Genomic DNA, 121,896 nt, shown 5'->3' on the forward strand with positions numbered 1-121,896 from the left:
CTAGCGTTCTATTGGGCGAACCTGTGCCTTCAAGAGCAGGCTGCACTCAAAGAAGAACGATAGCGGCGAACACAGTCGGCGATCGTCGAAAATCTGATGTGCCGGTCAAGTGCGTCGGCTTTTATACATGGGCCATCGAAGGTTCCAGAGTAATTGTTGATGCCAGCGTGTCTTCCAGAAAATTCTACACGATTCGCGTCTCACATGCAATCAGATTACACAAGCTTGGGTGACAACGTGTGGAAACATCGACAACATTAGAGAAACTTCCGATACATGCGGGCGCGTCCCGCGCTGAGCGATAATATTTGTTAGACGGTGAAAAGAGGTCACCCCGAAAAAGATAAACAAGTACATGTGTCAATATGACAAGTTTCTAATTTAATAGTTTGAAACCCTGCGCTCACCTGCAGTAACAAAGTGAGCGACCAGCGTCGGCTCGGGATACGCCAGCAGGTAGCGACAGATAGGTAGCGAACGCTGTTAGAGCCTGCATGCAGAAATTTTTTTTTCTTTTGCTAGTTTTCTTTCTATCTGCAAAAGCATGACTTTATAATAGAATGCAGAACGGATCACTGTAGAACTAAATGCGGAAAGGACTCGAATTTTCCGGCTTGCCATGTGTCCTCCTATTCTAAATTTACAGGCCTGCGGAGTTTGCGAAGTTTGCAAACAATTATGGCTCATATTGATGTTCCTATCGTGCTGCATCATTCTTGAACTACAGCTCACACAAAAGGCGAGGGACACATGCAGATTGAACAAACAAGGTGTTCAACAATAAGTCGATACCACCTCGCCAGTTTTGGTTCTATCGAGCTGCATCATCCGTGGACAGTGACGTGGTCTCGCAAAGAGCGGTCGGGCATAGCAGCTGTGCCGGATGGTGCATGCTAGTAGCTGCATGGAACGAACAGCGCAAAGAAAGGGACGAAGGACGCACAAACGCCAGCGATGTGTCTTCACGTTTCGTCCTGTGCGTTTCGCGTGATTCGTTCTCGAGCTGGAGTAGAAATTTTGTAGCCCTTGCTCACGAATGCGCATGCCCTGCTGACTTGCGGAGAGTCGTCTGAAATGTATAAGTGCACGGGATGCGATCAGGCAAACTTGCCTTCAGACGCACACGCCCAACCGGAAAAGATTTTCGTATCAATTGACATGACAAAAAAAAAAGCCGAGGTTACCTAAGCATTTATGAGTTGTGAATGCGAAAACATTAATAACCAATTGAACGCCGCTGAGCGGTCCTTCGGGTTTTGCGCTACGAGTGATGTACCATGGCGGCATGCGCTGCCCGAGCCAGCAAGCAGCAGCTTGCTGGCTCGCCGCATGCCACCGACCAGTCGGAAATGGTCGCTTTTTTCGAAATGCGACTATTCTGGGCTATATATAGTCGCTCGCTGCTCGTTTATTCAGTCGCAGGACCTTGGTCGCAAAACTGCTGAACTAATCAGCAGCACGCCGAAAGTGTTTAGCATGTGTTTTCATGTGGTGTCCTCCGGCGTCGCATCGCACCAAATACGAAGTCCACGCCACCGTGGCAGACTAGAGGAATGTAATTGGTTTTCTTGACTCGTGATGCTGGGGCGAACCAGTTCCAGCAAGGTGTCGAATGTATATATGCGGCAGCATTCGCAGGAAGCTAAACAGCAACGAAAGAAAGCACAAAACTTATGCACCGATTCCCACGCAACGCGAACTAGAAATTACAACTTACTCTCGATGATACTCCGCGTCACGCGCGCGGAGATCGGGCAGGAGGCGGCTTGCGTGGCCGGCCACTTATCGCGAACGGAGGCACGGGCGCACCCACTATGGCGTCGCTTTCTCTTCGGCGGCTTCCGTCCTGCTACAGCTGACACCAAGGCAGAGCACATCAGCGCCGTGACGACGTCTTCCTCTTCGCTCGAATAAAAATCCATGGCTGTAGCCGGAACGCGACACCAGCGAAGTGCGTGCGAACTGCGTACATCCCTAATAATAATAATAGAAACTTTATTGCAATGGAAAATATTTGAAGGAGGGGTGGTCGGAGCCTCTCAGTCCAGGGCCCCACTGGCCTCTGCCGCCTGCCTGACCTGGCTAATTAAGGACTTTTGTCCTGCCAGGTCGGAGCGGGCGAGCTGTGCCTCCCACTGCTCCATTGTCCTACTGGTGTTTGGCCTATGAGGGTGCTTAGTGCACTCCCAGGTTATATGTATTAGGCTAAATGTTCTCGCTGAGAACGATAATCTCCGGGATCATGACTTGCAACTCGCGCCCACCCGCGCTTGTCGGTGTGAGCATCGGTCGCCTTCAGCCGCTTTCTGGTCGCCAGTCGCAAATGGTCGCGCGACCTCCTCAAGTCACCGGTGTGAATGAGCCTTTAAGCCCAGTTGGGGTGAGAGAGATACGGACCGCGCGCGGGCTCCCGATGATGATGTGTGTTGTTTTGTGGCGCAAGGGCCAGGTTTGGCCAAAGAGCGCCATGACTGGTGGTAGTGTTAAGGATGTATTATGGAAGATGTGACTTGGCTGTAAAGTGGCCTAAAATAGTCGCAGTAAAGTGCGTAAAATCTATGTACTATAAAATTATGGCGATGACTAATGATGAATACTATGAACATTAAAATCCATCGTAGAAGAATGATGCACAATAAAAATATATAGGATGGTAAAATTACTTAAAGCACTGCTGCCTCGCCAGAGCCCTTGAAACACAAGGGCCTAGAGGCATGTGCTATACTAAAGAGCTATCGCGGCGGTATCCTCTGAAGAGAGGACCCGCTACGAACATGTGGGCTAAAAACATGCAAGACAACATCTTTCAGAAAACTTAGGACTGCGTTGGTGTCAAATAAAGGTTCTGGGCCGAGTAACATAACGGGATGAAGGGGGATGCGCTGCCGGTATGCTAAGGGAAAATGTTTCTTTCTTTCGTATTCGGCTTCCCGACACTCCAAGAGGACGTGGAGGACGGTCAGCCTGTCCCCGCATCTACCGCAAGTTGGAGGATCATTTCCAGTGAGTAAAAAGTTATGTGTGCCGAAAGTGTGTCCTATTCTTAGACGGCAGAATAGGACATCTGTCCGGCGGGATTTTGTTACGGGAGGCCAGAAACCTAATTGTGGCTTGATTACATGCAGTTTATTGTTTGTTTCCATGTCCCACGAGCGTTGCCAGTAGTTCCGCAGTTTTCTGCGCAAGTAGGGCCTCAGATCTGTGACAGGGACTGCTGCGGTAGGATTTACAGAATACGATGCAACTGATGTGGCCATCTGGTCCGCCAGAACATTGCCTTCAATGGCCCTATGACCGGGCACCCAGCATATGATGACATGCTGGTTACATATATACGTTTTACATAGGACGGAATAGAGTTCGTTGATGACTGGGTTTTGTGCTTAGAAAATGACATCAAGGCCTTCACAACACTGAGGGAGTCCGTATATATAACTGATTTCTGGAGTTGTGATTTATTTATATGCTTTACGGCCGACAGCAGTGCGTAGGCCTCAGCCGTAAAGATACTAGTTTCCGGAGATGCTCCCGAGAGCGACGCGTCGCGTCACCGTATCTGCTCCGTCGAGGCGCACTGGTGACGTGGCGTCGCGGCGATATGCCTTCTCCCCTCACGCAACTCCATTCGACCCACCCTGCTCCTTCGAGGCGCGCTCGTGTCGTGGTGTCACAGCCAATGGGAATTTAGGTACCGTTTCGCTGATATATACAGACGCCGGGTTTCTCGCTCAATGGATCATTTGATGCTTTCGCATATAAAGAAAGGAAAGAAATATCACCTCTACGCCGAATAATCTGCCCTCGTATTAAGACGTGCAGCGTATACTTACCCATATGACAGCCATATTGCTGGCCTAAAGTCCAGGCAGCGTGGCGAAATCGCGAGTATATGCAACTTTTTCGTGAATTTCGTACTCCGAATTAAGACTTTCGCGGTTTACACGCAGACGGGCAACGCGGTGCACCGAGCTGCATCGCCGCGCTATTCATCAAACAGCTGCACTGCTGGCTGCAACAGCTGGAACTGCGTACACCACGCGTCGTGCGCATGCGCGAGAGCAATGCTCGGTGGCGACCCCATCGCACGCTTTCCATTCCTGTATCGTCGGCAACTTTAGTGATGAGCAATGCGTCTAGGGCCAGTATAATGTAACGATTCCTTTCGCTCGATCATATACTTTCTTATCAGCCACTGCTCACGACAGCCGCGATCATGGCGATAACGTACGCGAAGTGATGCCCGGGCCACAGAAAAAGCGCAGAAAGGAAAAGGATTGGGACAGAATCACCTATTATCCCGGTATATATTCCGTGGCTATGACCATTATCGGTGGTGGTGCACTCTAATAATGATAGCGTTGTGCGACGGTGGATCAGAGAGAGAGAAAGGCAAAGGAAAGACAGCTCGTCGCAGAGATTAGAGAAGTCCATCATCGCATAGTTGACGAAGGACACGATATATTATATGAGTGGTTGCCTAGTCACTGTGGCACACATGGCAATGATCGAACAGGCGCAGCTGCTCGATCTGCCAATGACGGCGTTAACTGTGTTGCCATTCATCTTTCGAGAGCAGACGGTGGATCAGAATAACTCAGCTACTCGCAATTCCATCTTTTCTTACTCCCTGTTGCACTCGGGGATCATCGCAAGACATCGAAAAGTTGCCGTAGCGTAATTACCAATTTCTCAGCCAATTAAGTCTAAAGGACCGCTTAGTATAAAATTTTATTACAGACGGCACCAACTTTTCCATGAACTAAGCTCTGCTAACTAACTTTCTTCACTAATGAATTTCTGACGCAGTTGAATTCGAGCCAATGAGTACTCAACGCATGCCCATTCAATATAAGAATCGGAGATATTCGACATTAATATGTGCAACAAAACATCTCAGCATTCGTAGTTTTGCCCAGAAGTGAGCATGGAAACCTTTCATACACAATAACGTATAATACATGTACGAACAACCTCGTGCGTGCGTGCGTGCGTGCGTGCGTGCGTGCGTGCGTGCGTGCGTGCGTGCGTGCGTGCGTGCGTGCGTGCGTGCGTGCGTGCGTGCCTTCTACCTTCTCATTCTGAGGCGGAGGAAACAAGTTTTTATAAATGCCGAGATTATTCTAGCGCAATAAGTCATCACAACGCTTCCAACGTGCAGCGTCCCCTGAAAGTGAAACCAAGGTGCGGTGTCCCAACAACCGCTTGCTTTTAATGCGTTAGCATTCGGTACTCCGTGCACTTTCTGGGGGCCGTCTATGTTTGTACGTGTGTTTGTGTCTAGCCGTTTCCCTGCATATACCTATACCGAACAAACGAGCACATGTAGTGAAAGATGAAAGAGCGAACGCAGAGCGGGCCATGAAAGGCGCGAGCCGCGAACCAGCGGAGACCAAGGAGAACGGCCCCTTCAGTGACATGCGCACCGGAAACTGGTGCCACGAGAAACCGCCCAATCGCTCGATGCGTACAAGTTACGGGACCCAGCCGGACTATCGTACGATCGCCTGCTCACGGCAGCTATCGCGTGCGCTTGTTTGGTTTGCTTGGTTTGGTCTCGTTCGCGCTTTTCAATTGTCATGATTTCCAATTGTTTTGTAATATGATCGTATGCGCAACTTACCCGCCGTGGTTGCTCAGTGGTTATGGTGTTGGGCTGCTGAGCACGAGGTCGCGGGATCGAATCCCGGCCACGGCGGCCGCATTTCGATGGGGGCGAAATGCGAAAACACCCGTGTGCTTAGATTTAGGTGCACGTTAAAGAACCCCAGGTGGTCAAAATTTCCGGAGTCCTCCACTACGGCGTGCCTCATAATCAGAAAGTGGTTTTGGCACGTAAAACCCCAAATATTATTATGCGCAACGCAAAGTGTGTAGTACCTTGTGGAAGCCACGCGGCACCAGCGATTACACTGGAGCCTTCGACGAGTCATGTATAAAAGCCGATGCGCTTGACCCGCAGATCAGATTTTCGACGACCGCCGACTCTGCTACATGTCTCTCACTAATTTTTTGCCTCAATATATCGCGAAATGAAAACACGCATAGGTCTGCGCTCAAATTTCGAATTAAGGAGATGATGATGATGTGTAGTGTTTTATGGCGCTAGGGTCAGTTATGGCCAAAGAGCGCCATGACACATGGTGATTTTAACTATGTATTGCGGATAGCATGGAGAATGAATTTGCATGGTGGATGTGACATGGCTGTAAAATGGTCTAAAATACTGGCTGTAAATTGCGTGAAACATACAGGTACTAAAATAATGACACTGATTAGTTAGTGATGTGGGCTGTGGCAACAGGGTTTTGTTAAAAACATTATACTACAAAGCATAAGAGTGACACAAGAACTTCAAAAGAGCTCTTGCATACGAGGGCTGTTAATCATGTGGTAAAATTACCTGGCCAAATTATTTTCAAGCTTGGGAGCTGCAAATGACAACAAAAGGAAGGCCGCAAATATATATCAGTCATGGAAGTGTGGCGGTAGACCAAACACGTCGACTATCATTGGAAATGATGAAAACCTGAGAAAAACTGGCAGCTTGGAGGAGGACTCCATCTTTGAGTCCTAGCCTACGCATGGATGCTATATAGCATTTATGGCTTCAAACCCTCGTGCTAGCGTGCGGGACGTGGCCGCCCAAGTACTAGTTTCCATGTTATCAGTTTGGAGGATTCTAAACGACGGCCTTTCACCTGTACCACCTTAACCAGCACCAATGCTTGGAAGATAGGGACGTGTAGAATCATCTAGATTTCTCGAATTGGGTCCTCACAAAATCCGATAAGTCACCGGACTTTTTGAGCAACAGCACGTGCACAGATGAAGCCAATTTTCACAGAAACGCCCGGGTAAATTTGCATAATGCACACTATTGGAGTGACTAGAATGCGCACTGGATAAAGCGCAATCGGCACCAGTACCAGAGGTCGAAAATGTGGGGTGCGGAATTTACGCCGGTGCTATGATCAGTCCCATCGTCTTCGATCACACACTGACTGGACAGCTTTACGTGGACGAAATCCTTGAAAGAGTGGTAGATGAGTTTCTTAGCGAAGTCCTTTTGTCACGTCTTCCACTTCCGTAGTATTAGCAAGGAGCACCAGCACACAGCAGCAGCCAAGCACAAAACTTGCTGGATGCGACTTTTCATGCGCAATAGATTGGAAGGCTCGGGCCTGTACATTGGCCCCCTAGGTCACCTGAACTCTCGCCACTCGATTTATTTCTTTGGGGTTATGTGAAAGATCGTGCTTACATGATCGAGACGAACGTCAGATTAGCTCAAGACAACTTGGATAACGGATGTCTGCCGTAGAATTCGAGCGTCGGTCATCAAGAAAGCCACTGAAGATGGGATGAAGCGGACTCAGTACTGCGTAGCTGCAGAAGGAGACATATTCGAACACGTTTTCTAGGCAGCAGCTGGTCTTCAACGGCGCTTACGAATACATAAATAATAAGGACACACTGAAATCTGATGTTTCTTTTTTTTCGTGCAGGCGTCCTTATTGCCAATTCCGCTCATTTAGAAGTGGCCATTTACTTTTTTGAATGCATCAGTTTTGCCTTTTCTCAACACGTGGGTCACTCCCCGATCTGTTTATTTCGCTTTTATTTTATGGCATGAACCTGTTTTTGCAGCACGTATACACCCCCATCAAAACTAAAACCATCACTTTAATTTGGCTTTGGTTCGAAGTAACTTTCTGGCGCGATATGCAGCTGCGCGTGCACTCTGTCGATGCTGTGCGAGCGGCCGTGATTTTGAAACATGCTATGCTTATTACATTGCCTTTCGCATTTCGTGCGTGGTCAGAGCGGCGCTTCTACGGCGTTATCAAAGGGCTTTTGTCATCAATGTGATCGACCGGCCTTGAGGGACGGATAATCAGTGTGTAATAATAATAATAAGCCACGAAACCTGCTGTTGATGCTCCTTCCGTACCATTATCAATTATGAAGGTGATGCGTTCTCTCTTCGGGTTTGCGACAGGCAATGCAGTTGCTTTCAATCAATTTATTTGAGGGCGCTGCTTTTATCGTATTTATCATATTTCGTGAGGTTTGTTTGCCAGTAGGAAAAAATTGCACGCAATTAGTACGTCACTGAAAACACAGCAGTTAGACCTCATTTGGGGTGTCTGGGGTTGCATGCCTACAAATGCCTCATTGACACTTTGATAATTAGGAAAGAACTTCTCGAATTAGATAATTAATTTCAATTGTCGAATTAAATTTCAGGAACGAAAGAATTACTGACGGCTACTCCACTGTACTGGAAACAATATTGTAACCAATAGTTACGACAGCCGTTTCTATGAATTCTGGGCGAACCTGTGCCCGTCAACAAAAACCAATTGTACACTCAACAAAAACGTTCCTCGAGCTGCGCTTCTTCGAACGTCATTCTCCTCTTTGTCGCCTCCTGTCGCGTGCCAGTCGTACGATTCTCGCGCACGAGCCGCCGGTCTGTCAGCACCGGCCGAGCGTTGCCTTGCGTTGCTTTGCTTGACGCTTACGGTGTGGCGGCTCTTTGAAACGCAGTTGGGATGTGGCGGTCATCTTTTTGTTCTAGCAATGCTGGCGGCAATATGTGCTAGGTTTTCTTCGAGTAACACAACTGGTCTTTCTTTAAGAGGAAGCTTTAGCTCGGGCCCAACTCCGACGCGGCCTATTCAAATACATGTAAAACGCAAAAACGTTTTTATGCGATAAGCCCTGGATCGATTTTGATGAAATTTGTTGCATTTGAAAGAGAAAGTAAAATTCTAGTGACTGTTGGAAGCGGAATTTCGATTTAGGGCTTGAATTTTCTTAAAACGATTTTCAAAGATTTGACCGTCTGAAAGAAATAGAAGCACGAAGTTTACAAATTCATAGCTCTGCATCAAGAACTGATATCGCGGTTCTGTAAACGGCATCCATTAGATCATTCAAAGCGGACAAATTCAATAGGTCATTTTACATCTTACGTGAATTTGTTACCTTGGTTACAACGGTTTTGCAAAAGTTGTATTTCCCTATGAATAAATTTTTTTATATTCGAGTGTAACATACCCATTTTGTCCGCTTTAATAATAATATTTGGGGTTTTACGTGCCAAAACCACTTTCTGATTATGAGGCACGCCGTAGTGGAGGACTCCGGAAATTTTGACCACCTGGGGTTCTTTAACGTGCACCTAAATCTAAGCACACGGGTGTTTTCGCATTTCGCCCCCATCGAAATGCGGCCGCCGTGGCCGGGATTCGATCCCGCGACCTCGTGCTCAGCAGCCCAACACCATAGCCACTGAGCAACCACGGCGGGTGTTTTTGTCCGCTTTAGATGTACTTTTAGATGCCATTCACAGAATTGTAGTATCGTTTTTAGTGGTTGAGTTACAGAGTTGTAATCTTGATAGTTTCGTTTTCTGAAAATTTTCGATATTTGCCAATTTTTAATAACAAATTGACGACCTAACTCAAAATTTCGAAACCAACAGTCACTAGATTTTGAGTTTTTCTTTTAAATGCAACAAACCTCGTCAAATTCGGTGCGGTGGTTGCCGAGAAAAACGAATTCTCCTTTTACATGTACTTAGATAGGAGCCCCCGAGCTAAAGCTTCCTCTTAAGTCTTGGTGCATGATAGTTGCGTCACCCTGTATAATGCATTCAGTAACCGAAATGAGGCCAAGCCGGATTCACGCGAAATCAGAATCAGTAGCAGTCATGCGCAAGACCGCTTATAATTGGACTCACAGAAAAAGACAAAAAAAGACAGAGGCTGCAGTTTCGCCGAAAAAGCGAAGCAGTTTCAGTCATAGCGAAGTATACAACAATTACACGAACGATGATAGATTACACCACAGAGAGACGTCAGATTCTTGGTCGTGCGAGAGGACTCAGGCTGCGAAATTGAACTGTCTCCTATTATGATGTCTTGAAAATGCACACAAACACACACACACACACACACACACACACACACACACACACACACACACACACACACACACACACACACACACACACACACACACACACACACACACACACACACACACACACACACACACACACACACACACACACACACACACACACACACACGCGCGCGCGCGCGCGCACACACACACACACACAAACACACAAACAACACACACACACGCACGCACGCACGCACGCACACACACACACACACACACATGTATATGTATATATATATCATCCGCCTAGTTACGCCCACTGCAGGGCAAAGGCCTCTCCCATATATACTTCTCGACGTATGACGTATATATATATACGCAGGGCTAAGGCCTCTCCCATACTTCTCCAACTACCCCGGTCATGTACTAATTGTGGCCATGTTGTCCCTGCTAACTTCTTAATCTCATCCGCCTACCTAACTTTCTGCCGTTCCCTGCTACGCTTCCCATCCCTTGGAATGCAGTCCGTAACCCTTAATGACCATCGGTTATCTTCCCTCCTCATTACATGTCCTGCCGATGCCCATTTCTTTTTCTTGATTTCAACTATGATGTCATTCGGGCTCCTCCACATCCACTTTCGGCTATCCCGCTTGCGAAAAAAGGGTATTCATTATCCGCATATTACTCTGTTCTGCAAACTCTACTCATAACTCTCCCCTGCTATTCCTAGAGCCTATGCCATATTCCCCCACTGACTTGTCTCCAGCCTTCTTCTTGCCTACCCTGTCATTGAAGTCGCCCATGTTTTTTTTACATCACCCATCGCCGGTTCCATGTCTTCATAGAAGCTTTCGACTTCCTGGTCATCATGACTGGATGTAGAGGCATAGACTTGTACGACCTTCAATTTGTACCTCTTATTAAGTTTCACAACAAGACCTTCCACCCTCTTGTTAATGCTACAGAATTCCTGTATCTTACCAGCTATATCCTTATTAATCAGGAATCCGACTCCTAGTTCTCGTCTCTCCGCTACACCCCGGTAGCACAGGACGTGCCCATTTTTTAGCACCTCCTAATATATATATATATATATATATATATATATATATATATATATATATATATATATATATATATATATATATATATATATATATATATATATTTCATCTGTGCCTGGTGGCATCCCAATGAGTGTCTGATTTCTTGTTCAGATTGTGTTGATTTTTGCAGAGCCGTGCTATTTATGTACCCGGCAGCATATGCCTTAATGGCCGACATCGAATCGGATAGGATGAATTTCGTGCCCTCAATGGTCCTTCCCGTAGCGATCGCAGTTTCTTCTGCCTCCGTAATGGAGCCGGCCTGAATGGTTTCTGTCCTCAAGGTACGTCCATATATCCATCAACTGCTGCGATGATATAATTTCTCCCACCTGCGCGGATGGCGTCCACGTACGCTGCTGGTTTGTCTGTCAGCGCTTTTAGAGTGCCTCCGCCCGAGCATGTCGACGTACTTTGTTTTGGATGCCCATGTTTTTTGGCAGTGCTGGGATTTTTATTTTGACCCTGATTTCATGTGGGATTTTATGCCTTATTGCAGGTCCAGTTAGCTGTTTTAAGTTGAGTAGTTTCAGGACGTCGTGTCCTTGTCGAGTACAGGAGAGTCTGTAGCATTGCGATCCTCTTGGTGCTTCAATTATTTCATCTGCGGTGCTATGTACACCGAGTTCCGAGAGCTTGCCGTTGCTGACCGATGTGGGTAATCCTTGGGCGGCTCTGCAGACTGACTTATTAATTTGTCGATTTTCTTAATTGCATCCCTCCTGGGGTACAAGAAGGGGCATGCGTAGGCGATCCTACAAATGAAGGCCTGCACTACTCTGCAGGCTTCTTTTTCTTTTAGTCCATGTTTCCGTCTGCTTATTCTTCTCAGGAGCCCGATGACTTGTCGTGAAGTGGTTTTTAACCTTTTAATGGTCTCTCGAGTGAGCCATTTTTCTACTAAGAATAGTCAGAGTACCCTTATGGTAGGTACTCTTGCTATTGTTTTATTGCTGACAGTGATGTTAAAGGTGTCTCTGATGGCCGGTGAGACCTTAGTCTCTATGAAGAGCTCTCATTTGGCTTGAGAACATTGAAGTCCGTAAAGTGCTGTGAAAGTTTGCACTGTGTCAGCTGCTTCTTGCAGAGCTTTCTTGACGTCGTCTGCATATATTACATGGCGAATATGCTGGATCTTTTACAACTTTTATCGTAGTTTTCGCATTGTACAGTTAAACAGGAATGGTGACAGTACTGCACGATGAGGTGCACCTCGTGCTCCGAGTTGTATCACCAGACTTTGGATTTTAACAAATTTCAGGGTTGCGATTCTGTCTTTTAGAAAGGCCGAGATATAGTTGTATGTTCGTACTCCCACATTAATTTCAGCGAGATTAGATTCGCACTTTCCAGCGCCTATAGGTGGCGCGGAGAACGTTGCAATATGGCGGGGATAGAGGTGATGGAGGCGATACGAAAGCCTGCGCATCTGCAGAAGCAGGCGGCTTACGGGCCTCTGGTATCTCTAAGCGCGATCCTTAAAATTGCTAAGGAAACGCAGAGATGTGTTGTAGAGGGAGAGGCTACGTTTAACGCTGGCCATATAATATGGTGTGAAATACGAAAGACGACAAGCGCGGCTGTTCAGGTCGAGTAACTCTGCCTGCAGACAAGCGCCGTGAGAGGCCCGCCGCATACTATAAATGTTCAAGTCTGCAGTGTAACCGGCGCCGTAAAGGTCACTATGTATCCTTAACGCTTCGTAACCCATACGCGATGTACAAGAATTGACACCAAGCAGTTAATCGGTAGCGCTCAGATGTAAACAAAGCGCAGTATGCGCTTTATGCCGCTGCATAAGGTAAACGTTGGGTGCATTCACGATGAGATAAATGGCTCGGCGCACCGGCTTATATACGGAATGCTTGTTAATGATGCCAGATAATACGTAAACATTTCAGTAGTGCCGATTTACAATATATGAGTGACACTATGACGTGTGCCAGCGCGCCCCGTTTTACGTTTAACGATTAATGTTTTCGCGTGCTGTAGGGAAGCTCGCATGCGCATTCTTCATCAATGACCGCTTCAGGTACGCAGTCCTGGCCCTTGTTTCTTGCAACATTGTTATAGAAGAGATACTTTAAGACCAAACAAAACTACAAAATCAGAAACACGTGCGCTCGACCCCCGATCAGTACACACCTTTGAATACAGCAAAAGAAAAAAAAATCAGCGAACGCCTTGTGCATAGACCGCCTGTTTCGTTCTCACACAAAACGACTACGAACAGTTGCAGAATAGGTTCTCTAGTTTGCAATGCTCGCGACGCAGCGTCAGGCACCGTCGCAGAGTATTTGCCGAAACAGCGCGAGTGCAGGCAGAAAACTTAATAAACGGTGACACTTGTGTACTTAAATTTACTTTGGGAATCTGTAGAGGGCCTTCTTCGGCCAACGCTAGGTCTCAGTTACACCATGGTCTCAGTCTTGCTGCGTGGGACCGCAGCGGGATCTTTTTCGAAGGCACAGCGTTTCTCTTCAGCCGCTTTCGTAAGAGCCCGCCACAAAAATAAAATGAAATCATTGAGCAGCAGTCAAGTACACTCACCAAGGTGGCCCCAAAAGAAGTTTTTGTTGAAATTCTCGCTACATATGACTATTTCTTCGCTCACTTGCTTCCCGATGCGGAGCTTGATCACCCACAACTTCCTGTCTTTTTTTTTTCTTTTGGAAAGTGGTGCTTTTCCCAATACTTTTCCCAATATTGCACGATTTGTGCATTGTGGCACACTGCACATGCGGTTGCTCTTCGCTCGTCGACTGTCTTTTTTTTTCCCCCATATCAAAGAGTACCAAAACGCCAACACAGCTGCAGAAACCGCGTGGGCGAGAAATCCACCACCCGCTCCCGGGTTCTGAAAAAATCCGCGCGGCGGCGCTAGCGTATCTGCAAAGCGCGAATAGGACTGACTTGTGGGTTACCTTATCAAAAGCTTTTTGCACATCTTATCCCAATATTGTTTTGGTCGCACCGGTAATGCCTGGATCTACTATACCTCTTTTTTTTTCATCCACATAATGTCTTCTGTGAACATCCCTTGCCTGAACGGTCGAAGGAAGGAGATGATTCTTTTTGTGTTCATTAAGCCTGGTTAAGACGACGTGTTCTAGTGCCTTTCCCGAACATGAAGTCAGGAATATAGGCATTAGATTTTCAAGCTATGATTTCTTCTCCGGCTTTGGGATTGTTACGGTTGGCGTGTAACACCCCGGGCAAAAAAGGATGCTCAAAGACTATGCCTGACCGAAACGAAGCATTGATTCCTAATTTGCTATCGTTGTCTCGATTGGTTGCGGTCTGGCAGGCGCCCCACAGCGATGACAGGCTCCTTTGTGTGTACGACTCTAGGGAAGAACCCTTTTCACAAACTGTGCGACGCCTGCAGGGGAGCACCCTTTCCGCGAACTGTCCTACTCTGGTTCGCGGAAAGGGCCTCCCCTAAACAGGACCCGCGGGTTGCCGCCAGAGGAGGCAAGCTTGTGCAACGTCACCTGGGAGAAAGCATCAGCCGCCCATCCCCAACCAGACTCCGTGGGTTGCCGCCAGAGGAGACAAGTACAGTGCTCACGGAATGAAACGCGTCAATTTAGGGCTAACTAATGCCCATACTTTCGTTCCCACCGGCTGCAGTTCGCGTCACATCGACGTAACTTTCGTGTGTACACTTAGAGCGGAGTCAGAGTCACCTTTAGTGACCAGATTCATAGCGACATGACATGGAACTCTCGAGTTCTCTGCACATATGCTGGCTTCTACGAAATACTCGCTGTCGCGTTTCATTCCGTGAGCACTGTACGTGCAACGTCACCGGGGAGAAGGGATCATCCGCCTACGATCCCCGACACGCGGGTTGCCGCCAGCGGAGGCAAGCAAGTGCAACGTCGCCTAGGAAAGTGGAAGCAACCGCCAAGCACCGAAGGGACTCAGTGCATGTCACGTGACGCTGACGTGACCAAGATCCCGCCTACGATTTTAGTGGGCCTATTTAAGGGGCTCCACAATGTACTTTTTAATTCATTCATTCTCTTCTTCTTATCCTTCACCAACCATTGCATAAACAGTGCAAGTTTCGCACTAGAAATCGTCTCGTCCTTGCATGGTCGCCATGGTCTACCGGGCACCTGCCGCCCGCCGACAACGCCACGCTACCCAATAGTAACGCCGGTCGAGGTGTGAGAAACAGGCGTCGCAAGAGGATACAGACAACGTCGGCCTTCTTCCAAGTGCTGGGGAAGTTTCCAGTGTGCCATATCTCATTGGAGAGTCTGGTTAGACCCGAGTTTATTTTCACCACCAACAGTAGAGTGCGTTTTACACAGAATAGTTGTGGCGTGGAAAGTGGGAAGAAAGCTGCGCTGATGCAGCTTGACTAGCCCCACCTCCCATCCGTACAAGGCAGCAGAACGACAGTACAGCAAACTTCATACAGTCTTAACGTATGAGATAGAAAAATAAAACGTGTACAATGATTGTCAAGTTAACATAATTATATGCGCCCTTGGGTGACTACAAGTACATCAATCATTCACGCACAAAAAAACAAAACCAAAGACAAAGAAAAGCAAATTACTGCAGGGTAACATAACAATAAGACATACTGTAAACAGAAAGGAGTGCTTTGTTTTGATGTAATTTTTCTGGGCTTGTAGTGGATTATGTGAATATGTTGAATAGCTCTCTTCCTGAAAGAACACTTAAGTATCTTCTGTAGGCTTGAACATATTGAGTATGTGCGGAATTGTGCATTTTAACATTTGGAGTCAGTAATTCGTTCGTGTTCGCGGATGTACAAGTGTTCAGAATTTTAGGTGGGACGCAATGAAATGTTCGGCTGTAAATGCGCTAAACCTCCCAAGTTTAGGCTATTTCTGCGAATTTCAGACCTCAACGAAAACAACAATTGATGTTCATAGGCAACACTGAATTCTAAAACCTTGAACTTCATAAATAAGTGAGATGTATGATCTCTATAGCCTAAATCTGGAACAGCTCGCAATGCACATTTTCGAAGTGTATATAACTTTTTCTTTGATGTTTGAGTTCCAGATGCCCATACCAACTGGCAGTAGCGTAGGTGGGAACTAAAAAGTGCATTAAGAATATGAAGTTTCTTTGGAACCAGCAGAAACGACTGACACCTCCTTAGCACACCTAAGGATTTTCTTAGCTTAATACATAATTCTTCACTGTGGGAATCCCACAGCATATGTTGATGAAAGATAATGCCTAAAGTTCTGACAGTCTCTGAAAGTTCAATTTCTAAATTCAGTAGCAGTTTATGCGAGCACTTGCAAGCCGTTCCTTTTGCGCGGAAAAGAAAGGCCTTGGTTTTAGAGCTGTTGATGTGTAACGAATTACGACAAGACCATTCGGACAAATTGCCTAAAGTATCATTAGCTGCTTGAATCAACTCATCTACGTTTGTTTCTGTAAAGAATAAGCTCGTGTCATTTGCATAGATAATGTATGTTATTGGTCGATCTATGTTTACAATATCAAAAGAAGGCCTAATATACTTCCCTGCGGTACACCACGTTTGATTTTTGGGGGCGTAGATATTTCCCTATTTATTGACACACACTGGTACTGATCGATAAGATAGCTCCTTATTAAGTCAAGTGTAATGCCTCCGATGCCATAATAGGGTAATTTTTCTAACAAAGTTTGGTGATCCGTCCTATGAAACTCTTTTGTATGCATATGCATATCCTGTATGAATGTATGAACCTGTATGAACCTGTATTAATGCATATCCAAAAATTTATATAGTCTAGGGAAAATAATTTTTTCCAGAGCCTTTGAAAATACTGGCAATAATTACTCACTTCGTTTTTGCCACCACTTTTGTAAAGTACTACGACCTTTGCCTTTTTTCATACGCTTAGGGAACAGACCTGTGCTTAAAACAAGATTATATATATGGGTCAAACAAGGTACCAACAAATCAATGACAACATAACCGGTTCCAATTTTATGCCGTCAATGTCTTCGCTTTTACTTTTTTTTAAGTTTCATAAAAACATTAGTGAATAAAGGGAAAAAAAAGTAGTAGTAGTACTAGTTCTGCGTAGTAGACGTAGTAGTTCTGCGGAGACCCGCAGGGTCTCCGCAGAACTACTACGTCATAAAAACATTAGTTAGCTCAGATTGTTCTGTGGGGCAAATAAATGTAGAGGGTGCCATTGGTGTCGGTAAATAACGTAACGTATTCCCATCGTGAGTACTGTCCGATAAAGAACTAAAGTGGCCATTAAATTTATTGGACAACGCTTTTCCCTTAAATATATGTTTGTCAATTTTAATTTCGTCGATACGGGGCGCTTGTTTGCGTGAAAATATAATTTTGTTTAGGGTTTTCCACATTTGTTTGGTGTCTATGCGGCTGTCGAGGATAGTAAAGTAATAATTACGTTTGGCTTGCCTTCCTAAACGTTTGGCGGCTCTTCCTAAAACTATCACGTCTTAATCTTAACCCTTGTGTTCTCCAATGGATACGCAACTTTCTGACTAACCGTCAACAGTCCGTTTATGCTAACCAATGCTCGTCTAATTTATCACCCGTTATCTCCGGCGTGCCACAAGGCACAGTCCTGGGGCCCCTACTCTTCTTAATATACATTAACGACTTACCGATAGGTTCTTCTTCCAAAATTCGTTTATTTGCTGATGATTGTGTAATCTATCGTCCTATTACTAATGACGCTGATTCTCGCGGTCTCCAGTCCGACCTTAACGTAATTGAAACTTGGTGTAATGATTGGCTAATGTCCCTCAACGTCAAAAAAACGTCGCTACTTACTTTCCATCATCGCCAATCATTTATTTCAGCTAATTACATTATCGCCGGTTCGGAAATATGTGCTGTGACTTCTTATAAGTACTTAGGTATTAACTTGTCCAATAACCTCGGTTGGTTCTCGCACATTTGCAGCATTAGCAATGATGCTAATCGTGTATACTATGCTACCCCCTGCGCCGTAATCTACGTCTTGTTCCGCCCTCAGTAAAACTACTCGCATATTTAACAATCGTTCGACCCAAACTGGAATACGCATGCTTTGTGTGGGACCCACACCAATCTAACCTGGTAACAGCACTAGAATCCATACAGAATCGTGCACCAAAGTTCATTCATTCTGACTACTCTTACCCCACTAGCGTTACTAAACTTAAGTCATCTCTGAACCTTCCAACCCTCGAGCAGCGCCGCAAGACAGCAAGACTGTGCCTGTTTTAAAAATTTTATCACTCACTACTTCATCAGACCGTCATTACGCCTGCGCATCGCACTTCATCCCGTCATAGCCATTCAAAGGCTGTTTATCCCCCTCCAGCTCGCACCTCCGCTCATCTTTGCTCTTTCTTCGTTCAAACAGCGAAAGACTGGAATCAACTACCTGCTGAAGCGGTGCACCACTCCATTCATTCGTCGTTCAAGGCATTTATTGAAGATATGTTCTAAATATGCCCACACCTCACGTAAAACCCCAAATCGGGTATTTGAGGTACCAATAAATAAATAAATAAATATTTTGGCAAGATTGTTTTTGCAAGTCTTAAATATTTTTAGTGCATCTAAATCTCGATTTTTCAAGAGCACCTGGTACAGCCTGTTTTTTGTACGCATCATTTTTAAGTGACTTAGTGTTACCCAAGGTTTACGTGCACGTTTTGGCTTCGTTATTTCTTTTTAAGGGAAATATCGTTTATAGAGAGAGGAAAAAATTCTATGAAACGCTCATATGCGGTATCAGCCGAAGAGCACGCAAGAACGTCGTTCCAACCAGTCGTGGCGAATTCATCTCGGAACTGAGACAGTGCAACCGTGTTGATGTCCTGATATATTATTTTCGCAGTGATGTCTTTTGCCATATGATACGTGTCAGTGATTAAATAAATGGGCAAATGGTCGCTAATGGTTACATTAATGCATGGTACCAGAAAATATGTCAAGTGATAGGCTGGTAATAAAAAGGTCTATAAGTGTTGCGCTGTTTGCAGTAATACGTGTGAGGGCGGCTATTACATTATAAAAATTGAGAATCGAGGATTGCAGATAACTCATTTTGCTTAGTAGATTTTACTAACTTATCGATGTTTAAGTCACCTTCTAAAATTAAAGTGTATTGATTTGCGTTAACAAACGAAAAAACAGCGTCTAGACACATGAAAAACTCACTCAAATTACTATCAGGCGGTCTGTACACCACAGCAAACAGAAATTTGTCGCATTTTATAGACAAATTATTTCAATATCAGCTGTGGAGAATGAAAGGTCATCTAGAAAGTCGCAGATAATGCACAAGTTTACAAACATGCAAACACCGCCACCCCTTCTCGATTTCCTATTCAAGTAAACGGCCCTGTATCCGTCCAAATGTATAGTGTCATGATCATTGTACCATGTCTCAGCATTATAACCGAGAAAAAAAAAAACCCAAATTCGTTTAAAAACATACAAAAGTCATCATATTTTCGGCTTGCCGACTACCTATTCAAATGCATAAAAGTTAAAGGCTATTTACATCTTTCCACAATATCGGACATCAGAGTGGTCGGACTGATACAGGACACACTCATTCATGATTTGCACGGTTCAGCATATAAGTACATACAGTTTGATTTACACGCAATATTATGGAAACATGACACTGCAATAAATACCTGTATTTATAAATAGCAGCATACTGCCAAGCAGGGAACAGACAAACGAAGGATATGGCTTTACCAACAAGTTTGATCAACAGTGGCAGAAAATTAAACCGTGATTTTTTCTGACGCATGTCACGATACAAGTAGAAATACAAAGCATCCAGACGAAAGGAAACGGGCCAACTACAGAATAGTACTTCGAAAGTTAGAACACAGAAGATAAAGAAATAAAAAAGTAGGCAGCAACTTCTGCGAAGAGATCAAATGCATGGCGAGCAACGCATGCGCATATCGCCTTCACTCCCGTTAGACTATCGGAAAGTGAACAGCTATGTGTCCCCTTGACACATTTGACCGGCGTGATATGATGTGGTCTAGTACCACAACTAACAGCTCTCTCAAAGCGCAGAGCAGTGGTTTTATCTTGCAGCCTTCATAATTTGTTGCGCATTTGATCTACGTCCTCACTGCACGAATTTTTTTTTTTTTTTTGGAGCGTTGTCCATCCGCCGGGCGAGAATCTTGCCATTTTGTACCCAAACGTATTTCCAACTGGTCTCGCGCTTATGTGCAGTAGCCTGGCCTAGCAGGCGTTTCCGCTCTGGGCACAGATGTTCGTTATTAAAGAATGGCGCCTGCGAGTCCAAACCTAGGTCAGAACACTTGAGCCGAGCAGCACGCGCTTTCTCGAGAAAGCAAGCCCGTTTGTGTCTCCGCACGAACTGGACTACCAAGTTCTTTTTTGTTGGGTCGTTGGCAGTCGGGACTCTGTGCACAGACTAGATATCAGCCGCAACAAGCGCAGCACCTATTTTTTCTCTAATTTTAATTACTGTTTCAGCGAGGTTTTTGGTGTCGTTGTACGGGATGCCTTTGAGCTGTATACATTTGCGTTGCGGGGGTATTGCTCAAGGTGTAGCATTCTGCTCTCGTGATTTTTCACCTGTTGAACAAGATCAGCACACTGTGGCTCTAGTCCAGCATTTGACGCCTTAAGTTCCTTGTCAGCCTTTATTTCTTCAAAATCAATATTTATGGAAACCAAGGAGACCTTAAGTTCCCTCAGTTCTTTTCGAATGTCCCGCTCGATTGTGTCTATAAAGCCTTTGAATTCAGCCCGGATTTCACGCTTCAGTTCATCGAAAAGTGCTCCGATCTATTTCGCTATGCTTCAACAACAGAAATAGGCAGTAACACACTTGTGGTAGCAACAACAGCAGCAAAAAGACAAAAATTCAGAAAGCACGCAGGAATTGGGCACAAACCTGCGTGAAAAGGTGCGCAGCGTTTGAGTCCCGTGAGCTTCGCTGCCGTTGCCGCTGCCAAGTGAAGGGCGGAGACGTTGTCCGATCAATCTGTAGGCTCAGGTTGAGGGGTTGAACCAATGCGAGGCGATGATCCAGGTAGCGTCACAATCACACGAGGGCTGACGTAGAGTGGCATTGCTCGATGCAGATGAAGATTGCTTGACTGATATCAGAGCATTGGTACCGTCACATCAAGCCAGAACGAAAGATTCCAGCAGCCCTGCGTGAAAAGGTGTACAGCGTTTGAGTCCCGTGAACTTCGCTGCCCGTTGTCGCTGACAAGTACATCCAACTTCAGATGGACTTATCAAAGTTCCTCAGTATCTTGTTTGTGACGCCATCTTTTCCCACAGCCGAGGTGGTTTTTTTTTTTTGGGGGGGGGGGGGGTTTACGTGCCAAAACCACTTTCTGATTATGAGGCACGCCGTAGTGGAGGACTCCGGAAATTTTGACCACCTGGGGTTCTTTAACGTGCGCCTAAATCTAAGCACACGGGTGTTTTCGCATTTCGCCCCCATCGAAATGCGGCCGCCGTGGCCGGGATTCGATCCCGCGACCTCGTGCTCAGCAGCCCAACACCATAGCCACTGAGCAACCACGGCGGGTACAGCCGAGGTGGTCTTGAGGTCTGCGAGTGCTGCCCGGACTTCAGCTTCGGCGATGTCAGCATCTAGATTTCCGTTGGTGGCTCCCTCATATAGGGGATAGGCAGTTTCGTCCTTTTCCCCATTGAAATATCTTTCCGTTAATATTTTTATGATGTCGTTGACCATGGCTTTGAATTTGTGCGCTAGCTCTTGCATGCGTCATTGTGTGGCCCCTTAGTGTTGTCTGGCTCTAATTGGAAGGGGGGGGGCGGGGGGGGGGGGGCTTTAAGAGCGACCACGGGTTTTTGGAGCCGAGTTGTCCATTAATCCTGTCGCAGATTTGCATCCATTGGACTGAACTTAGTTCTCCCAAATACCTCTGTAATTATTTTTCTACTTCTGCCAACTGAAGTTTGAGGTTTCGGTTAAATTTATTTTTAAGCCATTCTGCTTGCAATTTTTGTTGTGTCTCGCACAAATTGATCAGCCTTGAGTCTGGCTTGGGCCCATTCTCTTCTATCAAGGCCTCTGCAGTGGCTTCTTCTGTATCTTTAATCAGTTCTTGAACCGGATCGTCAATGTTTTCGATTTTGTCCGCCGCTTTCCGGTTCCGTTGGTACCTAAAGAGGTCCCATTTAGTATGTTGGATCAGAGCTTTCTTTCTAGTCATAGCCTGTTGCTGGAACAGTAATATCGAGTAGGTAATGGGCACTGCCCAGATTGAGCCCTGTGTTTGTCCAGGTTGCTTTTTTGTCATGCCTGACAAAGCACAGGTCCGGGGTGGTGTTTCTTGTGAGACTATTACCCATCCTTGTCGGCTGTGCCGGGTCCGCCTGGAGTACTGGAACACTCCGGTGTACTGCAGCGTCATCTGTCACTGCAACCTGAAGTCATTGCTGTCTAGAACTGAGGTTTAACAGCGCGAATGAGACAAGGACTCGAAGAAACAAATACCACATATACTACTACCTGAGAAGGCGCATCGCGCCATCTGAAGCCCTTTTTGGTCTCGTAGAACCCTCTTAGGGACACGTAAAAAGGATGTGCAAATTAATCAAGTCTCAAAAATGGCGCCAAATACGACTATACAATGATTGGCTGAAAGTACTTGTTGAATAAAAAAAAGACCCGTGCAACAAGGGCGGAACGCTGCGCGACTGCAAGAGACTTGCTGGGCCATCTTCGGAGTTCCTGTGGCAACGTTGCAGACTCTTTTTACCAGAGCCGTGCGCTAGGATCACCAGTACCAACGTAGTCACCACGCTTGGGGAGGCTACAACTCCAGACAAACTTAGGAAGACCCTGGAAAAACACTCAAAATACAGTTTTGAGCCAAAGCTGACTGCTCCACAGCTCCTAGCCATGGGTAGAAGCATAGGAGACAGAGCTGAGGATCAAGACCGTGAACGAATCGTCGGTGAAGCTGTCGACTGCGTTCTAAAGCACGCATGCACCATGTGGAAAATCAGGTACGCCACCCATAAAGAAAATTGTAAAGAACCTGAACTATGATGCGCTTGAAGTACTACAGGCAGATAAAGAAGGCGGTTTTGTTGTTCTGCCTACAATCCTTATGAACGAAAAATCCAAGCAAGCTATAATGGAGAATTTCAAAGTTGTTTCTTTCGAACAGGAAAAGCAAGAGAAGGCCACCCTAAAGCTACTCAAAGACTTCCACCTCGTGTGTCTCGAAATAATTTGACAACAAAAATATATGCATGCCTACCGAACGGAACGAGCACACGAGTGTTTGTTTGTCTTCTGCAACCAAAGCGCTGAGCAGACGATTAGGGACACTACATGGTGTGAATGATCATCACTGAGTGTCCATTACTGAGTGATCATTACTACGTGATCTGTGAATGGAAACGTGCCAGCTTATATGGCGTTGCTGATGTATCGTAACTGTTTGTATTATCTTTTTTTGTAAATTATAATGATTTCAATTGCTTTCAGAGCGTTTTAGTTTAAAAATGCAGAAAGTGTTGCGCAAAATTATTAAATGTCGCGCGCTAGGCACACCGTTCGATCGCAGCGCCTCTTTGGTGGCGTCATCGCAGGAGCGTCTTCGGTTCTCCCTTTGTTTTGCTATACAGATGACATAGCGCCTCATTTCAGTACACCATACCGATGCTGGCCAGAATTGGAACAAACCCATAGACTCCGGAGAATCAATGCTGTTACTCCTCGTACTCGAACAGAAACGAATAATCAGCAACTCCGAATAGCGGATTCTCGATTCTAATCTGAATATTATTCGATATTTCGAATATTCGCACACTGCTAGTTTTTTCACGTGCAATATCAGTTACTCTCCTGTTCGTTTACTGACTTATCCCGTATTCATTGGTTCTTCCATCCAACGTTACTAAGCAGCTGATTAAAGTAAAAATGGCTGCGGGCAAGCAACGGAATGTAAATACTCGCAACGAAAAGGTTGCGAAAATGCTGAAGCGTCTGCTTGAAGCAGTACACGTTATTCCCTGCAGTTTGCAGACTCCGACTGACAAGAGCAGCGTGCAAATAAATGCTCGCCGCAGTGGGGACGTGGTGTTGACCGGGGCTGCTTACCCTTACTCTTAACAAAGTGTATGAACATGTATTTTCCCTCTCACTGTTTGCTAACAATTTGCTCTAAAATATTAGGGTCAAGAATCCCGTCAAGCTACCATTTCAGCAGCTTTTAATTCCTGTCCTTGCGTATTTTTCACGGTATCATTTTATTTATGTTTTTGTGTAACCACTATCATTGTTTATGAATATTGGATCATTGTATTTTAACATACCATTGTGTGAAAAAAAATGTCAATATACTGAAGCTGAAACTATTCTCTAGGCGCTTGTGGTGTTCACACACGAGAAGCCCAGACACCAGGCTCTTCTTGACACCACTTTATGGAGTTTCGTTCGAATTAGTGGGCTCGGTCAAGATATGAAACCATGCCTTCATGGGGGATCTTTTCGGATGAAATTTTCGGGCTTTTTGAGATACGAGTGCAGTACTTAACTTCCCTTCACCGTTGTACATCTCTGTTCTCTGTCATCATCATCCCTCATCAGACCTTTGCGCCCATTTCACTCCTCTGCCTTCCTTCAAAGGAACTCTATCTCTCTGGCAAAGTTCTCATTCCCGTACGGTCATAAACGTATGTGCTTCAGGTTACCGCCTTCGTCGATCTGCACGCAGAAACGTGGTTGGGTGAATCAGGCAAAGCATGGCACAGATTCGCCAGCTACAGCCAAGGAAAAATTGTGGGGCTGCACGAAAGTTCAGAACGGAGTGGACATGGCAGAAATGGGAGAGATGGGTGTTCGTGTCTTTAATGGAAACTGAAAGGGCTGGCCGACCCGCAGGCGTGGCGCGTTACACCAGATTAAAAATGAGTAAAAAATTTTCAGTGTGCCGATGTAGGAGCTAGAGTGTGTCGAAGCGCAACTTTTTTCACTCCGCTTTTCGTTCCCGTTTCAGCGAAAACGGCTCACTTCCTGCTCAACTCCGGAGCGAGCAAATAACCGGTTTGAACCAATTTATGTTCGCTTCCTTAGCGTAAAATAATTACAGCAAAAATCGTACTATTTATTATGTCTGAAAACTCGACATTGTTCATTAGCTGCGGAGGGGGATCGGAGACAGAAACGAGATTCAACATTTATTCCAAGTGTTGTTTATGTGAATGGAAGCTCTTTTCGGCGCTATTCAGTAAATTTGCCCTTGAGTTTCGGCATTATTTGTTTCCACCACCTGTTTCCAACACCACATGCGCGGCAAACAAGACGCAATGAAGACGGCCTGCTTAGTGCGCTTTCACTTGTCTACGGTAGAACCGTAGAGTGCAGTAGAAGCTGGGTGTGTTAAGATAAGGACAGACGATTTTTATTTTTCATCGAAATTTTTATATGAGGTGGGAAAATGCCCCTGCAGAAAGGAATCAACCTTCGTTCTGCGAAACTTAGCATGGATTTCTTAATAATATTCTTATTTCACTAAAGGTGGAAAATGGCGCTGCAGATTTTACAAATTCGAAGGCCCATCATTCTAAAATTAACGCATTGTACCCCACCCAAATTTTTTTTCGGTAAATCTGCACCACTAGCGCTTTTCTTCCACGGGAAGCTAAATTTATGCCACCTACGGCGTTTTCTTTTAAATTGCCAAACTTTGGTTTTTGAGAAACTGGCGCTGACTGGCCGTCTTTCTTGGGCCATTTTAGCTAAGGCGATGAAGCTGAAAAATATTCCTGACAAATCTTCAAAAGCTCTCTCGCAAACTAAAAAAAAAAGGTATGCAACTACACCACGTATTTATTTCGTTAAAAAATCCCAATAATGCCAAAATTACAAAAATAGTGAAAATTGGAACACTTTAGAGACGTTTTAAAAAAATAATCATCGCCGATGTTATGAAAATTTTATAGAATGTCCGCGCAGTACTGGTAAATCTAGTTCTGCAAAACATGTCGCATTACTTTACTTTAAGTGAGAAAATTGAGCCTACTTTAAGACTCTTGTATGGTCATCCCGACGATCATGTGTCTCGTCCTAATAATGAAATAAACATCATACTCATGTTTAGGTCTGAAGTCATTCTTTTTGTTGTAGCAAAGAAGCGTGACTCAGATTGTGTCTTTTTTGTCTCTTTTTAGCCATGAAATGAGTTGAGCTGGCGTTTTCAGGGCTCCTGCATCTGTATTCTTACTGCGGCGCGTTGAAGTAGCAAGCACGTGGGAGCGCGTGCAGCGAGTTCTTTCTTTTCTTTTTTCTTTTTTAGAGCTTAGTCGGGGGTACCTATTTATGGCATTGATCTCTAATTACATCTGCTATCTGAAATGTTCCCCGTGTACATGAACGATGCACCAGCCTAGTGGGAAAGCGTCATGACGCCACTGCAGTGGGTGAACTAGCTGGGTATGTCCAGATGAGGACAGTCTCAAACGGGTCGCGAAAATTTTTAATTTTCACCTAAATTTTTACATTGGGGATAAAAATCCTTCCACACCGCGGAACGGCGACTACTTTTCTCATACACATTTTTTTAAAGCGAAGCTTTCTTTGTCTCTTCGTTCGACTTTCCCACTGCCGCTGCTGCTGCCCCTTGTGCATGCGTCTTGCCCAGAGAAAAGCAGCGCGGGGAAACGTGTTCATACAAACATGACGTCTGAAGGAGCCAGAAGCTGCCCTGTACACCTTCGCATCCGGTAGTCTCCGACTATTGTTTCATGTCCTTTCTCAGATCTAACGAATCGCGACTGAAAAGTACCACTTCAAAACGCGCGCCTTTAAAATCGGGTTACGCGCGTAGGTAACGTTGAGCGACAGATTAAGCAGTTAATTGTTACTTAGCATATAAATATGCTATTTTAAATAAGAACAACATAAGATTTATGGTTATTTAGTTAATACAGTCTCCATGTTCGAAGTTTCACTGTTAGATCTGACAACCATGGTGACGCAATCGCAAGTTTAGACACGAGTTTAGCGTGAGCTCTAGTCAACATATTAGCGTGAATGATAACTTTTAAAAGTGGATTTTGTTTTTTTATGCGCTAGCTGGACTTCACAGTTATCGTCCAAGTAATTATGTTCAAAATTACGGGACTTTTCCCCCCTACGATGAACCGTTTTTGACAGCGTCGCCGCAAGCGGCCGATTAATGGCATGGGACGAAAAGGGCGTCTGCTTCTTTTCTCGGCGTAGTACTCATTTTCGTCACACAGTACATGAGGCAAGCTTTACCAATGGATATATTCGTCCGATTAACCCGTTACTTTCGTCGAGCATCTGAGCGCTTCAGGGCAAGAGTTCGTCATCGGTTGCACTACTCAAGAGTAGTTTTCAACTCTCTTGTCTACAATGAGTTTGCCGACATCTATTATGCGGGCGACACATGTATGGAGCCGCTGTTTTGGATCGTCGACCACTTCGCAAAAGCCATGGGGCCGGTACGAAAGAATGTTTTTCGCTGCGGTATGATTCGTTTAACGCCGTTCTGCGTTTCTGTTTATGTCCCGTGCAGATATTTGTCACCACGGTTACCATTGTGGCTTGCACTGTTATCGTGATCGCATACATGATCGGCATTCCCTACTGGTGGGAGAACAACAAGTGCGTCCTTCTCGTCGCCCTAGTCATTGGACATTGGCTCCTCATCAACATCGTCTTTCATTATTGGATGGCTCTCACGACTAATCCTGGCACACCTCCAGAGGTATGTTACTGCTGCATGCAGTCGGCTCTCGGGTACCCCAGTAGTTTAAACGTCTGTCATATTTTCAACCCAGACTTCGATCACTACCGTTCTGAGATTCAACAATAATTTTTTTTTTAAGTTTATGGGTTTGCTTCAAAACAACTGGTCTCTATAGGCCTGTACAAGTACCACTTGTTTTGAACTGCAGCATAAACGAGTTCAGTATGTGTAGTTTTTTGTAATGCCAAACTTTCAGACATTTTATGTAAATATTGGAAGCTTTCAGCATTATCGGTTACAGCTGAGTATAGTTTAGTATCACTGACGCATGGGTGGTACATGCTGAAATTTTAAAAAAGAAGGAACTCCACATAAGCAACGCTTGATTTCTTCCATGTGCTCGTATAAATGCTTTAGATGCTGCAGTTATGTGCATAGAACTGACCTCGCACATACTACAATTCAATGCAATTTACACTCTTTCATATTCCTGTGTAAAGCTGCCTTAATTAAGCAACTGCCATGATTTATGTTTCTATGTGAATAGTCGTTACATGTTGTGCACGTTGAGCTACCTATGAGGAGTCTACATTTTATTATGTTTTCCGGCATATCATTATTGCCCAATTGCATGTGTGTCAATTTATATACCCGCGTTTTTAAATGGTTTGCTGATCATCGTGCTTTTGCATAACTTTCTTCCATGAAAGGCATCCCTGGTGCCAGAGGTGGTCTCAATATGCAAGAAGTGCATAGCACCCAAGCCGCCCCGCACTCACCATTGCAGTGTGTGCAATCGCTGTATTCTGAAAATGGATCATCACTGCCGTATCCTTTTCTTTCCACTTCCAAGTTTTGGTGGGCGATGAAATTCCTGAATGGCACTTCAGCAAGCATTATGCACTTCATTTGTGCAAGTATCAGGGAATCTATAGCCCATTAAAGTACACTGAAGTGTTATGTGTACAATTGCCTTATTACAACTCAGCAAGTCTACAATGTTTTGTGACATTGGTTGTCTATTCCGCCACAAAGATGTTCCAAATAAGTTCTTTATCATTAACAGAATTTTCAGAAATAACCCTTGATATGTAGCACAATTCTGCTTCTACAACAAGTTTGACTGCACTTACCTCAACTGGTGCTAGTTTCAAAATTCGTTCCAAGTGGATGTGCCTTGTGAAATAACTGGCTTCGTGTATTGCAATATGTGCGCTAAAGTAAGTTGAAAAGTTAATTAGTTAAATGTTTTTAATTAGTCAATTATATGTATCGATTTCAAGTATGAGTAGCATACACTTTTCTTTAGTGTTCTTGCTCAATAAGTAGGTTTGTGCCAATTGCCACAGGCAGTTTTTAAAGATTCTGTTAACATTATAATAAAACCCCTGATATAATATTATTGCACAAAACACATTTTCCTCAATCATCATTGCAGCTTGGTTGAACAACTGCATTGGCCACTTCACGCATCGCTATTTCTTTATGTTTTGCTCGTATGTGCTCATTGGCATCATATACCTGATGATCTTTGGCTACAGAATCGCTTATGAAGAGTACTTTTGCACCTTGCCAATGCCAGCTGTCGGTCTTGCCAGCTCCAAGATTCAACTTGGCAACCTTGGCATGTCTATCAATGCGACACTACAGGATACACCTGGGGTATAGTAGCATTTCTTGGTATTCTTTCTTTCTTAAGCAATATCTGGCACCTTTTTGCATGCATAGTGGTCAGCGTTTTTGATACTATAAATATAACCCACTTATAGGTTTTTGCTTTAGAAAATGATTATTCACCTTTCCAAGCAGTTTCATTCAAAAATATGTGGAGCGCTCTCGATATGTTACGGCATATCTCCGGCATCCTTTAGGACTCACTGCAGTGGCTAAGCGGCCACGGTGTTCTGCTGCTGAGCACAGGGTTTCTTTCTCACTGCCACATTCCGATAGGGGCACCATGCAAAAATGCTCACATAACTATGCTTTGAGTGGACATTAAAGAAACCCCAGGTTGTCAAAATCCAGAGCCATCCACTGCGATGTCCCTCGTAATCCACCATGCAGTTTTGGGACGTTAAACACCACAACTTAGTCTTTTTAGCTTCTTTTAGCAATATGCAATTACTGTAGTTATGCAGAGATTGATTAAGCAACAAAATTTTCATTAGCAATGCAGGCAATAACTAGCACACTTTGCAATAAGCACGAATCTTTTTTCATCTGTTACATTTTTTTAGGTGAATGAAAATCACTTTACAGACAATTTTTATTTATTAATTTCTTTATTTTCTTTTGCTATACCAAAATCAAAAACATTGAATTTTATATACTCTTCTCTTCTTGATCTAGAAGTCGCTAAATAATGCTTGCCAATTATTTAGGAGCAACCGTCTAAAGCTTTTGATCATTTTTCTGAAATTGCAAACCCATTAAAAACTGTGTGGGCAGTGTAATATTCTGGCAACATCCGAGAGGTCATTCAAGAACACCTTGTTTCAGTTAGCCAGTATCTTTCAAGCCTAAGCAAAATTGCGATCCCCAACATTTTCATACACAACTGTCAGAAAAAAAAATTTTTGGAACATTATGCATTTTAGTTGTAGCCTCCGCTTGCACTCCCATGGGTGTGAAGGCTGGATACAAATTCTTTAACATTTAATTCCATTTTCCATTCCTTTATTATATTTATTAGTTTATTATAGCAGTAGCCTGGCACTGCCCAAGCCAATGACAAAGAAAAAGAAATTGCTTCAAAAATACAGCACCTAATCTATATTTGTGTTTATGTTCACTCTGTTTCCTTAGTGTCACTTTTGCTGCAAAGCTACAAACACCTTTATGACATTGCAGAATGCTACTCACCCCAACACAGCAAAGCAGGACTTCATGAGGAAATACTACATCACATTCACGGTCTTCATCTGCATAGGAATATTTTTCGCCCTGGGAGCTCTTACCATGTGGCACGCCCGGCTCATCACGCATGGTGAAACTAGCATTGAGGCCCACATCAATAAGACGGAACGGATACGCCTTGGAAAAGAGGGTGTTGTAAGCTTGCTACAGTTTCATTTGATTTTTTCTTTCATATCCAGTTGATTCCTTTTTGGACAACACAGAGTGAAATATTACAGAAACTGATCAGGATTAAGTGCATCAAGGCTGTTTGGTGCTTCCAGTTCAAGCTATGTATGAGCAGAAAACTAATACAATGTCTTGCCCACCACAATGACAGTGGGCATGGCATTGAGCAACTGAGAATGAGGTCACGGGTTTGAATCTTGCTACAGTTGCTGCTCCGTTCGAACTGAAGCAGAATGCAAGAACGCTTGTGATTCAAGCTATAAGTGCACCTGAGAGTACCCCAGGTGGCGAAAATTTGGAGCCCTCCGTAGCGGTCGTGTCTCTCATAGCGCCCAGTGTAGCAATGGAATGTCAAACCCCATAAATCAATTCTAATGCACTTGCTTCCTATAAACAGTGGAAATTTGCATGTAGTGTACCAGTAACTGTCACGCAAGTAACAATATCCAAAGCACTTAGCAGACGAAAACGCCTACTTTTCTAGTTTTTGCAACACATCATTCAGATCCAGAGTCCCTATTTCATCATAGCCAGAGGACATTGTTTAATAGCAATAACCATTTCTTTTTAATGTCATGGCAAGGCACATGGCATGGCATCCTTCAAGACAAGAAAACTTATCACAACTTGTGAGTTATTTCAGCAACGATGCTTACCAATAAACTATGGGATTCAAGACAAAATTCGTAATAGTGCTGGACGTACAACATTGAATGATAATTGAATTTGTCAAAGAGACAGACAACCGCTCGGAACATGAATCAAGATATCCCCGCTGATGGAAAGATTGCCTATCGCAAAGGCTGAAATGAGCCATGTTGTTCTCATTAATAAGATTTACATTTTTAATTCTTCTCTAAAAGTTGTGAAAGATGACCTTTGGTGCCCCATGCAGCAATAACATGAACATGTATAAGAGGCCTATCACGTGACCTTCTATTTTTGCACGCAGTTCCTGGTCTTTTTATTAGTGAAATCCAGTACACTTTATGTTATAAGTTTTTCCATTTACAATGTGCAGATAGGCCTTAATTTGTAGCGAGTAGAAAAGTGGCACTGCCTTTGCATTCATTTTCGATGAGTTGGCTTGTCTATTGATAGAACAACAACGAGGTCCAGCCAGCCGTAACGTAGGCATGTACTTGGGGGAAAATGCGGTACAAATATAAGAAAGGCCTGCACAACTGAAACTTATTGTACCAGCTTTTTATTTTCAAAAGTGGTTGAAGAGGTGTAAATTTAGGCAGTTAACCTCAGTTACACTCACTCCTGTGAAAGGAGAACGCTGGGCAGCTTTCACAATTTATGAGGTGGGCTATCGACATCACTGTCACTTCTCAGCATTGCTTGAGAAGGGACTCTTATTTTTTTAGAGGCTGCTCAGATGGAAAAATTGTACTTACAAAACATCCACGCGCTTTTGGAAGTAACTGCTGCAGGTGTAAACAATACCAAGGGTAAGCTTTACGTTGCGCCATAAAAAATGGGTTGTCAGTCCCTTTAACTAAAATTCTAATCCATAACATCTGGAAAGAAAAGTTGTTTAAATTTTTATAATGCTAAATAAACGTAGCAATGTGAATTTGCAGGTTCTACTTATTTAAGGGGGTCATCTGTCGGTACTACACTCATTCCAAGATTTAAAGTACATTGTCTTCTCTAACACATTTTGTTCAACGTAAACAGGTCACCAAATTTTTTATAAAGCTCTTTTTTTCTTGAGTACGAAACTTTTCACCATGCAGCTCAGTTTGCACATGTTGTAGGCAGGCTCGTTGTACAATGTGCACAGCAGAGAGCAGCTGAAGAAAACAAATGGTACAGTCCAAGAGGTTAGATGTGACCGGAGAATGAGAAAATGCAAGGTGCAGGGCGAGAAACATGGGCACACCTATGATGTATGCTACTCACTGCACTGCAAAAATGCATAAGGTGTTTTCTTTAGTTGTGCACCAAATATACTTTCAAGCCACACTGCTTTGTCATTCTAGGTCTGCCAGAAGCAACATCTACACAAGGTCACTTTTCTTGTTTTAGAAATCACTAAACAAACCTTTTAATATGCAACAAATGTATCTCTTGCTTATCGAAAACCAATTGTCTTGGCAGTTCTTACCTGCAGCACCTGGCGTAATGTGTTTGATGAACTGAATTCTTGCAATAAAAGTGAATTCAGATAAGAAATTATTATTAACTGTGGTGTAGGGTATTCGTTATGCATTGTTTTGATTGAACGAAAATTCTCAGCATGATCAATGATGGCGTACTGTTATATTTCACATAAGCCATGTGTTTGCTGCAGATCTACAGAAATCCATACGACTTTGGACCTCGAAAGAACTGGAGAATTTTTCTGGGACTTACCAATGGCCGGTAAATGCTTTGCCATTTCACTTATCCGTTTGTGCTTGAGCAGTTAATCAGTCTCAGCAGTTAATCAGCAGTCTAATTATGACTGAAGTCAATGGAATGGTGAATGCACTCGTATCAGTGACGCTGCTCTATGGAGCTTTGAAGGACTTCAAATTAAATTTAAAGCCGTTCATAGCTTTGCCATTCTACATCTAAGCGCAAGGCCTCAGTGGCCGAATTTCAATATGGTGGAACCCAAACACACTTCACATGCCCAGGGTTCAGTGCATGTTAAACGAAAAACATCTGGTCAGAATTGTACTGCTGTGTCCTTCAGTTATTTCCAAGAAATTTCACATGGTAATGTGGTTTGCTTTATACTTTACTCTTCGTATTCTCTTGCAATGTGCATCTTGCAACTGAAGTAAACAGGTCCGCCGTTGTGAGTTTACACTCATCATATTGTGTCGGTGTTCTATCACATGGCTGCTGTAGTTGCTTGCAATGTCCACGTGTATTAAATGAGACACATCTTCAGCGTAGAATACAGTTGTGGCTAAAAGAAATTAAAATTTGGTTACACTACTGAAGATATAGGAAGCAACAGATGTTCAGAGTAAATGCACTTCAAAAAAATATTTCGGTGTAACACGTGTACATAATCAGTAAGTACACCATGCTTCTTGAGATCAGTTTATTAAATTTTGTGCAATTTATGCGAAAGGCACTTCCAGCATAACTTTGCAACACTGAACTAAATGAGTAATGTAGTGCAGATTTACAGTGGTGTTGAAGGGTGGTTTTTTTTTTTTTTTTTCCCCCGCAAGGGTTTGTATGTATTCGAGTGTGAAGAGAAAAATAAAGTATGTTTTGGTGGCTGCATAAATGACGAGGCTGCCATAGATATTTTGAGCAGTAGTGTTTACTTTCAACACAAGCAGCAACAAGTGACCACAGCAAAAGTAAGGTGCAATGCTTTTTTTTTTCTGTCTCTAATTCCTCCACCTTATGTGCAGAGATATAAGCAGTAGCAATTTATGACTGCACTGGTGTCATCATATATTGCTACTGTTGTCTGCTCTTTCCAGAGCCAGTTATACAAAACACTTCGTTTTCATGCATAACATTTTTTGCATTGAGGTCAGTTTGGAAGAGTGGCAGCTCCAGTTAAAAAAAAAATCTGTGTTCTTAGAAATGGTAGCGCAGTCTGCAGAAAAGTACAACTCGGGTCACATGGTGCTATCTTCAGCTAATCATCATACGCATGTGCCAAATGATAATCAAGCACCAGAATTACATGGAATAAAACATTTTAGCTAGACACGTGTCCATCAAATATGAGTCATCGAGAAGGCCTCTCTCAAGTATACCACAAAGTTTAGTAATTCGGGCGTGTGGTACGATTTTACAAATGTTTTCTCAAGATTTAAAAAGAATAATTTGTGTGTGCGGAAAAAATTTTGCTCTTCAGTTTCCAATTACACCCTTGGAAGTCTTCAGATTATGAAAGGATACCAGAGGGGTGCCTGCTTGGAGCAAGTTTACTCAGTCAAGTTCCTGAAGCAGGTGAAATTGGCAACAGCAAAGTTGCTGAAAAAGTCACTGTTAATAAACAAGCATGTTGCTTGTCACTTTTTTATGCTGTTCCAAGCTTGCCACATCTAAAGGTAAATCATCAAATAAAGTGTATGTATCCCACCAGAAGTGTGCGCTCAGGGCAAACCTTAAAAACTCCGCAGGCTGGCAGGTATGCATGGGAGAAAAGCAAGCCCTTGGGAAGCTAAATTTTGAGGCCGGAACACAAATCTAAGCTCGACACCATACACAGCCATCTTGCCTATTGAGCTTTGACAGGTGCTTGTGACCTCACCATAAATGCTGCCACAGTGGCTATGGTACACAAAAGCAGGCGTGCAAAACACGGACACAAGAGCAACACAAATGTCAACTATCAAGTGAAAGGCCGCACAGAGGCAGAAAAGAAGGAAGACGAAAACTACCTGAGCATGTTGCGGTGTACTGCTTCTCAGCACAAGAACGATTCCTGGCCAGTGTCTGCATTCTGAGGGTGATGGAATGCAACAATGCTTGTGTATTGTGCTTCAGGTGCATGTTAAAGAACCCCAGCTGGTCAAAATGCTTCCAGAGACCTCCCCCCTCTCCCACATAGCCTGTGGGTCATTTTGTTTGAGACATTAAACCATGGGTGTGTCTCTATAGTGGAGTCCAAAGGCACCCTCGAGTTGAGTAGTCGTATGGCGTGTGCTTGAACCCGCGAGCAGAATTTCAGTACTAATTCAGAATACTAAGCACTTTTAGGGTATACAGGTAGCACTTTATTACGTTAATGTAACAAAAATATAAACAAGGAGTACACGTTTTTTGATGCAACAGGCTCTTTGAGATGAAAACAAGATAAATAAAACTAGATGTAAATAGCCTGTCGTGAAAGTGTAAAATTGCCATGATAACTTCGCCAATTTCATACAACACTGTTATAATCATTTTTTTCTTAATAGAGTAAAACCCCGTTGATACATTTCTGTTTGTTACGTTTTCCCGACTTTTATGCTCTGAAATGTCGGTCTTATTTGTGTATCTGCCCTGCAAAACTGTTATCAGATGTTAAGTTTTCCCGGATCATGCATTTTTCCGTGGTCCCCTAAGAAATATAACAACGGGGTTGTACTGTTTAACTTCAACTAACCACTAGAAAGATTGCAGTTATTTCACTGTACCTTCAACACAGATTATAACACTTAGTGAGATCTAGGCACACAATTGTCATCATGTTGTCACTAAACACTCTGCTACCCTGCCAAGTTTCTCCAAACTCTTTTGTCTTAGTCCTAGAATGGTACCACCAGTACCAGCACAATACAAAATAATTTCCATGAAAAGAAAATACATATTTATGCCACCTAAACATGGTTTTAAAAGCTTCACATTTCATGCTCATTGAATTTGTTATCAACAGCTTATGACTGATTACAATCCATATAAAAACAACTTTGGTCAACATAGTAAAAACAGCAATACCTCATTATAGAAATTTGTCGCAGCTGGAACCCTTAATCACTTATGGCAATTGTACTGAGAAAGAAATGGACAGTACAGAACAGTGGACGGAATGAACGCCTCTGTGGGCTGTCAGGTATGGACACACAAAGGAAACATTCACAAGGCTCTACTTGAGAGTCAACTAAACATGAAGTTTCATGCAATCAAATAAAACTTTCCTAGGCGACTTTATCTTGAAATGTTCATGATTTTGAGTGAGCAAGGGACTGCCGCAGCACTACATTCACTCATCGCTAATCAACGTCCAGTTACACTGGTTCAATGGTCCAGTGGCAATGTTTTCAGCTGAATCTTCAATGCATCCAAGTATGCCCCGCATGAGCTCAATGTACTAGCCTGAGCTACACACAGCTCCTGCTCACACAAAATACTAAGGCATCACTTTATTCCATAAATTCTATGCCATTCAACAAAGAACAGTAATGGCACATATCAGGTGCAACAAACCCAACTGTGGTATAGGACTTCCTTACATAAACAAAGGGCAACAAATCAGCAAATGGTTTGCTCCATACATTAAAGTTCTCGTGCATTCCAAGTAGCAGGGGTTCCCAAACACTGCATACCCCCTCCCCCCATGCTGTTTCTTGTCCACCAAAGCATTACTAATAATTCCACATTCACTGCATCTTTGACAGAGTGAAGTATCTGTTTTGTAAGGGTGCTTATTTGGGGCTGTTCATTCATACCTGTGGTGATGGGGTGGTGTTCAATGGTTCCTTGGTAACATCTGAAAGCCAACAGGTTTCCTGCAATACTCAAAAGTTTGAGAACCCCTGCACAACAAAACTTAGTCGAGTCTTTGTAGCCTAGCCATATGGTTCAAACAACTTGAGTTTGATGCTTGCAAAAAAAAAAAAAAAGCGTAAATGACTTGGTCACTGCAGGTACGACACCAAGTAGTGTCATTAAAGCAAGCACGGGGCAAAGCCACTTGACACACCTACTCTCTGTGTTCACTGGGCCAGGCTCTCCATCCCAGACACTTTTCTTCCACACTGCAGGACGTGGAGACACCTTCTGCTACCATCAGCACACCTGCCTGAGGGCAATGGCCTCACTTGGACAACCATTTACAGCGAGAGGTGGTGACCCATGCACAGCCTCTGACTTTCCTATCTGAAGCAGGCCAGGATGTGCACTTGCAGTGCTGCGCTGTGCTTCTTGGGGCTTGCAAGCCAGTGAGCAAGGCTGACAAATCATGATACGTCTCCATTCCATACATCAGTTCGCTGCTTGGCTGCAGTCTTTTTCTTGCCTGCATATGAGGTACAATCCAAAGGGTCAGAAAGTAATGAAAAAAGCAGCGACTTCTGTGCCAACACCTATGCCACTAGCTGTCAAAACGCCCTGCACATAAAGTGAAAGAGATGCAACTCTCGAATGCAAATCAAGGTGTGCCTTCTTTCATACGTGCAGTAACTTGTCAACTTTTCATTTTTCTTATCTGTTTGTGGAAAGCAATACTGTGAAACCACTGAAGCCAACAAAGAAACACTAATAGTACCTTCCTATATATATTTATGCAAACATACATGTAAAAAGTAGCATTTCTAAGTTGCCAAGCCAACTTTGACCGAGGCTGAAAGTTCCTCTGTTTTTATAACGAGTGCCATAGTTTTTCAGTAAGTGAACTCAAGGTGGTGCGTGACACTGCGAATACAATGACTGAAATGCATGAAAATAAAGTGGTGCTGCTAGTCTTTCTTTTGCAGCACTAAAATTCTTTGATTACTGTGTTTTCCTTTTCATGACTTGTGAAATACAATGACGAAAGGTGAAAACTGGTAAGCAAGCATTTAATAATTTCACCAAATGAATGAGCACACATACATCATGCAGGAAGCTTTAGCTCGGGCCCAACTCCGCCGCAACCTATTCAAATACATGTAAAACGCAAAAACGCTTTTCTGTGATTCTGTGATAACCTCCTTTCTGTGATAACCCCTAGACCGATTTTAATGAAATTTGTTGCATATGAGAGAGAAAATTAAATTCTAGTGACTGTTGGAGGCGGAATTTTGAATTAGGGCCTAAATTTTGTGAAAAGAATTTTTTTAAATTCGAAAGTTTGACAAAGATAGACGCACGAAGTTTATAAACTAATAGCTCTGCATCAAGTAAACATATCGCGGTTCTGTAAACGGCATCCATTACATCATTCAAAGCGAACAAATTCGATATTTCAATTTATAACTTACCTGAATTTGCTACGTTGCTTACAAGCGTTCCGCAAAAGCTGTATTTCCATATTACTAAATTTTTTAGATTCATGTGTAACCTATCAATTTTGTCCGCTTTAGATGTACTATCAGATGCAATTCACAGAATTCTGATGTCAAGTTTCTTTGCCGAGTTAAAGAGTTGTAAACTCGATAGTTTCGTTTTCTGGAAATTTTCAATTTTCGCCAATTTTCATTAAAAAATTGACATAAATAAAAACTTCGAAACCAACAGACACTAGATTTTAAGTTTTTCATTTAAATGCAACAAACCTCCTCAAATTTGGTGTGGTGGTTGCCAAGAAAAACGAATTCTCCTTTTACATGTATTTAGACAGGAGAACCCGAGCTAAAGCTTCCTCTTAACCAGTGGAGGCATTACCATGACATTTACAGCAAACCCCCCCCCCACCCCAACCACTAAGCAGCAAGGTCGCACACCACTACCAGGTAGGTGCATGACTGAAGGCTCCACAGTTACCAGCACCTACCCAGTCACAGAGATATTTCCTGGCTCTCAACAAAGTCTCCATCCTCCAGTGGGATTTACATATGGCCAAACTGCCCAAAGGAGGAACCCTTTGCGGTGTGGCGGTGGATTTATGCCTAATGTGCACACTCACATTTATTATCTTCTACAGTAAAAAAGAATTTCAGCAGATATTTCACTCACAATTGCACAACTAAAGTGCTTGGACTGCCATTTTTATATTTATGAGTTATCGGGGTGTCTACCAAGTTGACATTTCCAAATTCCCTGAGTTTTCCATGTTTTCCCTGAGTGCTTTTGCAAAATTCCCTGAGTGATGCAGAACTATGTTTTATGTCAAGTCGCGCTGAAACCATATCGCCCTATGCTGTCACTCTCTAGTAAGCATATGAAAAAAAATTTAAAGAAAACCGACTTAATCCAATTTGAATACTAAGGAGTAGTGTTTATGTTATTCAAGAAAAGAATATAAGGGAGGGGTTATTAAAGTGCACAGCAAATAAAATGTCTTCGAAAAAATTTTCAAATCGAGTTGGACATTCTCTAGTACAAAGAAAAGGAGATGCATACAGAAGCAAATATTTTCGAATATGAGCTATTTCTATCAACTGATAGCATGCTCAGTGTCATGCAACTGTCCTGACATACTCTCAGCTCGCGCAAGATGCCTCAGTGTTGTGTTTCACAGCTTTAAAGAGTTTATTTTGGTTTGGATGAGGGACACCTGCATCTTAGCATCAGCCAACAATTTGTTTTTTGAGTGCAGGCTCCTTTATTTATTTATTTACTCTTATACCCACAGCGCCATTTAGGCATTATAGTGGGGGGGTTACATACATCAATGTGAACAGCTTATGGTATCGAATAAACAGCATTATACTATACAATACAACGAAAGAGAAAAAGAGAAGAAGAAAAACCGCAAAAATGACATGACAAAAATGGTACATCAGGATATCAATGTACAGCACGCAGGAAACGGCATCATACAATTAAGTAATAAAGCACTATATAATGATAGCAAACTCTGCAATTACTGTATACTGTAAAATAAAGAAGAAAATTTCAAAGAGCGTTTGCAAAATGTTCATTATTAAGTATACTAACTACGGCAGCAGGCAGTCGATTCCATTCTAAAATGGTTTTGGGGAAAAAGGTGCTTTTGAAAAGTTTAGTTCTACAAGTGTATTCTCTAACCTTGAGCTCGTGATCTGTTCGTCTGGATATATAATGTGGCTGAAGAATATACTTATTACGGTCTATTCCAATTTGGCCATAAAATATATTGTGAATAAGTTTCAAGCGTAATGCCTGCCTTCTCTTTTCTAAGGTGTCCCATTTTAATGTTTGTTTTGCGCTAGTAATACTAAGGTTTCTGTCACAGTTGCCGATTACGTACCGTGCTGCTATATTCTGAGCTCTCTCAAGTTTATCTCGGTCGGTACACGTAGGAGGGTCCCATACGGTACATCCATATTCTAAAATGGGTCTAACAATAGCTTTTGTACAGAAGATCACGAGCCTGCTGGGGAAAGAGTTTTGTATTGCGCCGTAGAAATCCTAACACTTTGCATGCCTTTGCTGTAATGAAATCAACATGCCTGTGCCAACATATGGACGGTGTGAGGAATACACCCAAGTACTTGTACTCGTGAACAATCTGCAATGGGGAACCGGATAGATAATATACGGCTAATACGGATAATATAAAGAAGCGGTCGCATACTTAATTCCCCGTTCATTCCTCAGTGCGTCGATCCTTTCTGTTTAAGTCCTCCTTTCACCGCGCGTTCGCCTCACGGACCATTTGAAGAATACTCTTGGTCAATTTACAGTCAACGTCCAATTTTTCGGACCCCCTAGGGGCCGCGAAAACTTCCGAAAAATCAGGCAGTCCGAAAAAATAAATTCATGTCTTTTACTGCCCTTAAGGGCTAAAATTGACACATGTACGTCTGAAAAAGCTCCGAATGCCTGTCAGTGCACTTATTAGGCATATCGGTGCTCCTACTGTGACAGGTGAGGGCGGGTGCACACGTGTAAAATTAAGGAATACATACAGTGTCCCGCGACAATTGCTCCTTCCTACGTTTGTTACGCTTCACTGCGTTACATGACTGTATTGAGACGAAGCAGACTTTCGGGAAAGAGCATTATGCAATGCGCCGTGCTTTCCGAGCTTCGAAGACAAAAATATTGCTGTCAGCGGAGAAATGAAGAAACACGGCACCGAACGACAAGACTTGCAGCAGCTTAACAGCGAACGTCGAAGCAGCTAGGCCTAGCGTTGCCGCAGTGGTGGCTACGGCTGCCAGCGGATCTGCGTGCGAGAGCACCGGTTCAAGGCGGCGAGGTAATCAAAATAGCAGCGGTGGTGGTTTTCATAAATGCCGTCTCGGACCTGCGATCACGCAAAACGTTTAGAAAATCGGACGGCGAAGAGTTCTTCCGTCTGAAATTTTAGACGTTATGATACATTGACTCTTTGGGGTATGTGGTGGTTACAGTGTACTAGAACATTATTCTAGTACACTATAGTGGTGGTGCCGCGAAGCCGTCCGAGTTATCGGGAATCCGGAAGGTCGGTCGTTGACTGTACACTGGCAACTCCTCCAGCCGACGACGATTCGTTACGAGTCCTGTCTGTTTCTCGAGCCAGCATTACCGCGACTTTTGACGCTCTAAAAAAATTACAGCTAATTTTCCCTGATAGAAGCACAAATTCCCTGAGTTTTCCCTGAGTTCTTCCAGACTACTCAAAGTCCCTGAGAATTCCCGGTTTTCCCGGTTTTCCTGGTTGGTAGACACCCTGGTTATGATTATTATGACTGCAAGCAGTCAACCTATACTCTGTTTTGAAAAATGTCGCACTGGAATGGATGGAGGCTATGGTCAGCACAGCCAACTAGTATACCAGACGACAACTTTCTGTGGCAGCACAACGAAAGCTACGCACATGCACTCGCACGTGTGGAGCTTATGCTCTTGTGTTGCTACGACAAGTAGTGCTGACGTTTTGCTGGCGGTATACACGACCACTAAAACCAGACATGGACACCAGAAAGCCAAAACTAGGAACAGCAAGTAATGGAAGTCCTTTTCCTAAGCAAGCTCTTTATTTGTTATAAAATAAATCCTGAACAAAAGAATTTAAATAATAAGTGGTAGGATTTGTTTTCGCTACGCGGCTTTCAGTTGCTTTGCATTCGCAGACTACATTCAGATGTGCAGTAAAGAAGTGTGTGCTTTGGCTCCGTAGCTTTGGCTGCACTGCCACAGAAAATTGTCGCCGAGTGTAGGAGTGCAATCACACAAATGCACCTGCCCCTTCACTGAGCGCACTTAAAAAAACAGGCTCACACAAACAGGTAACGCTGCTTAACCAAGTCATGGATTACCAACTAGCCCATCAGTACCTGTTAAGCAAATTCCCTTCACTGTGTATCCCTGTGTAGATTGTCTGCTTCAGTGCAAGCATGCCTAGTAGTAGCTTGCACACCACTGTCCTCGTCTTTTGCACTGTGCAGACACGTCGATACTCCATCACCAACTCGCCCAAGCTTCCACCTTATCGAGTATACTGAAGCAATACCAAAGTGCCACTACAGAGAAAGTCTGTGGCCTTAGAACTACTTCTGGATGATGAAGGTGATCCTCTCATTGCTTCCTCAGCCATGAAAACTTCAGCAAACAAAGCTACATTGTACTGATGCTGTCAGCTCAGTTCTGCAAATATATGTTGCTGAGCAAGCCTGCGAGTTTCTTCCTCTATTAGAAGTTGGTCACACTCCACAAATATCAAACTTGTCAACCCCCTGTATTCAGTGAATAGCACAGAGCAAGAAGAGCCCCACTTCTCCCATTTCATTAATAAAGCACCCTCACTGCTACACCACTGCAACAGGCCTATTTGGGATGTTCCAGAATTTGTTACAGCATCATTTTCTGAATGAATTGCTGGTCATACGTTCTCTCAATTCTGTAGCAGCAGTATCACATGCCATGAAGTATACCATGCGAAGTGTAACAAGTTCACTTCTGTTTTTTAATAAAACAATGACACTGGTGAACCTATGTTACCACAGATGGCACTAACTTGCCTTTCAGCTATGTCAGGAGGCCTGCAAAGCCTGCATGTACATACCTTTGGCCTCTTTCAACATCTGCAGTTCTTTCCTTCGTTGTGCAGCATCCACATTCACCCGCATGCCAAGGGCACCGCTCACCAAACGGCGTGCCACAGAAGCAGACGTCTGCGGCCGAGGTTTGTAAGGCATCAAGAATTCTGTATTTAAAAAAAGGCAAGTATAATGTGTCATTTAGTGATAGGAAATTGCATGTGTGAAGTTCACTTGATAACTCTGCTTCCACAAGGGATACATGAGACTTGCTAAAGAGTGTTTCACACAAACAACTCGTTTCACTAAATAAACAAAGTAGCAAGCATTCATGTGACAGTTCTATGGTTGACAAACAAAATTTCAGTACATTACCAGCAGTAATTCCCCTTAAAGTACAAAATATATTAATGGATAAAGCCACAAGCAAAAGCCACACATCTTTTTCTTAACATCTTTAGTACAGGAGTCGCAGCAGTGATGACAGCAGTGCACTACAGCCCAGATTTTGTGGTCACTTTACAAATTTGGGCCCTTCTTCAAGAACTGCCACGTTATTAGTTTGTAGCGTACTACTACGTGCTACTATAGTCGGGTCACAAAAGACGACGACACGACCAGCATGCTGACGGTGCACGAGCAGTGGAATCGGCGGAATCAGGCTTCCACCTGATTAAGCGGGCTCATCTAGAAATGTAATTTGTGGTCACTAGGCACTAGCACCTGTCTGGTTTTTCTCCACCCGCAAGTTCATTTGTCAATAATTAGTTTCAGCTTGCCATTGCCACATGCAACAACACAGAAAATGGGAAGGTGGCATCAGTACCAGTATTTTAATTTTATGCAATTTCTTGGCATGCCAAAAGCTTGCCTCTTTATAAAGGTTACACATATGCTGTTTAAGCAGTGTGCCTACTGGAGGTAAGCGAATATCAATTTTTTCGAATACGAACCGAATATTAAGTATTAAATATCGAACAGCCAAACATGGACACATATACATATTTACAGCAGGAATATTTATTTCGGTATAATTAGGTGCCACACCTGTAGTGACTAATGCAAAAAAAAAGCTATCAGGGGAAGGGGATCAATCTTAAACACAAGATAACTGATTGGCATTGAAAAAGCTGCACAAACAGCTGCACAACTTTAAAGCCTAGTTGCTAAGAAGCTTTTCAAGAATGAATGGCTGCTGTAGTATGAATAGCTTTGCAAATACAGTAAATAAAATGTTGGGGAAAAAAAACAGTATTCTGAAAGAAGCTCTTGAAGGACTTGTGTGAAGTAGCTACATGTAGAAGGACCTGTTGCAAAGGTCAAAGACCCATTGCCTAGCATAAACAATGAAACTGCAATGTGACTGGACTGTCAAAACTGCAAAATCAGGAAATACAAAAAAAAATTGTAGGTTGCAATGTAACGGCATCCACCACGAAACTAAAAACAAAGCTTGAATTACCCATTTTCTTTTGGCATGCTTCAAAAACTTTTGTCGTCTCTTCCGATAATTTACGACACTATGTTTAGCAGATGGAGAACAGTAACCAGACCCTATAATTCGGTTGCTGCAATATACTTGGTCAAATTTGAATATTAGAAAATACCAAACACTGTCTTTCCCCATACAAATAGTTAGCGTGCAGTACTTTTTAAGTTCTATTCAATACTCGGACAGGGTGTCTACCAAGTTGACATTTCCAAATTCCCTGATTTTTCCAGGTTTTCCCTCAGCACCTTTGCGAAATTCCCTGAATGAGCCAGAACTTTGTTTTATGTCAAAACAGGCTGACACCATGTTGCCCGATGCTGTCACTCTCTACTAAGCATGTTGAAACAAAAGAAATGACAATCCAATTTGAATAGTAAGAAGTAATATCTATTTTATTTAAAAACAAAACAGAAGCAAGGTGTTAGTAGAATGCACAGCGAAAGAAATGGTAAAACCCATTCGAAATTGAGTCGAACATTTTCAAATACGAATGAAAAGGAGATGCATACATGAGTAAATATTTTTGAATATGAGATATTTCTATCAACTGATAGCAAGCTCATCGGTATGAGGCCTGAACTTTGTCACAACTAAGATTCTCTCTCGGCAGCTGGGCAGTCAATCTCAACTGTCCTAACATACTCTCAGCCCGTACACGACATCTGAGTGTTGGGTTTCACTGCTTTAAAGAGTTTATTCTGGTTTGGACGAGATACACTTGCATCTCGGCATCAGCTAACACTGTTTTTTGAGCTCAAGCTCCTTCAAAGAGGCGGCGGCACGCTTCCTTTCCCGTTAATTCCTTAGTGTGTCGGTCCTTTCGGTTCTCATCCTCCTTCTGCCACCCTTTCACCCCATGGATCATTTGAAGCATTCTCTTCGTCAGTTGTACAGTCAACGTCCTATTTTTCGGACTCGCTCGGGGCCGCAAAAACATCCGAAAAATCTGGCAGTCCAAAAAAAAAAATGAATGCATGTCTTTAATTGCCGTTGAGGTCTAAAACTGCCACAAGCACGTCCGAAAAAACTATTAAAGCCTGTCAGTACACTTATTAGGCATATCGGTGCTCGCACTTTGACATGAGACGGGGGTGCACGCGTGTATAATTAAGGAATACATGCTGTGTCTCGTGACAATTGCCCCTTCCAACCCTTGTTATGCTTCACTGCCTAGAAATAATGCACTGAGGCGAAACTAACTTTCGGCGACTGGCATTACGCAACGCGCTGTGCTCTGCGAGCTTCGAAGCCAACCGCGAGGATTACAAAGGCGGAGTCGGTGCCATTGCTGACAGCGGCGAATTCTTTCAATCAAAAACATGGCACCGCACGGCAAGAAGCTTAACAGCGAACGTAGAAGCAGTTAGGCTTAACGTTGCCGCGGTAGTGGCTACGGCTGCCAGCGGATCTGCGTGTGAGAGTGCCGGTTCGAGGCGGCGAGATAATCAAAATGGCGGCCGTGGTGGCTTTGATAAATGCCATTTCAGACCTGCAGTCAGGGCAATATACATTGACTATATGGAGTACGTGGTGGTGCCGCAAAGTCGTGCGAATTATCGGGCGTCTGGAAAATCGGTCGTTAACTACTCTGGCAATACATCGTGCCGATGACACGGCGTCAATGACGATTCTTTGCGATTCCTGTGTTACTGGAGCCAGCATTAACACGACTTTCGTTCCCTTTCACTAAAGTTGCAGGTAATTTTCCCTGATAGAAGCACAAATTCCCTGAGTTTTCCCTGAGTATTTCCAGACTATTCAAATTCCCTGAGAATTCCCGGTTTTCCCGGTCGGTAGACACCCTGTCGGAATATTCGCTCAACGCTAATGCCTACTTGTCTTGCTTGAGATAATAGTATTGCACTTCATGTCTCCTTAGCGAGCTTAAAAAAACACACAAAGCTTCTGCTGCTTCAGGTGGCCTTGTGCTTTAAAAAGGAATTCCTTTCAAACATTCCTCACTATTTGTAAGAGGGAACATTGTCTCATGCTGGGCCAGTGACATCAACATTAAGCAGCTGTCATAAGCTGAAAACAACAGGAGCACCTGCAGGCAAGCTGGGGTTAGCAAAGCAGGCTCTATGACACATACACAATGCACCATCCCACTAATAATCTCCACAATAGAAGTATATAATGGATAAAGGCACATTAACTTATGCACATGGCATAGCTGAACTCCAAAGGAACAGCAATGAAGGCCGCTTTTAGATATTAACATGTGTTAGAAAAGCAATGCTGTTGAGCTTCTCTTTGATGAGATGTTTACAAAACCCAAAGCACACCTCACAGTGCATGAGTCCTCTCCCTCCCAATTGGATAGAACAGTTTCAGATTTCACACCAGTCAGTGCAATCAAAGTGCACATGGTTGACAAGTTACTGTCAGGCAAATTGAGAGACAAAAAAAAATTAAAAGTCTGGGCAAAGAGAAGGGCACCTGCTTAGTAGGAGTGAAACTCACCACTACAATGTTTAATCTTCAGCTTGGACTGCTTGGAGGCTTCAGAGACATGCCTCATCTTCATAAGTGGATTCTGTAGGCCAAGAGCTTCTGTGGCTGAGAGAGAAAGACAACTATAAGAAGCCATTCATATTCCATGAAGTGCCTTTTAGTGTGTACCGTTGCAAAAAGGATAGGCAATAATGGGATAAAGCCAGTTAGTAAAATTCCAGTTTTTGGTAGCAAAGTTACTAGTAGAAATGCAGTGATGGAAAAAGCACAGTCAAATCTTTGAAGTAAGATAAATGTAGCATACTTATATTTGTACTTATATTCGTTTTCGCGGGTTTCCGTTTGTACTCCTGTAGATCACGAGCATGCATTTGCAACGGGGAAAGGTCGTCGGTACGCCTGTATGGTTTGCCTAGCCGAGTTCAAAGGCGCCTCCACACATGACATTACGGAACTATAAGGCCAGAACCATTTAGAAATTGTTCTATATTGAGTTACTCATCGTGATCAGGAAAACACATCTATCACGGATAAATCAAAGAAGTTTTTATGCACATAGGGCCCTCTGGGCTGTACTTGCTGGCAATAAGGTAGTCTCGCTGCCTACGGGATTATCTGACTGAGCTATGTCGAATGCTCGGTTGCCACAGTCCAAAGCTTGAATCCTTCTATAAGGGTCTCTCTCTCTCTCTCTCTCTCGACAATGGTGAGCTTGAAATTCACCTCCTCCAGTGCACAACATCTGCAGGCTTGGAGTGACACCTGACACCGGCAAAAGATGCCAAGAGTGAGTGGGGATATGCTAATCCAGGTACAACCAAATTAGGAAGGCCCATTAAGCTTCAACAGACACTCCCTCACCAGAACAGGAATTGGCCTCCCCTGGTGCAGTATTCGGCCACTCCCTCCCAAATGACGCACTCAATTACCCCATGGCCCTGAGTCCCCAGCAGCTGCGGAACGCCTGACCAAGGCGGCGGTCAGACCTGTAACACGGCAGAGGGTGCCAAGAATCTCTGGGTCCGGACAGGCCGCCAATGGAAACTGACTCTTGCAACGTGCAACACCCGAACCCTCTCGAGTCAGGCTAGCTTAGCAGAACTTTGAGGTACTATCAGACATTGTTTGGGATATCATCGGCCTTAGTGAGATTAGAACTGGTGAGGCTTATACATAGCTGAATAACGGACATGTCCTCTACTATAGAGGTCTCCCAGACAAGAAGCAATACGAGGTAGGATTCCTAATCCATAAGGACATAGCGGGCAACATTGACGAATTCTACAGCATTAATGAGAGGGTAGCTGTAGTTGTAATCAAACTTAATGAGAGGTATAGATTAAAGGTAGTACAAGCCTACGTTCCAACATGCCGTCACAATGATGATGAAGTAGATCAGTTTTATGAAGATGTTGAATTAGCGATGAGAAAAGTGAAAACTCAGTATATTGTAGTAATGGGCGACTTCAATGCAAAAGTGGGGAAAAAGAAGGCTGGTGAACAAGCAATTGGCAACTACGACATTCAGTCCAGGAACACTAGAGGAGAGATGTTGCTAGAATTCGCAGAAAGGAATAAGCTTCGAATAATGAACACCTTTATCAGGAAGCAACAAAAAATGGACCTGGAAAAGACCTAATGCTGAAACTAGAAATGAAATTGATTTCATACTTTCTGCTGATCCCAGCATAGTGCAGAATGTAGAAGTGATAGGTAGGGTAGAGTACAGTGATCATAGGTTAGTGAGGGCTAGGATTCACCTCAATTTGAAGAGAGAAAGAGTAAAATTGGTCAAGAAGACACAGGTCAACCTAGAGACAGTAAGGGCAAAAGCAGACAAATTCAGGCTGGTACTTGCAAACAAATATGCAACCTTAGAACAGAGAGATTAAGATGACATAGAGGTAATGAATGAAACCGTAACTAGGCTGGCTTCAGAGGCAGCAATTGAAGTGGGAGGCAAGGCACCCAGGCAACCAGTAGGCAAGCTCTCCCAAGTAACTAAGGACCTAATAAAGAAATGACAAAGAATGAAAGTGTCCAACTCGAGATAAAATAGAATTCGCGGAACTGTCAAAACTGATCAATAAGTCGAAAATAAGTGATATTCGAAACTATAACGTGGTGTGTAAAGACTGAAGAAGCTGTAAAAAAATGGATGCAGCCTGAAATCAGTGAGAAGGAAACTTGGCATAGGACAAACCAAGATGTATGCACTGAAAGATAAGCAGGGTAATATCAGCAATCTTCAAGATATAGTAAAAGCTGCGGAAGAATTCTATACTGACTGGTACAATAACCAGAGGAGTCAGGATACCTCTATTAGAAACAATAATGAACAGGATACAGAAAAACTCCTCCTATAACTAGCGATGAGGTTAGAAGGGCCTTGCAAGACATGAAACGGGAAAAAGCGGCAGGAGAGGATGGAATAACAGTCTATTTAATCAAAGATGGAGGCGACATAATGCTTGGAAAACAGGCGGCTCTTAATACGAACTGTCTATCGACTACAAGAGCAGTGGCGTAGCTAGGTCGCCTGGCACCCGGGGCCCATAGGTCTTCTGTCACCCCCCTCCCCGGGTGTAGCCGGCGGAAAGAGGGGTGTCTTCAGACGTGTATGACACCCCCCCCCCCCCCCTCACTGGCCCCTTGCACCCGGGGCCCACGGCCCCCCGGCCCCCCCTGTTGCTACGCCACTGTACAAGAGTCCCAGAAAACTGGAAGAATGCAAACATTATGCTAATCCACAAAAAGGGAGATGTTAAAGAAGTGAAAAATTATAGGCCTACTAGCTTACTCGCAGTATTATACAAAATATTTACCAAAATAATCTCCAATAGAATAAGGGCAACACTGGACTTTAGCCAACCAAGGGAACAGGCTAGCTTCAGGAAGGGATACTCTACAATGGATCACATCCGTGTCATTAATCAGGTAATTGAGGAATCCGCAGAGTGCAATAAGCCTCTCATATGGCTTTCATAGATTACGAAAATGCATTTGATTCAGTAGAGATACCAACAGTCATGGCGGCATTATGTAATCAAGGAGTAAAGAACGCTTATGTAAATACCTTGGAAAATATCTACAGAGGTGCTACAGCTACCTTAATTCTACACACGAAAAGCAGGAAGATACCTATAAAGGGGTCAGACAGGGAGAGACAATCTCTCCAATGCTATTCACTGCGTGCTTGGAAGAAGTATTCAAGCTATTAAACTGGCTCAGGAGTAAGGATCAACGGCTAATATCTCAGCAACCTTCGGTTTGCCAATGACATTGTTCTATTTAGCTACAATACAGATGAATTACAACAAATGATTGAGGACCTTAACAGAGAGAGTGTGAGAGTGGGCTTGAAGATTAATAAGCAGAAGACAAAGATAATGATGATAAATAGCCAGGCAAGGGAACAAGAGCTCAAGATTGCCGTCAGCCTCTAGAGTCTGTGAAGGAGTACATTTACCTAGGTCAATGAATCGCAGGGAACCCTGATCATGAGAAGGAAATTAATAGAAGAATAAAAACGGGTTGGATCGCATATGGCAGACATTGTCAGCTCCTGAGACTGGAAGATTACCATTATCATTGAAGAGGAAGGTGTACAATCAGTGCATTTTACCAGTGGGGCAGAGACTTGGAGACTGACAAAGAAGCTTGAGAACAAGTTAAGGACCGCACCAAGAGCGATAGAACAAAGATTGCTAAGCATAATGTTAAGAGACAAAAGAGAGCGGTTTGGATCAGAGAGCAAGCGGGTATATCCAATATTCTAATTGACATTAAGAGAAAAAAATGGAGCTGGGCAGGTCATGTAATGCACCGGTTAGATAACCGTTGGACCACTAGGGTTACAGAATGGGTACCAAGAGAAAGGAAACTCAGTCGAGGACGGCAGAAGACAAGGTGGAGCAATGAAATTAGGAATATCGAGGGCACTAGTTGAAATCAATTGACGCAGGACAAGGGTAATTGGAGATAGCAGGGAGAGGCCTTCATCCTGCAGTGGACATAAAACAGGCTAATGATGATGATGAAATGTAGTGAAAATTTTGATGCGCATAACAACAATTTCACTCCAAAAGAAGCAAAAAGGAATATAGACTCCTCGCAGGTATGTGCAATTGCCATTTCTGATGTTTCTGCAATGTTATGCTTAAGATATTACTACTATGACCTGTCTTTTCTTCATGGAAATCTCAACTGCTCATATACACACAAACTGCTATGAAATAAAATTTTAGACGCAAATATTATTCACCTGTGTTTGTCTTTTTGCATCCCCATGCCTTATCTAAAGCTACATCATCAATGTCCATCGCCTACCTACTGGATGCAGAATTGAAAGACACCTTCATAAAACTACATCTCATGTCCTAACTTAGCCTGTAAGAGAACTTACCAGCAAATGGTGTCGAAAATATTGCCAATGCATGAGTGTCATCCACCCACTTAATGTTGAATTGATCTCTGGAAGAAGATGGAAGGCAAAATTCAACTGTAATTAAATGTACATTTTAATTTTTTTTTTTAATGTTGCAACAAAACAATTAGTCCTTTTGTACAGGCATGCAACCCTAACCTTAGAATTAACGAATTCTGCTTTCTTCAAGCCCTAAAGTGAGCAATGTACCTATTTGTCCCTACTCAGAAGACATCTACACTCACCTGCAAGATGACAATGCTGTCACAAGGTCTTTTGTTTCAAATTCGGCAGGAAAATCGTACATCTCAAGGACATGGCCATACTCTGCAAATGCCCCACAGAATCATTCATTCATTGGTGTAAAACAGACATACACAAAAGAAAATGAGCACACACCTGCTTCTGAGAGGTCAGGAATACGAGGCTCAAACTTGGTGTAATCAAGTTCTGCTTGATGCACTTTAATGTCACCCAAGGCCTTAGTGATCTGTAAGGATAAACATGGAACTGGTAAAGACAATAGCTGATCACTGGTGCCGTTCCTAGCTCAGCATATTCGTGCAATTTCCAACAAGCAATGATGATGTTGGATCAGCAAATCAGCCTTCTTACTGCCTCTATATGCAGGAGCAATAAGGCGGGGCTAGTGCGTTGAAATGTACCTAGAACTATTTCCAAAAACAAGAAAAGGAGTTTCTGTTCTTTATGAACATTTCATAGATTGTTTCTTTTTTGAACCGGCAGTGTAATTTTTAAAAATGCACTGCTAATTTTGCTGATGCTGCATGTCCAACTGGTTCTTGAGGGGACATGCCATTTACATGACAGAAAGCCATTTATCACTTTATTAAACCTGACATAAAAACTTAAGCCAAAGAGCTCTGTTTGTAATTCTGAAATTATTATTCATTTTTATGCAGCCATCAGTGCTTTTCTTTCATGTGGTTCATTAGTAAAACACTGTATTTTTGTGCACTCTTTTTCCAATTAATAACCATTCACAATAGTTACTCTGAGACAGTCTATCATGCTCCTTATTTATTGCACAGTGCAATTAAATAGACTTTGCCCGAGGCATTCTAGTTTCCACGAAGTGTAAATATTCTGAATGCTTGTATTTCACACCCCATTCATGGGGAATGCTTTCTTCTTTTTCATTTATATTTATCTGACTTACCAAGCACAGATAACGGCACTACATGCACATCAGAGTGGGCGGAGGCTTTCAGTGGAATGTAAGTTTGCAAAAGATAACAGACAAGAATGCAAAGACAGTCCTATATTACAATATGCACACATAGGTTGCTGAGACACCGAAAAATGTCTCAACTCCTGTTTTTCTCCATATATGACACTCACAAAAATAAACCATGTAGCTGTGCATGCATGCACGCATACATATGCACACACACAAAAGTGGTTTCCCAAGCCACCATTACCGTCCCTATTCACTGCCTTCTAGTTCAAACTGTTCTCTCATCCTTCTATGCTTAAAAAGAAGGCTACCTAAACATATCTGCAACTGAAACATCAAAAATGGAATACTCCACAAAATGTGTCACATTAAACCCACACTTGAAATAATACAGGAAAATATTTTAACTGGTTTGGTGGGTTATGCTGTTGAGATAGCAAATAGATGAGTTGTGCTGACCAACAGTAGTTAACGAGAAAACAATGCAGAAATGAAACATGGCAATGTCACCTTGAATTTTACTCACCAGCTTGACACAATTACAAATTGTGGCAAATTCTGGACAAAAGTGTCACAATATTTGGGCACAAAATGAAAAAACAAAAATGTGGCACTAACTTTCTCCACTAATACGTCAGTCTTTCCCACTAAACAAATTAAGATCTTGCCAGTTTCTTCTTTTTTAGAGCTTTTCTTTATTGTACCTTTAACCTTCATCACGTAGAAAGGCTATCTGGCAATGAGCAGGTGGTTTTGCAAATTTCTGCTTAATGAAACCAGCCACTTAGAAGGGTCCCTAATACTTTTCTAGCAACATTGCAAGACATTTTGGGTATCAAGAGACACCATCTCACAAATTTCATCGAGCAAGTATTTTTCTATCAGCTGTGTTTTGGCTCTGTTGCTGAAACTTCATAGATGTAAACAGTCACTGTGAACAGAGTGGAACAGCATGCAAGAAACTAAAGAATAGGTGTGAAGGCAGAGCAGTGGAGAGAGTGAAGTGTGCAACTTGGAAAGTTGTGTCTATGACTAGTCAGTTTACGTATGAAAAAGAAAAAGCATAACATGACTTCTTACTGGGAAAAACATTGCCTGTGCCAGCAAAATCTTTCACCATGTGGAAATTATGGAAGCAAACCAAGCCCCAGCAGTAGCAAAGAGCAACTCTGCCACCACAGGCAACATTTTGCACAGTGGCGTACTATCATGGTGCACATTCTTGCTTTTCTCTATTTTGCATGCCTGAACAGTCAGTTTTTAGTGCACAAATGTTAAGATATCAGCTTCATCTCCCTGTCCTCCATTTTCTTGCATCCCATGTCATTCAGTGCAGTGTGGACTACTGCCATTTGTGAAACTTCAGGAACACAGCCAAACAGGCAGATCCCATTCCGCCTTGCAATACTACCATGCAGTCTACAAAAAAATGCCGAAGTTTATTGCACAGTGAATTCTAGAGTAATGTGATCACAAAGTTCATGCTGTACCATACAGCCCATGTGAGAGGTATATAGCCCACTTGACATGTGACTGAGGCTTATTTGAAATCCCAAGGTGAGGCTACCAATCTGTACTCACAGCTCATTACCTAGCAGCTGGCAATACCTTTTGCCCCTCAGATAAAGTGACAAATCGTATCCATCACAAAAGCACTGTTTGATCATACAAGAAAAACCGCAATTATATTAGGCCACATCATCACCGGACCTGACCTAAAAGGTGCCACGTACTTTATGGCAAGTGCTTTCTTTGCTTCAAAAGAGTGGCTTTGGAAACATGACATAAAATATACGTGCAACGAGATGAGAAAAAACAAATTAAGTTGAAAACAACAATTCTCTTAGGGCAGATCACCAGGGGATAAGACCTGAATGACACCATACACTGCCTAGGTGTTTTAGGTATATAAAAGTGGATTTGGATGAATTACCAAATTAATAACATAAAAACAAGACATCGTGCAATTACAATGAAAGAAAGAAACAAAAAAGATTTTCATGGATTAAAGACAGCACACTAGCAATTTTTAGCACACTGCAATTCTACCAGACTTATAGACGCTACAGAAAAAAAATAACCAATTACAATTACTTCATTCAAACATGTAATTGATTACAGTGATGTAAATATGCTTCCCCGTACCAAAGAACTTTGGAGCACCAGTAACTATGAGACCCACTACATAGCTTAGTGTTGACTGCACACTTATGATGGGTATACACTTTTTTTTTAGGCTACTTTTACACTGTAGGCATATTATTAACTGCAAGAAACCAGATCAACACCAAGTTACAAGTCACAGTCGTGCTTCAGTGACAATAAATGGCATATAGATGGCTCATAGTGACATCACCACCACCTCCATGCTGACGCAACTGCTCGTACAGCACGTATCTCCAGCAGTACAAGGGAGCTGTGAATTAATATGGTGTCCATGATATGTGCATGCCATATATGATGGATATCCCTGGACCAAACTTCAAAAACAATCAATGCACTATGCTAGAAGCAAACTAGTACTGGGTTTATGTATGTTATTTCCTTTAACAAGCTGTAAGCTTGTTATGGCCTTTTGAGAAAGACATCCCTTAGCTGGTAACAGAAATGACAGTAGGCAGAGAGTGCAAAAAAGTCAAAATGGCCACTTGAGCATGAAAAGCTAGACATGTCAAATCACTCACATTTTTCAAAACTTCTGGAGCAACGCATTCCCCTGTTTCATCAAAGAGAGCATCCCATGAATCCTCAGCATCCTTATGGTTCTCTTCGATGCTTGCTTCAGTGCTATCTCGAGTAGTGTCTACATGCTCACCATACGACTGTGCCACCTCCAAATGACTTGTTAGGGGCAGTTCTTCATGTGCTGCATTTTCAGTCTGTTCACTACTTCTGACAACACTGTCATTCACTACAATGCCAACCCCACCTTGGAATCCTTGTAGGCTTGTATTTTTTTGCCTACCTGCACAATCTGTCACAACGGACGAAAACTCCTGTAGTGAATTCATTTCTTCAGAGCCTTCATCTGCTGTTTCTTTAATGTATTCATTCTCAGTTTCCTGTGAAAGTGATAAACATACTTGGATCACAGCTTCACTGTTCTCGGAATTTGCACTTGTTGAGAGCACATCACAGTTACTGCCTTCCAGGCCAGTACACTCGACATCATCCATGCCACACACATTGCTTGAGAGAGCAGAAGCTTTGCTATAGTGTTCTGAACTTGCATCTTCATGGTGAGTTCCAGAGTCCTCTATGCACTGAGGGTTAGCTGCAACTGTTGTTGCTAATGATGCTTGGCTTTCCGGCAAATGCTGTGAAGGCACCCGTGCTTGTGCACACACATTAGTTGCCTCGATCAAGTGAGCAGAAGCCTTTCTGTTTTGTTCTGAACTTGTGTCTTCATGGTGAGCCCCAGTGTCCTCTCTGCGCAGAGGGTCCGCTGCATCTGTTGTTGCTAATGGCACTTCGCTTTCCGGCAAATGCTGTGAAGGCACCCTTGCTTCTTGTGCAGGGGTATCTCTTGTATCAGTTTTCAAGGCCTCAGCTTTGCGCCCCCGTGGCACATACAGCTGCATATCTGGACGCCTTTGCCGCTGCCTGCATTTGAGGAGTTCAGAAACAAATTAGCATGATCAAATCTTAAATACACGTCAGCTTCAAGGCTAATAAGTAAAGTACATTAGCTTTGAAAATCAATGTGTCAGGGTGTACATTTGCCTTATACCAAATGCGACAAAAATCACATCACTCGACCAAAATTTTTTAAATATTAGAACACAGAGTTCTCATTGGCATGGTTGCATGTCACCCTTACAGAACACGCACTATGCCTTCACAGCTGAATACCAAGCACCGCATTTATATGCCTTACCTGCAAAGCATCTGTTTATTGTTCCTTTTTTTTTAAAGCATGAATAAAATACATGAAGAGCATGCAAAAGGAATGAATGTAATGTCGCTAGTACATTCTCACCATTACAACCAGCTCTTTGTCATAACATGGCGATTCACTACAATACCTCTTCACACACATGCATAAATTTTCTATTTCCAATGAGCAGCTTGCTCAGTTAGAACTCTCATGCAAGGGGAACAAATGGTAGCCCATGAACAATGTGTGCGTTACCTTGCTGGCCTCGGTGCTTGCATCTCTCTGCTTGAAGGTAACGGTCTCCTGATGCTATGTGAAAGGAAATCAACCGGAAGCCCTTTCTCTCTGCAAAGCCTCACAGCTACTTTTCGCACTGCCTCATCTAAGCAGTAGCCGTTGTCGAACGCGCTGAAAGGAAAATACTTCCGTCAAGTTCACGTGACTATTGCACTATTAGCAAAGCAAGAAAACAAATGGCGTCATTTACAAAATAAGCCGCGACTTCAGGCACACAGCCGTCCTTCGGCAAACGCCTTCTCCCAGTGAGAAACTGCACAGGTCTTCAAACTTTTCTTCAACAACCTTGTGAGTCAGGAATCTTTCGCGTTTCGGCAGGACTGGAAAGATCAGCACACTGGAGAGAGAGAGAGACAGAGGAAGAAAGCAAAATGGAAACACTTCGATGTTTAGAGCAAATTATATCCCCGCATCTTTCCAACAAGGACGACTCATTTCAAGTCATGACACAGTGTCACCCACAGCTCAAATTTCCAGGTGTCAACACTACCTTTAAGGACACATGCTAAGCAGCGACAAGTCATTACCACATGACACAAAGGGCTATTCAAAAGAAATCCCGCTTCAGTTTAAAAATTGTTACGGATCAAAACAAGCTGAACACAAATGTGACCAAAATAATTTTAGCAGACAACAGACAGGACTACACTTTACCTGTTGTGAACATCACCTTGTACAAAATTCGTTATCTCCTTGCACACAGTTTGCACAAAGACTTCGTCTCTGTCGTCGCCACTCTACGCACAAGGGTACATTGGCGACAAGCGTCAGACATCGATGACACTTTGGGTACAATAACGTCTCCAACATACGCGCATCGCACTAACCTGATATTGGTCGCGCTCCATGTCTAAAAACGTATGGTGTCTAACGGAAGTACAAGATAGGACCGGAAGCTGTCATACTAGAGCAGCTAGAAGTTCTAGACACAGAGTTTAAATAAATTAAAATAATAAATTTATATTATAAAAGAACTCTATTCCTGATAAAAGAACACCACCTGAGGCTTATCCTAGACCTACCTGCATTGCAGGTATGTCAAGACGAAGGCCGTGTTTTGAAAGTTGCTTCGTGAACATCTATGGTGAACATCACATGCGATCTAGCGTACGTTCAGCACCATGTTCAGCACGGTGTTATGTTCTAGCCACACTCATAACGGTGTGTTCAGCTCGGTTCAGCTCTTCAGCACTCTTCAGCCAATCTTCAGCCTTCCATGGCCTTCCGTTGAAATCCACTGAAAGCCGAGCCGGTGGTCATGCGGTGGTTATATGATGGGGTCAGGTGTTCTGTGAGGGTCGCGTGTGTAGAAGCACCGTAGTAACATGCAGGCCGTACCCGCATGTACCCGGCTGCACGAGGTATGAGATGATCATAATTATGTATTTCTGGCTTTATGGCCGGACTATTTGGTCAATTCCGTGGTTTGAACTCCCCGATTCCCCTTTGGATGACTAGGTTCAATATTTTTTATGTAGCTGAGGTGCCTCTGCGTTACAGATAAGCCCTTCCTGCCTGTACTGTCATACGTTATGCACAGCGTTCGCACGCGGTGTACATATGTACACGTTACTTTCATAATATTCTAGTGAAGTGGCACATTCTTCCAAGTGGGATGCACGGCCCACCATGTTTCTACGTCCCAGCCATATGTTTTGTGTACTTGCGTGCTTGTTAATCGACCATGTACTCGATTATGCGAATCGGTGCGGCAATAGCAGCACTAGAGAGACTGACATAAGACATTCTAAGCGGGCCCCGGACGAGTCGTCAAGCTCTGTGTGGTGTCGTGGCCCTAACCATACCGTGAGAACATGCATTTTCAGGAACTTGTACTACCGAGGAGACACCGGAGATTTCGTTTTTCTTCACGGCCCGGAAACGACTATTCTTGGTGACCTAAACGGAAGAAACGATCCAGCGCTTACCGATTTGTCGTCTGTAAGCGGTCACGGGGCGTTTTACTTCAATTTCGTGGACATGCCAGTGTCGACGTTTTCACCGCTCCATGTTGTGGATGTTCGCAGTGACACATTTGTGGCCAGTCGCTTCAACCCAGACAACCTGATGCATGTGTTTCACGATGACCTCATTCCAATATTTTCAACTGTTCGAGAGATACGTAGTTGCAGTAATAGTGAAGAGATACTGCGCTGCCTAGACAACATTACACTGTTCCTGGTTGATGAAAGACGAAAGGGACCTTACTGGCAGCTGTACAAAGCCCTTGTTAGAAATCAAAAGATATTGTTTAAAAGCCAAATGTCTGAGTGGTATCGCTTTAAAAGGGCTATTGTTGGATTACGAAAGGACAGCACATGGTATCAGTATGGTTTCGTGGTCCCACAAGGCCCTCTAAACACTAACCTAAGGACAGCTGGGGCAGAAGTCAGTCACTTCGTTGATTTTTTCCTTCATGCACTTGATGTGCCACTGGCATCAAATACACACAGAAGTCATGCACTCATAATATCAAGAACCAAAACCAGGCTAATTACAAACCTAGATGAGCTAGTGCACATGGTGCAGCTGCACACTAAGCTTACACCTGTAGTCATTGATCTTGAAAGTATATCTATACAGGATGTAGTCATTTTGCTGAGGGACACACAACTTTTGATAAGCATGCATGGCTCAGCATTGATATTGTCAATGTTCTTGCAGCCAGGATCAGCAGTGTTGGAAATGTTTCCATATGGCATTAATCCTGACAACTACACTCCATACAAAACCCTTGCAAATTTTCCATCAATGAATATTGCCTATGCAGCATGGAGAAATACAAATAAGACCAATGCAGTATTTCACCCCGAGTTTGAACCACATTATGGTGGAATATACCATTTGCCACTGGAAGCCCAACAGCAGATCATCCAAAATGAAGAAGTTCCACCACACCTGTGCTGTGACAATCCAGACTGGCTTTTCCACATTTATCAGGACACAGCAGTTGACACATCAATTGTGCCACTGCTTGTCAACCTAACTGCTGAACATGTTCCAACGCACCATAACCTTAAAGAAAACATTTTTCCAGGACCGGTTATGGGACTGAAATGTGAAGTTCAAAAATATTCTGAAGGCAATGCACAGCTGTCAGTTAACTGGCATGAACCATGGAATATAGCATTAGTTAGTTTTGAGCATTGTTACTATGAAGCATGGTTAAAAAATGGTGCTGAGGTTGAAATGATTCATACAAATGTCACAGTTTTTGTCAGAAACATTACTACCAATCCCCTTTATGTATGGGTGAAAGCTGTGTGCGATGGAAAATCTGGTGGCTTTAATGCATTCCCTCCCGGCTGCAAGGACATCACCCATTAACAACTATCACAGTAATTGCATGGCAGCATGTGCATGCTATGTAATGAAGTGTTTTCGAATAGTTGGCTGAGCAACACCATGCTGATAATAAGGTATGTTTGATAGAAAGTAGAGGGTGTCCAAAGTGCTGTCTTCAAAGTTTTTTTAATAAATAAATAAATGTGGGCTCAGCAGTCCAAGCTTACATTGAAGTTGTTCTGCATTGCTGTGCTTCATGTTTAAAGGAGTAGCAATGTTTTCTTTTAGCCCCTTTACTGCCGATGACGAGTTAACTCGTCATGGTAAAAGTTGCACTACCTTGCAGTTTTCATGCATGTAATTAATAGACAATGTCTTTTGCTATTTTTTCAATGAGACCAGTAAAAGTGCTATGGGCATTCCTGGATTTTATATATTTTTTTTTTATACAGGAAAATTCAGCTTTTTTGTAGATAAGGGGTTAATGAATAGCTATCGGTTCATTTGCTAAGGTATGAAGTCTAAATCTTTCCAATGTTTTGGGTGTATGCTTTCTCGTGTTGTAGCCCTGCAGTTATAAAAAAAATGTGTGTCAGGTGAACACAACATGCCACATTAGCACCTATCACTATGGCCACTGGGTAGTTATGATGGTCAAATATTTTTCTCATTTGACAAAATGTGGCACAAATCTTGCTGAAGAAGGTTTAGAAAAGGAAGGTGGTCAGCAAGATCACAATAGGAAAAAAAAAACAGAAAATGAACCCTTCAATTGCCGAGAGTTTAGCCAACTGGCTTTCATCTTAAATAGAGCAGTATGCCTTTCAATGCTTGATCAGCAATTCAGGGAATTCCTGTGCAGGTACTTCGCTGACATTGTGTTAACTTGTAATCTTATCCATTTTCCTTGTATCCAAATGAATGTCTAGAGGGTGAAACATTTCTGCCATTGGCAAGAGGACAGGTGGGGTGCTGCAGTACAACACTCCAACATACTTTTATCTTTGCCACAGCAATTAATAAAAGAACCAAGTGTCAGTAGGCTTGCAGTTTAAAAATATATATCGGTAGGCATTATTTATCATGCTGGCGCAGAAAAGTGCCAGCATCTTTATGGTTGCAAAGAACCCTTTTTCAAATGAAATTTAGTTTCCTTTAGCATTTTATACTCCTCTCCTGCCAGTATGACAGCACTGGTCATCACTTTGATACTGACTGGGAGCCTGTTTTCGGCGAAACGACTGTAAAAGCCGTGTATAACACGTTCATAAAGCTTTTCAATGGCCACTACAGCAGCTCCTTTTCCATGAAATCATTTAAGACTGGAAAACGCACATGAAAGCCTTGGATTAATCAGGAACAAGCGTATGATCACGGAAAAGCATAAACTACATGATTCCTTTTTGAGAACACGCTACGTCAATACTTTGGCGACCTTTAAAATGCTACGGAACCGTTTAAATGCTTTACTAAAGAAAGCTAAAAAGGAATACTATGAGAACCTTTTCCAAACGGGATCGAATTGCCCACCTGATCGTATGTGGAAAATAATTCCGTACTGGGCACAGCACAAGTTCAGTGGCCAATAAAGTACACGAAATTGTCATTAACAACAAATCACTGTCAGGGACGGCTCTATTAGAACATTTTAGCAAATATTATGCGTCGGCAACAATCAGCCATGCTCCTCCCACAGACATCTCGTACAGACTGGAATGAAATGTTCGGAAAACGGCATTTTTTCAACCCACAGATTATTCCAAGGTATATAAAACATTCACTGCATTAAAGAACAGTAAAGCCACTGATATCGATAATATCCAGATAACACCCATAAAATGTGATTGACATAACCTGCCCGTGCTTGGCTCATATCTTCAACCTTGCGATTGGTTCAGGGACGTTTCCTGCTGAAATGAAACGAGCCAAAGTGTCTGTTATATTCAAAGAGGGGGAAAGAAACATCGAAAACTACAGACCAATATCTGTTTTGCCTATATTTTCCAAGGGCCTTGAAAAGATAATTTTATGTTGACTACATAGGGTTTTTTTTTTTTTTTTAAGCACGGAATTATGTTTGAATGCCAGCACGGTTTCACAAAGGGCAAGTCGACTGAGTCTGCACTTCTGGTACAAAAAGACATCATTCTCGAAAACATTGAAGCGGAAAACTTAACTCTTGGAATCTTCATTGATTACAGCAAAGCATTTGACTTACTCTATCATGGCACACATTTAACAAAACTAGAAGAATATGGCATACGAGGTGTCGTTCACTCACTTTTACAGTCGTATCTCTCCGATCGACAGCGGTGCGTAGTTATAGACGGTTCTACGTCATCCTCCCGCCCATTACTTAACGGCTTACCACAGAGAAGCATTTTGCGCCCCTTTTTATTTAATGTATATGTGAATGACTTACCTTCTATTGATATGTGTACAGATTTTGTTTTTATACGCAGACAACACTAGCCTCTTTCTTCTGATAACGAGTCACACTTGTTTTTACATGCCAATAATGTGCTGTCCAAAGTGTTCGAGTGGTCCTTATGTAACAGCCTACAAATTAATGTAAAAATATCTAAGGCCGTTGTTTTTGCTGCAAAGAACAAATCTGTGCCATGCGTCGATTTTAAAATAGCTTCCCATTCGCTTGATGTAGTAAAGGAACACAAAATTTCGGGTGTTATATTTTCTAGTCACATGATGTAGAACCCTCACATGGACCTTGTTGCATAAAAATTTTCTGCTGCTTTATCTGTGCTATTTAGATGCCATCATATGCTCCCACCTCGTGTAATGTTCCATCTTTATCATTCTCTTTTTCGGTTGCATATAAACTATTGCACGTTAGTATGGGCTATGACTACACAACGTAACATTAACAGGTTGTTGCTGCTCGGAAAGAAAGCTATTCGTTGTATTCACAATGCTCACCATTTACATCCTACAAAACCGTTATTTCAAGAAAGCAGAATAATGAACGTCAAAGCTCTCTATGCATACCGTCTCCTACACCAATTACAATTTTCAGATAAAGAAACCATACAATTCCTAAAAAATGTCAGCCCTCATAGAACGGCCCAGCACCCGTGTAACACGAGGATTGGACAAATGGATAAGGCACTATCGAACAAATTACTTTATGAAAACCCTGACCTACAACGTACCCGCGCAATTAAATCAACTGCAGAAGTGCGTAAATGGAGATATGGTTGTATTGTGCACATTATTGCACGATACCTTTGTCTGGCAAATTTCACCTGACTGTTTGAGATTTGTAATTTGCTTTGTGTCCATACCCGTTCAGAACGTACTCATCACATGCATATTCATTTCATTTCTTGTAAATTGCATGTGCACATTCTTTACTGTTGCTTAACTTCCTTTTCATCATTGCTTTCAATAATGTTCATTTTTAAAAGTGTAACAGTATATAGTCCCCTGGTGCTTATTGTTATTTACCCGAATTTCAATGCGCTCGTAATGAGTATACATGTAGTAGATGCATTCATGCCCAGGGAAGTGGATATATACCATGTGTTCAATTAATGGAGCTGCTTAAGAAAGCTTATTGTTTGTATTACGGATGTGTGCGATGCTGATGTTGCCTGGTGGTGGCCCCCTGGCCTCGTCAAGCTGTATATTTACAGCTTTCTTTCCAGGGTGGCCTTCAACACTGTACTTTGTGCATGCTGTAAATAAACTTGACTAATATTGCCTAATGTGCATGCTAGGACTTGACACATGCACATTCCATGATAGTGGGAACCATACTAACATGTTCCACATCTTGCAGTAGACTAGTTCCATACATGGGAAAACTTACCTAGCTGTTTATGGTTTGTGAAATTCACTGCATGGTGAACCAAGTAACATGAAGTTGCCTACCCCTACAAATCAAGAAACCATGTGAGGGGCATGTGCACCTTTTAGTGTAGCATAAAAGAACAGGGCAAATGTGTGCAATGCCTTCATCTTCGAAGGAAATGTGGGTATGCCGAAATAATACTATATCAGGCACAGGGTTGCCAAACCCACCTTTACAATCACTGGCAGTGTAAAGCAATGCTGCATATAGGAGTTGCCGAGAGGCAGAGAAAGTTTAGGCAATGTGGCAAATAATTTGGGTAAATGAAACTGTTCTTTCAATGACATTTAACCATTTCATGGGTACTAATCTCTATTTTAAAATAGCACTCTACCCATAACGTATTGTTTCGCATACAATGCCATGCAGCCTGGGTCTTGACAGGAAGCGTTGTGCCACCATTGCTGGCATAAAATTAGAGGAGAAAGCTGATGAAAAGATGATTGTGTAGAGGTTATAGTTCCTTAGGAGGTGCAACGGTGAAGGGTTCTTTAAGCAATGCTGTTCCTAATGGCATGAAAGCAAAGAAAGAACATCGCCATAAGCATGCGTGTCATAGGTTTACCAAGCAGTACTAGTGGTAAAAGCTATCAGCATTTTGCAAATTTTTTCGAATACGTAGAAGAACATAATTCAGCAGCAAAGGGCCACGCTGCTGTATAATAGAAGACTGCAGATTCAGCAAGGGTGACTCTGCACAAAGGTATGTTGGATTGTGTTCCCAGAACTGCACCGGGAAGGCGGAAGATGGAAATTCAAGACGGTGAGCAAGACGAGAACGAGGTAAAAGCGCGAGCCAAAGTTTTGACAAGTGGACTTGTCTTTTTCAAGGCGACATATGCTTTTCTCAGCACTATATATATATATAAGGTTCTACTAAAGGAGAGAGAGGGCAAGGCAGGTGGGTGAGGCAACAACCGAAGGCATGTTAGCGGCAAGGGTGTAAAATCGAGAATAAATGGGCGCTATGCACATGGCCGGTGATGAGTCTCTCTGAAAGAGATAATAAAAGAAGCGGCAGAAAATGGTGCTCGTGGAAAAAAAAAAAAATTCTGAAGGGGAATACCTATATATATATATAAAAAGGGAGAAAACAAAAGAGAAACGTAAGCTACCAGTGAAAATAACTAAGTGTTGTTGCTTGTAGCTTGAAATTTAGCATAGCGAATAGATTCTAAAGCTCCCTTTAAAACATTTATGCCTATTGGTTGCATTGTCTTGAACTCATGGATGAGATACGATTCTTTGTATTTTCTTTCTCGTTCAGAACAGACATTTGACTTTAGACGTAGAGTTTAAGTTCATCAAAGTTATGACCTGGTAGGTTGACATGCTCGGCAACGACTTTGGGAAGCTTTTTAGCTGTGTCCGCATGATGTCCATTTAGCCTGATGTTCATTGATTGTCCCGTTTCATCAATGTGTTGTTTATTACAGAAGGAACATACGAGCATATGTCGCATCCGAACTTGAACTAGTAAAGCTAGTTCTCACTTCGTGTGCTTAACTATTTGCAGTGGTATTAATTTTAATGTCATTTTGAAGGTTCCTGCAGGCTTTGCACCTGGGGCGACAACATGCTTTTTTATGGGGGAATGATGTTGGCTTACTTTTGCATGTACTAACATGTCCTTAAAGTTTATGTTGCCGCGATGGGTAACCCTTGGTACATCTGGGAACGCTTTTCTCAGACGCTCATTACTTGATAATATTGGGTGGTTAGCACCCAATATTATCACGTAACGAGCATCTTCAGAAAAGAGGGCAATGCAGAAGAGTAAACAGCAAATAACGTAAACAGATCAAAGCTAGCTAAAAAAATAGAAATTTTTCCTTTATTTACCTAAGCTGCATCTATCATTCTTTTTCTTGAGTTAATGTATATCCTCACAGCAAAAATGCTTAGCCACTAGCACGACTTACCAGGCACTAATAAGTGACAGATATTTGTAACAGAACAATATATGTGTACCTTGAAGTGCATGCACAGAATCCTAGGAGGATTCCCGAAGGACAACAAAAAGAGCACAAAGTTATTGCCTTAGCCCTGGTTCTGGCCCTTGGCTGTCATTAATTTTGAGAGAAAGCGGGGGTGAAATAAAGCCACGCACTGTCATGCCGGCATCTATGTCCACAGCTAGCCCACCTCTCTTTTTTGATGCCTTGCAACATAGCTCACCTCTTTAAATAGAAACGGTGTAGTAGTGTTTACGAATCACTAAGGAGAAAAACATTTTCACCTGTGTTTGTAACTTGCCCTTATACAATATCAATAATGCCACTCTCACCACGAGAAGACACTTGGTAAGCCAGAGAAATGGGTGGCACAGCTGCCTTGAAGTTCTCACACCAGCATGCCGTGACGTGGATTTTGACAGAGCCTGCCAGGGCCTAGTTAAGCCATTATTGCTAAATCTAAGGTCCTATAACGTAAAACTATTCCAATCTGTTATTATTCCAATCCCCCGATGTCAAATTTATGTCACCACCACTGCAAGCATAGGGCGGTAAGCCGCAGCGTTGTTTTAAAAGCCAAATCTAACGTGCTTCTCGTTTATACAATGCAACTTTGTGTTGCTTTCAAAGCAAATAGCATTGCCTACATTGAGCAGTTATCTAATTGGCTGAGAAGAGGCAGGGAGCACACTCATATGGAGAGTTTCGATGGGGCCGAGAGAAAGTAGATAGCCGGATGAGGAGGGTGGTACCGGCGTCTACGATTGGTATGCTTCTCCTAACTTAGCTTGCGGTGGCTGGACGAAAATCGCAGCGGCATGCAATGGAAAGTTAAAAATGCCATTAAAACGAATCCTCGGCAAAGTAGTTAGCAGAGCAATGTTGCATACATGCCGAAAGGTGTCAATAACCTTATACTGCCACGGAAAATCTTATACGCAAATAAATCCATGCTCCCCGGCAGCTCCGAGTAACCAATGCCACAGCAATCGGCGGCAGCCATCCTCTATTCCTTTTGGAACAGGGCAGTCTACGGCAACTCAGAAAAACTTTGTTTCGTTCGGCATATTAATGAGTCTTTAACGCACTACGTCACTTTGACGGGGCGAGTCTTCATTGTTTTGTGATGTCATGTGACAGACAGGTAGTGGACATAGCCCAAAAACATTTGACCAATAGCAATTGGTCAAAAAACATCTTTTTCGCCAATGGCAAAAAAAAGGATATCAAATCAGATTTTTTTTTTTTTTCTTCGTTTGGTCTAATTGTGAAGGGCTGATTGCAGAATCGGAATAGAAAAGTTTGGAATAACTTTACATTAGAGCACCCATGGACTACACTGCGTTTCAAAGGAGCCAAAGGCTGAACAACAATACTCGTGAACTTCTGCTGAGCCAACATGACACAAGTAAGCAAAAATACTTTTAAATCCGTGACGTCGCCAATGTATCGACGTTATGGTTTCGGTGCAAAATTTGAAAAATGAAACTCCGACCTTCGTTCGAAAATCGACCTATTATCACAAAATAAACGACAATATAGTTTTCAAAAAATGCTTCATCACTCTAAACTGACTTAGTGTTTCTCTTTAGAGTCTCTTTAATGGTGTGACAGTGGCATCAGCGCATCAGGCGGTGTGTTGTCACAATGGGCAGTGTACCTCTTTGCCACACGTTTGCTACACCATCGATTGCCGAAAAATCTACCGATGACTCGACAAAATGCACAGCGTTGGGCTGAAAGGAGCCCATCAAGTAAGACAAAAAAATTTAAAGGAAGTGCTGAGCCATAGCACAAACCTAAGCAGTTATATAGCAGTGGAGAAGAGTGGTTTATGACAGAATGGGGCTTATGGCTGCAGCAATGCTGCACTGCTTCAATAATATAAAAGCCAGTTGTAGAGTTGGTAAAAACACATACAGTGGACTGCGGATAAACGAAACTCAAGCGAAAATGCCAGATAAACAAAATGAGGCTACCAACGTTGGTTGGCCATTACATAGGAGCAATGTTAACAAACTTCGTTTAAACGGAATACTTCTTTTTGTAAACTCTGGCTAAATGGAACTGGAAACGAAAGTGTACCAACCTCATCAGCCGTCATACTTCATATGTAGTAGGAGTAGGTCGTCATATCAAATGGTCATGCAAAATAGTTATGAAAATCCAATGCATCAGCCAGCTGCGCTGTTGTGGCATTAGCAGCTGCTCCGCTGCGTTCACGTGGCCCAATTTTTTGCGATCCTTGGCGTATCGTAATGGTGATAGACAAAAAGCAAGAACACATGAACAAATGCCTTGCGCAAAATAAACTGTGCTATTCCAAGCAGAAGAGTACAATAACATTTTTTTTTTTTTCATCGCAGTGAAATTGAAGCACTCGACGCTCTTGAAAGCAAAAAATTTTTCGTGATTTTTGCTTCCTTTACATAAACTTCTAAATAACTGAAATATTCTTTCTGTGCCTTCCAATTCCATTTAACTGGAGTCTGCTGGATGTATACTACACAGAACAAAATGTGGAGGACGCTTAAGCTGCACCATCAAAAGTGGAATGCAATAGCATTCAAAGATCCCAGACTGCTGCTTATGCTTCCCGGCAACTGGAGCGTATGTAACCGTAATGTTCACTGGGAAACACTGGCTGCGAACGCTATGCACGAAGGCAGGCTTTCTGGTAGAAATGCGGACTCTTGCGTGGGCCGCGATGCAGCGGAGGCAAGCTTAAGCGGACGCTTATGTGGAGGACGCTTAAGCTGCACCGTCAAAAGTGGAATGCAATAGCATTCAAAGATCGCAGACTGCTTCTTGTGCTTCCCGGCAACTGGAGCGTATGCAACCGTAATGTTCACTGGGAAACATTGGCTGCGAATGCTATGCACGAAGGCAGGCTTTCTGGTAGAAACGCGGACTCTTGCGTGGGCCGCTATGCAACAGAGGCGAGCACTATCTGGGGGTGTAGCAAGGAATCGTACGCATCGCTCCGTGGCCTTCCGAGATACTCACGTGCGGGCGTGCGCCATGGCCGGTCTATGAATGGCAGAAACGCTAAAAAAGGGACTTATTTGAGTTTTCGCATAACAGAACTATGTTTTCTTGTATAGTCAAATTACAATCAGACGCTATTATGTCTGTAGGTTGTAAGTCGTACTTTACAATTTTCCTACATATTCTAGCTTGAGAAATTAAATTAGTTCAATAACTTCCTTGCGCCACATGGAGGGCCTAGGTATGGGTGGTTCGAAAATCTTTTTGCCGAAATGACGTCAGACACTAGATTTTCTGCGGCACAGGGCTCTTAATGCTGTCGCGTTAAAACTGCAAGAGGGTGAAGGCAAAGCTTCAGCCTACTCTAGTGTCCCAGAAGGTTCTTTCGCATGCATGAAAGTCCCTAGCTTGTGGGTACTTGTTTTCTGCACAGGAACACGAGGTCATTGTGGTGACTCCCACTATGCAGCTTGTTCACTGTGCCAATGAGTGTGTCAAGGTTTTCTACAGTGTAACCTTTTGTTCTCATTATTCTTTGGTAAATCCCATAAATCAAGAAAGAAAAAATGAGACATCCACCGAGACGTAGCTAAGCGCTACAAAAGAAACCCATATATATGGGTTCCTCGAAAGAAAAGCTTCGCAGTTGAGGAAAAATTCAGGACTCGAACCGGGACCACCGCCTTTCCGGAGCAGCCGCTCTACCATCCGAGCTAACCAGGCAGCTAGCAGATGGCAGGCTTGCCTCTTGCAACTCTTGCCTTTGCTTCCGAGTTGTGGATAAATTTGACTTCGCCTGCCATCTGCTAGTTGCCCGGCTAGCTCAGATGGTAGAGCAGCTGCCCCGGGAAGGCGGTGGTCCCGGTTTGAGTCCCGGACCAGGACGAATTTTTTCCTCAACTGTGAAGCTTTTCTATCGAGGAACCCATATGGGTTTCCTTTGTAGCCCTTAGCTACGTATGGGTGGATGTCTCATTTTTCCTTTAATAATTACTCCTCTCCACCTTGCGGGTTTCCGCAGAACTATTATGTTAAATCCCATAAACATAAATCAGTTCGAATTCGCTTAACTGTTGTTGAACTTCAGTATTGACCTGTAACTTTTTTTTCTGAACCAGACTGAAAGTCATAAAATTTAGTTTGGCTTACCACTATATTACATTGTTACCAAGCATAATATCAACACAGGGACGTTGTGCACCTTGGCAATGCAAACTCTTTATAAAAGAAACAACTGTGGCAGTGAGAGGGTAGCCGGATGTCTTTACCAGCGACCACCCTTTTTCTTCTTTTTCTTTTGTGCGGGCAAAGGTCTTTGTTGTCTGGGGCCTTGCTGCGATGGCTGCTGTCCTCCTGGTGACGACTGTGCTGCAGATGCAGCAGGGCTTGGCAGGGGCGTTGTTTTCTGGGTCATGTCCCTAGCAAACAAAAAAGCAAGGCCACGGCTGGAGTGAAAAGAAGATATGCAGTGACAGTACATCAACCAAAAGTAACAGGTGCAGATTCCACGTGAACACTGCTTGGAAGTGGTGCGTGCAATGACTGCTTTAACTAGCACATCTTTGTTCCGATTCACTTGAACAGACCACCAGAAATTCACCATGACACTTGCGATGTGCGGCTGTGCACTTTTATAAAAATAGAACATTGCACCACAAAAAAAGCTAGGGCCATATTCTTGACTGATTACTTGAAGAGGTATTTTAGCTTTCATGTGGCATGATGTCCATTGTGATGCTGACTGGCTGGCTTTATGCAAAGCACTGTCACTTGGTGATTGAGTACTCTATTTTAATAAGCACCCATTTAAAGAAAATTAAACCCACACATGCTACCGTACAGTATTTATGCAAGGACTGCACCCATAAATTTGTGTCGATATTTAACAAAATGTATTTAGGAAATAATGCTTGTACAAGCTGCATCCACTTCTCATAATCATGCAACTTTGCAGCCCCTGCGCTGCACTCTCTAGGTACAGTATGGTGCAATACATAGAAATGCATCATGTGGCTTATCTGGCTCATCTTTATAGTCTGTTTACTTCTGTAACAGTTGATAGGTAGCAGAAAGCTAATTGCTGAAAACATTGTCATCGTCGCAAAATTTGCGTCCTTGCATCCCATGGCTTTTCCTATTGTACTTTCCAACATATGCATACTCGGTCATGCAATGCACACCGCTCTTCGTAGGCAGCACTTGCACTCTGGGCATATGCGCACCAGACGTCCACACTTCACACACAGGTTCATGCATTAAGCTTTCTCTGCACCCACGCCACATGAAGCCCCATGCCAATGCAATTATCTCTAATGTTTAGTTCTTATTTCACGTATGCTGCCCAAGTGGTATGCTCACCCTTCGGATGTTGACCCAACTGCTCCTTGCGTGCCCTTACCTGAAAAAGAACATATTCAAATAACCAAACACTGTAACATGGCGAGTTGGTACACGAAGAATGCATAATTATAGTTTCTTTATGTTTCAACAAATTATGGCAACATTTTCACAATTTTGCAAACTTTTGAACTTTCAAACCCATTAATACCAGCAATTAATATGATGTGCAGCACTTATTTTATCACACACTTCCTGCAATCCAGGCTTTGCAATACACTTGTGGACTTGTTTATTTCCATATTCTTCATCACTTTGTAACACATGCCTACAGCTCAGCTAAATTGTACAGCATATAATCATTGTTTCACCTACATAAAAAGGACTGACTAATCTTTCCGGAATTCCCTACTATTCAACGATGAGATTCTCACATGGAGGCATGGCAAGACCAGTCAACCAGTGATAAATTTCCTTTCTCATCCTGAGCTTCCATGTAGAACAAAAGCTGCCCCTTTTAATCACAGGCTAAGATAGCTTTCGTTCTGAACAGTGGAAGCAGGATAAGAAGCTTCTGCTTATAAATAGCATCTCCTGCAAAGGGAATGTACCTTCAAGCCCCAACATCTGGCACAGAAGTGTGCTGCATACTAAGAAACATTGTTTCGTACATACAATTGGTAACAGTGCTGCTGACGAGTGTATATTCTGGTACAACATTGGCTGAAGCTAATCATTTCATTCATATTGTGAATGCCAAGTGTGGACTTTTATCACTTTCACATGTACTACATAGTCATCATCATTGCTCATCGTCAGCTTCATCTGTGTGGCCGTGCGTATTAGCAACAGCCGGCCTGTCTCTCAAGTGCTAAAGGTGCTTCAGTGTTTCACCACTTCAGTCCTTTTTTGTGAAATGGCAGAGCAATGCACAGAACATAAAAACAGAATGCCAAGAAGCAATACACATTTTTTAATAAGTACAGTAAAACTTTGCAATTCAGATTCCACGGGAACGAAAAAAATTTAAAGTTAACTGAATGTTGAATTATCGAGGGTATCAAAACATATACAAATGCTTACTGCATCAACACACTTTTACTTAATGTGTTAATCAGCAAATCCTATTTCTACTTTGCACCAAAGCAGCGCGGAAGCTTCAATTCTCATCATCTCACGACTGATCAGCACTCGCAGCGGCAACTGCCCTGCAACTTAATTCCTTCACAGCGTGGCTGCCGGCGCAAGACTCATCATCTTCATGCAAGACGCGTTTTTCACTACCGCATGCACACCCAATTATTTTTTCAGCAGTGAGCTGGTTGCCACCAGATCGCCCATCCATCGCAATGCAGCCACAAAGTTCCTGTAGACAGCTTCCATTGGCGATTATGGCAATTCAGACTCCGCCGCTTCGTTTCAGTTGGATGCTAGCGCCACTGATGCACTTTTGAGTGACACATTTGCAGCACATCTCGCTCGCAGCGCTCCAAGGATTGTCCGAACTAACCGGTGTGTGGTCAAACATGTGCAAATTACATGAGTTTGGTTATAATAATGCACACACCAGCCAGGACCAGAGGATGTGCCCGAATTATCCAATTTTCCAAATTCACAAACATAAAATTAACGAGGTTTTACTGTAGATATAATTTCATGGCTAACATCAACCAAATGTTCTTAAAAATAATAAAAACAGCCTTTTATGCTGCTGAAACCAAGTGTGTGTTGCTGGTAGTCTGTGGAATGAGCTGCCGGTATATTTCATGCTTAACAAATTCATAATGGTCAATCACATAACTGTTTATTGTTAATTTGCAGAGAGTGTGTGATTCCTAGCTTTTGAACACATTGCACAAGCTATTTCTAAAATTAAATTCTGTAGTTTAATGTTCGGCTCGAAGTTGCACAAAGGGCTACAAAAGATGCAGCAGTGAAGGTCTGCAGATAAATTTTGATTGCCTGGGGTTCTTTACCCAAAGCACTGACTTTGCATTCTGCTCCCATTAGAATGCAACCTTGATGGAGAGAAAGAAAAAAACTTACAAAAAGGCAACCTGTCACAAACAAATGAAATTGATGCTTACAAATGCATTTTATAACCTAGTAGTATTGATTAAGTGACCATGAGGTGCACAGAAAAAGCTTACAATTACCAATTACCTAATTAAAAACAGCATAATAAGTACCAGCAGAACCCCTAAATGAATGCTAACAACACACAGTTGGTTTCATGCAAATAAAATGCTAAGCCTTTTCTATTAAAAACAAAAAAAAGAGGCCTAGTAAATGCAAGCTGGACTACCTTGTATATGAATGCATGATATCTTTCATACAAAGTTTAAGGTTCTTTTGTTTCTTTTCTTGAAAAGATTGTATTTCTTTTTACAGAAGGATCTGAGATATAAAAACTTGGGTAACATGTCGCAATATAGGACAGTGAGAATAAAGGTGAAGTCCAAAAAGCACTCTCTTACCAATGGCACTGCTGGCTGCTCTCCTATCCTTGCGCTTCTTGAAGGTGGAACGCTCGCGCCGTGGAAGCCAACGCTCAGGGTCCGGGTCAACATTTGGATCATAATTCTTGGGCAGCTTGCCTGCAAGGCACAAGGCATTCCTTGAAACACCATAGGTTCATCAAGCATTCTGTGTCAGAAATTACAACTTGTAACACTACAAGTGCACCGTTCGTTATACTTGCCTAGGTCACAATTTTCTTGATATAAAGTTTGCTGCTGCACCAAAAAAAGTAAAAGATATGCCTAGTCACAAGATGCAATGCTTGTTCCATATAAAGTTGCTTTCATTATCATGCAAGACATAACTGGCTGAAATATCGTGGTACGGAAGCTGAACGCATGGATTCAGGAAGGGCATGTCAACCACTACTCAACTAATTATGACGGTTCACGACTTTCTCAGCGTACTGGATAACTCGGGACAAATCAATGTTCTTTTTCTGGATATGGCGAAAGCTTTTGACACGGTACCGCATTCAAAAATGCTTCATAAATTGCAGTTGATTGGTCTTCCACTGTATCTTGTAGAATGGGTCAGAGCATACTTAAGTGGTGGAACGCAGTCTGTTGATGTGAATGGCGCCCTTTCTGAATCGCTTGCTGTTACTTCTGGTGTTCCTCAAGGTAGTGTGTTAGGGCTTTTGCTGTTTTTAATATATATAAATTATTTAGTAAATGAAATTCCACGGTCAGACCATCAATTGCTCCAAGAATCTTTGCTTAAAATATGTCACTGGTGTGAAGAATGGAATATGGATTTAAACATTGATAAGAGCGTGCTTCTCCGAATTACGCGAAAAAGAAATGTTAGCTATTACCAATATTGCCTCCACAACAGTCACATTAGCGAGGTCTCACAATATAAATATCTAGGAATAACTATTAACAACCGATTAACCTGGGGCACTCATATCTCTGAGACCTGTTCAACTGCATTCTCGAAGCTCTGTTTCTTGAGACGAAAATTAAAACGTACTCCTAGCCATATTAAGCTCTTTGCTTATAAAACTTTCATGAGGTCCAAACTTGAATACTCCTTCGTAATTTGGGACCCCCACACTAAGAAAGACATCTATCAATTAGAGCTCGTTCAGAGAAAGGCAGTACGTTTCATTTTTCATAAATACAGAAGGTCAGGCTCCCCAACACAGCTTATGAAGGACAATAATATCCCGTTGCTTAGTACACGTAGAAAATTTTGGCAGGAAAGCTTAGCATTGCTCCCCCCCATTTCCTCAAGCACTCCACTACTCGAAGGACCCGCCATTATAGCGAACACTCATTACAGCCTATATTTGCTAAAACAAACTCATTTAAGCACAGTTTCTTCCCTCAAACAATAGCTGATTAGAACGCGCTTCCTGAATCAGTTTTTCGCTCTCCTGACGTGGAACAGGCCCTTCAAACTTTGTTTCTTCAGTAGAAAGGAAACAATTTTCTTATGAGAAATTTCAATGTTCATTGCTTTCGTTTCTGCTCTGTCATCTTGTAATTTTTTTTATTTAGTTGTATGTCACATGCAATGTAACTTTTTTTTATTCTCCTTTTTTTTTTGCATGTACGTGCTGTTATGATTTGTGTTTTCATGCCCCTCCTGCTTGGGCCAATCTGGCCTGCAGTATTGTGAAATAAAAAATAAAACACTGCAACTCGCATAAGCGAGTGAACTAGCAAAGTTCAAAGCAGGGTTTGATATTTCCTTACATGTTCGTACTTTGAATGTTCCTGTCAATGTTTTGTTCTTCCACTACTTGTACTTTTTGTTACAACCCCCTAGGGGATACTTAGTTTTTTTTTAATTGTACCATAATGGCCGACTTTGTTGATGTGGTATGCTTCAATAACATGGTTCAAATGCATAAATATGGCTGCTATAGTGTGAAATATTACTAACAATAACAATTATTAGTAAAATATTAATAACAATAATAAGAAAGTGATGACGATAGAATGTCTACTGCTATCTTTGTCATAAAGAAAAAAAACCACCGACGTCCTCTACACACAGGAAATTGCTAGGAAAGTGGCTAAATACCCATGACAAGGTGAGCATGATGAGATGAGATCCCTCAAGGAGTTAAAGTAATGCTGCCTCTCAGTCATTCACATTATAATGTACGATGATGTCACTTATTACGGCTGAACTTCAGCAAGCAGACTACCTTGCCAAAATTAGGGAAACTGATTTCCAAAATCACAACATTGACTAACAAAATGTGCATTATTATTAAGCTCCTCACATTAAAGAAGTATCTAAAGGTATTAAACTCCTCAGACAATATATACAGGCCAAATTAAATGGGTACATTCCTAAAACTATTCATTCAGTATTGTTTTGTGTATTATCTGGTCCTGAGATGAGAAAAGTAAAAGACACAAATGGCAACTATGCTAAGTGTTAAGAAGGGCAGTACACAATTTCTGAAGTGCTTACAGAGCCGGTTTATATCCATTACAAGGTGAACACATTATATTCTACATCAATCACAAGACAAGCTCTGCTTCTTCCAGAGCATGAATGTATGCTTAACAAAGCAAAGGCTGCATAATTTAATAATGTTTCTCATAATGATGTATTATGTTAAGCTTAGAGTATCCACTTAGTATAACTGTTATCTTACTTCAGTTTCGTCATTCTCTCATTAAAAAAACATTAAAAAAATTATTTTTTCTTGCCTTGGAAAATTTCAACTTTATATTACAAAAGAAAGTCAAAGTAAACCACACCTAAACAAAATTGTGCACCTAAAGACATCCTTCGATATCACGGAACACAAACCATGTTTCCCCAAAGATGATCGTGTGCAAAAGAGAAAAAAAAAAAAGATGAACCTGGACTTTACTGCAAATACAAACCTCAGAAGCAGTTCTTAACATTCACACACGTTTTAGCAAGCTCTGTTCATGTCCGACCACAACATCCACAATCAAGACAGAGACAAGAATCATCCTCGAAATACAGGCAACCCAAAATGCTTGGTCAATTCCACATTGAAAAATCACATTTACAGGATGCTTCCTCCAGTACAGACATGCCCCCAGCAACTAAATAAATGAACGACATACGAGTTTTCTGCTGTTCATGAGTAAATTAAACTTTGGAAACAATGTGCATGCTTGCTGGAAAATACAAAACTACCATAATCTAAAATTATGTTTCTGGAACAAAAATCAAGTCCATCGGGCTCCTTCCCTCTCCCTCATTGCATAGTGAGAACCCGGAATATGGATGTCTTTATGCCATGAGGTAGCATACGAGAGTTTATTGGCCAGTTGCCTGCTCCTTAGCTCACGTAAGAAGTGTGCGAATATTCGAAAATTATTAATAACAAATTGGATAGTATCCTATTCCATTTGGTTTTCAAATCAAATAGGCACTATTCGTAGATACGAGTACTTTTTGAGTACCTAAACGTCAACTGCGCCCAAATAAGCATAAATGTGGAGCGAAAGTACTGCAAATTTTCACCCTCACGGGCACAGTGAAGACGTAAAACAGGAGAGCTTGCGTAGTAGAGCAGGCAACATCACTTAGGTGGCCATACTTTACAGGCTATACAGCAATCATTCACACTCTCTGAAGAGCCGTACGTATGTGAAGGAACTACTTGTTTACTCCTAATGCTCCCTTTATGCTTTTATAAAGAACTCTTCATAACGTACTATGTAATGGCAGAAACTTGCTAACTTTCAGAATACTGGCATGTGAACATCGCATAATATTAATTGTTATAAGATGTACTCATTATTCTAAAACTACTCGAAAAGTATTCAACATTCCATTGATTCATTTCTTGCACTATACGATTCATAATCGAGTCGGTCTCAAAAATCGCTATTTGCACGCCCCTACCCATATACTATCTGACAACTGCGGGGAAGAAAAAAAGGCTGTTCAACATCCACCCACCTTGGCCGTGAGCGGCGCTGGCTAACACTTCTACGGCTAATCTTTTACACATATACAAATGCATACGCAAAAAAAGTGAATGTGAGGATGGCGCCACAGTCGCCTAATTGGTGAAGTACTGCACACATAATGTGGAGAATGTGGGTTCAAATGCCAACTGCAGTAAGTATCTTTTCATTCGACCACTCTTATTTCCCTTTACAGTTGAACCCACTTATTCAAGTGCCCGGAATATCCCATTGTTATAACCGACAATTGCTGCAACTAGGTTGCACGAAAAAAGCAGAAGCAACAAACATTCGAACATTTTATTTAGACAAAAAGAAGCACAGATGAACCCACTTCTATCATGGCAAGATAAACTGCCCACTACAATGTTCCTATGAAGCAATATTGGTTAAAACAATTAAATTTAATAATAATAATAATATTTGGGGTTTTACGTGCCAAAACCACTTTCTGATTATGAGGCACGCCGTAGTGGAGGACTCCGGAAATTTTGACCACCTGGGGTTCTTTAACGTGCACCTAAATATAAGCACACGGGTGTTTTCGCATTTCGCCCCCATCGAAATGCGGAACAATTAAATTTGGCTACTGGGTGTCTGCACCAAAAAGAAAAGGAATGTGAAATCCACGAAACAAAAAAAAAATCCGAGGACACTTAAGCACTTCTTTGAGTTGTCGATGCGAAAGCATTAATGTCCAATTGAATGCCACTGAGTAGTCATTTGAGTTACGAATTCCTCGCAGGCAAGCGAGCACGTTGAGACGCTTGGCGCGTTTTGATTTGGCCTCACCGAAGTTCAGTTAGAATGCAGGCAAGAGCTTGCGCGGACAAAAAACGCGCTGATACAGGTTTCCGAGAGCAAGAGTGAGGGCGACCTAGCGTCGCGGCAATGCTTTCTCCCCTTGCAACACCTGGTGCGCTGGTGTTTTGTTTCACCTGCTCTGCTCCATTGAGGCGCGCTCGTGCCGTGGTGTCACAGACAATGGGAACTTAGGCTGCCACAGATGCCGAATGCCGGCTTTTTCGCTCAATGAGCTACTTCACACTTTGACACACACAAAAAATTCACCAACAGACCTCCGCAGACAGACCTCCACTCATGCAGCGCTTTGTTTCCATACATACAACACATGCTATTCTGGCACCATGTCGTAACCATCGCCAGCGCACAGCCCGTCTTGCACGGCACTGCGCTTTTCTTGTCACGCTTTCGTTCCACCAATGTCGAGAGCAGCCCTTTGTCGCAGGGAAGTTGTGCCACCAGTGTCAGCGGCGACAACACGCAAGGGAGCGTCACATCGAGCCTTACTTGTAGCCGCACGCCATCGCCCCTTGCAGGATCAGTGATCGCCGTCACAAATGCCAGTACCACAGACTGAGCTCAGCAGCAGATGACAAGGACGAGTGTAGCCCCCCCTCAGAAGTGCAGATGAGGCTGCCTAAGCGGCTGCGGATGCTGTGGCCGCCAGTAACTCAGTGCATGCACAGGCCATCTCCCCTCTGCTCCTCCTCCGCCCAATGGTTCTGCTGCACCCACCTCCTGCGCTTTTCTCCTCTCTTCGCTATGCCCTTTCTTTCATCTACTGCTAGGCTCAGCGTTCGCTTTCACCCTTCGCAGCGCTCGTTCACTCGGTTAAGCTGCCGCCGCTGATGCTTCCCGCAGGGATGGGCTATCAAGAGCTGCGCTCTAAAACACCCGCCCCTTTGCCACACCCACCTTCGTGCCACAGAGTCCCGCCACACGGCACACCTTAGTCACCCTTCTCCGGTGTCCCTTCCACCCAATACTACCTAGAAAACGTACAGGCTACAGCCCTGCCTGAAGTATGCGACCCTATGCCACCGACTGGAGGCGATCCATGGAATGAGTCTCTCCCTGGCCATCACACTTGTCCATAGGTGTGCCGGCACGCAAGCAATGTTTTTGCATGCCATCGCAATCGTGGCTCTATTGTCATGGCTCATCAAACACTACACACAGTAGCTTTTATTGAATGCTGTAAGCGTTGAAACATGCCTGCAGTCGCTGCCCACCTTATTTGAGTCAAGTCACTAGTTGGATCAAGTTTCTGTGATACCTCGTGCTCTCCAAAATCATGTCACTGCTTATCTCCCAATATAATTTGAAAAGTGCCCGTATTTTAATAATTGTGCTACATTAACATCACCACGCCTAACAAGTGTTGTGTTCCGAACTGTCACGGAAACTACGACCTGGATGCAAAGTGAGCATGTTCAGCTGCCCTCAGGATATATAATCTGTGCAAAAAGTGGATACACTCTATAGAGCATATCTACTTTTTGCGCAGATGATTGCACAGATATACTACAAGAAGATTTCACTCTTTCTCAGCACTCCAGGGTGAGTAATGTCAATGCCTTTTTAATCATGGTTGGCCCGAGCGCTTTTTATAATTATGCTGTTTGCAGAAAATATAATTGGTATGTAAGAATGGCCTCTAGCGAAAGTATTATCGTGTATCAAGCAGAAATTTGTTACTTACATGCCGGTAAAATTTTTTATAGGTTTGCGAGGACCACTTCGCAGCCAAGAACATCATTCAGGAGACATTTTAGATTGCAACATCACGCAAGCATGCGTCTTATATCAAACAAGCACGGCAACTACAACCTGCATGTTATTGGTAACTCGAGGAGGTGTTTTGGAAGATTAAATATATCATACCGGTCTTGATCTACGGGGCAGGATACGCTGTCTACGCTCGTTTGAAGAAGCTCAAATGCGAAAAATGCAGGGAGGCACTGACAGTGAACAAAGAAACAAGTGTCCACATTACTGAAAGGCACCAAGATCTCGTCAGAGTGCTGGACCAAGGTGGGCTGGTACACCCAACAATGTTTGTTATCAATGCTATAGCTTTGTCTCGCATTTCATCTCTCATTAACCACCACCAAAAGGTAAACATTCCACGCTACAACACCGTCTGCTTTTCATATTCACTTCTTTCACAAATGAGCAAAGATTGGAATAACTCACCCACATCACTTACAAGCATATCTAACAGAAATAACTTCAAAACAACACTTCAAAGTCTCATTTTATAAGATTGACAGATTTTTCTGCATAATAACTGCTCCTATGCCATATTTCTGTTTTAAGTTATGCCTTGTATTTTATATGGTACATGTTTTCTTTTCTGTATGTTAAGCCAGGTATTGTTCTTATTTATTTTTCAGTTATACAATGCATCTCTTTTACGCTTGCCGTGTTTCTGTTTACCGTTCTTATAATTTTTCAAGCCATGTTTGTCATGTTGTTTACAACGTATAAGCTACTTATGTAACACTACTGGTCCAATTTTTTCCCTTCTTTTTACCTTCTCTTCTCTCTCTCCTTTTTTTTCTTTTATTAATTATATTATTTTTTTGTATCTATAATTAGGTATGTGTATTTTGCCTCCCTATCTACCTTTGCCCCCTCCCCTCTGCAATGTACAACTGTACCTTGAGGGTATAATAAATAAATTAATTAATTAATTAATTGATAAAAATATGCTATGAACAAATTTTTATTGCTCATGTTTTTTGGAATTAACAGTGCTGCGTTTTTTTAATGTTTCGAGCTTTCGTTTCTTAGATTTAGCAGTGGCATCCACAATTTTTTTCATTCATTCGGGAAGAAAAGTTTTTAGCAGTACATTTGTACTGCACCACAGCACATGTTTGTGAACCACTTGTATGCCTTGAGCTGTTAGAAAGAGCACTTTCTAAATCTGCCCAATAAATGTCAGGTAGCGATGGATCTCACCTTAGAGCTGCTAACCAGCGACAATTCATCTGATTTTGACACCTGTGGTGACAGGCATACAAGTAAAGTGGTTCACAAACAAGTGCTGTGGTGCAGTACAAATGTACTGCTAAAAACTTTTCTTCCCGAATGAATGAAAAAAATTGTGGATGCCACTGCTAAATCTAAGAAAAGAAAGCTCGAAACATTAAAAAAAACGCAGCACTGTTAATTCCAAAAAACATGAGCAATAAAAATTTTTCGTCACATGTATACATGTGACGTGTGCAATATTTAACCTCATGAAAGAGCACCTGCTAAAATAGAAAATCGTAATGTCGTCCACACCCTTCCATTGCCCTTTGCATATTTTTGTAGACGAAAGCTTCACAGAAAGTTTCTTCACACCAAGAAATGCAAATAGCATGAATATGCTTCCGGAAGCAAAGTTACTGCAACCGTAGATCCATTTAGTTCCTCCAGCATGGTGCTAAACTTCCAGTGCACTTTCGTCACCACCTCACTACGTCACGGCAGCAGTGCTGCGGCCTTGACTTGTTAGGTAGTGTTTTTCCACCCCTTGGACGTCGGTGAGAGGGTGGAAGAGAGACTACAGGAGGGCGCGAGATGTCGGAGGGCTTGAAGGGAGACCGGAGAGGGACGCAACAAAGGCATGCCATGCAGGGTGCACAGCACAATGAAAGATGTAACTAAGGGGCTCAAATTTTTTTTCCCTCAAAATTTTACATTCTTTTTCCATTCAGAGCACACACCGAGTAGCCATATTTAATGGCTTTAACTAATAACGCGGCACGGGAGCATTGTAGTAAGCGGTTTATTTTACCATGGAACATATAGAAAAATTGGCGGTGCATTGGCTCATCATCATCATCAGCCTGGCTACGCCCACTGCAAAGCAAAGGCCTCTCCCATACTTCTCCAACTACCCCGGCCATGTACTTATTGTGGCCATGTTGTCTCTGCAGACTTCTTAATCTCATCCACCCACCTAACTTTCTGCCGCCCCCTGCTACGCTTCACTTCTCTTGGAATCCAGTCCGTAACCCTTAATGACCATTGGTTATCTTCCCTCCTCATTACATGCCCTGCCCATGCCCATTTCTTTTTCTTCATTTCAACTAAGATGTCATTAACTCGCGTTTGTTCCCTCACCCAATCTGCTCTCTTCTTATCCCCCTTAACGTTACACCCATAATTCTTCTTTCCATAGCTCCATAGCCTGTTATATACAATATACAGTCAACGACCGATTTTTCGGACCCTCTAGGGAACGTAAAAACGTCCAAAAATTCAGGCAGTCCGAAAAAATGAATGCATGCAAAAAAACACACTTTTTTTCTTTTTTTCTCAGATCTAGAGGTAAAGGGCAAAGTACCAGATTTCCGAAACCCTGCCAAAGCATCAGTGAAGTGGCTATAAAAAAACGCATTCAAGAACTCTGTATGCAGCCGACTGCCGGTTTATTATGTACATGTGCATCGTCGGGCAGCCGGTTTTATTGCTGCAGTGGCTTGAAGAACTTGTTGATTGTTGTTTGGACGGCGTTCCGGTTGCATGCGATGATATTCACCTCGATCTGAGCAAGGGTCATGTCAGCACTGTACACCGATGAAAGAGTCAACAGTGCTCGCGTCAACTCAGCGCAGGCATAGGCTCCTCATTTTCAACATCGGAGTCTTCTGAATCCCCCACAACCTGATTCCATGCTCCATGCCGAACTCCTTGCTCACGTCAGCCTGCGATGGGCCGCTCACGACTTGCTTAATAATGGCAGCTTTCTTCTCCATCGTTAACCAACGGTACTGCTTTCCACGCTTCGATGCCATCGGCGAGGACGACGAAGACGGAGTGGGGGCCATCGAAGGCAAGCGAAATCCTCAAGTTGCGAACAGTGGAGTTCGCAGACGAGCGTCGAAGCACCTAGGCCTAGCGTCGCAAAGCACACTTGACACAACAGCACAACCACACACCACGCTAGCCAAAACGTGGCCTACACAAACAAATGAAATAGTGCCGCTCCGGAAACCATAGAGTTTCTCTATGCCGGAAACTCTGCCGGAGGTGGAAGTGGAAGTGCGGCGATGAACAGAGCCAGCGCGGTCAAACCAAATTGGTGTGCGACGGCTAGATTTGGATAGTTGTGGTTCAAAGCGGTGATATGCTTCGGCTGCAAGTCGATTTCCTGCGCAAGGGCGCTGCACGAGGAGCCAAAGGACCTTCCGTCGGGTCAAAAAGTCCGTAAGATTGGACGGCGGGGGGTTCGAGCGTCCGACACTTCAGATGTCCTTATACATTGATTCTATGGGGCTCGTGGTGGTGCCGCGAAGACGTCCGAAATATCAGTCGTTGACTGTATTCTTAAAACCGGCATTGTTACAAGTTGGTTCCACTGTATCTTATTATTTCTACATCCAATCAAAACATAGAAGTTAATTTTCCCTATGTGTTCCCTGGCTTCACTGTCTGTCTTGACTAACACGGGGTTCTCCCCACGGTGGGTGGTGGTGTAAATGCCAGTCACTGCTTTGGGTTTACCCCTCGGTTGCCTCGTCAAAGCTTCAGATTACTTTTTTTGCATGCAAGCGTACATGGCCCACCAGTGAAATCAGCGAAGGTATATTTTGAAGCCCCGAGGGAAGCAAGCACCAAAAGAGGAAGGCGCCTGGAGGTGGAGAAGAGAATTGCGTGCAGTGTGCGCTTAGTGATGTGATGATGATTTAATGGCAACCCCTTTGAAACAAGGCAGTGACAAATATTCACCTAGCCTGCTTGATTTAATCAGATATGCTATACGTGTTGTTGTTTTTCCCTGCATTATCGCGTGTTCCTTTATCACATCGGGAAATATTAGAACAACAAGTGATCTAGAAGTTGAGAAAATGGCGTTTTCGATTGCGGTGTCAACAAAAATCGCGTAGTCGGGAGGTGCCATCACATTGCGGAGCATGTGAGTAGTGCAACTTTTCGTTGATGCAACGGCACCATTTTGGAACCATTGTAAAAGAGATCTGAGCTTCAGGCAGCCACAGTGCTGTATTTCGCTGTGCAGAAATAAAAGCAAAAAAAAGCAAACAAAAATTTAACAAATCTAGCGATGCGATTCATTATTGCTGCCATGCCGACACACTCGTATTGGTTGACGCAGATTTGAATTACTGCCATGCATTTTACACACATTTTGACAGCGGTGAGCTGTGCATTTTTATGTCCTGGCAAGGTTTGGCAATAGCTGTAAGATGTGCCATTGGCTTGCGTTAGTTTTATTAATGCGTCCAAAATGCAAAATTTATCTTAGCCTAAGGCTAAGACCATCTATGTTCAACTGTGTTCATGACAAATTAAAACCCAAGCAGTCCTGAAAGACTACATTTAGAGTACACAAACTACAAGCTTCAAGTAAAAGAGCTAAATAGTCTGCACACTCACCTTTCTTCTTCTTTTTCTTCTTCTTGATGATGTCCTGACCACGGGTGATGGGAGAAGCTTCAGACTTGACTACTTTCTTGACGTAACGGGCACCCATTGTCCACGACATTGTTTCAAGTGCATCAACATCCACTTGACGAGTGATCTCTTCAGCAGGCGGAAGGTCTGCGCTCACCCTGAATACAGTACCTTAAGGAAAACAGTCACAAGCATAGCTCCCTGCAGTGAACAGGAAGCTACAGCTAACCATTTCAACCAGTAGATGGCACATGTATGAGTAAGGAAAGTGGGTATAGGGCCCCCTGACCGAGCTTGGGCACTGTAAACAGACAAGCGCAGTGCATAGATCACACCACAACAATCATGTTTGTAAAATAACAAACTGCTGCATAGTGTGAAAAGAGCTGAAATTTCAAACAAAAGCCTTCATGCCCTTTCCCTCGAGGGAGCCCAACCTCTTGCCAGAAAACGAAAATCACACACATAAACGCCTCTGTGTGAGACATGCTGTTTGAAATGCCATTCATCATGACATGCAACTCCGGCAAATCATTCAATGCAGCAGTAATTTTGTGTTTAACGTGTTGCTCTATTGCATAACTTAAGGTGTAGAGAACTAATAAAATTTACAAACTAAATGTCTAGAGCCTTCACTTTCCTCTGCACTGCAGCAAAGAGTGACGAACTTCTACATCATCTGCTCGTTCCCGCACTTTATCACGCAAGCAGCTACAGTCGCCTTTAGTGGCATCAGCTTACCAGTGCTCAGGCAGGGGCCGACAAATAACCATAGAGCACTGGACGGGCTGTGGCACTGCAGCGTGCAGCTGCTGTGACGTGATACTGCTGTGATGTACAGCAAAAAAAAAGAAAAAAAGGAGGTGGGGCTTGTTACGTAAACGTGATACAGCCTTTCATCTCCCATATGGAAGAATGCAAGAAGGAACCTCACTTGCAGAGGCTATGCAAAGCAGTGGGAAAGTGCATGCTGTGGGGAGGGCAGCTCACGTCTGCGCAGCACCACATCATTTTAATTTCTCATATCGGCACTATCAATTTAAAAATTTGAAAGATTCTTGCAGCAGAGTGCCCCCTGGACAGCTGTTTACAGCTTCCAGTGTATACGCAACATTTTCAACGAGACCTGGCGAAAGGCCCTTTGAGGAAGCACCAGGGGCGTAGCCGGGGGGGGGGGGGGGGGGAGAGGGGTCTTATGGGGCTTCAGCTCCCCCCCTTCCCTCCCCTGGAAATTTTTTTGTGCTGTCGTGCACTGATGAAAAAAGCACACTGCGAACTTGGGCTGGATTTCATGGCAACGCCCATGCATGTGGAGTCACATAACGCAAGGAGCCCCATCCGAGCACAAAGTTTCAAGGGCGTTTTGATGGCGAGCGGGCTTGTAGCGGCATCTCGCCGAGGCCGCGGAATCTACAGAGCGCATGGATTTCAATTCCGAAACTTTATGGGCACAAAGTTCTCAAACTTTTTTGATGCGAAAGGTGCATTTACATTTTCAAGGTCTTGCTTTTGATTTTCAATTCCAGAACTTTGTTGGTTTAATGTTCTGATAAACATCTGACACCAAAGGTGCACTGACTTTTCTAAAGTTGTACATCGGACCATACAACAGAGACAAGCCAAATCGACACACTATCAGACAAGTTGGCAAAGCACGCAGCGAGGTCAGATGAGACAAAGCACTATGGTGGTTAATTTGTGCCGTCATGTCATAGAAAAAAATATTAACTTTTCACCTGCACCAAACCATCCATGTCAAGACACTAAAGCCAGCAAAGGTAACTACATTCTTGTTTTTTCTACTCCGACTTTTATTCGCGAGGACACATTCAGCCTCTTCAATTTTCTTGTTCTCGCTACCCACGGGTTTACCAGATCCAGCCAGAGCGCATGTAATTTTCTCGTGTTGCCCCGACCACCACGCAGCACACTTCAGTGTGCATTCGTTTTTCTCTAGCTGAGTGGATTTTGCCCTGGGAGAGTTTTGGATGCTTTCTGGCTAGATGAGAAAAACAAACAATGGTCGCTGGCCGCCATCACTGTAGGGACTCGACGGATTGCAACGCATTTGCTTGAGGGCATCACCTTCAATTCAATGTTATTGCAATCTCTCTGGAAAGTCTTGTCTCATTGGTGTAGGACACTGAGCAGTTTGCGTATGGTTCTCTGTGGACCAAGCGTCTCATGTTTTCTTCCATATTCCTTCGGAGCCACATTAGGTGCCTAAAGTAGGCATTTGATTGTGGCCAACATGCTTTCCCTCGCTTTTTTTTCTTCTTGTTTTTTTTTTCATTTTGGTGCCCCTGCCCACAAAAGAAAGAAAGAAAGAAAAAATTAAATTAAATTATGGGGTTTTACATGCCAAAACCACTTTCTGATTATGAGGCATGCCGTAGTGGAGGGCTCCGGAAATTTCGACCACCTGGTGTGCTTTAATGTGGACCTAAATCTAAGTACACGGGCACAAAAAAAAAGAAAGACATTGTTGCGGTGCAGTGAATTGTCGCATGATGAAAGTTCAATTTTGTTACTTCTTCTTTTGCGGAAAGTAATGGGTTGCGGGACTCTTCATTTGCCGGATATTCTTATTATATTACTGCGATAACAATTATATGGACACTCGAGGCGCATTCCTGCCATCACCGTCGCCATCATGTTCTGCATAAAGCCCAAGAGCGATAGCATCGTCACCGTGCGCCGCATGCTGTATGCGCGAGTGAAAGCGGAGGGAGGTAGGGGGATGATGAGCCAACGATGGTGACCCAGTTTTGTGTGCTCAAGGGAGAAATGTGGGGAAGAAGTGCACCGCCTTCTGTCACACACGATGCATCAGGGAGAGTGGAAGGGGGGCTTAAAGATTCTGTGATTGCGCAACATGTTTATTTGCCTTGTTTGACACATTATATACAGTGACTTTTGCTTAGATATGTAGATTTATTGGAGATTTATACGTATATTTAAATATCTTGTTGCAAGGTTTTGTGTACACATGCAGTGAACTTTGTTTTCAGTGACACCTTTTGCCCTTCATCAAGCTGTATCTTCGCATTTCTAATGTATATTTTGCAGAACTCCTTTTTATATGTGCTCTCTGTTGCGACTACAATTTTGGTGCAATTACAATACATGACCGGTGACAGCTGCTCCTGCGCAATACACTGAAACGAAGGACAGCGTCATTGAGATATTTCCCTGGCCGTTACATAAGTACAAAAATATAAACAAGGTTCTTGAATTGCAAAGTTCATTAAAATATTTGTCCTCAACTTGTTCATTTCATGGCCTTCACATTTTTCATATCAGCTTCATGCACTGCTTTGCTGGTTTCGAAGTGATATAGTTCTAAAGTTAGTGTGATATTTTCTTATTAAATAGACAAAAAAAGTTGGAAGCATTGATATCAGTTATTTCTGGCACAATTTCTTGGAACAGAGAAATATATTCTTTTATGAAAAAATACATATTTTACGTGCCTTGACAGTGCATATTGTTCAAGAATTTGTTTGCAGCATCTTCGGCAATGGCAATGCAGTTATTATTCATGTATTTGACCCCTCGACAAATTCTATAAGGAGCAAGCCGAGCTGGAATGCGAGTTTGAAAGCGGCAATACATAGTCAAATAAAATGTTGATACCTGTCACCAGTTTCTTAACTATCTGACACAGTAGTCACAGTGGCACTACAGTGAGCTAATGTGTAGCTATAGGCCTGATTTGTGTATAATCGACACCTGAGAAAATTTGATGAAAAAAGGTGTGGCTTATACACGAGTATATACAGTACATATATCCTTCTAAAACATAACCACAGGCATACCCTTGTCCAGACCATTCCTCAGTCACTTTGAGAATGTCCCCAGCCCACCTCTTCAGCCACACCACGGCAAGATCAAGCCACCACTCTCGAATCCACGGATTATAAAACTAACCCACCATTACTACCCCACTCATCATCATCATCATCATCAGCCTGGTTAGGCCCACTGCAGGGGAAACGCCTCTCCCATACTTCTCCAACAACCCCGCTCATGTACTGATTGTGGCCATGCCGTCCCTGCAAACTTCTTAATCTCATCCGCCCACCTAACTTTCTGTCGCCCCCTGCTACGCTTCCCTTCCCTTGGGATCCAGTCCGTAACCCTTAATGACCATCGGTTATCTTCCCTCCTCATTACATGTCCTGCCCATGCCCATTTCTTTTTCTTGATTTCAACTAAGATGTCACTAACTCGCGTTTGTTCCCTCACCCAATCTGCTCTTTTCTTATCCCTTAACGTTACACCTATCATTCTTCTTTCCATAGCTCATTGCGTCATCCTCAATTTGAGTAGAACCCTTTTCGTAAGCCTCCAGGTTTCTGCCCCGTAGGTGAATACTGGTAAGACACAGCTATTATATACTTTTCTCTTGAGGGATAATGGCAACCTGCTGATCATGATCTGAGAATGCCTGCCAAATGCTCCCCAGCCCATTCTTATTCTTCTGATTATTTCCTTCTCATGATCCGGATCCGCCGTCACTACCTGCCCTAAGTAGATGTATTCCCTTACAACTTCCAGTGCCTCGCTGCCTATTGTAAATTGCTGTTCTCTACCGAGACTGTTAAGCATTACTTTAGTTTTCTGCAGATTAATTTTTAGACCCACTCTTCTGCTTTGCCTCTCCAGGTCAGTGAGCATGCATTGCAATTGGTCCCCTGAGTTACTAAGCAAGGCAATATCATCAGCGAATCGCAAGTTACTAAGGTATTCTCCATTAACTTTTATCCCCAATTCTTCCCAATCCAGCTCTCTGAATACCTCCTGTAAGCACGCTGTGAACAGCGTTGGAGATATCGTATCTCCCTGCCTGACGCCTTTCTTTATTGGGACTTTGTTGCTTGCTTTATGGAGGACTACGGTGGCTGTGGAGCCGCTATAGATATCTTTCAGTATTTTTATATACGACTCGTCTACACCCTGAATCCGTAATGCCTCCATGACTGCTGAGGTTTCGACAGAATCGAACGCTTTCTCGTAATCAATGAAAGCTATATATAAGGGTTGGTTATATTCTGCACATTTCTCTATCACCTGATTGATAGTGTGAATATGGTCTATTGTTGAGTAGCCTTTACGGAATCCTGCCTGGTCCTTTGCTTGACAGAAGTCTAAGGTGCTCCCGATTCTATTTGCGATTACCTTAGTAAATAGTTTGTAGGCAACGGACAGTAAGCTGATCGGTCTATAATTTTTCAAGTCTTTGGCGTCCCTTTCCTTATGTATTAGGATTATGTTAGCGTTCTTCCAAGATTCCGGTACGCTCGAGGTCATGAGGCATTGCGTATACAGGGTGGCCAGTTTCTCTAGAACAATCTGTCCCCCATCCTTCAACAAATCTGCTGTTACCCGATCCTCCCCAGCTGCCTTCCCCCTTTGCATATCTCCCAAGGCTTTCTTTACTTCTTCCGGGGTTACCTTTGGGATTTCGAATTCGTCTAGACTATTTTCTCTTCCATTATCGTCGTGGGTGCCACTGGTACTGTATAAATCTCTATAAAACTCCTCAGCCACTTGAACTATCTCATCCATATTAGTAATGATATTGCCGGCTTTGTCTCTTAACGCATACACCTGATTCTTGCCAATTCCTAGTTTCTTCTTCACTGTTTTTAGGCTTCCTCCGTTCCTGAGAGCATGTTCAATTCTATCCATATTATACTTCCTTATGTCAGCTGTCTTACGCTTGTAGATTAACTTTGAAAGTTCTGCCAGTTCAATTCTAGCTGTAGGGTTAGATGCTTTCATACATTGGCGTTTCTTGATCAGATCTTTCGTCTCCTGCGATAGTTTGCTGGTATCCTGCCTAACGGAGTTACCACCGACTTCCATTGCGCACTCCTTAATTGCGCACTCCACAAGATTGTGGAGTGCGCACCTCCACAAGATTGTCGTTCATTGTTTCAACACTAAGGTCCTCTTCCTGAGTTAAAGCCGAATACCTGTTCTGTAGCTTGATCTGGAATTCCTCTATTTTCCCTCTTACCGCTAACTCATTAATCGGCTTCTTATGTACCAGTGTACCAGTGTTCTTATGTACCAGACTAATTCGAGCTCTTACCATCCTGTGGTCACTGCAGCGCACCTTGCCGAGCACGTCCACATCTTGTATGATGCCAGGGTTAGCGCAGAGTATGAAGTCTATTTCATTTCTAGACTCGCCGTTCGGGCTCCTCCACGTCCAATTTCGGCTGTCCCGCTTGCGGAAGAAGGTATTCATTATCCTCATATTATTCTGTTCCGCAAACTCTACTAATAACTCTCCCCTGCTATTCCTAGTGCCTATGCCATATTCCCCCACTGCCTTGTCTCCAGCCTGCTTCTTGCCTACCTTGGCATTAAAGCCGCCCATTAGTATAGTGTATTTAGTTTTCACTCTACCCATCGCCGATTCCACGTCTTCATAGAAGCTTTCGACTTCCTGGTCATCATGACTGGATGTAGGGGCGTAGACCTGTACAATCTTCATTTTGTACCTCTTATTAAGTTTCACAAGACCTGCCACCCTCTCGTTAATGCTATAGAATTCCTGTATGTTACCAGCTATATTCTTATTAATGAGGAATCCGACTCCTAGTTCTCTTCTCTCCGCTAAGCCCTGGTAGCACAGGACGTGCCCGCTTTTTAGCACTGTATATGCTTCTTTTGGCCTCCTAACTTCACTGAGCCCTACTATATCCCATTTACTGCCCTCTAATTCCTCCAATAGCACTGCTAGACTCGCCTCACTAGATAACGTTCTAGCGTTAAACGTTGCCAGGTTCATGTTCCAATGGCGGCCTGTCCGGAGCCAGTGATTCTTAGCGCCCTCTGCTGCGCCGTAGGTCTGACCGCCGCCGTGGTCAGTGCTTCGCAGCTGCTGGGGACTGAGGGCCGGGGTTTGATTGTTGTGTTCATATAGGAGGTTGTGGCCAAGTACTGCACCAGGGTGGCCAATCCTGTTCTGGTGAGGGAGTGCGTTACCGGTTCTGGTCGCCGGGATCAGGCCACACTCCAGGCCTGTTTGTGCAATTTCATCAACACGTGGATTTTTTATTTTTTTTTTTTAATCCGGTGGAAAATTGCCGGCACCGGGATTCGAACCACGGACCTCTTGCACGCGAGGCGGGTGTTCTACCTCTACGCCACCGCTGCACTGCTCATCCCCATCATATTCTAATATTGTTGCACACTCCCCAACATACTTTACATTTCCTTTAGTACCAAAAATAATCTTGAGGTTTCCAAGTTGCATTGCTGAAATTTTTGTTGCATGTCAAAACACTGCACGATGAAACTTATTTCAGCGGCATACCACGAAACACTGAGCAGAAGCACCAGAACCATATGAAAAAGGATACATTTTGGCTTTCTTGGGGTCGAACACTGAGTAAGCTGAAATGAGCTGCGCCAGCACCTTAGGATCCTGGGGCTCCGCCTTGCGCAATTCTTCCAGCACACTAGCTGCCTCCTGGACTTGCCCATTGGCCAGGTAGAACTTGGCACTCTCCCGTGTCAGCAGGTTCAGCTCAGCAGATCGAGGCTGTGAGAGGCACTGAGCACTCAGATGCCAGCTCAGCATACATGGTAATGCAGAGGCTTCTCACTGAGCTACGAGGGTTGATCCAGAAATAAGGATCCCAAAGAGCTCCAGCTACATGGGATGGTGCGAAGCAAATCTGGCAACACTTTGGCGCATGGCTGTTCCCCCACTCTCGATTCCCCCCGACCGCACTTCGCTGCGCCGCTCATTCTTGACTCAGCACAGCAGCTGTCCGATATGGAGGTTCCCATTGTTGATTGCGCCAAGTGCGAAATTCGTTCCATAATTCGCTTTTTGCACGCCAAAGGGACTCTACCCGTGGATATTCATTGTCAGTTGACAGAGATGTATGGCAACAAATGTATGTCCGTTCAACACGTCCGAAAGTGGTGCAGGGAGTTTAGTGCCGGTCGGAAGGATGTCCACGATGAAGAACAGAGTGGAAGACCGTCAGTTTCAGAGGCGGTTATCAAGATGGTCCAACACGAAGTGCTTCAAAACAGGAGGATCACTGTAAGTGAATTTGTTGCTCAGATTCCTGGGAGTTCTTACGTTACAGTGGAAAGAGCTTTGACCGAAAAATTCGGGTATCACAACTGTTGCGCTCGATGGGTACCGTGGCTATTGACATCAGACCACAAGGAGAAATGCCCTGACTGTGCTCGCCAGTTTCTTCACAAGTGTCAAGAAGATAAGGAAGGATTTTTGGACTCCATTGTAACGGGAGAGAAAACGTAGATGTTTCATTTAACTCCCGAAACGAAACAAAAATCTAAACAGTGGCATCACCCAGAGTCTCACCAGTCACAAAGAAGTTAAAACAAACTCCTTTTTCATGCAACGTGGGACAACAATACATTCAGACAGTTATTGTGCAACCCTAAGAAAACTCAGGCGAGCTACCCAGAACTGCCGGCGAGAACGACTGGCAGCCGGCGTAACGCTGCTTCACGACAATGCCCGACCCCACGTCTCCCGTCAAACCCAGGAACTTTTGACAAACTTTGGGTGGCCTGTCATGCCCCACCCACCGTACAGTCCAGACCTCGCACCTAGTGATTACAGTAAAAGCTCATTAATTCGAACTGCAAGGGGAAGCCACTTCAGTTCGAATTAACGAAAGTTCGAACTAACGAAAGTGAAGGAGAACAACAGTAGACTGCGATTTGGAAGCAGTAGGGCATGTCAGAAATTTAATGCTTGAAAAAGTCCGTGGTCGTAGTCTGCCGTTTTTCCTTGTCGCCTTTATGTGCAATTGTTTTGGCAGGCAGCAATTTGAAAAATGAAGCAGTTTCGTCCGCATTAAATATGTCCTGCAGAGAATACTTCTCCATGTGGCCTTGCAACACCTCGGAGCGCCAAGCTTCACACGTTTCAACGTTTACGACCTTTGCTTCTCCCGACACAGCACAGAAAACAAGGTCGTAACGCTCGTGGAAATGGTGCAGCCACCCATCTGAAGTAGCAAAGTCGTTGTAACCCAGCTGCAGGGCGAAGTTCGCTGCCTTCGCCAGTATCACAGGACTGCTCAGTGGAATATCCTGAGTGTGCATGTCCTTTATCCAAAGCAGTAGCGCTTTCTCGAGGTCTGGATACTTTGCGGGCCGCAACCTCTTTTTTTCGTTGGCAAATTCTGCTGCCAAGGCATCTTCAATAGCACTCTTATTCTTTACGTAAGTAGATAGTGTGCTTTTCGGTATTGCATGCTTCTCAATTTCTTGCTTAGACAAGAGTCCAGCGTCCACTTCCCACAGGATATCACTCTTCTCTTGCAGTGTTTTGGCGCAGTGATGGCGTGTGCCCGCGGCACACGCCATCTTCAAGTCGCAGCTCTGGGTCCGACTGTGCCACACCACCGATGTCCACCAAAACGAACGTTAGCCGAGGCTTAACGGGACACTAAAGCGAAACAATAAGTCAGTTTAGACTAATATAAAGCATTCTTTGAGAACCCTGCAGGCAGTCATTTCAAAGGAATAGGTTATAACATGAAAAATTTAAGGTCAATGTATCAGGATTTGAATTTCGCGCCAAAGCCCCGACGCCAGTACGTCAGGGATTCCAAAGTATGTTTTTGCATTTGGGCCGCATTGGCTGAGTAAAGGTTCCTGAAACTTGCTACGTTTCATATTTGGTTCCTTTAGAACACAATGTAGTCAGTCTGTACCACTACATAAGTAAGTAGGTAGGCCCTAGAAGATGCCATAAAAATCCATGACGTCACAGCAACCAGGTGCGGGAACTTCAAGGAGGCGTCGCCACCCGTCTTTCGTTTTCTGAGCTTGTTCTGGCTTACGAAGCGTCTTATTGGGGTAAGAGTGGTGTTGTTAGTGTCGTAGAAAAGTAATTTACTGATGCAGAACAAATCATTTTTCTCTTTAGTGTCCCTCTAACACCATCACAAAGAATCGTGACGGCCGTTACCTCCTAAGCTGAAAACAGACGTGCACAACCGATGAAGACTGCCGAGACAAAGACGCTGAACATGTGAAGCTGGCGAAGGCCCCGATTCGTCGGTTCTTGATTGCAAGCGCAGCTGCGACGCACTTGATTCGCTGTGTTTGGGTGCTTGCCACACCATCTGCCACACAACATTAGCGGCTACACAATATTTGCAAAGCCTCCAAGATTCGCGATGGGCAAGAAGTCTCGGAGGTCACAAAGAATGGAGAGGAGGCAGCTGCCACTGCCTTCTGGCCGACGCCGCGCCGGTTAGATTTTTCCCAATTTTGCGTCTCTTGCCGTTCTCTCCGTTCCAGAGGTGACGCTGCCTTGTGTGTAGGCAGTAGGCGCGTTTCTCTGGCCGTGTGCCAGGCGCCAAGCCGCCGGCACGGTGGTGCGTGGTTCGAATTATCCATGACAGAACCTTCTCGCGTTCGAATTCACTGGCTTTTCTATACATAGACTTCTGGAGCTTGGCCGGATCAAATCGTACAATTCGAATTATCCATAAAATCGAATCGTTGAAGTTTGAATTAACGAGATTTCACTGTATAACTTGTTCCCCAAGTTAAAGGAACATTTGAGTGGCCAACAATTCCGGAGCGACGATGAAGTCAAAGAAGAGGTGAAACGCTTCCTCAACGGATTGGCAGCGGAGTTCTATGACATTGGGATACAGAAATTGGAGCACCGTCTACAAAAATGCGTAGAAAAAGATGGCAATTATGAAGAAAAATAGAGCAAAATTTCATCTTTCCAATGATGTAAATTACTATGAGAATATACAATGCTGTCTATTTCTAAAATTGATGGGAACCTTATTTCTGGATCAACCGTCGTACAATGCTGTATGCAATTAAGGCTGCAAGTCATGCAATCACAGTGGCCACGTTGTCACTTAGTTCAGACCAGATTTTGAGATTACTGAGGGTTTCACAAAGCTACATATGGGCTATAAGAAACACCTTAATGGAAGGCACCTGAATTTGGCTGCCTAGGAATCCTGCACAGAAATAAGTGTAAATGGGCACAATGACAAGTATGAAACCCAAGTGCACAGGAGACTTTTTTTTTCTAATATTGTTGCACATTTCAAAGCCAAATATTTTTTTGACATACATGGCTGTCAATATTTCGATCAGAGTTGGTGCATAGCCAAGTTGCTTTAACCTCTTCAGTGTCGGGTTTTTTAGAGGCGACGCACACCCCAGAATCAAGCTTTTTCTCAGATAATATAAAACGAACACAACGGCTCATTTTCGGTTACGCAAATACACACGTGATGCTTACACATAATGGCAAATGCACGCTCTTACTATGGTCCTCCCATTCTTGCCGTCGTTTTATTTCTCCTACCTAGTTTTGTTCTGATGCGCATGCTTCCACAATAGTGCCGTTGTGTCACGGTAGAAAAAATAATTACCTTCTATAAACAAAGAATATATAAAGAAGAGATGCAAGAGTGGGGGCCCTGTGCTACAGCACAAACATTTTAACAAAAAATTCCTGCATTAGTGATGAAGAAAATTCACGAGTTGCCACACACCCAAGAAGGAGTGCATTCCGCAGCGCATTAACAGAAACCCAGAGAGATGAGAAATTATGCTCCTAGAAATATACAACAGATGGTGGAGCTACCGCAGAGTTTACCAACTTCATGTTACTGCACACATCCGACTGGAGAGAGTGGAGAATGTATGGTACGTCAGTGACATGGCAGGATAGAAACGTAGAAACGTACCAGCACATCAGTGACACTGAAATGGTTAAGTGCCTTCCGAAAATTGGGAAAAATTAAGCCACAAATAGCACAACTCACCTTGTTCTTTTTATACCAGGATATGGCATCAGCAAACACTGCTGCAGTGGCTTCCTTGTCTTCAAGGTTTTTATAAAGTGTCACCAAGGCTGAAATCTATAAAAAGAAAAACATTCATGAGCTAGATTTTCTTTTTTTTTCCAGCTAGTAGTTATCAAAGCTAGCCCAAAAATCTGACCTATGACAGCTGAACAAAATTCATGAGTGTGCTGAAGCAGTTACAGTTGAGCCTTGTTACATCAAAATCGATAACTATAGGTAATCACTGGATAAAAAAAAGTAATACTAACTCCCTTGGATATAGTACAACCGAAATCCATGACTTGTTTGAATTAAGCAAAATTTTTGAATAAGTTGATATTTATCTTAACCTCAGGGTCAATTGGTAAAGGGGGATATAACAAGCCTTCCTTGCTTAGTTCAAATTGCAGATTTTTGTATAATTTTGTATTTAATGGGCTGCAATCTAGCAGTGTGCCACACTTTTGGTAACTTGCTTGATTTGGCTGTTGGAAAACTTCCATGAGCTGCTGGCTACCTGATAACAGGCCAAGCACTGCTAAGTCAACAGCCACTCAACCACTGTACTCTACTCCTGCCACTACTGCATTCTACTGGTGCCATCTCGTCTCAACTAAGTACCATCGCATCCGACTCCTGCACTTGACGCTCAAAACACACCACACCTTGCTTGAGAGTCATGTACTATTACACCGGAATAAATACTGAACAGTGGAGTGCATGCCTTCTGGTGCATGCTACACCATCTAATCCTAAAATGTGCATACAGTGAACTGCTGTTTAAAGGGCTCACAACTTCACATACTGCTCTTACATTCTCAGCAATCACTCAGCTCGTGAGTACTGAAGAGTACTGCAGCATACTGCAAGCCTCAGATTTTGTACATAATCATCACTAGATAACAACATAAATTGATAGATTTTGTTGTTGTTAAAGCTGGATTCACCTAATGGACCTAACTGCTGATTCGCTCCCTGGACAAGCATGACATGACTCAGTTTTCGTTTTTGAGTTTTCAGTGTCGTATTCTACTGTATGCACAGGAAATTTTCAGATGTATTTTCCAGAAAAACATTCAAGTGGTAATAGGGTAAATAATACTAAACATTGGTATTGTGAACTGATGCTACGGCTTCGAAAGTCTACTGAAAGTCTACTGTAGCCACTGTGTGGCATCCACTTGATGTAGAGGCTATGGTCGCGGACACAAAAGCACAGCCAGTTTGGCACTTTGGCAGGTGGCCAAAAACTCAGAGCTGGAAACTCCCACATCAGACATGTTACTAGCAACATGACATGCTGCCAAATTGCAGTCTAACTGGCACGGAATAATCAGTAAGCCTTCCTTCTGAACTAAAACGGTTCAATATATCCATTTCTAGTAAATGTTTACTTCACTAAAACAGTATAAAAATACACCTGCTTCAATGGGAATTTAGAAGGGAACTACATTTAGTACTTAGGTATATTCATTAGTTTGTTGTAACTTCTGTTACAATGGGGTTTGACTACCTTAGCACTGCAACGTTACGTAAAGAATGCTATGGAAATTCTGAGAATTGTCTACTAATGCGCAAGCATTCTTTGGCTCGGCTGCTATTTCGCTTTTGCTTACTTATTTAGCTAGCTTATGCATGTCTACCCATCGCTACCAATCATCTACTATTACACTATTATAACAATTACATGTGTTAACTTGACCAATCATGCATTTATTTTGAAGATATATCGTGCAACTGAGCTAAAACACCGTCACAGCTGGTTTTCCTTTTGTAACACCAGTTTCTTTATTATTTTTCTTTTTTGTTACGACCTTGACAAGATGATGACAGCACCAGTATCATTTTTTTTTTTTTCATAACACTACACATCATCTACTATTACACTATTCTAACAATTACATGTATTAACTTCTTCATTTCCCTTTTTTGCTACGACCTTGATGCGGCGACGGCAACATAACCAGTTTTTGTTGTTTTTTCTAACACTACCAATCATCTATTAGACTATTATAATAATTAAATCTGTTAACATGCCCTATTATGCATTTATTTTGCAGATATAAGATATCACAGGACAGGCAGATTTTGCCGAGGTACTCGCCAAGGAATGCTTACACATGAAAATTAAAGGGACACTATACAGAAGCACCAAACCAGTTTAGACTGACCAAGTGTTCTTTCAAAACTCGATTTTCATTTTTTATGATAATAGGTCACAAAAAAGGACTATAATATTATGATATAAAATGACTAATAATAATTACGTCAGAATTTCATGCGGAAACCACAGTACTGGTGCATCAGTGTGGTGCTCCGGATTTTGAAGGTTTTTTTTTTTTTTTCGTATTTGGAATGTTACGGATCAGTAAAGGCTCTTGAAACCAGCTAAGTTCAGTCTTTAGTGCCTTTAGAATACAGTGGAATCTCGATAAACGGAAATCGCTTAAACAGAACTGCCTCTTAAGCGGAACACCATCCTCATGGTTGGTTGGTTTTGTATTTATGCAATTGTATTTAGCTTTGTCTATCAGAAAATGGAACTCCTGATAAACAGACCTAATCTGCCCGGTCCTTTGAGGTTTCGTTTAAAGAGAGTCCACTGTAAAATGTACCATAGTCCATTTTCACTAATAAAAAATTAAGTAGGCATGAGCAGACAGCATCGAAATCCATGACGTTGTGGCAAGCTGATGCTGGAACTTTAAGGCAGCATTGCCACCTGTTTTACGCCTTTGTTTTTTCTTTCTTTTTTTTTAAACCCTCATCTTTTACAACTTCCCAAGCCTTTTGTTATGGCAAGAGTCGTTTCTTTAGGTATTGTAGAAGGGTACTGATGTACTAACACAGCTCAAATTTTTTTTTTTTAGTATCCCTTTAAACAACTCACAGGGTTCGATAATACATTGTCTGACAAAGCAGCATACATTTTCTTTAAGGTAAACGAACACTCTCCACAAATAACGAAAAATGCACATGCACTGACATATAACAGCAAGTGCTACAAGTGAGTCAAGCACAGCATCTACGCACAATTCCAAGTTTGTAGGTTGTGGTGCCAAGTGACTTCAGGATGTCACAGCAGTCACTGAGGTGCCCTTGGGACAACAGTAGCTGAGCCAAAGTAAGCGATATTGACAGTGACCGGCTTGGGTGGCGTTCAGCATATTCCTAAAGAAAAAAGGTAGACAGTTTATGAAGACACGTTTCTCCGCATATTGAATCACACTTGGCTACATTAAGCCAAAATACAGGACACTATACCACAAAGTTACATGTTTAAAACAAAGCAAACAGAAGATATGAATCAGAGAATTGTAAAATTGAATTACAGAGCATTTTCCAAATTATGTGTGGCGAAAGGGCCCTTCAGAAAACCTGGGCATTGCAAACAAGGCAACTGCAGTACACAGATGAAACAGTGACGATCATGTTGGCGAAGTATTCCACTGATGCACACCATGAAAACAGTTTGAAATTCAAACAAAAGCATGAACTCTCTTCTCCTGGTAGAAGTCGCCAGCATCCAGCAGGATTACTTGAAGCACAATGGCACTTCCACATCAAACACATTGCCTGTAGTGCACAAATAGCCAGCAGCAGTGAGAACAAGGTGGGTCCTGAGCTCCGATGTGGTATTAGGCAAGAGATATCACTCACGAGTGCTGACTGAGGCAATGGGGGAGAGAGCCATTTGCAGGAAAGGTAGCCTGCGTCATTGCACAATGGCTTCCCAACATTTCCTTTGTTTCTCTATCAGCCACTACAGAAACCTTTTATAAATTCTTGCAGTAGGCGCTACGTGGACGGCGTTTCACAACTTCTAGCGTATGACCAAAATTCGAGTGAACGAAGCATGCAAGCGGAGTGCGGCAAAGTGAGCAGCCGCCACTGCCAGCATCAGCTTGACAGTGCATCAGCACCTCCAACAGCTGTGCATAGAAAGGACGTGCCTTGATATCAGATAAGCTATAGTCAGGCCACCGCATGCTACGTTTGCTCAAAACATGAGAGCGCTGTGATTTTACAGTGCATGAGCACAGTCACGTCTTTTTTTCCTACTCCGCAGGCTTTCTTTAAATGCTGAAAGAAAGCACCACGCAGGAGGTACGTGGTGACAATAAACTGGATTGGTTGGTCCTGAAGCCCTTCTACAACGTAACAAAATACATTTGGCCCTAAAGTGAATACAGTTGAATCTCATTAGTTCGAATGCCAAGGGGAAATTTATTCAAATAAAATGGAGTTTGAACTAGTCCCTTTAAACATAGCACTTGATCAATAGTCTGGTAAAGCCAAAACAATCACTGGACATACAACATATAAAAATTCTAGATTCCGTATAAAGTTCAAGTGCGATAAGATTCCACCTAGCAGGCCATTAGCTGTGGTTGTGAGGGAAAACGTGCAAGGAAAAGCATGCGAGGGTGAGCTGAGGATGGTGACTTGATACGCACTATCCTCCCGCGAGCTTAATCTTGGAGGTGGCGTCATCAACCACACGGTAGTGTGATCAAGTGCACTCTAGGAGAGAGAGAAAAAAAGGGGGGGCAGGGGCAAGTGAGTGTGATGAAGTGCACACTAGGGGCTCCTTCCTGCTTCTTTCAAGCCGGATGGAAACAGAGGGAAAAGGAGAGCATGCACCACTGTGCTTGCTCTGGCTCTGTCTCAGTTTCTCACACATCCTTCTTCATCATCTTTATGGTAGCTACACAGTGAGCCTTCATGTTTGGCTCGGCTCTTTCCTAAATGTGGGCCATGGGAGCCAGAATATTAAAAAAAAAAATAATTGTTGCAAGCTGCTTTAGTTCGAATTCGCTGGAGTTTTTCACTACAGTTATACCTCAATATAACGAAGTATTTAACCCTTCATAACCTCTTGCCCAGAGAACACCATGTATTTCGAAACTCAATTTAGCGAAGTGTGTTTGTATGCGATTTCAATATAAGGAAACTTCACTTCCGCCGCAAGGGAATGCCGAGAGAATAAACGGAAACTTCTGTGGCCGCAGATGGCCAAATGGTTGAATTACAAGCGGCTGCTTGCAAACGCACCTTGCAAATCGCACCTCGCAAATCACACCCCTCAAATCGCCTGCGGAGGGAGCAACAAGAGCAACCGCCGAAATGGAGCAATGTCATGTTCAGTGTAAAGTCTGAGTGCGATGAGATCCTATCACACGCCATGCACTTTGTGCTTTAGGTGCGAGTGAAAGTGTTCAAGGGTGAGACAAGAAATATGGTGGCTTCTCGAGTGCTGCCTTCCTGCGCGAGCAAAGGAAAAGAGGGGAGGGGAGCTCGCTCGTGGTAACGTGATCAAACGAGCGCGAGGGGCGGGGGAAGGGTAAGTTGGCATGTGTCTGTCTCAGCGTACATTCGCTCCCCGCTGCCCTGCCAGTGCTTTTCATGATAGCGTCTTCTCAGCTACGGGGCGGAGTGCACAAGCGTGGCTGGCTTCACTTAATCCGTACCACCGAAGTGAACATATCGTTGACCTGATGATGAAACCACATCATTTATCACCGACTCCCAAATTCATGAAAATGAATTGTTTTCTCATTCAAATTTTCTTTTTTTTTATTGTACAATTCAGAAAATTTCGCGGCCCCTTCCTGTGTAAGAAAAATCGATCAGCGACTGTACTTATTTGCATAAAAGGTCAAATTTCAATACACCGAAATTTTGATATAATGAAGCAAAATGCCAATTTCGCCTACTTCATTATATTGAGGTTCAGCTGCATTTAAATACATAGGACATTGCCGAGACCAACAGAACAGTTCGAATTATCAGTCAATTCGAATTATTGGGATTTCACTGTACATATAAAACATTTTCCAGCGAAAGCTGTATATGACTAACCTTCCATAGTTTTTTCGGCGTCTGGCAATAGAAAGAGACTTAGCGATTTCTAACAAACCCGTATGTGAGAGTGCGGCGGCGCAGATGTGAAAATGCGAAACAGGTTACAACACTCGCCGTGAACAATAGCATGACATCAAGGTTATCGCAGTATATAAGCAGGAGAGGTATCGGCGCTAAAAACAGCTGTGTTATCGATGAGACGGACACGTATAGTTCGTAAACCTGAAGAACAACATGCGTACAAGGACCGCCGGAAAGAACAGCAACGAGAATGTAAACTGCGCCGGCACGAAACGACCACCGATGAAGAACGTCCCCACGATGCTGACCGAAAACGACAATCGCAAGCCCGGGCACCTTCAAACGAGCAACGACACCAGACTCGCAACACAAAAGAAGACAACCATTCCACTCTGTGAAGACGGAATAGCAGCGAAAGCACTTTGCTTTTCATTTGAAAGCTTTGACTGTTGTCAGCTTTCGCTGCCATTCCATCTTCACAAAGTAGAATGGTTGTCATTCTTTTTTCATAATTCATCTTAGGTAATTAACTAATGAAGTAGAATATAAAGATACTCCAGAAAGTGCCACACGATGGCAAATAATATGTCCTTGGTTTCATCCAGCTGCAGTTTATCGCTTCTTAAAAATCCTCAGCTCAAGTAGTGCTTTTATATACTTGAACCGGAATGATGTAACAATTCGGTTCAGATTCTTTTTCTTTCTATGCATCATCAATGGTCTGAGCAGCGCTCTGCCTACGTCATCACCAGGATCAGCTGGTTGTAAGCAGTGGATGAGAAGAAAGGAATAGAAGAGAGCGAAGGGAATTGCGACATTATACCAGCCCTGTACTGCAAACTTACATATCAAGGTGGCCTTGATGCCATGCCCCCAGATTTCTTTACAGCATCATTTTGGAAGTGCATACCAACACTGCTATAATGCACTGAGTAGGTCATGCAATAGCTGAGAAGGACGTGCCGATTTCAGCCTACACATTTAGGAGGAAGAAAGTGCAGATAGCTGCCAGAAAGCAGGAATAGGCTTTGTTGCTTTCAGTTAGCAAGAAAACAGGCGAGAAAGAGAGAAAAGAAGTAAGTCTGGGCGAGTGAGACAAAAAGATGGGATGCATCCAAAGAAAGCGAAATCTGCTTTGAGTTGAAGTGGTCAGCAGTGCTCCCATCACTGCCCCTGTACCACAATTTCGAACTGGATATTTTAATTTTGTGCTTTCTTTTTAGGCTAAAAGGCTGTAAAGGTTCACTATAGTAGTGTCTGGTCAGAAAAAAGTTCACCAAGTGCACATCCAACCAATCCCAGTAAGCAGCATATCACATCCACTATCAGAAGTCACTGCCGCATGCCACTGCAGTCAGCAAGAATATCATAGTCTAGAGCAGATTAAAATACTTAATACTCTGACACCAGCAATTCATAGCAGTTGAGGCACTACCATAAGACATACTAACACAAAATGAAATCTACATGTTCAATGTGTGTCGCACAGCCCCTTTACGTCACACGGCCCCTTTAGGTCAGAACCACAATAATGCTAAACGGTGACTTGCCTTGAGCAGTCGCACAACCTCCTCAAGTTGCTTGTCCTTGCAGTGCATCGTCGCAGCTCGAAGCAACACTGCTTCGTCAGCAGAATTTTTAAAATTCTTTTCTAATATGGTGACAGCCTTGACACACTGGTCTAGCTGACCTGTGTGGTACAACAGGAGGCAGTGATTCAGTGCTATGGCTCGTCGTTGCTGTGACGTCAGTTTGCTCTCCAGCCCTTCAGCCACCGCCATCTTGATTTTCTTCTTGGAGTCAAACATGTTCTGGTCCTGTGCAGTGCAAATTACAAAGCAACAAATATTTCTTAGTTCCCAACGCACTCCTTTTAGAGTTGTTCGATACTGTAGCCTACACTAGTAGCATGTATTCTCGGCCATTATCTGCAACATTGCATGCAGTTGTCCCACTTGTCATTTACTTATGACCCCAGATCGTGTTTTTGCACTGTATTTGCAGCAAATTGTTAATGTACAGCTGAACAAACCTGTTATAAGCAAAGTAGCACCAGAAGCAAAATATACATTCATTATGCGAAATGTTCACTATAAATGTGAACATCATTAATGGTGCGAATCAATCCACAATAAACTCGCACAGTAAAAGTGTTCAACTACAACACTACTGAACATAACAATGACGTGGGTTTGCCTGATGTCTATTCATGCATTTTATTCTGCACAATAAGCATCCTGTTAATGTGACCAAAATGCACAGCATGGGGCATCCTCTATAATCAGTGAACGCACAGCATATTTCAGCCCAGATTACACCGCTGCTACCAGGCAGCGTTAAATTTATATAAGACACCACATCATGACAACCAACCAAACTGTATATTTATTCCATAGTATTCAGCAATTTGTTATGCAAGCATCTCTTATAGCATGGCCCAATTACGCGGACAAATGGCCAAAATGCAGCAAGCCCTGAAGTTGACTGTATCCAGAAACAGCTTGCTGTGGTGATGGAATTTCGTGGCAAGGACAGAAACTAATGCTTTCAACGTAAATGGACTTCAAACTTTTAGTAAAGCATTTAAAAATCATTGTTTCAAACATTTTTTTGTTACACATAAGAAATCCCACATAAAACATTCAGTATAACATGCACATGGTGCACCTACATGAACATGTGAGCTAGCTGATCGACCAGTGTGCACAGGCTTCGCTGCCATCAGACAAATACATCGCACACTTTGCTTGTTGGAAATGAATGCTTGCAACACAGCATGAAAATTGGCTGAACATATGGCATAACATCAAGTTAGGAATAGGATCTATGTTTACACATAGCAGTCAACGCTCAATATAGCTATCTACTTGCGGCAAAAAACTCTCTTCATTCAGTCAAGTTTCAGCATTAAAAAATAACAGGCTCCTGGGACAATCCTGGTGGACAGCATCGTATCAATAAACATTTGCAAACAGAATCATGCAAGAAACTTGACCAATAATTACTACATCAAAAGCACTGGCACATACTGTTGAGATATTGTGGAGGGAAATGCTTCAGTGCAGACGACATCTACTCTTGAATGCAATGTAATCATTATTTTATATGTACACAACTAAATTGCATCAAGTAGCTGCTGTCACAAGGAAACTGTGCAAAATTTTCTAGGTGGTGTAAACACCTGCTTTTCAATGATGGATTCTTCCTGGCTTACTAAGCCTCCACTAACAGTAACAGTGGCCTATTCACAATGCAAGAAGTGCAACCCATCAGTCTAGTTTTACTAAACCATGGTTGGTACACAACATCCAATGCAAAATTTAAGGGCAATCAAAGGATTTCCAGGTTGCTGAAGGCCAAAATTCAAGGAGGTTGAAACAAACTTCAGCCATAACAAGCTAAAAAATATTCACATCTCCTTCTTCACTGCAATTATTTATACTGCACTGCACACCTGCTTCAAGCTATTGAGGTGGCTCAGTCTACTTTCTTATTGTAACAATGTGAATCGCCTTGTGGCACATCGCACATTTTGCTTGATAAGGGTTAGTAGTGTTTGGCTTCACCCAAAGATACTTGTCACATTAAAGCCAAATGGCTGAAGCTTGCTTTCCTACAGGCATTGTTCTAGAGCCTAGGCCTCAAATATAGAGCCATGATAGCTGCAATTGTTTGGTTGCCTGAACTGGCTTCGTCTAGCACCCCCATGGCAATGACAATTTATATATATATATATATATATATATATATATATATATATATATATATATATATATATATATATATATATATATATATATATATATATATATATATATATATATATATATATGTAAGCAACGAACACTGCGCCTTCACTACAAGACCCTGTTATTCTCGGAAATCGAGGTGCCTAGAGGACACTGAGGAGACAGTCCCACAAGCGGCGGGCTGCATGCCTGCAGCCTCGCCGCCACCCCTGGTTCCCCCCCCCCCTTCGCTGACCGCAGGCATCTCCCTCCGCCTCGAGTCCCGCGTTTTACGACCCTGGCGGTGTACAGTAGCCTGTGTCGCAGAGAGAGTAAAGTGGCATTTCAAAGAGAAAGGTTGTGTGTATGCTTGCTCCCCCAAGTTCGCGAGGCGCCCTTGTTGCGTGGGAGCCGCTTGGGGCGAGTGTACGCGTGAGCTTTACTTTGCGTCGCGTTTTCTGGCCCACAGTGGCACATTCGCGGGCTGCTCTCGGCCAGAGCTAGTTTTGTAACCAAGTGCGCGGTTAGCTAGCTGAGTCCGCGGTAGAGAACCCCCTTTTTGTTTACACTCAGAAGTGGGATAACCCCAACAAGCCCGTCAAAATGAGCCAGGAAGGCGAACATCCGTACAACACACGTCTTGCTGCCCAGTCGCGCGCTGCTGAGGAGGTGACAAGCGCCACCGAGCTCCAACGACACAACAGGCAACGCAATGATCGCGGCGCACCACACCAGCTCCAAGAAAAGGTCGCCCAGCTTTCGCGACTACAGGAGGAGATTCGGGAGCTCGGCGGCTCTACTCCTGCTTCCTCAGCACCGTCGTTCCAGCCGGATTCAGGCCCGAGCAACGCCATCTTGGGACAGCTCACCGAGGCCTTCACTGCAATGGCCCGCATGATGGAGAGGATGAATGCGCCCTCGACAGCGACATCTGTTCATGTGAGTCCGGACCCCTCTAGCGCAATCCCAAGCTTTAACGGGGACAGCGCCCAAATCAGTGCTGAAGATTGGCTGCAAACATTTTCACGCGTTGCGGACTTAGCCAACTGGTCTGAACAACAACGCCTAACTGCAATTCACCTCAAGCTGCAGGGCCCCGCTAAGGATTGGCTAATCTCGTCAGCAACAAGGCATCAGTCGTGGCAAGAGTTCGAAACTGCATTTAAATCAGCCTTCGTGACTGAAGAAAGCATGCCGGACTTATGGAGGAGAATGGCCGAACGAATTCAGAGTCGTGACGAGGAGGTGACGAAGTACGTCAGAGAAAAGGAACGAATGTGCACCAGGGTCAAGCTAAGTCTGCCGGACACAATTACCGAGATTGTCAGATGCCTCTGGTCGACTGAAATGAGTTTAGCGCTGCGGGACAGAAGCTACAGAAGTGTGGACGAGTTGCTTCGAGCTATCAAAGCGTATGAAAATTTTACAGAAAGCCGCGAGAAGCAATACCCATCGGCACAAAGATTCGGCAGCCGAAGCCGACCGAGCAGTGGCCACCAGTCATTTCCTTCGTCAACAGAAGTAGACGACGCTCTACGAAGCAGTACCGTGCGAGGATTGCGACACGCGGACAGAGTACGTTGTTACAACTGCCAAAATACGGGCCACCTGTCGCGTCAGTGTTCTGAGCCACGGCGCCCACTTCACTGCACGAAGTGCAATTACGATGGGCACAGCGCGAAATTTTGTCCGAATCAGAGCAGCTCAGAGAACGTGACCAATATTGTACGCACCACGCCTTCAAAGAGGGTGTACAAAAGCGTTTGTATTGACGGCGTATGGATGCCCGCTCTTCTCGATACGGGTGCCGATGTGAGCTTGATAAAGCAGACGCGTGCCGTACAGCTGAGCAGGGAGCTTACGGCACCTCTGGGAGCGGCCATACGCGGTGTGGGTGGACAGCGGTCATCCCTCGGTGAACTATACTTAAGGGTGCGCGTTGATGATGTTGATCTTCCCGCCGTTCACTTTTACATAGTCAGCGACGACGCCTTTGTTGGACCGGACGTCATCATTGGTACGGACGTGATTGACTTGCCCGATTTGCTTCTGGTCCGTAGTGGTGGGTGTGCCCATTTACTAAACCAAAGGGAAGCACAACAGCTGGCAGGTCTTGTTGCAGAATTGGAAAGACCGAGAGAGGTCGTCAAGTGTCGCGAAAGAGTTGAGGCTGCCCCTCGGACGATTCTGTCTGTGCCGGGAACGCCTTCCCTTGATGAACCTGATGTTTTCAGTGACCCGGTTGCGAACTACAGCGACGTCAAGTTGCCCATGAAGCAAAGTCAAATACTCAAGTGTACACCCGCTCCTTGCAACATGCCAGAGCAAGTTTTAGTGACCACCAATGAGGAGGCCCATGCGCTGCAATTAATAACCCGAAGTGATAATAATGTTGGCTCGATCGTCTATGGAGAGGAGAAAACACAGCCTTGCGTGTTGCTTAACAAGCATAATAATTGTTGTGCAGTGCAAATCGAAGAACTGGGGTGCACCGGCATCGCTGAAATGAAAATAATGGAGCTCCCTGGAAGCAAGCCGGTTTTCCAGCCACCATGCCGCAGCTCTTACTATGAAAAGCGGGTACTGAAGGACATTACTGATGAGCTGAAGTCATGTGGATTAATCCGTGACAGTAGTTTCCAGTACAGCAGCCCTGTTCTTCTCGCACAGAAGAAAGGATTTCGCATACAAGAGGGTGATCAACTACCGCCGCCTCCGTGGCCACAAACAGTTAAGGACACAGGACAGCCCACGAAGACACAACCTAAACACAGAGGCCCGTGCATTGTTACAGAGGTGCTGCCTGCAGACACATATCGCATCTCGAACCTACCAATATCGAAGGTGTCGACGCGGCCAGACCATGTCACGAGCGCCCATGTAAGCCAGATGAAACAGTTTAAATTGGCGTCGGACAGCGAGTGCGGAAGCGAGTGAGAATGATGAGACTCTCTCGGGACGAGATCGTGCAGGATGGTCGAGTGTAAGCAACGAACACTGCGCCTTCACTACAAGACCCTGTTATTCTCGGAAATCGAGGTGCCTAGAGGACACTGAGGAGACAGTCCCACAAGCGGCGGGCTGCATGCCTGCAGCCTCGCCGCCACCCCTGGTTCGACCCCCTCTTCGCTGACCGCAGGCATCTCCCTCCGCCTCGAGTCCCGCGTTTTACGACCCTGGCGGTGTACAGTAGCCTGTGTCGCAGAGAGAGTAAAGTGGCATTTCAAAGAGAAAGGTTGTGTGTATGCTTGCTCCCCCAAGTTCGCGAGGCGCCCTTGTTGCGTGGGAGCCGCTTGGGGCGAGTGTACGCGTGAGCTTTACTTTGCATCGCGTTTTCTGGCCCACAGTGGCACATTCGCGGGCTGCTCTCGGCCAGAGCTAGTTTTGTAACCAAGTGCGCGGTTAGCTAGCTGAGTCCGCGGTAGAGAACCCCCTTTTTGTTTACATACATATATATATATATATATATATATATATATATATATATATATATACGCACACACGCACACACACACACACGCGCGCGCACACACACACACACACACACACACACACAAGGTCCGCTCCCATCGGATGATGGCAAAAATGCATGCTGCTGGCCGAGCACTGCCGAGGAGATAAAGAATGCCCTGCCGCTTCACTGTCGCCAGTCACGAAGCAGCCAATCTCAATCTTGTTCACCGAACGCATGCTTGAGAGCAGCATGATACCACTGCGCAAGCGCTCTGTCACGTGGCTTTTTTCATGTTTCGCAGGCTTTCTTTACAACCTGGAAAAAAAGACTACGCGAGACATACCGTAAAGGAAACAACTCGATTGGTGGTTTCTGAAGGTGTTCTACAAATCTGCATATCATACTTGGGGTTCTCATCCAATAACTGAATAGTTGTGTAATTAAACTTAATTAGCGAGTTATGGGGAAAACAAAAGAATTGTCAGAGTTACTATAGACTATTGCGAATAGTATGCGTTAGGTTCAATTCGCTTCCGACACGGGTTTCATTTTTAAATTCTTGGCTCAAGTTATGTGGGACACCCTGTATATATATATAATCTCAAACGAGATTATATAGTTGACAGTGTCCATGGCATAGCACCGATGTGGAGTTTGTTACTTTTAATGTTCAGAAGTCGCCCTCAAACCTAGTTATCAAAGAAATCAAGGGGCTCATTTATTTTCAGGAAGTTCTAAGGGCACTTGAATCTCTTTTTCCAAATTCAAAGAGGAATTCAAACTCTGCTCAATATCTCTTTACTGCACCTATTCCAAATTGTCCAAGTTGCCACAGTTGGCAATGGCAGTGATAGTGAAAGGCGCAAGCAGCTTTAGCCTGGAAGCTTAGTCAACAATTGCTCACCCTGAACACCTTCTTTACTGGCACTGAGGCACACCAACGAATATCAAACAAACCAGTATACACTCAATAACGAGGCACAGATGCGATGCTTCCTTGAAAACTGTATTGTGGCCATAAAGTGACACTGCAGCATTTTTTTTTTTTTAATTCCCTACAGCAGTCCCCTAAATGTCTTATGATTTACATGATCTAATCATGTCCCATAAGTTTGGACTGGTGCGTATGCACATCACTGAACATTCAAGAAACTAGTAATACATAGGAAAACAAGGAATAAATGTGATACTTTCTTAAAGACTATGCAGCACTGCAGCAGTCCTCAACATGTCCCATAATTTGCACTACAGAAGCTTTCCGTTCCAAGCTCTTCAGCAGAGGGAACTGCGGCAGGTGCAGATGTTGAGTATCATGCGATTCTGGAAAGCTTCAGGGATGGGAATGCGTACATGCACTATGTGTTTTGTTAGCAGCCAGGAACTTGAAAATAAGTAAACATCACCATCTACAAGATAGAAGACAGATTTCCTTACCTTGTTTATTGTTACAATGTTGTTAGCTGCCACCGCTATGATGGCATTGTCTGAAGGTCTGCAACAAAATGGCATTCAACTATAGACAACGAATATATTAAAAAAACATGCAAACTTGCGTCCAACACTAAGAAACAAAGTCTCGCTCAATTTCGTTAGCCACACCTACTCAGCGTTTGTAGCATAGGTGTACGGAGGGCTTTATATTAGGAAGGGGGAGGAGGGCAAACTATACTGCAGGCCAGACTTGGTGCCTTTCAACAGTGCTTCCTTAGCCATTTTGTGTTTATTAGGAGGTTTTCATTTTTCACATTTATCTTTTTAACATTGAAGATTAAACCAGACCATTCAATAACCTTTCCCAAAAGGTTTTCTCCGATGGAAACATCTCAGCTGTTGGTAACACAAAATGTTTCTTGATCAGACTTTACTGGTGGTTTTATCCTCACCTTGTTATGAAAAATAATACCTAGGCTTGAGGGCAGGGTATTTTGGGAGAGGCTACCTAGCACCTCCCGAAATACCTGCCTACATCCTTGCTCTCAGGCCACGGTACTAAGGTTACAGAGCTAAAGCATGACACAAGACAAGACTTCAACCAAGGCCAAGCCTGTCTGTTGTAACCTGGTCATGTGTCCTGCTTTCACGCTGACTTTAGTAATTATAAAAAATTATTAACTAGCCCAACACATCATGCTCATGCATGTAAATAGGACACTGTGGGGGCATTCACCTAAGCATTGCTTCCTGTTTCATATTCTGTTAGAGGAATTAAAGACTGTGTAATCAACCTGTGCCCCCTGTTGTGCCATTACCACAAGCCCGGATCCCGAATCTGCAAGATGCAGAATCTATCCTGCGAGCGCCACAATTCTCCCTTCACCAGTCAAGAGGCTGCGCCTTCGTGCGGGAGAAGCCTCGGCGAAGCAGCGTGTTCAAACGTGTTCGCGTGTGCCCGACAGTCCGGCGCCGCACCTCCCTTGCCTGGAGGACACCGCGCGCGCGAACTTTGAACCGGGTGGCCAGCGCGGTCGCTGGTTGGACCCCTCGGACGACCGTCGTGTGCTGACTTTGTATTGGGCCGGTTGAGTGACAATGGGCCTCGGGGATTATAAAAGCAGCGAGACGCCGCCTGGAAAAACAGGATCTGCCGACCCCACCTGGAGAGAGGGTCGCTCCCGACTGGGGTGAGATGTGTCACGCGTTTTCGCCGGACGCCGTCGTGCGAGAACAGTCGCGTTTGTGTGAGCTCTCGGCCCCAGTGCCGATCCGTTCATGTCCTGTATGATAACCTGTATATAATGTATAAAGTCCCTTTTGTTATTCTCATCGACGCCAGGCTCGGAGTCTTCGCTACCAACGCTCTGTCACGAAACGGGTGACGAGCGCTACGGGACCACAAAGCCGTAATCGTGGTGCAGCGGTACAAGTTCGTAACACTGGATGGCAGCTACGGGATTGACCGGCATCAGCTACCTCGGCGCGGTGAGTGCCTGAAGTTTACCTCAAACACCAGACTTTCTCTGACACAGGTTATAGTAGCTTAGGGAAGGATTTGGTGTTGCATTGTGATAACCTTGTGTGTTTCAAGCCTAGTAAGAGTGTTTTGGAAACCAGGGGATGCTGAGGGGGTAAACAGGGCAGTGTGTGAAATACTTGCATATGTCTTACTAGTAGCGTTATAGTAGCGTACGGCAGGTATATTCAAAAAGGGTAAACAGCAGGAGGACAGTGTGAACGATGGAGAAGTACAAGGTGAAGGAACTTCTCGAAATTTGTGAGGAGTTGGGCATTGAGTTGGGCTCAACCAAAAGAAAGAATGCGATCCTTGGGGTCATGAGGACTGGGGACGTAACGGCTGAGGAAGCCGCAGAGGCCTTGGCGGGTATCAATGAACGTCGGGAAAGGGAGGAAAGGGAGAAGGAACGTTGCGAGCAGGAAAGGAGAGAACAGCAACGTCGCGAGGAGGAAAAGGAGGAAAGGAGAGAACAGCAACGTCGCGAGGAGGAGGAAAGGAGAGAAATTCGTGAGCACGAGCTTAAAATGAAAGAGTTGGAGACCCGAAATAGCTCGCCAGCGCCTAGTCTCACTTCTAACGTTCCAAGAATACGCGATCAACTTCCACCCTTTGTCGTCGGAGAGGATATGGCCAAATACCTCGTGAAATTTGAGCACGTGTGCGAACGGAATAGCATTGAGCGATCCCTCTGGGCACAGAATCTGTTAGCGTTGCTTCCTGGGGAGGCATCAGACGTAATAACTTGCTTATCGAAAGAGGAGTTTGAGAGCTACAGTGATGTGAAAGAAGCGCTACTGCGGAAGTACAAATTGTCGCCCGAAGCTTTCCGGCAGAGGTTCCGGTATGCAAAAAAGGGTAAGGAGTCGAATGTTGACTTCGCGTTTCGTCTAAAAGCCGACTTGGTGGAATGGCTGAAGGGCGAAGAGGTTTACGACGACCGCGACAAAATTATCGAATGCATCGCGTTGGAGCAGTTCTACCGTTGCATTGATGAGGATGTCCGGCTCTGGCTGCAAGATAGGCTAAAGGAGGTTAAGCTAAACAAGGCAGCAGAGTTAGCGGAAGAGTATTACACCCGCCGCAGCTTGCACAGCAAGGCAGTGCGCATAGACAAAGCAGATAGAAGAGATGGGTTTTACGGGAAGCCCGACGAACGGAAGGAAATCACGCGTCGCGAGTTTCGGGACGACGAGTCCCTTCCCAAAGAAACTGTAAGGGATGGACAGAATGCATCTCAGAATGATGACGATGGTCCGAAACAGCGAAACGAAATGACGCGTTCTTTTGAAAAACGGAGACCGTTAACCTGCTACAATTGCAAAAAGCAAGGGCACATCGCTGCAAGCTGCCCAGAGAGAATTGCGTTTGCAACGATACAGGAAACTCACAAAAACATACGTCTATTGGAGCCCTATGTGCAGGAAATTAAGGTAAACGGCAAGAAGTGCCGTGCACTTCGGGACTCTGCAGCAACTATGGACGTTGTTCACCCGTCTTTCGTCTCCTCGAGTAATTTTACGGGAGAGGCAGAGCTCGGAGGCTGGCCTAGGCGAGCGGGTCCTGGAGGTGAGTGGGAGTGACGCGTGCAGTGCTAGCCGCGATAGAGACGCGACGCCGCAATTAGGCGACGCGGGCTCCACACTCGCTCCGGTTTCCGCCAGCTGGCAGGAGCAGGCTGCAGTTGAAAGGGAAACTCGGATTCGCGAACAACAGGAAGATTGTTCACTAGCCGATCTGAGGAAGAGCGTCAAACGGGGAGTGAAAGAAAAGGGGGTTTCATTTGGCAAGGAATCTGGCTTATGGTGCCGCCGCTACACGGATAAGCAGGGTCGCAAATATAAGCAGCTTCGGATTCCGCGAAAATATCGCCGGGAAAAATGAATGACCTCATTTGCTTCCTCAGAAGTATGTTTTCGGTCCAAAGCGATTTCAAGGGGACCATTCTATTTGTCATTATTATTGCTGATTAATAATTGTTTCTATTTTGTTGCGTTGTTAATTTGAAAACTGGTTGTTTGAGCCTTGTGTACTAGATCGCACACCTGCCTCTTGTTGCAGCGGGAGAAAAAAGGGGAAAACAATTTAGTTTGGTTGATTTGAATTATGGCCTTGTCTGGTGTTTGACGGGAGACAGAGGGCACTTGTTCGTGTTGGGTGTTGCCTTTTGCCGGTCGGTTTTGCAAGCTGCAGAACGACCAAGCGGGACCAGTGGCGAGAAGCAAGGTCTTAGGAACGACCCGAGCGGAGCTGGTCAAGGTGCCTTGGCGACGACGTGGTGAGCAGAGCTCCTGTCCTGGCGAGTCGGACCTGGGCACGTGAAGTTACCTGGCGTCCCGACAATGGACGTGAACTTGGACGAGCCTGACGAACGTGCGCGCCTGGCATCCGAGCCACGTGGAGGCAGCTCGTCTTCCCGGCGCCTTATCTGAGGGCGGGGATGCTGTTGTGCCATTACCACAAGCCCGGATCCCGAATCTGCAAGATGCAGAATCTATCCTGCGAGCGCCACAATTCTCCCTTCACCAGTCAAGAGGCTGCGCCTTCGTGCGGGAGAAGCCTCGGCGAAGCAGCGTGTTCAAACGTGTTCGCGTGTGCCCGACAGTCCGGCGCCGCACCTCCCTTGCCTGGAGGACACCGCGCGCGCGAACTTTGAACCGGGTGGCCAGCGCGGTCGCTGGTTGGACCCCTCGGACGACCGTCGTGTGCTGACTTTGTATTGGGCCGGTTGAGTGACAATGGGCCTCGGGGATTATAAAAGCAGCGAGACGCCGCCTGGAAAAACAGGATCTGCCGACCCCACCTGGAGAGAGGGTCGCTCCCGACTGGGGTGAGATGTGTCACGCGTTTTCGCCGGACGCCGTCGTGCGAGAACAGTCGCGTTTGTGTGAGCTCTCGGCCCCAGTGCCGATCCGTTCATGTCCTGTATGATAACCTGTATATAATGTATAAAGTCCCTTTTGTTATTCTCATCGACGCCAGGCTCGGAGTCTTCGCTACCAACGCTCTGTCACGAAACGGGTGACGAGCGCTACGGGACCACAAAGCCGTAATCGTGGTGCAGCGGTACAAGTTCGTAACACCCCTTCCTCCTTCATGCATACACCTATGGGCTACGATTTTGTGGCGATACCTTTACCGATGCCAATCCCTTTCGCGCTTTTCGCTTTCGTGAGTGGTCAAGAGACACTCCCCTGGGCAGAGTGTCAAATGTGGCCACTCACAAATACGAAAAGCGCCGAAAGGCATTAGCATCAGGAAAAGACATCAGTACAAAATCCCGGCCATGGTCTGTAATACAGCAAGTGCATCACCAGCGGCACAAGGGCAATGCCCCATTTATGTGCATCAGGACAAGCTCGGCTAAGGACCACACAAGAGGGCCATGTTGGCATAACAGAAATCTAATTCTCGCACACCAAGTAAGAGAGCGAACAAGGAACAGAGACTGAGAACATCAGTAAAGGCTTCGTACAACGCAACTGGAAAAACATACTTGGTTATATAAACATCAATGTCGAGAGGTTGCCTAGTGCAGGTCACATAGGAGCAAGCTTTATCACAGGAGCTACAAAATATACATAGAAACAGAGAGATTGTCCTGCTTCGTATTCACTGAACTGATTCTGATGAGCCTCCCTTGTTGCATTTAAAAGGGAAAGTTAACATCTACGAAATGTTTGGAGCAGATTTTTTACTTATGGCTATGAGATTTTAAAAGAAACTTGCCTAAAATGGGAAATTTTTTAAACAGAAGAACTTCTCAGTGAGAACAGATATAACACTGTGGGCTGCATCAATCAGGGCATCCAAAGCAGACAAAATGGATATATCATACATAATTCTGAAATATAGCAATGTTTTGCAACTAGATTCTATGCAAGATTCATGTAACCAATGTGAAGTTTCACGTAAGCTCCCTTAACAAATACTTCGTATTTTGTCAGCTTTAGCCATTCTTATAGGGCGCCGCTAACAGAATTGCAGTATGTTTTTGCCGCAGAGTTGGGTAGCTGTAACTTGGTGCTTCAATTCTTTTAATAAGGAGAGTGAACCGAGCAACTTGGTATCGATTCATGTCGAAAATATAGTGCTACATAAGATGAAGACAAAGGAAGAACACACCACTAGCGCGGTTATCAGAAAGAGCTTGGGGTGCGTTCTTCCTTTGTCTTCATCTTTTCTAGCGCTGAATTTTCAACAAGTCTTTTTATTTTTAGAAAACTTTTGTAACACATTTCGAGGCCCTAGATGAAAATTATGCTTTGAATAGTCAGTAGCATTAAAGTTTTTTTCTTGAATGTGACAAGTTTTGTTAAAAATTATTGGGCAGCAGCCCAAAGAGCATTTCCATTATTTTTATGCAGTATTTTCAAAGGTAAATTGGACTTTGTCTCGAACTAAATAAAGCCTTCTCACTTTGTCTTTTTCAATTTCTTGGAAGAGAAATTACAGAACCTATCAATGGCATCACTTTTGTGGAATAAAAACATTTTGTTACATCATGGGCCACAACTGATCTTGAACTACATAAACCAAAGGCAAATGCTAAAAACCAAGCGCTGTGCAATCTGCTTTCATATCAGAAATGTTACAGGAGTCTACTCACCGTTGTTTGAGTGTTAGATTGTACAGTTTCATGGCCTGGTCAGGGAAGCCTAACCTCTGCTTGGCATAACCTAGTTGTGTCCTGCAAAAACATGTGCTTGAACACCTCGGCCCAAACTGTGACTGCAGAAGGCACGAGATCACCTAGCACTAGCATACCTCACAATGGCCAGCTCTTCCTCTATTTCATCCTCAGGAACATCATCTTCTTCTAGCGACTTTTTGCATAGTTCTGTTGACAGTGCAAAGTAGGCAGTCACACAGTGATATCACCTCAGTGTATTTGTCATGCACAACTTCTTAGTAGTCAACATTGAAAAACTTGTACCAATTCATGCAAAGTTTCCACATTAAAGCCTTACTGCAATGAAAGTTCACTTCGGTAAAGTTATTACAAATGAGTAGTGTTATGATTGGACTGAAATTCAGCATCGCAAGTCCAGGCAACATTCCAGCTTGCCTGCCTTTGTCGAGTTCATTGCCCTCCTCTCCGAGAAAGCGTCATCACTTTGGCACCTGCCACTTCCTTGAGCTGACCCAGGCAACAGGGCAAGCAATGAAGGGGAGAAGGCCACTGGCGTCTCAAATCACCAGGACGACCAAAAGTGTGGGGCGAACAATCAGGTGCTGGCACCACCATGGATGCACCCATAGTCTGAGACAACCTGTTGTGTTACCTATCTTACTATTGCACCATTGTGGAACATTTCATCACTCACACAACAAGGGACAGAGGTTGCGTAGAGGGGAAGTGTCAAACTGCAGCTTTCATTTCGGGGGCAGAATATTCATACAACTGCACTGCATTCAGACAGGTCTTTACTGCACATGAATTTCTCATGTGATACAATCTTAGCAGATGTCACAGAAATTACAGTTTAAGTACATCTATAACTACCTTTGCTAAAGAAAGCATGATTTGGTGGGTTAAAAAGAACTGAAGACCCTTGGCTCCAGCACCAATCACAACAGCAACAACTATTAGACAATGTCACAACCATCTCTTCACGGACCAGTTTTGTTTTCAGCTTCAGTTAGTGGGCTCATCTCAACATAACTATGCCAGGCTGAAGAAGTGTCATACCTTACTGTAAGGCATGCTGCGTGCCATACTCTCACATTAGTGATGAGCTCTGCATTATAGTGCACACATTCTGAATGCACACCCTATCGCCAAAGCAAAGGCCAGCTGGCTATAGCCAGAAATGGTCAGCTGGCATTTACTTTCTGTGGCATGTAGAAATCACATCGGTTACTGAATAATGACACACTGTTCATACTTAAAAATTTGTTACTTCTTACATTATCACCTTTAGTGCAAGACATGGTTTTCCTGCTCTTTAAAATAAAATTTAATTCATGCAACAGTATATTCTTTTCTGATATACTTTTCATAAGAGCATTCATTCCATTAAAATTGATGCCCTTTTCATGTAAATGAATAGGAGCACAGAACATTCAATTTTGTGAACCACATTGGTCAATGGCATTGAGTGAACAATGAAAATAACCACCCTTCTTTAAAAAAATTACAATACTTTAGTACCTGAAGCTAACACAAATCAACTAACAATAAAAATAAGCTTAACAAGGTCAAAATTTGTAGTCTCACTTAAAAATGGTAAAGCAATAAAAAGTAGGCTTTTGCTTAAAGTAGGCAAAAAATACTTGCCTTCAGCTTGCACAAGTTTCTGAAGTGCATCGGCAAACTTTGCCAGACCCAGCAAACTGCAAGCTTTGTTATAGCACAACTCATATGAACCTTCTCCTAGACTTGGAGCACCTTTCACCTGAAAGTGTGTCCACACCATTGGAACAACATAAGCTTGTTTCCAGGCATTAAAATATCATAGGCACATACCTCCTGTTGAGTCTGCATCGTCAAAGAAGCTATGACAGCTGCAAGATTTGTTTGTCTTTCCTCTTCATATTCATCCTTAAAAGAGACAAAAAAAAAACATGGTGTTGCTGTTAAGATTGCAACAATAATCATACAGGAGAAGTTTCTGTAAGCCTTAGTTAACCGTTTTCATTTGGCTGAAAAGTGCTCTGGCGAATATCTCACGTTCATCACTTAAATGGTCTCGCTTTTAAAACGTGCAAAAATCTGATCAACAATAAAGCCAACACAACCTTGACTGCCTGAAAAATTAGGAAAATGTCAAGTGAGTAAACTTTAGCAGAGGCATAAAAGTTTTCAGCACATATAACATTGTGCTTCACCTACAAGAAAAGATTCATTGCTGCCCTCCTAGTGCCACAGACCACTAGATGAACCATTAGGCAGTACGTGTAGACTACGTCTACACGAACTGCACACATGCAGCATGCACACATACATGCACACACAACAGTAAAGGGGGAATATTGGGGATAGAATGCATTTCTTTTGAAAGCTTGTCCCCCTTAGCAGACACCTTTTGTAAGACACCTTTTGTGGGATACATGCGACCTTTATAGACAATTATTTACCTTTAGAAGCAGCACACAAGCAGCAGTCAACTTGGAACAGCACAAACTGACAAGCATCGCATAGTCCTTAAAATCATAGTGACTGCTTCAACAACTCTGCCATTTCCGTTTTCAATTGTTTGTTTCTATAAACTTGCTCAAAACAAGTGCCCCTCAGGAGACTGGTGTCCTCTCTCACCATCAGGAACAATTCCAACAGAAGGTTTAAAGACCGACAAGCAAGCCATGTTTGTGAACAGAATAAATTTTTCCGAAAAGTCATGGAACTAGTCCACATTCGTAAGCATTATGAAAAATTAAGGGGAGTCGGCAAGTACACACATACTCTAGTTTGTTATCCACGGCACCTAACTATAAGTGGGCCAGGATTTAGAAGAGACAGCTCGCATAACCTCTTCGAACAAAATTCTGATGACAACCAAGCAATGTCATATTTAGCGCTGAAACCTCACATTCTTCTTAGAAATTGAGAAAGCTCCTCTCACTACTTGGACTGAGCAGGTAAATATCAAACAACTAACCTCAGAGTTCTTGATGAGGTCCTTGTAGACATCAAAGCATTCCTGGTAGTTTTCAAGCCTATATAGCTGTAATAAGTGAAAGCAACAGTTTATTATAAACACAACTTTACCACTGGTATTATGGTTGAGGTACTGCAGATGTATATAAACGCCACATACCACTTGTGCTTTCAACTCTTTAACTCTAAAGCTCTGCGTAGTAATGCTACTCAACAAGTTCCACGCCTCCTTGGTGTCATTCAATCGGTATAAACAATATGCCTTCTCAAAAACCACGTCCCTGTTGCAATAGAAACAGAGCAAATTAGTGCACACAATCATATTTTTCTGTGTTTTGAATGTTACATACACTGGACTAAATCTCGCAACGAGTCAGCTACGGCAGTTGCATACACACCCGATGTTTTTGGAGTTCTTATTGATGACGTCGATTGCATCCTTGAAGTTTCCTAATTGTATTAGGCACACCACCTTGCACTGTAACGCTTTTTCTTCCGTCGGAAACTCATGCAAGACTGAAACAGAACAGAAACCGGTTAAGTACTGCACGCGAATGTCAAAGCAACGTAACACGCTTAACAGAGTGCGTCGCTCAACTGACAGCAGTTTATTCATTTTGAACGAAGACAGTCAATGTTTTATACCTTGTCCGCAACAAGCAATAATCGGTATTGAGCAATATAGACGAAAACGCACTGTTTAGTAGTTAATGGTATGCAAGGGGGTCGCCATATGGGCTGAACGAATTAAGGTGATCACGAGTGGATTTCGTCAAAGTTAACAACAGAAACACAAAGTTAACGTTAAGAGAAGCGCGCAACACCTACGAATTCCTCGCTCTAAGTGGTAAAAACAGCGAGGCAGAACACGTGAGTGCGCACGAAGACCATGTGAAGACGTACTTACTTTTGTCACAAACCTTCAGGGCTCGGTCGTACTCTCCGCTCTTCCCGCAACGGCTAAGCTCAAGGTAAAACCCAGACAGAGCAGCCGACGTGTTTGTTTGAGCCATGTTTCAGGCAGAAAAGAAAAAAAAAAACACGCGGCACAAACTTTACCAACTTCTGCCAGCTTCTTTTGCCTCGCTGCCTCCAGCGATGGACAGCAGCTATGTGGCCCGCCGATGACGGCGCCTCCTGGGTGCATAGTGAATCCTGGGTGCATTTCATGAATCGTGGCGTCGATGTAAAAAAAAAACACTCTTAAGGTAACCGAAAACTAACTCAAACGCCTGATAAAGTACCGAATAAAGTTAAACTATGTGTGATTACACCGTCTTTAAATAAAACGCATAGCAGACGCTTTTATCCCGCCAGTTAAAAAAAAAAAAGATTCCTTTCAGCCATTTAAATATCTGTAAATATCGCAAATATATAGATGGCGTTTTGCAACCAGTTTCGCTGATCGGTTTAGTTGATATTTCTTTCTGCTTCGTTGCTCTTAAAAACAGACGCCGGGCACGCTAACACCGCTTCGAAATTCATTAGCACTTGA

The 121,896-nt window shown here is 43.5% G+C and overlaps 4 protein-coding genes across 5 annotated transcripts; 2 read left to right on the forward strand and 2 right to left on the reverse strand.

Moving 5' to 3' along the window:
- Positions 1–27,015: 27,015 nt before the first annotated feature.
- Positions 27,016–38,009, forward strand: LOC135900505 (palmitoyltransferase ZDHHC16). 2 transcript variants are annotated; one of them, XM_070531153.1, is made up of 7 exons: positions 27,016–27,513; positions 27,588–27,779; positions 28,472–28,589; positions 29,200–29,423; positions 30,612–30,812; positions 33,148–33,218; positions 34,669–38,009. In XM_070531153.1, exons 1-7 carry the CDS (start codon positions 27,292–27,294, stop codon positions 34,979–34,981), a joined length of 1,341 nt encoding a protein of 446 aa, XP_070387254.1. In that variant the 5' UTR covers positions 27,016–27,291; the 3' UTR covers positions 34,982–38,009. The 2 variants fall into 2 exon arrangements, with proteins under 2 accessions (XP_070387254.1, XP_065286062.1); XM_065429990.1 differs by having other exon boundaries at positions 37,283–38,009.
- Positions 35,511–57,753, reverse strand: LOC135900486 (coiled-coil domain-containing protein R3HCC1L-like). Its single transcript, XM_065429972.1, has 11 exons — positions 57,680–57,753; positions 57,507–57,589; positions 57,043–57,189; positions 56,811–56,963; positions 55,363–56,281; positions 51,880–51,970; positions 51,726–51,807; positions 51,460–51,527; positions 47,064–47,159; positions 43,135–43,275; positions 35,511–37,536 (listed from the first exon to the last, which is right to left on the reverse strand). The coding sequence occupies exons 1-11, from the start codon at positions 57,698–57,700 to the stop codon at positions 37,478–37,480; spliced, it is 1,860 nt and encodes a 619-aa protein (XP_065286044.1). The 5' UTR covers positions 57,701–57,753; the 3' UTR covers positions 35,511–37,477.
- Positions 57,754–57,880: 127 nt separating this feature from the next.
- Positions 57,881–63,862, forward strand: LOC135900496 (protein O-linked-mannose beta-1,4-N-acetylglucosaminyltransferase 2-like). Its single transcript, XM_065429980.1, has one exon. It carries the CDS (start codon positions 58,482–58,484, stop codon positions 60,177–60,179), a length of 1,698 nt encoding a protein of 565 aa, XP_065286052.1. The 5' UTR covers positions 57,881–58,481; the 3' UTR covers positions 60,180–63,862.
- Positions 63,863–70,153: 6,291 nt separating this feature from the next.
- Positions 70,154–121,535, reverse strand: Srp72 (signal recognition particle 72). The gene is made up of 17 exons (XM_065429997.1): positions 121,309–121,535; positions 120,800–120,917; positions 120,562–120,682; positions 120,403–120,468; positions 119,271–119,345; positions 119,082–119,199; positions 117,569–117,641; positions 117,411–117,491; positions 111,286–111,343; positions 104,220–104,486; positions 99,817–99,954; positions 96,763–96,858; positions 92,320–92,501; positions 84,923–85,098; positions 73,766–73,885; positions 71,310–71,349; positions 70,154–70,369 (listed from the first exon to the last, which is right to left on the reverse strand). The coding sequence occupies exons 1-17, from the start codon at positions 121,412–121,414 to the stop codon at positions 70,216–70,218; spliced, it is 1,989 nt and encodes a 662-aa protein (XP_065286069.1). The 5' UTR covers positions 121,415–121,535; the 3' UTR covers positions 70,154–70,215.
- Between the last annotated feature and the right edge of the window lie 361 nt (positions 121,536–121,896).

The sequence above is a fragment of the Dermacentor albipictus genome, chromosome 1 (assembly GCF_038994185.2).
Source record: "Dermacentor albipictus isolate Rhodes 1998 colony chromosome 1, USDA_Dalb.pri_finalv2, whole genome shotgun sequence".
NCBI lineage: Eukaryota > Metazoa > Arthropoda > Arachnida > Ixodida > Ixodidae > Dermacentor > Dermacentor albipictus.

What these genes read in the sequence shown, in the direction of transcription:
- Srp72 (XM_065429997.1), bottom strand. Translation starts at nt 121,414, where the DNA reads ATGGCTCAAACAAACACGTCGGCTGCTCTGTCTGGGTTTTACCTTGAG. An exon ending in AAGAGTTGAAAGCACAAGTG is followed by an intron (nt 120,469 to 120,561) that starts GTATGTGGCGTT and finishes CACTTATTACAG; the next exon opens with CTATATAGGCTTGAAAACTA. An exon ending in GAAGAAAAAGAAGAAGAAAG is followed by an intron (nt 73,886 to 84,922) that starts GTGAGTGTGCAG and finishes TGTGCCTTGCAG; the next exon opens with GCAAGCTGCCCAAGAATTAT.
- LOC135900505 (XM_070531153.1), top strand. Translation starts at nt 27,292, where the DNA reads ATGAGGCAAGCTTTACCAATGGATATATTCGTCCGATTAACCCGTTAC. An exon ending in TCGCAAAAGCCATGGGGCCG is followed by an intron (nt 27,514 to 27,587) that starts GTACGAAAGAAT and finishes TGTCCCGTGCAG; the next exon opens with ATATTTGTCACCACGGTTAC. An exon ending in GCCTTGGAAAAGAGGGTGTT is followed by an intron (nt 30,813 to 33,147) that starts GTAAGCTTGCTA and finishes TGTTTGCTGCAG; the next exon opens with ATCTACAGAAATCCATACGA.
- LOC135900496 (XM_065429980.1), top strand. Translation starts at nt 58,482, where the DNA reads ATGTTTCTACGTCCCAGCCATATGTTTTGTGTACTTGCGTGCTTGTTA.
- LOC135900486 (XM_065429972.1), bottom strand. Translation starts at nt 57,700, where the DNA reads ATGGAGCGCGACCAATATCAG. An exon ending in CAAGGTGATGTTCACAACAG is followed by an intron (nt 57,190 to 57,506) that starts GTAAAGTGTAGT and finishes CTCTCTCTCCAG; the next exon opens with TGTGCTGATCTTTCCAGTCC. An exon ending in CTGAAGTCGCGGCTTATTTT is followed by an intron (nt 56,964 to 57,042) that starts GTAAATGACGCC and finishes TTTTCCTTTCAG; the next exon opens with CGCGTTCGACAACGGCTACT.